A 144,179-nucleotide genomic window follows, 5' to 3' on the forward strand; every position below is an offset into this window, starting at 1 on the left:
AGTATTGTGACATAATGTGTAATAACAGCCCATAATGCAATAAATATCGATATAAAAGCATGATGCAAAATGGACGTATCAGGGGCCCGTCAACCATAGTGGGTTGAGCACCCCTGATCAGGGCGCGGATCTAAGGGCCCGGTGGGCCGTTGGGCCCACACAGTGGAGATCATCCTAACATTCTCCCCTTTGATCTCAACTTTTTTGCTTTTAACCTTATGCTTTTACTTTACTCGTTTCATAACAGATCAATACATAGAACATGTTTCATTGTCACAGCTCAATTGCCGATAGAATCAGACAGCCACAACGTACCTCTCTGTTTTGAAACAAATTCTTTAACCTTGGGCCCTTTATTGTCCGGAAATCTTAGACTATACCATAAAACCCATGTCGACTGTGTGTTCTCCGAACACACTGGGCGGTAAGCCTTTAATAAGCAGATCTGCAAACACTTGTCTGTTGCTTTTATGCTTCAAGCATTTCTACATAATTCCGGACTTTCTCCTTTACAACGCATAACTCTGTGTCAGTGTGGTTGGCATCAACACTTTACTCGTTGTCATAGGAGCGAAAAACTTAAAATGGTTATTGTTGTTGTCAACCATTATCAACTCCGGGTACAGGTCTTCTTAACCATTTTGCCTGTCCCTCAATCTCATATCAAGCTATAACATGTTTTTGCATCACATTGATGATAATTGTTTCATTCTTTGGAGCTTTTCCACATCAAAACTCCAAGTGTGAAAGCTAGCGACAATTGTGGATTTCGCTATACATTTCACAAGTCCTGTCTTTGTACTCACAATATTTTGAGAGCACTTATTTCTTTCAGCATGAGGCCGATATCTTTGACTCCATTGCAGTGTTCTATATATGGACTGGACATTGCCAAAACAACCCGGATACGTGAACTACGTTAGGGTAAAATCATACTTTTGCATTCATTAAACTTCCAACAGCTGAAGCATATGGTACCATATCCGTTTTCAATCTTTTCTCATCAACTTTTGGAGCACCATAGTTTCCAGCTCCATTACCCTTGACTATAAGAACAAGCGCAGTTTTTCTCGCATGCATACTTTAGAGACCTTTCTTAGCATGTCCATGCGACATTCCTAATACCCCCTTTTATTCTTTTCTTGGTGAATCTCGGTAATTATAACGAGAGACACTCTACCGAGAACATTCTTTTGAACTTTGAGGACAAGAACTTCTTTTCTCCTGCTGCAGTAGATTGACATGACCACTAGCAAGTAGGACGCCATCCACATGCACAGGATTAGAAAGAATTTCCTATTCTATAACTTTGCGTGAATACAATTGTCCTCTCATTTTCTTTAACCCAAAATAACATCTAATTCTTTTAACTTTAAATGCCACTGTCTGGAGACTTGCTCTAGTCCATAAAAACTTCTTGAAGCAGTATCCCTTGTGTTCTTTACTTTCATATGATGTAACTCAGATCAGGATGTCGATCATGATGTGCCACTAACACTCATTGTAATCTATTCATTCTCTTTGCACAAAATCTTTCCTTTGGAAACACATTGACCTTGTAGACCCTTTACAGCCTACTGTTTATGCTCCATTGGAAATTACTTATGAGTCCCAAACATCGTTGGGATTCACCAATTTTATTTCATCTCATATAATCTCTTATCATTTAGACAAACAAACACTTCTCAAAGCTCGATTGAGCGCTTTAAATGAGGTGGGATCAACCTCCATTTGAACTTCACCAACATAGACTTTATAGTAATCGGAAGTATCTGATTTTCTCATTCCTTGAGACCATATGTACCTCAGGTACTAGCACTTCTTTCATATGGGGTTGTTGTTGCTCTGTCATTGCCAAGAGGCAAATTAATTCTGTAGTCTTTCATTTCCAAGAGACAATAGAATTTACAGGGACTTGTATCACAAGATCCATGTTTACTCATTCATCCTTTATAGAGCTAACAACAAGTGTTGTATAGGTCATACAACATGCTCCCCCAGATTACTCCATCTTCACTAAAAATGGCGTATCTTTAAACTTTATTTTTTGGGTTTATTCTATTAAAACTTTCTTCTTTCTGGCACTTTAAGCACCGTAGTATTCCTTAGTCTGCTTTCGGAACTGTAAAAGATCCAGAAATACAACTATTTCTTTTCTTTAGGGGTATTATTATGACCGTCGTACTCCCCCAGACGATCACATTCTTCATTAATGGATCACTTTAGATGCATAATGTGCATCACATTATCTAAAGTATAGGGGACTTTCATCATTCTTAATTTATTTCATATTTCTTTCTCCCCTCGAAATGTGGCAAGAATTTGTTTTTGCCACAATTTCGAAAACCATTCATAACTCTTGTGAATTGAGGAAACTTCGATTATCTATCTCATTCATTTGATTAATTCATACGAAATGAAGTTATCTGTTAACTGGTATGGGAGTCCTTTTTCCTCATTCCATTTCAGAAACTCAACAGAGTTCTTTATCATTAGTACTTTTGCAAGTCACACTTGCATATTATTCTTATCTTTAGGTTCGTCTGTAACTTTTATTCTCTTTGGATTTATTGAGTGCTCATAAGGTGTACGGTCGATACTAGGAAAGCATAATAGCTACTCCGTACTTTTCTCCCAGAGTGGGACACAGTAAATGCACATGAGTCATCATATCTTTCTCTTGTCATACAGGATAAGTCCTTTGCCAAAATTTCTCCTGCCATACAGGGTTTTTGACATAATACTATGTCAACTTTACCCAGTTACGCAGGCATTTTCCCAGACTTTTCCCGCCATGCGGGTTTTATCATAATCAACTTTTCCCGCTATGCGGGTAATTCCCTATAAGGGACATAAATGCAAGAATTGGCTCTTTTGACTGCATATTCAATCATCAAACTTAGAAATAAATCTGAACGCTCTTTGACACACATGCTTGATCCGACATTGGTCAAATTAAACACGCATGTTGCTTGTTTCATCTCAAATCATGTTGATTGAAAAATCTTCTTCATGGAGAGTACATGAAAGACATTAGTCAACCAAGACTCTCAATGATCTATCTCTTTTCTTTTGAAGCCATTCTTTAGAGAGAACATACTCCCTCACGTTATGACCTTTCTTGGTCATATTTCGGGTCACAAGTACCCAGCCATTCGCTTTGACGAATGAAAGCATGGAAAAATTTTAGTCTGAGAAAACTTAGCCAATAATCAACAATAATGAGCATAAAAATTAACCCTACGTTGGTCTGGTTAAAAAATATGCACATTAAACTTTTTGAAACTTTCCTTTTATATTCTAAATAACCGTTGTGGCAGAATTAGAATAAAACATCATCCTTCTACATTAAGTCCATATCACCGTTGGGCGGAAATGGAAATAATGCGTATAACTCATAAACAATGTGATGATAGTATTTCTATTAAACAACTTTGCTAAGAAATCATCATCATCAACAACTTTATTGCGGCGGAAACAAGAAATATACATTTCTCTAGCTCAAGAACATTTCTTGATCTTTATCTGTTCTCTAAAAATTGATCACTTTGATACAAAAATTATCAGAGATTTAAGCTTTGAACATAAGACTCATAGAATTATAGTACTGTTATCATCAACGTTGGTCAGAAAATAACAATACCATATTTTAACTTTAAAACAAATATCTTTCTTTTGTCATAGAGGAAGCTATCTGAATATGATTTCACCCACAGGGGAAAACATTGCTAAGAACAGTTCTTCCAATTAAATTTTCGCGTTGGTTCCAATTTGATTGGAGGATAAAACTTTTTCTTTGCGGCGGAAACTTTACAATATTCTATTCAGAACCAATTCTATACTCTTTTACTCTCTACGCAATTTTAACCGGTTTGTTCAAAATTGCATTAGAGAAGCAACAATTTAATCTTTCACTATAGTTCTATTCACTTTTAAAAGAGCACTTTTATTTTTATTTGCAGCGGAAAAACATGAATAAAAAATCATGAACTTTTTTACTTTTATTTTTTAGAGCCATTTCTTTTATTTTTCTATTCTCTAAACAGATTTTTCATTGGATAAATCGGAATAGAAAAAAGAATTGCAACTGTATATTTTTTTTGTTAACAATAGTAACTTTTCAGAAAATTTTCTATTTATTTTTTCAGAAACTTTTATATTTTCTGAAAAACAAACAAAAAAAATAGCAGCAGTGCAGCCTAGCGCGCGCGGCCCGCTGCGGAAGCCAGCCGGCCCATGGCCTGCTCGGCGTGCCGCGCCTCGCAAGCCAGCCTGGCCTCGGCCTGGTCCGCCACCACTTTCGGCCCAAACGGCCCAGTGTTGCGCTATGGTTTTGATCTGGACCATTAATGGAAATCCGACGGCTATCTGTGCGATTCGCCGGATCAAAATCAGCTGCGCCGCTCGACTGGGGCTGAACCCTAGTCCATTTTCTCCTCCCGCGCGCCGCTTATCCTCTCGCTCGCAGCGCTCTCTCTGGCCGTCCGGCCACCGCGAGCCTCCATGCCGGCCGCCGGTGACGGCGTCCACCACCGCCCTCCCCCCTCTGCTTCTCATTCCGCCGCGGCGGATCTGCCTAGCGGTTTGGTCGCCCAGCCGGCGACGGCGTCAGACGCCACCGCAGCGCGCGAGCCTGCTCTTGTTCCCCCTCCTCTCTTTGTCCATCCAACGCCCCCTTTTTGCAGAGAGAACAAGGCGCAGCTGCGCCCGCTCCTCCTCTGCCTTGCTTTGAAGACGACGACGGTGGAGCACTCGGAGGTGGCGCCGTTGCCATCCCCTTCGCTGGCTGCGCGTTCGCCTTGCGGTGAGCGCGTCGCCGTCGAACGGTTTGGCCGCGGTACCCTTTGCCCCGGTCGGGGTGGTTCTTCATCCGACGCCTCGGCATGCCGATGTGCGTCGTGATCGAGAGGAACGGCACGTCCTTGCGGCGGCGCAACTTTTTCGACAAGGAGTTATTTTCCCTCTTTCTCTGTTAAGAGTTAGGGTTCTTGGGGGGATCTTTTTTCTGTGATTTCTTTGTACCGAAAATAATCTAGATCCTAGCCTTGTCTGATACCATTGATAGATGTTGTTGATCACTAGGCTAGATTAGATCGGTGGTCCTACCTTCTCCTTGTGGCTCGAGGAGCTCCTGGTGCTGGTGATGGCAGAGAATAGTGGTGGCGGTGCTTCCCGTCAGCACTGCACTAACCCTAGATTGGTAGGGGATGTAGGTGGGGTGTACGGCGTCGCTATGAACCTCGTGTTCTCATGTTGCGAGTCGCCCACCCACCTCTTTATATATGTGCAGGTGACAGTGGCCCGTCGCTACGAACCTCGTGTTCTCGTGTTGCCCACCCACCTCTTTATATATGTGCAGGTGACAGTGGCCTGTCAACCATAGTGGGTTGAGCGCCCCCGATTGGGGCGCGGATCTAAGGGCCCGGTGGGCCGTTGGGCCCGCACGGTGGAGACCATCCTAACACTGTGATGACCCACAAGGCGGTGCTACGACGGCGTGCTGCGTGCTGTGTGAGAGCTGCATGTGGCCGCCCCTCTTTGTTGTGAACAAACACAATTAGCAGAAGACGATGACTGAGCTGTGGACTTGTGGGTGTGGGAGCTCGAACGGATGGCTGCGATTGCACCCATTCAACGGCTGACTAGGCGGATGTTTTGTCGCTGCATGGCATCCGGATGGCGCCTATCGGCCGCCAAGGCGCAAAATTGATGGTTTTTTGTGCTCTAGCACAAATGTGGTATCAAGTTGTTACCCTAACCTCAACTGTGGTGATTTTGCGTAAAATAACTCGTTTGCAGCGGTTGCTGCTCTGGTGACAATGCTATTTTACATTGTATAGAGATTCTGTGTCAACTAATTCGGATGGGAGGGAGTACTAAGTTTATTTATTGTTGTAGGTCATATCAGAAATTTTTTACGAACTTGGTCAAAGGTAAGCAAGTTTGATTTGGATAAATATAGGACTTCAACTATTTTGGAACGAAGGGAGCGATAGAGCTGTGTAATGGATTAACGGTACATTCCATGGTAACCAAACAAGACTGAAATTTCTTCCATGCCATTTAAACTAACAGTGTTATTACATTACGTTCTGTTTTACAAACTTAAGAACCAAATACGTCCTAAATGCCAACGGTATTACATTGGTTGCAAGGCTCCAAGACAATTAACTTAGCCGTGGAGGGAACTTTTCCTGCGATGTAAGCACGGATAGCCTCGAGTGCTTTAGGGGCTTCCACAAGAGTGGCCTTCCTTACAACTGAGCATTTGCTAAATCTTTTGTCAGAACACTTCAACCCACCATGAGTTATGTCGAGTGTGAGGCACTCGAGCGATGGTGTATTCTCAAGAATATGACATGTGAGCTTAACCAGAAGCTTAGAGGAGCAGAAACTAGTGATCTTCACATGCCTCAGATTGCCGTAGCAGTGTCCCGGAGTCCGCTCCAAATGTGAGGGATCTTCAAAGATGGAGTCATGCTTCTGGCGTCTCCTTGATGCCTGCAGATGGAAAAACAACACGCTTGAATTCATGGCTCTAAATGGTACAGTCACTAATAATTATCTCAGGCAGGGCCAACAGTTGCTTACGTTTAGGCAGAAAGTCTCCAGGCAAGGAGACGCGTCAAGAAACGAAACCAACGAGAAAATATCATAGGTCGTGGCGATGGTCCATCCAGTTATTGTCAAATATTTGAGGTGGAGGAATTTGCTTGGTAGCATTGGTGTACTGATCATCTGCATAAAAATTCTGTAAGATTAACCCTCTTACAATATAATAACTGAAGCTATATGCATATCGCTAGCCCATAGACACCAGAGTTTTAGAGTATATACCTCACCAGTCGAAACTATGTTAAGAGTTTCAAGATTTGGCGTACTTGACGGGAGCATGGCACGAGCATAATGAAGAACACAGGAATGTGATATGAAAATTGTCTTCACCTGCGATGATTCTCCAAGAAATAGCTGTACCTGTTCACCAACAAAGTGAAAACTGGAGATATTTGGGGCTTTGCTTTCAATCACTTGCAGCATGGAACACTGGGACACCTTCAGATAGCTGAGGCACTTCAGCCGGGCAGGTATCTTTATGGAAATTATCTCACTGCAACTGGTGAGTTCCAATCGCTCCAAAGCAACAGAACTGGATAGAAGGAACCCCAGCTCAGCGCTCTCGATGTTCACGCAACACAGATACAGACTGGTCAGGCTTCTCATGCAACCGAATCCTGCTGTGGGGCGGAAGGCGCAACCTACAAGGTGTAGCTCACGAATGGTGTTTCCACTGCCATTAGATAAAAGTGGGCATGGAAAGTTGTAGATTGCCTTTTTTGATAAATGATCACTTTTTGAATGCAGTATGAGGCTGAGTTCTTCTATGCCTGGTGTAACAGCAATCTGGAGCCAACCATCGAGACAGTAGCTGGTGTTGGCATTGTAAGGACCATAGAATCCAAGGCTGAGTGTCTTCACACCGGTGCCTGAGTGGTTTCTCAGAATGTGGTCAACTCTGCTGTTGTAATCTCCTGCTGTTTTTCTCTGTGTACGTGCATTTTCCATGTAGTCCATCACTTCTCTTTTTCTGGACCATGCAGGAGGACCGTAGCCCAGTGTTTCCTTACTGAAGGTGAGGTTAGGATGGCAACTCCACGAACTTCGAAACGCGCGAGAAACACAAGCAGCACGCGCAGCATCTTTCAGTGGCAGAAAGTAGCATATATGACGCCAGATATCCTGCAAGCATAAGTAGAAAAGTTCAAGATTTGAATTGCAGAAGCAAAAGGTATTAAATACTAGATAAAACCTTTGTGTCTATGTCAGACTATAGTTTTCACTTCCAGTGAAATATTTACCTTTAGATCAAAATATTTCAGTTTTACACAAGAATTTAAATATTTTTAAAATATTTTCAGATATATTTTTGAATTTCAAGTGAATGTTTCAGTCCTTTGGCCAAAATGCAAACCAAAATCATTGAAATTCACTGAAATTTAGTAATTTCGGTAGGTGCCGAAATATTTCTGAAACTGAAATTTAAAAACCACTCAAACACAACATCGTAAACGGTGCAGATTCGTGTCCAGGACATGCCTAAAATTTTCCATGTAAGAAGAAGAAAACACTTTTGGCTTCAGACACGGCTGGACTCGGTAGGAGCATGTGAGAAAGTGACCGCAGATTTAAAGCACATTTGCTTCAGATATCCAAGGTTGGGATCAGTGTTTGCACATGTGACAGATCCTAGGATTGTACAATTTGTTGCTGTATTTGAGCGGTGCTTACATGCTTATTATGATAAATTTAATCTTGTTCTCAAATTGAGCATTCTCTACTCCTTGCAATGATACAGATGGATCTCAAGTTAAAGCACACTTGCATAAGATATCCGAGATTGTTTGGCATCTTGGAGAACTAGTTGCTGCATTTCAGCGATGTTTATATGCCTATCCTAGACTGAAGTTTAGTATACAACTCATGCTGAGCATTGTCTACTAGGTCATCCTAGTATATTTAACATCGTTCACCTTCTTTGATGCAGAAGAACTATGGTAAATCGGTAATATCAAAGCATAGGATGGCTTTCTTATCGCAGTTAGCACAAGTATATTGAACACACATTATATCAATTATGTTACAATCTAGTAGCAGTGGGAATACTGGGTAGCTCAATGATGGTAGAACACATGGTCATCGTTACCTCCGGAAGGTGTGAGCCTGAATATCTTAACTTGTTGCCAATTTGAGAAGCATCCACTTGTGAGCGCTTTTCTTCAGCAAATGAACCAATTGATGCATCTGCAACAGGTCATCGTTATGGTAAGTAGACACAACAAGCACATCTCCTGCATGATTCAGAAAAAAATGGCATATGCAGATAAAATAAGGAAGGCAGTGGCTTACGGCTGCCTTGGATTTGCCGGCGGCGAGGATCCATGGGTCCACACCAAAATTCCTCTCTTTGCCGCTCTGCCTCCGCCTCTCTGACTCTCAAGCCCTTTATTTATCAGGAATCTATTTGCGCCCAACCTGATCGGATTTTTCCTTTTTTTGAGGCAAACCTGATCGGATTCGACTCCAACAATAACAATACGAGGAGGCCCCGAAGGGAATCATCGTGTGACGCCGGGCCTCCACTGTCCCCCGGGGGGCCCTGGAAAGCGGAACCTTCTCATAAGAAACTCTCTCGCATGGGCCATTGGGCCACCAGGAGATGTTGCTCCGATATTTCACCCGTTTCTCAAAAAATAAAAAAAATAAACCACCCACATATTCGCCCTCTAATCAAATAACTGACTGGACTTGGGGTGCCCTTTACAAAATTCACTCTCACTTCCCTCACGTGGTGACAAGTGACATACTGCATGTGTGACACCTGTCGCAATCCGAAAGTTTTGTGGGTTTTTTCATTCATTCATTTTTTTTCAAAGCATTCATCTCTTGAAGCGTGCGTGCGAATCACGAACTGTTTTAACTGTTGTGTTTCTTCCGTTGAGATTTCAAAACTAGATCCTATGTTAATATGTTTGACTGATTTAAAAAATATATAGATAGGAAAACATAAAAAAAGAATGTCAGAGAAAAAATAAAAAAAAGACATAAAAAATGAATAAAAATAAAACTAGAAAAACAAAAAACAAAAAACACAAACCCAAAAAAACAAAAACCAGAAGCACATATGTGCTTATCACTTTTTTTTGGAAGCACACGTGTGCTTTTCACTTTTTGGAAAGCACAGATCTGCTTTTCACTTCCTGAAAAGCAAGCACACCTATATTTTTTGCCTCAATGAGAAAAAGGAAAAAATGCCCCAAAACCTAGGAAAACCCAAGCAAAATATAGAAACGCGCCCCAAAAAACCGAAAACGTGTGCAAAATATATATGTTCCCATGAGGTGCGCCGACAGTTGGCCATAAGGCGCACCACATGACTTGTTGGGGGCACCTCCCGTGGTGCCGACCGTACGGCGTATATACTTTTTTATAGTAAACTACTCTTCTTCACTTATCTCCCCTCCTCCTCTGTCTTAAGGTGTCATGTGTCGCCATTGGACATCACAAAGATATAAAAGAGAGAGATGGATCTTCGGTCCTGGTGACCCACGTGAACCTCCTTGCTGGCTGTTTATTTTTTCAACTCAGCTGCCCGATTTTCTATGGAGGGAAGATCAAACGGCGGACGAAGTGCCCTGGACGATCAAACGGTGAACCATGTGTTCGTATCTATTATTAAAAACAGATCGTTCGCCAATCAACTTTTATTTTTTTAAGAGACTAAGGGAGTATTACTCCTTCCGTTTCAGAATATAGTGCATATGAATTATTTTTTAAGTCAAACTTTACAACTTTGATCAAGTTTATAGAGAAAACTATTTATATCTATAATATCAAATATATAAAATATGAAACTACATGTTATAATGAATCTAATGATATATGTTTGGCATTATAAATGTTAATGTTTTTCTTCGTACACTTGATCAAAGTTTGTGAGGTTTGAATTTTCAAAAAAATTATATGCACTACATTATAAAACAGAGGGAGTAGTGGTTTGTGGAAGCTGAATCTGAGACAATGCTGGTACCCTGTTTATGTTAACCTTAATTTGAACAGAAAAATGAATGGATTATCTTTGACATTTTTTCCGATAAGGGGATATATTAATATCGCAAAAATACCAATTACACCTAGTCTCTGCACCAACAAGATGTACAAAGACATTAAGGATGCACAAAGCCAAAAAAATAAAAAATAAAGAAAAAGAAAACAAAGACCCCGTCACGGTGATTGAAACTGCAACAACAGCACTCTAACCACCAACGAAGATAACACCCGGGCCACAAAAGAGATTCTCTAAAAGCAACACCTTCAAGAAGGAAACAATGCACAGACATTGTCGTCGCGTGATCAAAGATCTTGGGTTTTCACCTGGAGAGAGCCCGAGTTCACAAAAACAATGGCTACAACAAGACCATTGCCAGGTACAGCCAATGAAGGCCAGACCTTGGGCTTTCACCCTGGAAATCAAGGCTCGGCACTCAAGGGGCACCATAAAAAATGTAGTCCACTAGTGTTGCCACCCCCTCTTGCCAAGGCTGCAGCTGCAAGTCACCAAACACCTGACACATAGGAAGAACCTGTGCCGCCAGTCTTCATCGCAACTAAAAACACCTCTCCGCCATTTCAAACCTCTGATCGCAGCCGCCATGACATTCTCCACCTCTATCAATACCATAGAAATCTATATTTAGACATATCACATGGCACCAGTAAGAACGCAAAACTTCACGCCATGCCCTCATGAAGCCTCATTGGCCGAAGATAAGGGCGCGTACGACCGGATCGAATCTGATCTAGATATCCTGTAGCATCATGCGCCAATCAGTAGAAATCTCTGAGGGGAAGGCCGGAACTCGTCGGCGTCCAAACCGGGGAGGCCGACATGAAGCAGATCAATGACTTGGCGCTTGAAGATCAGCAAGTGCAAACCACCTTTAGATGCAAGACCAGCAAGCCCCACGCCACCGGTCAACTCCCTGCCAGATTGGCCGTCGAGAAGAAGGCGGCCCCGCGCGTCCGCGTTGGCCCCGATCGGCCGGGATGCCCAGATTAGATCGGAGCACCACGTCCGCCGGCGGCACGCCAGCACATCAGGCCGTGGCCATAACGGCCGCGCCGCCTTGCACCCCAGCCAGCACCCCACCATCAGCAAAAATGGTTTATCTCGTTGCGGTTGTTTTGCATGCATTGTCATTTTCCGAGTCATAACCGGGCTATCTAATCTTCCGATATCTTCTCGACCACTGTCCAAAAATTCATTTACCACCGAAGAATCCAGAACTTCATCCATCTGCGTAAGAATACAAGGAGCATATTTTCCTGCAAGTAGTCAAACCAAGACCATATAGTTGACAAGCAAAGTTACGCACTCAAACAAACTGGCTATCAGAAACAGCATGCACGATTCCCTCCAACCAGAGGTTGCAGCACAACCATCCCCTGAGGTCCAAGCAACGCAATGTTTCTTCTTTGTTTGCTACTAGAGGCTAACCGCGCTTCGCCGCGCCGTTCTTCACTCGTGAAATCAACTTTTTTATATCTATAGATTATTGTGATCAATTGTTTTGTTTTGATTTTATCAGTATTGGCTTTGTGTTTTATTTTTTTATTGGTGTTGTTTTTTCGTTCGTACATCATGTTGGGTTGTTGTTGTGGTATTTTTTTTTCAAGAGAAGAGAAGAGTTATTTGATGCGTGATTGTGAAGTATTTACACATTTTGGCCTTGGTGTCAGCCCGGTGATGACTGTTTAAGCTTCTTGGGAGTTCTTATTTCACGCTAAACCGATGAAATTGTTATTGTGATTTTCTTCGCTCACCCCATGCTAGCTCAGAAAAACCGCCTATTTTTTTATTTGAAAAGGTTAGATAAATTAAATGATGTTTAAGGAACTTTAAAAACATTATGAATTTTCAAAATCATGAACTTTAGAAACATTCATGAATTTAAAGTATATTCATGGTTTCAAAAATGTTTGCAAAATAAAAAGTTCTCAAATTAAAAAATGTTCACAAACTTTAAATGACCGTGAAATTTAAAAATATCCACAAATACCATGAATTTAAAGTATATTCATGGTTTAAATTTTTTTTGCAAAATAAAAAGATTTCAAATTTTAAAAATGTTCACAAACTTTAAATGAACGTACAATTTAAAAATATTCAAAATTTAATCAATATTAACTAATCTGATTTTTATAAAAAATATGTTTATGTTTTTTAAAGTGCACAAATTTTATAAGTGCTCATAAATTAAAACATGAAAAAAAAAGAGAAAAATAAAATAAAATAAAACAACACACACTTACGCGTGGGGCCCTAGTGACCCCACAACCCTCGAAGCACCAGAGTGCTTCAATTCGAGGGAGTTATCTCTATAGATAGATACTGGTCTGGTAGTACGAGTTGTTGGAAATATGCCCTAGAGGCAATAATAAAATGGTTATTATTATATTTCCTTGTTCATGATAATTGTCTATTGTTCATGCTATAATAGTGTTATCCGGAAATCGTAATACATGTGTGAATACATAGACCACAACATGTCCCTAGTGAGCCTCTAGTTGACTAGCTCGTTGATCAACAGATAGTCATGGTTTCCTGACTATGGACATTGGATGTCATTGATAACGGGATCACATCATTAGGAGAATGATGTGATGGACAAGACCCAATCCTAAGCATAGCACAAGATCGTGTAGTTCGTTTGCTAGAGCTTTTCCAAATGTCAAGTATCATTTCCTTAGACCATGAGATTGTGCAACTCCCGGATACCATAGGAGTGCTTTGGGTGTGCCAAACGTCACAACGTAACTGGGTGGCTATAAAGGTGCACTACGGGTATCTCCGAAAGTGTCTGTTGGGTTGGCACGAATCGAGACTGGGATTTGTCACTCCGTATGACGGAGAGGTATCTCTGGGCCCACTGGGTAATGCATCATCATAATGAGCTCAATGTGACCAAGTGTTTGGTCACGGGATCATGCATTATGGTACGAGTAAAGTGACTTGCCGGTAACGAGATTGAACAAGGTATTGGGATACCGACGATCGAATCTCGGGCAAGTAACGTACCGATTGACAAAGGGAATTGTATACGGGATTGATTGAATCCTCGACATCGTGGTTCATCCGATGAGATCATCGTGGAACGTGTGGGAGCCAACATGGGTATCTAGATCCCGGTGTTGGTTATTGACCGGAGAGTCGTCTCGGTCATGTCTGCATGTCTCCCAAACCCGTAGGGTCTACACACTTAAGGTTCGGTGACGCTAGGGTTGTAGAGATATTAGTATGCGGAAATCCGAAAGTTGTTCGGAGTCCCGGATGAGATCCCGGACGTCACGAGGAGTTCCGGAATGGTCCGGAGGTGAAGAATTACATATAGGAAGTCCAGTTTCGGCCACCGGGAAATTTTGGGGGGTCACCGGTATTGTACCGGGACCACCGGAAGGGTGCCGGGGGTCCACCGGGTGGGGCCACATATCCCGGAGGGCCCCATGGGCTGAAGTGGGGAAGGGAACCAGCCCCTGGTGGGCTGGTGCGCCCCCCTTGGGCCTCCCCTGCGCCTAGGGTTGGAAACCCTAGGGGTGGGGGGCGCCCCACTTGACTTGGGGGGCAAGTCCCCCCCTTGGCCGCCGCCCCCCCCCCCCCCCCCCCTTGAGATGGGATCTCTGGGGGCCGGCGCCCCCCCTGGACCCCTATATAAAGAGGGGGGAGGGAGGGCAGCCGCACCCAAGCCCCTGGCGCCTCCCTCTCCCTCCCGTGACACCTCTCCCTCTCGCTGAGCTTGGCGAAGCCCTGCCGAGATCCCCGCTACTTCCACCATCACGCCGTCGTGCTGCTGGATATCCATCAACCTCTCCTTCCCTCTTGCTGGATCAAAAAGGAGGAGACGTCTTCCCCAACCGTACGTGTGTTGAACGCGGATGTGCCGTCCATTCGGCGCTCGGTCATCGGTGATTTGGATCACGACGAGTACGACTCCATCAACCCCGTTCACTTGAACGCTTCCGCTCGCGATCTACAAGGGTATGTAGATGCACTCCTCTCTCTCGTTGCTAGATGACTCCATAGATTGATCTTGGTGATGCGTAGAAATTTTTTAATTTCTGCTACGATCCCCAACAGTGGCATCATGAGCTAGGTGTATGCGTAGTTTCTATGCACGAGTAGAACACAAACTTGTTGTGGGTGTAGATGTTGTCAATTTTCTTGCCACTACTAGTCTTATCTTGTTTCGGCGGCATCGTGGGATGAAGCGGCCCGGACCGACCTTACACGTACGCTTACGTGAGACAGGTTCCACCGACTGACATGCACTAGTTGCATAAGGTGGCTAGCGGGTGTCTGTCTCTCCCACTTTAGTCGGAACGGATTCGATGAAAAGGGTCCTTATGAAGGGTAAATAGAAATTGGCATATCACGTTGTGGTTTTGGCGTAGGTAAGAAACGTTCTTGCTAAGAAACCTATAGCAGCCACGTAAAAACTTGCAACAACAATTAGAGGACGTCTAACTTGTTTTTGCAGCACATGCCGTGTGATGTGATATGGCCAAAAGGATGTGATGAATGATATATGTGATGTATGAGATTGATCATGTTCTTGTAATAGGAATCACGACTTGCATGTCGATGAGCATGACAACCGGCAGGAGCCATAGGAGTTGTCTTAATTTATTTATGACCTACGTGTCAACATATAACGTCATGTGAATTACTTTACTTTATTGCTAAACCGTTAGCCATAGTAGTAGAAGTAATAAATGACGAGACAACTTCATGAAGACACGATGATGGAGATCATGATGATGGAGGTCATGGTGTCATGCCGGTGACGACGATGATCATGGCGCCCCGAAGATGGAGATCAAAAGGAGCAAAATGATATTGGCCATATCATGTCACTATTTGATTGCATGTGATGTTTATCATGTTTTACATCTTATTTGCTTAGAACGACGGTAGCTTAAATAAGATGATCCCTCGCAATAATTTCAAGAAAGTGTTCCCCTAACTGTGCACCGTTGCGAAGGTTCATTGTTTCGAAGCACCACGTGATGATCGGGTGTGATAGATTCTAACGTTCGAATACAGCGGGTGTAAGCCAGATTTACACACGCAATACACTTAGGTTGACTTGACGAGCCTAGCATGTACAGACATGGCCTCGGAACACGCAAGACCGAAAGGTCGAGCATGAGTCGTATAGAAGATACGATCAACATGAAGATGTTCACCGATGTTGACTAGTCCGTCTCACGTGATGATCGGACACGGCCTAGTTGACTCGGATCATGTTTCACTTAGATGACTAGAGGGATGTCTATCTGAGTGGGAGTTCATTGAATAATTTGATTAGATGAACTTACTTCTCATGAACTTAGTCTAAAATCTTTACAATATGTCTTGTAGATCAAATGGCCCACGCTAATGTTGCCCTCAACTTCAACGCGTTCCTAGAGAAAACCAAGCTGAAAGATGATGGCAGCAACTATACGGACTGGGTCCGGAACCTGAGGATCATCCTCATAGCTGCCAAGAAAGATTATGTCCTAGAAGCACCGCTAGGTGACGCACCCATCCCAGAGAACCAAGACGTTATGAACGCTTGGCAGCAGCGTGCTGATGATTACTCCCTCGTTCAGTGCGGCATGCTTTACAGCTTAGAACCGGGGCTCCAAAAGCGTTTTGAGCAACACAGAGCATATGAGATGTTCGAAGAGCTGAAAATGGTTTTCCAAGTTCATGCCCGGGTCGAGAGATATGAAGTCTCCGACAAGTTCTTCAGTTGTAAGATGGAGGAAAATAGTTCTGTCAGTGAGCACATACTCAAAATGTCTGGGTTACACAACCGCTTGTCTCAGCTGGGAGTTAATCTCCCGGATGACGCGGTCATTGACAGAATCCTTAAGTCGCTTCCACCGAGCTACAAGAGCTTTGTGATGAACTTCAATATGCAGGGAATGGAAAAGACCATTCCTGAGGTATATTCAATGCTGAAATCAGCGGAGGTGGAGATCAAAAAGGAACATCAAGTGTTGATGGTGAATAAAACCACTAAGTTCAAGAAAGGCAAGGGTAAGAAGAACTTAAAGAAGGACGACAAGGGAGTTTCCGCGCCCGGTAAGCCAGTTGCCGGGAAGAAGCCAAAGAATGGACCCAAGCCTGAGACTGAGTGCTTTTATTGCAAGGGAAGTGGTCACTGGAAGCGGAACTGCCCCAAGTACTTAGCGGACAAGAAGGCCGGAAACACCAAAGGTATATGTGATATACGTGTTATTGATGTGTACCTTACCAGCACTTGTAGTAGCTCCTGGGTATTTGATACCGGTGCAGTTGCTCATATTTGTAACTCAAAGCAGGAGCTGCGGAATAAACGGAGACTGGCAAAGGACGAGGTGACGATGCGCGTCGGGAATGGTTCCAAGGTCGATGTGATCGCCGTCGGCACGCTACCTCTACATTTACCTACGGGATTAGTTTTAAACCTCAATAATTGTTATTTAGTGCCAGCTTTGAGCATGAACATTGTATCTGGATCTCGTTTAATTCGAGATGGCTACTCATTTAAATCCGAGAATAATGGTTGTTCTATTTATTTGAGAGATATGTTTATGGTCATGCCCCGCTGGTCAATGGTTTATTCTTGATGAATCTCGAACGTGATGTTACACATATTCATAGTGTGAATACCAAAAGATGTAAGGTTGATAATGATAGTCCCACGTACTTGTGGCACTGCCGTCTTGGACACATTGGTGTCAAACGCATGAAGAAGCTCCATGTAGATGGACTTTTGGAGTCTCTTGATTACAAATCATTTGACACGTGCGAACCATGCCTCATGGGTAAGATGACCAAGACTCCGTTCTTCGGAACAATGGAGCGAGCAACCAACTTATTGGAAATCATACATACTGATGTGTGCGGTCCAATGAGTGTTGAGGCTCGCGGTGGCTATCGTTATGTTCTCACTCTCACTGATGACTTGAGTAGATATGGGTATGTCTACCTAATAAAACACAAGTCTGAGACCTTTGAAAAGTTCAAGGAATTTCAGAGTGAGGTTGAGAATCAACGTGACAGAAAAATAAAGTTCTTACGATCAGATCATGGAGGGGAATATTTGAGTCACGAATTTGGCACACACTTAAGGAAATGTGGAATAGTTTCACAAATCACGCCGCCTGGAACACCTCAGCGAAATGGTGTGTCCGAATGTCGTAATCGCACTCTATTGGATATGGTGCGATCTATGATGTCTCTTACCGATCTACCGCTCTCATTTTGGGGCTATGCTTTAGAGACTGCCGCATTCACTTTAAATAGGGCTCCGTCGAAATCCGTTGAGACGACACCGTATGAATTATGGTTTGGGAAGAAACCTAAGCTGTCGTTTCTAAAAGTTTGGGGATGCGATGCTTATGTCAAGAAAACTTCAACCTGAAAAGCTCGAACCCAAGTCGGAGAAATGCGTCTTCATAGGATACCCTAAGGAAACCATTGGGTATACCTTCTACCTCAGATCCGAAGGCAAGATCTTTGTTGCTAAGAACGGATCCTTTCTGGAGAAAGAGTTTCTCTCGAAAGAAGTAGGTGGGAGGAAGGTAGAGCTTGATGAAGTACTGCCTCTTGAAGTGGAAAGTAGCGCAGCTCAGGAAAATGTTCCTGTGGTGCATGCACCGACTAAAGAGGAAGTTAATGATGATGATGATCAAGGTACTTCGGATCAAGCTCCTACTGAACTTCGTAGGTCCACAAGGACACGTTCCGCGCCAGAGTGGTACGGCAACCCTGTCTTGGAAATCATGTTGTTAGACAACGGTGAACCTTCAAGCTATGAAGAAGCAATGGCGGGCCCAGATTCCGACAAATGGCTAGAAGCCATGAAATCCGAGATAGGATCCATGTATGAAAACGAAGTATGGACTTTGACTGACTTGCCCGATGATCGGCGAGCCATAGAAAATAAATGGATCTTTAAGAAGAAGACAGACGCGGATGGTAACGTGACCATCTATAAGGCTCGACTTGTCGCTAAGGGTTATCGACAAGTTCAAGGGGTTGACTACGATGAGACTTTCTCACCCGTAGCGAAGCTGAAATCCGTCCGAATCATGTTAGCAATTGCCGCATTCTATGATTATGAGATATGGCAAATGGACGTCAAAACGACATTCCTTAACGGATTTCTTAAGGAAGAATTGTATATGATGCAGCCGGAAGGTTTTGTCGATCCTAAGAAATGCTAACAAGGTATGCAAGCTCCAGCGCTCCATCTATGGGCTGGTGCAAGCATCTCGGAGTTGGAACATTCGATTTGATGAGATGATCAAAGCATTTGGGTTTACACAGACTTATGGAGAAGCCTGTGTTTACAAGAAAGCGAGTGGGAGCTCTGTAGCATTTCTCATATTATATGTGGATGACATACTGTTGATGGGAAATGATATAGAATTCTTGGGAAGCATAAAGGCCTACTTGAACAAGTGTTTTTCAATGAAGGACCTTGGAGAAGCTGATTATATATTAGGCATCAAGATCTATAGAGATAGACAAGATATTGAAGAAGTTCAATATGGATCAGTCCAAGAAGGGGTTCTTGCCTGTATTGCAAGGTGTGCAATTGAACACGGCTCAATGCCCGACCACGGCAGAAGATAGAAAAAAGATGAGTGTCGTCCCCTATGCCTCGGCCATAGGGTCTATTATGTATGCCATGCTGTGTACCAGACCTGATGTAAACCTTGCCGTAAGTTTGGTAGGAAGGTACCAAAGTAATCCCTGCATGGAACACTGGACAGCGGTCAAGAATATCCTGAAGTACCTGAAGAGGACTAAGGATATGTTTCTCGTTTATGCAGGTGACGAAGAGCTCATCGTAAAGGGTTACGTCGATGCTAGCTTCGACACAGATCTGGATGACTCTAAGTCACAAACCGGATACGTGTATGTTTTGAATGGTGGGGCAGTAAGCTGGTGCAGTTGCAAGCAAAGCGTTGTGGCGGGATCTACATGTGAAGCGGAATACATGGCGGCCTCAGAGGCAGCACAAGAAGCAATCTGGATGAAGGAGTTCATTACCGACCTAGGAGTTATTCCCAATGCGTCGGGCCCGATGACTCTCTTCTGTGACAACACTGGAGCTATTGCACTTGCCAAGGAGCCCAGGTTTCACAGGAAGACCAGGCATATCAAGCGTCGCTTCAACTCCATTCGTGAAAATGTTCAAAATGGAGACATAGGTATTTGTAAAGTACATACGGACCTGAATGTAGCAGATCCGTTGACTAAACCTCTCCCTAGAGCAAAACATGATCAACACCAGAACTCTATGGGTGTTCGATTCATCACAATGTAACTAGAAACTGTTGGAAATATGCCCTAGAGGCAATAATAAAATGGTTATAATTATATTTCCTTGTTCATGATAATTGTCTATTGTTCATGCTATAATTGTGTTATCCGAAAATCGTAATACATGTGTGAATACATAGACCACAACATGTCCCTAGTGAGCCTCTAGTTGACTAGCTCGTTGATCAACAGATAGTCATGGTTTCCTGACTATGGACATTGGATGTCATTGATAACGGGATCACATCATTAGGAGAATGATGTGATGGACAAGACCCAATCCTAAGCATAGCACAAGATCGTGTAGTTCGTTTGCTAGAGCTTTTCCAAATGTCAAGTATCATTTCCTTAGACCATGAGATTGTGCAACTCCCGGATACCATAGGAGTGCTTTGGGTGTGCCAAACGTCACAACGTAACTGGGTGGCTATAAAGGTGCACTACGGGTATCTCCAAAAGTGTTTGTTGGGTTGGCACGAATCGAGACTGGGATTTGTCACTCTGTATGACGGAGAGGTATCTCTGGGCCCACTCGGTAATGCATCATCATAATGAGCTCAATGTGACCAAGTGTTTGGTCACGGGATCATGCATTACGGTACGAGTAAAGTGACTTGCCGGTAACGAGATTGAACAAGGTATTGGGATACCGACGATCGAATCTCGGGCAAGTAACGTACCGATTGACAAAGGGAATTGTATACGGGATTGATTGAATCCTCGACATCGTGGTTCATCCGATGAGATCATCGTGGAACGTGTGGGAGCCAACATGGGTATCCAGATCCCGCTGTTGGTTATTGACCGAAGAGTCGTCTCGGTCATGTCTGCATGTCTCCCGAACCCGTAGGGTCTACACACTTAAGGTTCGGTGACGCTAGGGTTGTAGAGATATTAGTATGCGGAAATCCGAAAGTTGTTCGGATTCCCGAATGAGATCCCGGACGTCAGGAGGAGTTCCGGAATGGTCCGGAGGTGAAGAATTATATATAGAAAGTCCAGTTTCGGCCACCGGGAAAGTTCGGGGGTCACCGGTATTATACCGGGACCACCGGAAGGGGCCCGGGGGTCCACCGGGTGGGGCCACCTATCCCAGAGGGCCCCATGGGCTGAAGTGGGGAAGGGAACCAGCCCCTGGTGGGCTGGTGCGCCCCCCTTGGGCCTCCCCTGCGCCTAGGGTTGGAAACCCTAGGGGTGGGGGGCGCCCCACTTGACTTGGGGGGCAAGTCCCCCCCCTTGGCCGCCGCCCCCCCCCCCCCTTGAGATGGGATCTCTGGGGCCCGGCGCCCCCCTGGACCCCTGTATTAAGAGGGGGGAGGGAGGGTAGCCGCACCCAAGCCCCTGGCGCCTCTCTCTCCCTCCCGTGACACCTCTCCCTCTCGCTGAGCTTGGCGAAGCCCTGCCGAGATCCCCGCTACTTCCACCATCACGCCGTCGTGCTGCTGGATCTCCATCAACCTCTCCTTCCCTCTTGCTTGATCAAGAAGGAGGAGACGTCTTCCCCAACCGTACGTGTGTTGAACGCGGAGGTGCCGTCCATTCGGCGCTCGGTCATCGGTGATTTGGATCACGACGAGTACGACTCCATCAACCCCGTTCACTTGAACGCTTCCGCTCGCGATCTACAAGGGTATGTAGATGCACCCCTCTCTCTCGTTGCTAGATGACTCCATAGATTGATCTTGGTGATGCGTAGAAAATTTTTAATTTCTGATACGATCCCCAACACGAGTATCTTTTTTTTTGAAACGAGGCAAAAGACTTGCCATTTTCATTGATTAAGCAGAAGAAAATTGTCCGGTTAATTGACGAAAAACCGGGCTAAAACCTACACATATCTAGCCCACAAAATGGGCACCACCGGCCGACCTGGCCACCGTCATGGAACACAGAGCTGCAGAACAGCTGCACAAGCCACAACAGCACATGCCAAACAGATGGCCACACGCACAAACAACTGACAGCTCCGACTTTGACAACGAGCATCACGAGGGAAATATGCTGGACTTGCGCCGACCATGCCCTCCGAAAACGACCACCGAGCGCTTGTCAACGTCGCCACCTGGACTCGCTCCACCGCAGCTCCGACTTCAAAACAACCAGGCAACCAACAGAAGAGCACCTCGGACATGCCGGAAAAATCTGACTACCAAAGCCCGAGCCGCGACCCAAGCTCCTCTCGACGCCATCATCGTTGCCAAACAGAAATCAGCGCCCCCGAAACAGCCTTCTCAGCAAACACGCAGCGAAGATGCCGCCAACCACTGCGGCGAAGATACCGTCAACCACCGGTCCCCACTTGTAGCCGGCTCCGAGACGATGCCCCCAAGGAAGAAGAAGACGTGAAGGCGCCTTCATCGCCTGATCCTGCGGATCTGAGATTTCCCTCCGGAGCCAAGACCGCGGGGAGAGGGGAGAGGCAGCACACTGCAGCGACGCGTCCAAGAAAGATTGCGGCGCCCGCGGGCGTCGCCGCCGCCGCATCCGGCAAAGGCCGGAGATAGGATTTCTCCCGGTGAAGCTCAACCACCAACTTCCCGAATCGGCCGGCCACAAACCGCCGCCCACCAATCCTTGTAGAGCACCAAGGCCCGCCGTCTGATCCAACTGGCCGCGGGATCCCTCGGCCGGCCACGTCCAGACACGCAGCAGGGGCCGAGCCTCCCTCCACCCCAGGACCACCATCCGCGCCGGCCGCAGCTCGCGAGGGACGCCTCGGGGACGCGCAGCAGGGACCAGATCTGGCCCGCACAGGCGCCCACGACCGCGACCAGTCGCCCGCAACAGCACGCCGAGCGCCGCGACCAGCCAACGCACCGCGCGCCGGAGACCACCTCCGAGTACTTTTGATGGCCACCGTGACGCGTTTAGGAAATCGGCAGGTAAACTGCCCGTTCCATTACCAGAAGAGTCGAGCGTACAGACAGCAAAAGAAAAGAAAAGCCCTGGCGAAACATGAGCGTCACTGCAGCGGTACACTCGTCGGCGTCGGGACACATTGGAGATTGGACAGGTCGTTTTTGATGGTTCTGCCCGCGAGAACGGACACGTCCAAGGGCCAACCATATCAGCAGCACCGCATTACACACCACCCACCAGCACGGCACGCCCATTGCGACACCGAAGACGATGAGAGCCGTGCAGTACGAGTACGATATACTGTATGGCGGCGGAACAGAAGGTACGATCTCTCTCTGTGCACGGGAAACTTAACTGAACATCGGCTGTTCTTCTTCGATGTGTCCACTGATGGAACCGACGAAATCCGTGGTGAATTTCATTGACAGCATTTGGAGGTGTCGCCGGAGAAAGGCGAGGTGCTGCTCAAGATGCAGGCGGCCAACATCAACCCCATCAACTACATTGGCTCTTTCAGCTCTTGCCAATCCATTGTGGCTCAGTTGCTTTATAGAGTGACTTATGTTAGATACAACGAGTATAATCTACATATGTATGACATTTTTCTCGAATCTAAACCGCTCCATGAAGGTTGACAAGCCACCCTATTCTTTCTATTTAGAGTGAATTTCGTTTTTTACCCCCTATTTAAAAATTTTTGACACTAGTTACCCCATTTAGCGAAATTTCATCCGTTTCACCCTATTTAACAAAAAATTGACACCATTTTGTTGGGATTCGTAGCATAATTTTAAAATTTTCCTACGCTCACCAAGATGCATCTATGGAGTCTACTAGCAACGAGGGGAAAGGAGTGCATCTACATACCCTTGTAGATCGCGAGCGGAAGCGTTCCAATGAACGTGGATGACGGAGTCGTACTCGCCGTGATCCAAATCACCGATGACCGAGTGCCGAACGGACGGCACCTCCGCGTTCAACACACGTACGGTGCAGCGACGTCTCCTCCTTCTTGATCCAGCAAGGGGGAAGGAGAGGTTGATGGAGATCCAGCAGCACGACGGCGTGGTGGATGTAGCGGGTCTCCGGCAGGGCTTCGCCGAGCTTCTGCGAGAGAGAGAGAGAGGTGTTGCAGGGGAGGAGGGAGGCGCCCAAGGCTGTAGGTTGCTGCCCTCCCTCCCCCCTTTATATAGGCCCCCTGGGGGGGGCGCCGGCCCTGGAGATGGGATCTCAAGGGGGGGGGGGGGGCAAAGGGGGGAAGGGGGTGCCTTGCCCCCCAAGGCAAGTGGGAAGCTCCCCCCCTAGGGTTCCCAACCCTAGGCGCATGGGGGGAGGCCCATGAGGGGGCGCCCAGCCCACTAGGGGCTGGTTCCCTTCCCACTTCAGCCCACGGGGCCCTCCGGGATAGGTGGCCCCACCCGGTGGACCCCCGGGACCCTTCCGGTGGTCCCGGTACAATACCGGTAACCCCCGAAACTTTCCCGGTGGCCGAAACTTGACTTCTTATATATAATTCTTCACCTCCGGACCGTTCCGGAACCTCTCGTGACGTCCGGGATCTCATCCGGGACTCCGAACAACTTTCGGGTTTCCGCATACACATATCTCTACAACCCTAGCGTCACCGAACCTTAAGTGTGTAGACCCTACGGGTTCGGGAGACATGCAGACATGACCGAGACGCCTCTCCGGTCAATAACCAACAGCAGGATCTGGATACCCATGTTGGCTCCCACATGTTCCACGATGATCTCATCGGATGAACCACGGTGTCGAGGATTCAATCAATCCCGTATGCAATTCCCTTTGTCAATCGGTATGTTACTTGCCCGAGATTCGATCGTCGGTATCCCAATACCTTGTTCAATCTCGTTACCGGCAAGTCTCTTTACTCGTACCGCAATGCATGATCCCGTGACTAACGCCTTAGTCACATTGAGCTCATTATGATGATGCATTACCGAGTGGGCCCAGAGATACCTCTCCGTCACACGGAGTGACAAATCCCAGTCTCGATCCGTGCCAACCCAACAGACACTTTCGGAGATACCCGTAGTGCACCTTTATAGTCACCCAGTTACGTTGTGACGTTTGGCACACCCAAAGCACTCCTACGGTATCCGGGAGTTGCACGATCTCATGGTCTAAGGAAAAGATACTTGACATTGGAAAAGCTCTAGCAAACGAAACTACACGATCTTTTATGCTATGCTTAGGATTGGGTCTTGTCCATCACATCATTCTCCTAATGATGTGATCCCGTTATCAATGACATCCAATGTCCATAGTCAGGAAACCATGACTATCAGTTGATCAACGAGCTAGTCAACTAGAGGCTTACTAGGGACACGTTGTGGTCTATGCATTCACACATGTATTACGATTTCCGGACAATACAATTATAGCATGAACAATAGACGATTATCATGAACAAAGAAATATAATAATAACCATTTATTATTGCCTCTAGGGCATATTTCCAACAGTCTCCCACTTGCACTAGAGTCAATAACCTAGTTACATTGTGATGAATCGAACACCCATTGCGTCCTGGTGTTGATCATGTTTTGCCCTAGGGAGAGGTTTAGTCAACGGGTCTGCTACATTCAGGCCCGTATGTACTTTACAAATATCTATGTCTCCATTTTGAACACTTTCACGAATGGAGTTGAAGCGACGCTTGATATGCCTGGTCTTCCTGTGAAACCTGGGCTCCTTCGCAAGGGCAATAGCTCCAGTGTTGTCACAGAAGAGAGTCATCGAGCCCGACGCATTGGGAATCACCCCTAGGTCGGTAATGAACTCCTTCATCCAGACTGCTTCCTGTGCTGCCTCCGAGGCTGCGATGTACTCCGCTTCACATGTAGATCCCGCCACGACGCTTTGCTTGCAACTGCACCAGCTTACTCCTCCTCCATTCAAAATATACACGTATCCGGTCTGTGACTTCGAGTCATCCAGATCTGTGTCGAAGCTAGCGTCGACGTAACCCTTTACGACGAGCTCTTCGTCACCTCCATAAACGAGAAACATATCCTTAGTCCTCTTCAGGTACTTCAGGATATTCTTGACCGCTGTCCAGTGTTCCATGCCGGGATTACTTTGGTACCTTCCTACCAAACTCACAGCAAGGTTTACATCAGGTCTGGTACACAGCATGGCATACATAATAGACCCTATGGCCGAGGCATAGGGGATGACACTCATCTTTTCTCTATCTTCTGCCGTGGTCGGGCATTGAGCCGTGCTCAATTGCACACCTTGCAATACAGGCAAGAACCCCTTCTTGGACTGATCCATATTGAACTTCTTCAATATCTTGTCAAGGTATGTACTTTGTGAAAGACCAATGAGGCGTCTTGATCTATCTCTATAGATCTTGATGCCTAATATATAAGCAGCTTCTCCAAGGTCCTTCATTGAAAAACACTTATTCAAATAGGCCTTTATACTCTCCAAGAATTCTATACCATTTCCCATCAACAGTATGTCATCCACATATAATATGAGAAATGCTACAGAGCTCCCTCTCACTTTCTTGTAAACACAGGCTTCTCCATAAGTCTGTGTAAATCCAAACGCTTTGATCATCTCATCAAAGCGAATGTTCCAACTCCGAGATGCTTGCACCAGCCCATAGATTGAGCGCTGGAGCTTGCATACTTTGTTAGCATTCTTAGGATCGACAAAACCTTCCGGCTGCATCATATACAACTCTTCCTTAAGGAAGCCATTAAGGAATGCCGTTTTGACGTCCATCTGCCATATCTCATAATCATAGTATGCGGCAATTGCTAACATGATTTGGACGGACTTCAGCTTCGCTACGGGTGAGAAAGTCTCATCGTAGTCAACCCCTTGAACTTGTCGATAACCCTTAGCGACAAGTCGAGCTTTGTAGATGGTCACATTACCATCCGCGTCCGTCTTCTTCTTAAAGATCCATTTGTTTTCTATGGCTCGCCGCTCATCGGGCAAGTCAGTCAAAGTCCATACTTTGTTTTCATACATGGATTCTATCTCGGATTTCATGGCTTCTAGCCATTTATCGGAATCCGGGCCCGCCATCGCTTCTTCATAGTTCGAAGGTTCACCGTTGTCTAACAACATGATTTCCAGGACAGGGTTGCCGTACCACTCTGGTGCGGAACGTGTTCTTGTGGACCTACGAAGTTCAGTAACTAGATCTGAAGCTTCATGATCATCATCATTAACTTCCTCCCCAGTCGGTCTAGGCACCACAAGAACATTTTCCCGCGCTGCGCTAGTTTCTGGTTCGGGAGGGGTGACTATCACCTCATCAAGTTCCACTTTCCTCCCACTCAATTCTTTCGAGAGAAACTCCTTCTCTAGAAAGGACCCGTTCTTGGCAACGAAGATCTTGCCTTCGGATCTGAGGTAGAAGGTATACCCAATAGTTTCCTTAGGGTATCCTATGAAGACGCATTTCTCCGACTTGGGTTCGAGCTTTTCAGGTTGAAGTTTCTTGACATAAGCATCGCATCCCCAAACTTTTAGAAACGACAGCTTAGGTTTCTTCCCAAACCATAATTCATACGGTGTCGTCTCAACGGATTTCGACGGAGCCCTATTTAAAGTGAATGCGGCAGTCTCTAAAGCATAGCCCCAAAATGAGAGCGGTAAATCGGTAAGAGACATCATAGATCGCACCATATCCAATAGAGTGCGATTACGACGTTCGGACACACCGTTTCTCTGAGGTGTTCCAGGCGGCGTGAGTTGTGAAACTATTCCACATTTCCTTAAGTGTGCACCAAATTCGTGACTTAAATATTCTCCACCACGATCTGATCGTAAGAATTTTATTCTCCTGTCACGTTGATTCTCAACCTCACTCTGAAATTCCTTGAACTTTTCAAAGGTTTCAGACTTGTGTTTCATTAGGTAGACATACCCATATCTACTTAAGTCATCAGTGAGAGTAAGAACATAACGATATCCTCCGCGAGCCTCAACACTCATTGGACCACACACATCGGTATGTATGATTTCCAACAAGTTGGTTGCTCGCTCCATTGTTCCGGAGAACGGAGTCTTGGTCATCTTACCCATGAGGCATGGTTCGCACGTGTCAAATGATTCGTAATCAAGAGACTCCAAAAGTCCATCTGCATGGAGCTTCTTCATGCGCTTGACACCAATGTGACCAAGGCGGCAGTGCCACAAGTATGTGGGACTATCGTTATCAACTTTACATCTTTTGGTATTCACACTATGAACATGTGTAACATCACGTTCGAGATTCATCAAAAATAAACCATTGACCAGCTGGGCATAACCATAAAACATATCTCTCAAATAAATAGAACAACCATTATTCTCGGATTTAAATGAGTAGCCATCTCGAATTAAACGAGATCCAGATACAATGTTCATGCTCAAAGCTGGCACTAAATAACAATTATTGAGGTTTAAAACTAATCCCGTGGGTAGATGCAGAGGTAGCGTGCCGACGGCGATCACATCGACCTTGGAACCATTCCCGACGCGCATCGTCACCTCGTCCTTCGCCAGTCTCCGTTTATTCCGTAGTTCCTGTTTTGAGTTACAAATATGAGCAACCGCACCGGTATCAAATACCCAGGAGCTACTACGAGTACTGGTAAGGTACACATCAATTACATGTATATCACATATACCTTTGGTGTTGCCGGCCTTCTTCTTGTCCGCTAAGTATTTGGGGCAGTTCCGCTTCCAGTGACCACTTCCCTTGCAATAAAAGCACTCAGTCTCGGGCTTGGGTCCATTCTTTGACTTCTTCCCAGTAACTGGTTTACCGGGCGCGGCAACTCCCTTGCCGTCCTTCTTGAAGTTCTTCTTACCCTTGCCCTTCTTGAACTTAGTGGTTTTATTCACCATCAACACTTGATGTTCTTTTCTGATCTCCCCTTCCGCTGATTTCAGCATTGAATATACCTCAGGAATGGTCTGTTCCATCCCCTGCATATTGTGGTTCATCACAAAGCTCTTGTAGCTTGGTGGAAGCGACTGGAGGATTCTGTCAATGACCGCGTCATCCGGGAGATTAACTCCCAGCTGAGACAAGCGGTTGTGCAACCCAGACATTCTGAGTATGTGCTCACTAACAGAACTATTCTCCTCCATTTTACAGCTGAAGAACTTGTCGGAGACATCATATCTCTCGACCCGGGCATGAGCTTGGAAAACCAATTTCAGCTCCTCGAACATCTCATATGCTCCATGTTTCTCAAAACGCTTTTGGAGACCTGGTTCTAAGCTGTAAAGCATGCCGCACTGAACGAGGGAGTAATCATCAGCACGTGATTGCCAAGCGTTCATCACGTCTTGGTTCTGTGGGATTGGTGCATCACCTAGCGGTGCTTCTAAGACATAATCTTTCTTGGCTACTATGAGGATGAGCCTCAGGTTCCGGACCCAGTCCGTATAGTTGCTGCCATCATCTTTCAGCTTGGTTTTCTCTAGGAACGCGTTGAAATTGAGGACAACGTTGGCCATTAGATCTACAAGACATAGTGTAAAGATTTTAGACTAAGTTCATGATAATTAAGTTCATCTAATCAAATTATTTGATGAACTCCCACTCAGATAGACATCCCTCTAGTCATCTAAGTGAAACATGATCCGAGTTTAACTAGGCCGTGTCCGATCATCACGTGAGACGGACTAGTCAAGATCGGTGAACATCTCCATGTTGATCGTATCTTCTATACGACTCATGCTCGACCTTTCGGTCCTCCGTGTTCCGAGGCATGTCTGTACATGCTAGGCTCGTCAAGTCAACCTAAGTGTATTGCGTGTGTTCCGAGGCCATGTCTGTACATGCTAGGCTCGTCAACACCCGTTGTATTCGAACGTTAGAAACTATCACACCCGATCATCACGTGGTGCTTCGAAACAACGAACCTTCGCAACGGTGCACAGTTAGGGTGAACACTTTCTTGAAATTATTATAAGGGATCATCTTACTTACTACCGTCGTTCTAAGCAAATAAGATGCAAAAACATGATAAACATCACATGCAATCAAATAGTGACATGATATGGCCAATATCATCATGCTCCTTTGATCTCCATCTTCGGGGCACCATGATCATCTTCGTCACCGGCATGACACCATGATCTCCATCATCATGATCTCCATCATTGTGTCTTCATGAAGTCGTCACGCCAACGATTACTTCTACTTCTATGGCTAACGCGTTTAGCAACAAAGTAAAGTAAATTACATGGCGTTATTCAATGACACGCAGGTCATGCAAAATAATAAAGACAACTCCTATGGCTCCTGCCGGTTGTCATACTCATCGACATGCAAGTCGTGATTCCTATTACAAGAATATGATCAATCTCATACGTCACATATATCATTCATTACATCTTCTGGCCATATCACATCACAAGGCATATGCTGCAAAAACAAGTTAGACGTCCTCTAATTGTTGTTGCAAGTTTTTACGTGGTTTGTAGGTTTCTAGCAAGAACGTTTTCTTACCTACGTATGACCACAACGTGATTTGCCAATTTCTATTTACCCTTCATAAGGACCCTTTTCATCGAATCCGTTCTGACTAAAGTAGGAGAGACAGACACCCGCTAGCCACCTTATGCAACTAGTGCATGTCAATCGGTGGAACCTGTCTCATGTAAGCGTACGTGTAAGGTCGGTCCGGGCCGCTTCATCCCACAATGCCGCCGAAACAAGAAAAGACTAGTAGCGGCAAGAAGAATTGGCAACATCAACGCCCACAACTTCTTTGTGTTCTACTCGTGCATAGTAACTACGCATAGGCCTGGCTCAGGATGCCGCTGTTGGGAATCGTAGCATAATTTTAAAATTTTCCTACGCTCACCAAGATGCATCTATGGAGTCTACTAGCAACGAGGGGAAAGGAGTGCATCTACATACCCTTGTAGATCGCGAGCGGAAGCGTTCCAATGAACGTGGATGACGGAGTCGTACTCGCCGTGATCCAAATCACCGATGACCGAGTGCCGAACGGACGGCACCTCCGCGTTCAACACACGTACGGTGCAGCGACGTCTCCTCCTTCTTGATCCAGCAAGGGGGAAGGAGAGGTTGATGGAGATCCAGCAGCACGACGGCGTGGTGGATGTAGCGGGTCTCCGGCAGGGCTTCGCCGAGCTTCTGCGAGAGAGAGAGAGAGGTGTTGCAGGGGAGGAGGGAGGCGCCCAAGGCTGTAGGTTGCTGCCCTCCCTCCCCCCTTTATATAGGCCCCCTGGGGGGGCGCCGGCCCTGGAGATGGGATCTCAAGGGGGGGCAAAGGGGGGAAGGGGGTGCCTTGCCCCCCAAGGCAAGTGGGAAGCTCCCCCCCTAGGGTTCCCAACCCTAGGCGCATGGGGGGAGGCCCATGAGGGGGCGCCCAGCCCACTAGGGGCTGGTTCCCTTCCCACTTCAGCCCACGGGGCCCTCCGGGATAGGTGGCCCCACCCGGTGGACCCCCGGGACCCTTCCGGTGGTCCCGGTACAATACCGGTAACCCCCGAAACTTTCCCGGTGGCCGAAACTTGACTTCTTATATATAATTCTTCACCTCTGGACCATTCCGGAACCTCTCGTGACGTCCGGGATCTCATCCGGGACTCCGAACAACTTTCGGGTTTCCGCATACACATATCTCTACAACCCTAGCGTCACCGAACCTTAAGTGTGTAGACCCTACGGGTTCGGGAGACATGCAGACATGACCGAGACGCCTCTCCGGTCAATAACCAACAGCGGGATCTGGATACCCATGTTGGCTCCCACATGTTCCACGATGATCTCATCGGATGAACCACGGTGTCGAGGATTCAATCAATCCCGTATGCAATTCCCTTTGTCAATCGGTATGTTACTTGCCCGAGATTCGATCGTCGGTATCCCAATACCTTGTTCAATCTCGTTACCGGCAAGTCTCTTTACTCGTACCGCAATGCATGATCCCGTGACTAACGCCTTAGTCACATTGAGCTCATTATGACGATGCATTACCGAGTGGGCCCAGAGATACCTCTCCGTCACACGGAGTGACAAATCCCAGTCTCGATCCGTGCCAACCCAACAGACACTTTCGGAGATACCCGTAGTGTACCTTTATATTCACCCAGTTACGTTGTGACGTTTGGCACACCCAAAGCACTCCTACGGTATCTGGGAGTTGCACGATCTCATGGTCTAAGGAAAAGATACTTGACATTGGAAAAGCTCTAGCAAACGAAACTACACGATCTTTTATGCTATGCTTAGGATTGGGTCTTGTCCATCACATCATTCTCCTAATGATGTGATCCCGTTATCAATGACATCCAATGTCCATAGTCAGGAAACCATGACTATCAGTTGATCAACGAGCTAGTCAACTAGAGGCTTACTAGGGACACGTTGTGGTCTATGCATTCACACATGTATTACGATTTCCGGACAATACAATTATAGCATGAACAATAGACGATTATCATGAACAAAGAAATATAATATTAACCATTTATTATTGCCTCTAGGGCATATTTCCAACAAATTTACCATGTTTAAAGTTCTGTGAGCATTTTGACCGGTCGGTCAGAATTGTTAGGTCCAAGTGGCATAATGCCACGTCAGTGGTTTTTCCTGGCTTTTTTTCTCACTGTTGAACCGGGCCACGCAGCTTCTCCCGACCGGCTCGGCCCGATGGCGGTCGCTCGCGTCATGTCCAACGCACAACGCCCAAGTCGGCCGCGCGCCACGCTCGCCTCCCGTGGCTTCTTGTTTTGCGTTGCTCGCCCCCAATTAAATATGCAAACTGATTTTCGTATAAGCATCAAATTCCTATAGCATGTTCATCATGCCTGCATCATTTGTTAACTCAACCAGGGAGTTCCGGTTGGCCACCTTCTCATAATAAACGTTGTCCCAAGGGTTGGAACCCAACTCCTGGATCTTCTCCTTTATATCAAAATAACTAATGAAATCCCTCTCAATCATCTCTGACTTCGGATTCTTTTATCCACGGATATGTAAAATATGCCTAACACTCCACATCTTGGTTGCCATCCGCTTTGTGCAAGAAAAATATAAATGAATTAGTGGTTGCAATCATAATAAATCATAATCTACTCTAATAAGGTAAATACACATGTTTCAGCATGCATTGTAAGATACAAAGATCCAAAATTCCTTTACAGCTAGCAAGTAGCAACAGATGCTATCACTTGTGCATGTATTAACACTCTTCCGGTCAACATATTTGCTACCTAGATATTCAGATATGTAGGTGTATCAGAGTTAGTAAAGTAGTATATTTACACCACTTTAATCTAATCCATAGAACCATGCATACTTAAGGCCGTATATGATAACTGAAGAAAAGCATACATGATTTCAAATTATATAAGCAACAATTTCTCTGATAATTTATTTAATGGTAATATGCCATGCTAATCAAGTATAGTCGTCCCATCAGAATACTTCAAACCGGAAACGAGTTGAGTAGGGAGAAAAATAGGCAGGAAAAAACTGTCAACGTGGCATGCCAGCCGGTCAGAACGCACACAAAATTTAAAACAGGGTAAATTGTGGCAACACTTTTGCTAAATGGGGTAAAACGGATGAAATCCCGCTAAATGGGGTAATTAGTGTAAAAAATGTCAACATATGGGGTAAAAACCGGAATTCACTCTTCTATTTACCCTCTAGTTTGCAACCTCAACAAGTGACCACAGGTTGCAGCATACATGGGACACAAGAGAAGGCTGTCAACATAATTTTTCAGGCAATTAATGGAAGTCTTTGTATACATGTACTCTTTACTTTCTAGCTCTGCAATGTTGTTGATGCTATGAGAGTATTATCTGATTCTATGTGTGGGTACAGAATGTTATGAGTTTGCACGTGTGATACAACTAGCAACTTCTGTTCAGATTGTCTTCTCTTTAGATCCTGGACTAGGAGGAATTTATGGGTTTGCACGTGTTCTACTTCAGCTACTTCGTTTTGGATTGTAATGTGTGTAAGAGTCCACTTTGAGTTCAGGAGGAAGCTTGGGGCGCTTCCACAATACTCCCTCCGTCCCATAATATAAGAGCGTTTTTTTACCTATATTAATATAAGACGGAGGGAGTAACATATTGCTTTATTGCTTATAGTGTGCCTATGAGATATGAATTATGTTCTGCTCGTCATGCAAATTCACATTGGTGATATATATGAGAGAGACATATTGATGACTTTCAAATAAACTAAGTTGTAGAACATCAGTGCAAATTCACAAATTCACAGTGGTGATAAATATGTTCTAAAGAGCATCCTAACTAATTTGAATTAAGGAGTTCTAGAACTATTTTTTCGGATGACAGTTTATTCTATGCACACTATAATTTGTACTCACGTAAGGTAATCTCCAAAGCTGGCCTGCAAATGTCTCTGGTATGTCCATTTTTATGTCCGGAAGTGGTCCGAGACATCATGCGGGAGGGGGCCGTCCAATACTAATCACAAAGTATCTCGTTGGGAGGAGAAAAAGTAGGTGTGGGCCATGCATGTGGCAGGATATTTATGATTTAGTGTCCGGTTGAGAGGAGATAGAGGAGAGGGAGGCCACGCATGTGCGGTTGGGAGGAGAGACATAAGAGAGAGACCATGCATGTGATTAGTCAAGTGCATGTCCCGACTCCGGCAAAGCACCCACGTTTGTCTCTTGGATACCGTAATCCGTACGTACGAACTGCTAAGCGGACACATACATGTTCCCATTGGATGACAAAAGTGTTACTGACACTGTGGTCCGGACATATACTAGAGGTTTGAGGGGCCGCTTTGGAGATACCCTAATGGAGCATTTTATCCACCTCATAATGAGCGGGCGACTCCACCTAGTTCGTACAAAAATTTCCTCGCAAAAAAAGAAAAGACGAAGAAGAGTAAGAGCTGAGCATGATGTTGATATGAAGAGCAGAGTATGATGTTGATCTGGACTTTATTTGATGCATGCTGGAATGATGAAATACTTGGTTGTTAGGAACAATTCTTCTTCCACCTACTGTACATGAACAACCGATTGCAGCTGACAAATGCGTTTGAGCGACTGGAAATCAATGCAAAATTGATGATAGCTGATGCAGGTGCGGGAGGCTCTCAGGGCTCACGCATATCGACGGATTACGCATGTCTACGATGCGTCAGAGGTCATCCTTGACGGCTTGCAGGCGTCGGCGATGAGCTGGCAAAGAGGGCCGATGACGAGGATGTGGGCATCGGCGCGGTCGGCGAGGCAGGTGGGGAGTGTGTTGGAGTGGCCTTAACCCTGCCGCCGACGAGGATGGAGAGGGTGCGAACACGATGGGCGAGCCGTCGCATGCTCTAGATCAGCGCCTGGTGGAACGACACGCCATGGAGGCGGGGGAGGTCGCATCATCGTAGTTTGTAACAGATGTCAGCGATGGTGCCGAGGTTGCATATGCGGTGGGGCCCTTTCACCACCTACCGATGATGCGGGGGGAATAGGCTGTAGCAAGCGTGTTGCAGTAGGTCGCCAGCGTGATGATGTGCGAGAGGGACTTGGCCCGGTGTAGGGAGAGGACACAGTGGCAACAGTCCGCCATGAGCAGGTCACGTGCGTGCCGCAGCGAGTGGATGACAACCAGCATCGTGTCGTGTGTGTTGTACTCTCGGTGAAGGAAGGTGCTCTATCTCTCTGCTCGCGTTGCTACTGGTGGCGGTAGGGTGGAGAAGAAGATCGCGGTTGGGAATGTTGGTGCTATCCAATGGGTTTTTATAGGAGAGAGATGGGGATGCTATTCGGCGCCGAGAAAGAACTAAAAAGCGTGTGCGGCGTGGCCCATAGTTGAGTTCAACTCATTTAGTGGCCCCACATGTCAGCATCACATATCTTTTTATACTAAGCTTTTACATTTGTTTAAAGTTATTTTTGTCATATTATAGCTTTAGTGAGCACACTTTTCTTATTTAGTTGGCATAATTATCCAACAATATTATTGCTATATAATAATTGTAGAGTTTCTAGTTGGATTATAGTGTTATCTGTTATAATGTTGTAATGTATATATTACTCATTTTTTTGTTTCCGCTAAATTTATTCTATTGTTGAAAGATCGTGGATGTCGCCTAGAGGGGGGGGTGAATAGGCGCTTTAAAATAATTACGGTTTAGGCTTGAACAAATGCGGAATAAACCTAGCGGTTAATTTGTCAAGCACAAAACCTACAACAACTAGGCTCACCTATGTGCACCAACAACTTATGCTAAGCAAGATAAACAACTAGGTGATAGCAAGATATATGACAGAAACAATATGGCTATCACAAAGTAAAGTGCATAAGTAAAGGGCTCGGGTAAGAGATAACCGAGGCACGCGGAGACGACGATGTATCCTGAAGTTCACACCCTTGCGGATGCTAATCTCCGTTTGGATCGGTGTGGAGGCACAATGCTCCCCAAGAAGCCACTAGGGCCACCGTAATCTCCTCACGCCCTCGCACAATGCAAGATGCCGTGATTCCACTAAGGGACCCTTGAGGGCAGTCACCGAACCCGTACAAATGGCAACTCTTGGGGGCGGTCACCGAACCCGCACACTTTGGCAACCCTTGGGAGCGGTCACCGGAACCCGTCAAATTGCTCGGGGCGATCTCCACAACCTAATTGAAGACCCCGACGCTTGCCCGGAGCTTTACACCACAATGATTGAGCTCCGAACACCACCAACCGTCTAGGGCGCCCAAGCACCCAAGAGGAACAAGCTCAAGGGCACCAAGCACCCAAGAATAATAAGCTTCTCAACTTGTAACTTCCACGTATCACCGTGGAGAACTCAAACTGATGCACCAAATGCAATGGCAAGGGCACACGGAGTGCCCAAGTCCTTCTCTCTCAAATCCCACCGAAGCAACTAATGCTAGGGAGGAAAAAGAGAGGAAGAACAAGAAAGAGAACACCAAGAACTCCAAGATCTAGATCCAAGGGGTTCCCCTCACAAAGAGGAGAAAGTGATTGGTGGAAATGTGGATCTAGATCTCCTCTCTCTTTTCCCTCAAAAACTAGCAAGAATCCATGGAGGGATTGAGAGTTAGCAAGCTCGAAGAAGGTCAACAATGGGGGAAGAACACGAGCTCAAAAGATAAGGTTCATTGGGGAAGAAGACCTCCTTATATAGTGGGGGGAACAATCCAACCGTTACTTCCCACACCAGCCCCGCAGAGAGCGGTACTACCGCTTGGCCAGCGGTACTACCGCTCCCCCCCGCGGTACTGCCGCTGGGGCCAGAGCGGTACTACCGCCTACGAGCGGTACTACGGCCCCCACTGCCGCGGCTAGTACCGTAAAACCTGACACGAAAAAGACCCCTCGAATCGAGGCGGTACTAGCACGAGACCGCAACGGTACTACGGTTGGGGCCTACCAGCGGTACTACCGCTTGTAGCACCCAAGCGGTACTACCGCTCCGGCCCGCGGTACTACCGCTGGGACCAAAACTGCCATAACTTCTGCATATGAGCTCTGAATTGAGCAAACTCAAGCTTGTTGGATACAAGACGACGAGTAGCATCCAACCGAGAAGAACCGGCATAACCTTCCAACATCGAAAACATCATAGAAGATGCGAATGAACTCCGTTTTCGATGAACTCGAGCTTGTCATCAAGATGACCATAAGCTCCAAAACTCACAAAGAGAAGAACCAAACAAGAACCAATAAAGATGATGCAAGGATGCAATGGTTTGAGCTCTCTATGAACGATACGATCAAGCTACTCATCGAGAGCCCCCCTTGATAGTACGACAATCGATCCTATAACCCGGTCTCCCAACTACCATCATGAGACCGGTAAAATAGAAAACCTATCAAGAGCAAACCTTTGCCTTGCACATGGTCCACTTGAGCTAGATGATGACGATCTTGACTCCCTCAAGTTGGACCACCTTTCTTGGTTGCGTTGGCTCGATGAAGACTAGTTGATTGCTCCCCCATGCTCCACTATGGGTGAGCCACTCTTCCGCACATCTTCACAAGTCCATTGTCACCACAATGGACGGAAAGCTTCAAGCATTTGATCTCTTCATGATGCTTCACTTGAACTTGCACACCGCAACATCTTCACAAGTCCATTGTCACCACAATGGACGGCAAGCTTCAAGCATTTGATCTCTTCATGATGCTTCACTTGAACTTGCACACCGCAACCTAACCCCACAAAGAACTCTCACGAAGATCATGGGTTAGTACACAAAGCGTAATTGACAATGCTTACCACACCATGGGATCGCTTGATCCCTCTCGGTACATGTTCTACGCTTTGTGAGTTGATCAAGTTGATTCACTCTTGACTTAGTCTTGATCAACCATGAATCTTTTCAACTCTCTTCATTTGGATGATGTCTTGAAGATATACATGAATGATCACACAATCTTCTTCTCCAAGACATGCTTGCAATAAGCTCAACTCTCACATGACCAATCTTTGGATAATTCCTTAATAACACCTTGGTCACCACTTAAACTCCTTGAAACCAACACATGGACTTCAAGAAATGCCTATGGACAAATCCTTCAAATATAACTCAAGGCAACCATTAGTCCATAGAGATTGTAATCAATTACCAAAACCAAACATGGGGGCACCGCATGTTCTTTCAATTGTGATATCTTTTTGTTTAGGTTGAATGTTGGCAATTGCATAAATTAGATAGTGTTCACAACATATTTGTGTTTATATACATGTGTCTCATATATTTGATTAAGATTAACTGCCATGGTGAAGATCTCTAAAGCGTAGCATTTTTTCAATATCTTAATAGTGGTTTCTATTGTATTATTTGGTATAATGTATCTAAAGAAAATTTTAGGGTACAAATTTCATCGTTGATAAATAGATCTTGCAAGTTGGGTTTAGTGATAAGTTCACAACATGTGCATCTCTTACTTGGAATTGAAAAGGCGTCTTGTAATAATCAACGACTAACATAAAATTAGTGCTAATTAACTTTTGCGTAGACACAATTTGATTATTGATATGCTCTATACAAGTGGTAAGTTCTCAGTTGCACCATGTGCCATATACTCTTTGCATACGTCTTGATATGATCAGTGCATAAATTGAGGCCGCGATCACATCACACCCATTGTTTTGGCGGTTCGAATGGGACGAAGGCTCTGTCTATTTGAGTTTTTGGACTAGATTCAACTTTGCCAAAGAAGCTAAATCTAGAATCTAGAACAAATATCTAATTCGTTTGAGACTTAGGTCCAAATTTAGCTTTGCTAATGAAGCCAAATCTATAAGCTGAAATAAACAACTGTATCAAATCAGTTTTGCTAGTGAAGTAGAATCTGAATTTGTGCCATTTTCAGGCCAAGTTTGTTTTAGCTATGAACTCAAAGTGTATGGCAAAGCACAATCTGCAAACCAGTTTTGCCAGCGAAGCGAATCCACATGTGTTTCGAATATAATCAAAGCTGAAATAAACAAGGCCACAGAATGAACTTTACTAGTAAATTGAATCCGCATGTGATTTCATTGCCAATAAGTTCATTGATCGTTCCTTATGGCATGTGAATAATACTTTAGTAATTTCTCTTTTAGAAAAAGTTGTAAGTGTTAGATGATTATTTAGTCAAATTACTTCAAAATCCTTCATCATGGAATTTCTCCATGCGGGTTTCTTCAATGCGACCAAATGTAGTGTCACACATATGTGGTATTCTTTTAGTCTTGCGATATGTAGTATCAGTGTTATGGATGTCAAATACTATCATCAAGATCCATAACATACATCTCATTCACAATGATGTATGGCCTTTACATCATTCATAACATCAAACAACAATTGTTCTTTTATGAGCAACCCCTTTACAAAAAACATGATGCAATAGGCTAGACTAGACTGTAGTATCAATTTACTAAATTTTCAAATAAATTATGAAGATAAATAAAGAGGTAATATGTTGATGGTTAGCATAGTAACTTTTACTTTGTTCCCAGCGCGTATCTATACCTCATTACTAGCTAGTCTTTTAGGCCGTAGTAGTTCTTGCATCAAGTTGCAAAAGTATGCAATCGAACTGGTGTCCTTGTGATCAACTTTTAGTCACAATATCAAAAAAATAATAAAATACTATCAATTTAATCACATTTCCTAAGAATTACACATTTGACCAGCCGTCTATACATGTGTAACTTGTATGAACTTCATACCTTAAGTGGACCTACCGGTCTTCTTTCTTTTTGCCTTCATACTTCTTACAATTTTACTTTCAATATTTCTCATAATCATAGAAGAAGTACCCAATTTTATGAGTGGCGTTAGTCCCAAACTTCCTAGGTGTGTAAGTCTCACTAACACCCTCCGGATCCCGTTCTTCTCTAGGTTTTCGTTTTATTCACCATCATCATATGACTAGTGTTCTTGTGGATCCCACTCATATCAGTCTTAAGAATCGTGAACACTTTGGTTAAACTTGTAAGCAAACATTCCTTTGGATATCTCATATCTTTCAGCCTTTGTTTGTTCTTGAAAAAAATCAGTTTCAAGAATATCACATAACTATCCAAATGTTTTGAAGTTCAGTTCTTATGAAAGAAAGCATATTGCACTTTGGCCATGACGGAATTCTAGCTTTTAGATCGAAGGATGTGGGTTTCATCATCCATAGCATCAGCGGGATAATATTGAAAGCATGCAGTAGGATGTAGTCCTTCTCGGTGCTCTTGAGGACAATCCTCACATTACAGTACCAATCGTAATGTTTTAAGCATATAATTTTAAATAGCTAATCAATTTCAATAGGGAAGGGAAGCCTTGGCACAGTGGTAAAGCTGCTGCCTTGTGACCATGAGGTCACGGGTTCAAGTCCTGGAAACGACCTCTTGCAGAAATGTAGGGAAAGGCTGCGTACAATAGATCCAAAGTGGTCGGACCCTTCCCCGGACCCTGCGCAAGCGGGAGCTACATGCACCGGGCTGCCCTTAATCAATTTCAACAGGGAAGGTGAAAACACGATGAGAACGGGGTTGCAATGACCGAGTCCATGGAACGGGGTTGCAACGAACGGGGTCCTGGCGGCTGCAACCCTAGCCACCGCCAGAAGGCCAATCTTCTAATGCCGCCCTCCGGCAGCTCCCCTCCGCCGGCGACCTCGATCGTAGGTGGTGAGGGGGGTCGCCGGATCCATGCGTGTGGATCGTTTTACTCTCTCGTAGTCTAGGTTTTTAGGTTGTTCATCGTCTTGGCTTCGGCGGTGAGGATGACGGCGCTGAATTAAGATTCTTCGGATCCATCCCTGACGAGGCCTTCGGTCCTATGGTTGGGGTTGAATTTGGAAACCAGTCTGTTCAAGCAAGGATGGCATGGCGGCGGCGGCATCCTCGTGGTGGACCAGTGTCCTCGGGCTCTGCCATTGCGACGGCATTTGCTCCAGCGCCGACGCGGAGCTTGGGAGGTAGTCCAGGAGCGGATGCAGATTGTGGTCTGCATCGATGACAAGACGAAACGTGTGCTGGGTTCGTGGTTCGTGGATGGCAGGTATGGTTTCCTCATTCGGCATCTTAGTCGTGGTGGGGTGCCAGATCTGGAGTTCGACGGCGTGTCCAGGGTGTTGCCCCGGTCTGATTCATTCAACGGCAATGGCTTCACTTTTGGTGAGCCACCTTGGAGGTCCGCAAAGCTGCATATCAGCGATGGAGCCGCGTCGAGCTCGGGTGAGGAGGTGATTCGTCATTCTTTTCTTCAGTGGCTGCTATGGTGGTGTCAGAGGCAGGTGACGGGCGTTGGTTTGAAGCTCAGAGATGTTCTGCTATCTTTTCAGTTTTGTCATGTCAGTTCTTACGTGACTTGTACTTTGATCTTTATAATATGAATGAGACATGTATTACCATGAAAAAAAGATGGTGAAGTGTTAAGCATGCACACAGGCAGGGGAAAACAACGAAAGAAAGGAAAAACACTGGCAAAACATGGGCAGCGTCACCACTAGGCCAAATTCACTGTTTTGACCATTTTCCGCACGTTTAGCTGCATCTGACCCCTCTTTGGAAAGTTTTTCGGATCTGACCCTTTTCCTACCGCCACCCGAGCTGGCGGTAGGCTAGAACACCCTACCACCACAGGCGCTGGCGGTAGGGACCGGGTCAACGTCGACGGCGCCGTCTGCCTGCTGACGTGGATAAGTGGCTACCGCCACTGACCATGGCGGTAGGGCTAGGCGGCCTACCGCCAGAGACAGTGGCGGTAGGGTGATGAATGCACAAAACCAATGGCTGGGGGTTTGGTGGGCCCCACAAGCCACCCATTCGCCCCCAAATCCTTTCTTCACCGAGCTGAGTCCCTCTCCCCCTCTCTCCCCCATCCTAGGGCTCCATCAAATTCATCTCCATTGCTTGAGTTTTCTCCGGTGGATTGAGGCCATTTTCATCACTCAAGGTACCTCACCCACTCTCTTCTTTTTGGTTGGTTGGAATCAACTTACTTGATGGCATTGATTCCTTTTATGCAAACCCTAGTTGTGCTACTTTTTGTGTGAAATCAATGGATATGATGGATGGTAGATCTAGATCTAGGGTTGTATATGTGTGATTGACCATGTGTAGTGTGCTAACTTTGTTGTTTGTAGCTAGATCTATGGTTATTGTTTTGGTTATTTCTAGGGTTAGGGTTAGTGTTAAGCAAAGTCATTTTTTAGTTGTTAGGGTTAAGCCATGATATTTTGTTCTTTAGTTGTTATTTGTTTTGTTGCTTAAATATATTGCATAGAACTTTTATCGATCCATGGGTTGCACAATGGATATTGTCCCATATTATGTTGCCGCCTATCGTTGACATTTTCTAAAATTTATTTAGATGGGTAGTCTCGTGAATCTCCATTATTTGGATAAGGAGACATTTATGAATGGCAATGACGATGAAGGGGAAGAACACATGGTATTTGAGTATACCCAACCTATGATGATGTAGTTGTGAAAGTTAGAAGTGTGTTACATTGGATGGACCCAAGTGATGAGGTTAAACTTATTGGAAGGTATGATGTTGGAGTGGGGGTGAAGTCTCGGTTGAAGAGTAGGCCTATCACCTCAGAATTGCATTGGAAGGTGTACAAGGGTAAAGTAGAGCAATCACAAGACAACTCACTTGAATTATTTGCCACCAAGGTTGATGCTTCTCTGCTACAAATTGACTTGAACCGGCATGCCTCCTCCCCAATACATGATGCTAGGGTCGAGGTGTATGTCCCCAATTCTTGTAGCCAACCACCAAGTAGTCAATAAAATGAAGCGGAGATGAATGATAGATCCATAGTAATTCAAGACCCGGAGATTCATGATATGGCTCATGTTGATGATGATGATGCTTATGCGGAAGAAGAAGAGATTCATTACAATCCAATAGGTAACTTGGATGTCATTGTCCATCAACAAGACATGAATCATAGCCTCCCTCATAACCGTATGTGTGGTTATGGCTCTAATGATGAGGGTCCTGAGGAAGATTTGGACGAAGATGGATTCACGGTGCAAGAAAATCAATTCTTCAAGGAGGTGCACGGCAAGGAAAGAGGACCCCCATTGTTTTGTGATCTTAGCCTTGCCGACCATGCCATTGTTGATGGTGGCATGAGACTGGTGTTGGTTGAACCAACACCGTGCCCGAGAGTCGGCGATCCAAGGCCGAAGGATGAGGACGAGAATGCTCATTTGAAAAAAGGCATCAAGTTTGGGTGCTTCCAAGATTTTAAGATGTGGTTGAGTGACTACGCCATTCGGAACCATAGGTCATTTGTTGTTGGTCATTCTAACCAAGAGGTGAGGTACACCGTGAAGTGTGACAAAGAAGGATGTAAATGGAAGGTTCGTGGAAGAAAAATTCATGAAACGGGGCAATGGGAGTTGAAAAGTTGTGTAGCTACTCACGAGTGCATACCTCCAGACAAAGCTGGCCGAAGCAAGGGCCACCGTCAACTCACGTCAGAGTTTCTCGGCTACAAATTATTGAATGAGATATCCCATGACCCAACCGTGAAGGTGAAGTTTCTGATGAGAATTGTTGAAAAAAATGTACGGATACAAGGTCAACTATGGGAAGGTATGGAAGGCCAAGTCAAATGCTATTAGGATGTTGCATGGTGATTATGCGGCCGCATACAGTATTCTTCCGAGGATGTTGGGAGCCATTGCACATAAGAACCCAGGCATGCGGCATGGGGTTAAGGACATTGACGGTGTGTTTCATCGTGCCTTCTGGAGTTTTGGGCAATGCATCGAGGCATTTAAGCATTATCGTCCGGTGTTGTCTATAGATGGCACTTTCTTGACCGGCAAATACAAGGGCACACTAATGGTGGCAATGGCTCATTCGTCCAATGATAACGTGTTGCCGGTGGCTTTTGCTTTAGTTCCTTCCGAGCATGACGACAATTGGGAGTGGTTCATGGGGAATGTGAGGACCAAGGTGATTGGGAAGAGGCAGGTATGCATTATATCGGACCGGCACCATGGCATTCTCAAAGCCATAGAAGTTGTCATTCCTGGGCTTCCAAAGCTTCATCACCGATGGTGCATGAGGCATTTCGTGGCGAACTTTTACCGGGCATGCAAGAGCAAGGAGTTTTGCAAAGACCTTACCCATGTTTGTGTGGCAATCACCATCAGTTCATTCAAAATCCGGTATGATAAACTCTTCAAGGCTTTGGCAAAGAACAAAGGTGGAAGAGCATTCTTGGAAAGGAATTATGGGGAGAAGCATAAGTGGTCACACGCTTACGATGACGGAGGTTGGAGATATGGTGACATGACGAGCAACATGGTTGAATGCTTCAACAATGTGCTTAAGGGCGTCCGTTCTTTGCCGGTGACTGCAATACTGAAATACACCTTCTTCAAGCTGAACGAGTATTTTCTTAGGCATTCCGAAACCACCGCCAAATGGATAGGTGAGAAAAAATAGTATCCCGACAAGGTTGATGATTGGTTGAGGTTTCAAGCAGGGAAGCCCTTGCATCAACAAATCATTAGATTCAACGAGAAAGAAATGATCTACCAAGTGGACGAGCCAGGTGGCACAACACGAGACGGTGTGGCTTACGGCGGTGTTGGGTATAAGGTGGACCTCAAGAACCGGTGGTGTTAGTGTGAGAGGCCTCATAAGTACCACTGGCCGTGCTTGCATTTGATGACGGCGGCCAAGGCGAGAAACTTGCATGTTTCTGATGGGAGGACCGTGTGGTTGTAGGAGTTCACATTGGAAGCCATGAGGTTGACATGGGCGCCTCGATTTCATCCTTTCCTTGACCAGTCACAGTGGCCTGAGTATGATGGCCCACATATCGTGCCTGACCCTGAACTCATGGTTCCTACAAAGGGAAGAAGAAGGAAGAAGAGGTCTAGGAGTGACATGGATGATCTAGCTGGTTACACCGGAATGAAACAGTTTGGTAGCGATCATTTCATGGAGCCACCGGACATCAACAACCGTGGACAATGTGACGATCCGGGACACAATGTTAGGACATGCACCAAAAAACCAAGGACCGATGCCAACACGAGCTCTAGCCAAACGGGTGTTCGTAGTGGAGGTTCCGGTGGCACACGAGGAGGTTGGACTGGTGGCCGTGGAGGACGGACTAGTCTTAGAGGTAGTGCACGAGGAGGGACTGCTATTGGTGGGTGTGGAGGACTGGCGAGTCTTAGAGGCGCCGGTGGAGGTGGTCGTGCTTCCGGTCCTACTAGGACGAGGAGGATCGATAGAGGAAGGCCTATTGACGTTTTGCTTAATCCGGATGGTTGAAATAATATGAATGGTACTTGTTGTTTTGTGTAATCACTCTTATTTCATTTTCCTCTATTCATTATGTTGATATCTTTTACTAACAACCACTCTTATTTTGTAGGCATGGCTTCATCCGGTTCCATGACGAGGCCGTCGTGTGCTGATCGTGAAGACATGCCGAACAAGTGGCAAAAGGCCAAGCTGGACGAGGTGAAGGAAAAAGATATGAAAACTCCATCATGTTGGTGTGGGGATGTTTGCAAGGTGAAGGTGTCCACCGACCGCAAGAAGTCATGGACGGAAGGGAGAAGATTCTTTGTGTGTCCCAACTATGCACATGATCGGGCGCTGCCAACAAACGCCTATGACGTACCACCGGTATGGTCAAAGAGTAATCTCAAATTTTGTCCAACTTCAACTCATAATCCTAACAACAAATTTGTTTATCCTATGCAGTCACCACCTCCTCTTTGCAAGTACTTCACATGGATAGATCAACATGTTCCAGAGGATGTCAAAAAGGACCAATATCGAGATTGTCTTAGGAGGCAACGGCTGTTCCAAGAAGCTTTTCAGAGAGGCTTGGATGAAGAGCGTCGTCAGAAGGAGAAGATGGAACAAAAGAAACGCGAGGAGGAGAGGGCACGCAAAGGGAAGGCTGCTTGTGAAGAAGAGAGGGCAGCTTGCAAGAGCTCGTGATGTTACAAGAGGAGGATGAGTCGCGTTACAAGAAGGGAAAAGGGCCCATGTTTCCGTAGTGATCTTTAGATGCATGTATTGAAGTTGTATGTCTATGACTGTTCGATGGTATTTCGTATGCCGGATATTTGATGATATTGCGATGCTTGAGACTATTTGTTCCACTATGTATGAACTATCTGTGATCTTTAGTGTTGAACTATTTGTTACTGAAATATTGTCAGCTATATATGATTGTTGTTTGTTTAGTTATCTACTTTGTCTAACATGTTGCCTATTTTTCATTTTGTAGAGAATTCAACCCTACCGACATAGTCTAAGGCGGTAGGGTGTGGAAGCCTACCGCCGGGGGCAGTGGCGGTAGCCCCCCCAACTCACGCGCCGAGCCAGACACTTGTCTGGTGGGGGTGCAATAGAAAGGGACCCTACCGCCATAGCCTGTGGCGGTAGGTTGTGGTGTCCTACCGCCAGAGCATGTGGCGGTAGGCCAAGGTACTCGCACCCAGGTACTCGCGCGCAGAGCCAGACACTTGGTCTAGTCGGGGGCGCAGGACCCTACCGCAACAGGCTCTGGCGGTAGGGTGTGGTGGCCTACCGCCTGGGGCAGTGGCGGTAGGTATTGATCCCTACAAAACAGCTACTAGTTAGAGATGGGAGTCGAAAAACAATGTGTACAATTCCGATATATAGTGAGATGCAAGACCCGATACATAGTTCAAATGACACATGTCATGTCCGATAATTCAAATAAGAAGCAACATCCGGTACATAGTTCAAATGACACATGTCATGTCCGATAATTCAAATAAGAAGCAACATCCGGTACATAGTTCAAATGACACATGTCATGTTCGATAGTTCAAATGACACACATCATGCCCGGTAGCATCCTAAGTACCCGTAAAGGAGCCCCTAATAAGTCGGAAGAGAGGCCCTAACCTGCTTAATACGTTCGATTAGTGCAGCACGCTTTGGATTAGGCTTTGGTTCATACTGTGCAGAACCCGCCCAATGGATCATGGAACCCTTTTCCTCGCGGGACCAGGCCCATCGTGCACGTCGGGTTGGTTTCTCCGACACTCCTTGTTTGATTGCCCATCCAATGATCAGTCCGGGCTTTGCCATGTCCACCTCCTCAAATTCGTCAATGCTTACGGAGAACGCTATCTCCATTGCTAAAGTCCATCTACACTCATCTTCCTTCTCCTGCAACTCATTAACTATCTTCCATTTTTCTCTCTCAAGCTCTTCAAGGAACTCACAGAACACATACTTGTTGAAATCACTCATAGCCGCGTTTTCCTCTTCACAACTGTTAATCCATTTTCGAAGCTCCCTCAGCATCCTACGGCATCATTCTACTTCACACTTCTCATATGCTATCTGCACCTCCGGGGTCCTTTTTTCCATGCTACATTGAATTGAAAAAAACCAAAACTAGGGTCAAATGATACAAGACAAACACAAAGCATAACTTATTTATAATGACCTAAGACACAAAGTTCTTAGTGGTTCAAATGACATAAGGTACATAACATAAGATCGAATTCAAATGTATTGGCTTACATAACATAAGTAGAAATTCAAATGACATGGGTTACATAAATGATAAGGGTACATGTCATTATAGTCCAAATGACACTAGAAGATCATGTGTTTCAACCCACTCTATTCGTCCATCAATACGACATCTTTGTCGTACGGCCCCGGGTTGCAGCAAATGACATCATTTCTTTCACGGACCCAAGCCCAACGAGAAGCCCGACTAGCTATCAGGGAAGATGGTTGCCTGACTAGCCAATCAATGATCTGGCCGGGGTTTTTCAAGTCCATCTCATGCACTTCATCCCTTTTACCGCACAATGCGATTTGCCTTGCAAGAGCACGTCTATGAAATTTCGCTTCCTTCTTGAGCTTGCTTATGTTTTTCTGTTTAGCTTCATAGAACGCAACTTTGTCATCGTCACACTCGCTCACATAGTATTTTGAAAAGTCACTACAAGCCGCATTCAACGCATCAACGGCTTCGACCCACAGCTTCATCTTTTCCTCAATGACTTCGCGTTCACGCTTTGCCGCCGCCTCCGTGGAAGTCTCAAAGAAGATGATCGGTGCCATCCTACAAGTCGAGGGGTAACTATAACGGTCATCGTAAGCATAACCTTAAGCACTAACCCCCACCCCACATTTGGTCTTCTCACACCCTAAAACCAAATGCATCATAAGCATAACCCTAAGCACTAACCCTAACCACAACCCTAGTTGTACTATGAAGTGTCAGATCCACTGACTTGGCACCATAGTAAGCACATATATAACCTTACAAATCAACTTGATAGTTGATTTAACACAAGATGACACAAACTTAAGTCATTAGCATAACCCTAAGCACTAACCCTAACCACAACCCTAGTTTCTACTATGAAGTGTCAGATCCACTAACTTGGCACTATAGTAAGCACATATATAACCTTAGAAATGAACTTGATAGTTCATTTAACACAAAATGACTAAAACTAGGGTTTGCAACAAAGGTAACAATGCAACCAAATGATATGATTCCAACCAACAAAAGTGAGAGGGGTGATAGAGATACCTTCAAAGATGAAAATAGTCCGGATCCACCGGACAAATCTCAAAGAATGAAGATGGATTTGGGAGGGCTTTAATGGGGAGGGAGGTGAAAAATAGAAGACCAGCTCGGGGAGGAAAGATGCTGAATGGGTGGGTGTGTGTGTGGGGGGTGTACCTTATCCTTTTCTAGTGGCTGGTGTGAGGGCAGGACCCTACCGCCATAGTCTCCGGCGGTAGGACTGCGTACCCTACCGCCAGGGACTATGGTGGTAGGGTCCTGCCCTCACACCAGCAACAGAACATACATGCAAACATCAGTTTTTTCAGATCATATAACATCATATATGCACAGTTTTCACAGCAGTTCATCATATGTAATAGATATAGCACAAATAGTAGAAAACAAGACCAACAGAACACTAGAAATATAAGTCCTCAAGTCCAACATAATACTTGAAATAAAAGTCCTCAAGGCCAAAGCAAACTAAAAGCTCATGATAGTTCTACATGGCCAAACACTAGTTTAACATGCCCAAACACTAGTTCATCATCCCATTCTTCCTCTCTTAGAGCACCCCTCACTCACGGTCTTGTTGCGGCGACGAGGAACCGGCTTTTGGAAAGGTGACGGGCTGAATGGATCATCATGAGGGTGAGAAACCCTTTTTGCTTGGGAGGCCGGTGGTGCATCCATCATTTGTGACATGTTCATCTCTTCCGGGGCTTCGTCGTCCTGCAAGTCCACCTCCTCTTCCTCCTCAGATTCACCGAAGTCGCTGCCACCACCGGCGTGGCTAGAAGAAGCACCGGCGTGGCTAGTATTAGCACCGTCGTGGCTAGAAGAAGCGGCGGCTCCACTAGCCTGCACCATCGATGTGCTCGGAGCATGCACATCTACGGCACCGGGGCTTGCGCATCCAAGAATGGTGACTAGCTTCCGGCAACGTTTCATGAAACGCTGCAGCAACAACAACAACAAAGAGATAAAGATTTTTAATGCAACAGAGTAAGGACTTATGAAGTAAAAAGACTTGTGAAGTAAAACATTTTTAATGCAACAGAGTAAGGACCTCGAGTGCTTACTTTCACCGTTTCCCTCAAGGTAGCATCCGACTCGGAGTCCCGGGGTTATGGATTAGTGCATTCGAGCCTTCGATGATACTTCTATTGAGCTCAAAAGTCTGAAAATTGAACGTAAGGTCAAAAGTTTGCACAATCAAGATAATATGAATCCACTCTCCAAATAGGTTCGCAAGACTTACCACTCTATCAGTCAGGGGCGCATACTCTCTATGAGAACCTTGTGTACTTCTCACTATGGCGTCATACTCATCGTCTGATTCATTGTTTGGATCATGATCTGCGAGATCTGCGTCGGTCCACCTTGGCCTGAAACGCACCCGAAATCGCCTCCCATTGTCATACCATTTTAGATGAGCTTCTTTGTAATTCCTCATGTCCGCCAAAGTCATATCTGTCTCTCTAGAACCGAGCCTCTGCTCCCACATCTCGACATACCTAGCATGGTGTTGTCCCCACTCAGGCACATTCTGATTATTCTTTCGGTTCTGACTGCAAACAATGACAACAACAAAGCATGCATAAGAAACAATTTGAAACATTGTATTGTTGGTTAACATAGCCTCGGTTAGGTAACTCACTTGTGAAGCTCAAGTCCACCCGTGCTTGCTGGCTCCGGTGGGGTGCGTTGCCTCATACCAAATTGCATGGCCACTCGATGTGGTAGATGCCACTCGACAGCATAAATGCATATGAGAGGGCACCTGATCCGCCAAAGATGGGAGTCCCTAGTGCACATCTGGTTCAATGTGAAACCCCTATTTTCCTCGTAAGGCCTCCAGTTAACCTGTCAAAGAGCTATTAGTTCGGCCAATGCATTTGATGAAAGCTTAGAGAAAATATTGAATCAGTATACCTGACGATATGTGAGGCTGTCCATCTCGTTGGTGAAATTCTTGTACAAGGACTTGTTCTTGCTTCCAAAAATTCTAACCCGGTCCTAAGAGAATGCCACGGTGGGGAGTCGAAAAACATCTTCTTCTTCATTAAGGCCTACCCACACGTGTGGTGAAGGATGCTTTTCAGGACGCCCAACCGGCAAACGCTCCCACATCCAGACCCAGAGGCCCTAAATACATCCACCCATGCATGGCCTCGAGGTGGTTTTCCTACATGTGACGTCGAGCTGCAACCCAAAAATCAAACTGGTTGAATGTACTAACATATGAGTTGAAGGAGTGCTCTTTGTAGGAATTCATGAACATACTACCATGCTTAATGGATATTTGCATAATTTGTTACCTGACGGTATAAGTAGGCTAGCCCAGCAGACCCCCAGTTGTACTTCTCGTCCCAGTCGGCCAAGAAGTCAAGAAACATCCAAGGAGCAACGTCTCCAGAGCAGTCTCCAAAGACCACCTGTGATAGGAGGTGCCACACGTACGCTCGAGCATACTGCTCCACGATCTCCTCATTGGCTTCTTCAGGGCATCCCGACCTATGATGCTGGAGCCAAGGGAATGGGACGCCGTTTGTCCTGTTGTCAGTCCTTCCTTGGGCACTAAGAGAGGGCGAGCAGTCACCGATGAGAGCGGTAACCCTCGCACGCCAGTTCTTGCCGTCCACTCATCCGGTGAGAGCCTTGCCGTCAATGGGAAGCCCGGTGATCATGGCAAAGTCCTCCAACGTCACCGTCAGCTCACCATAAGGGAGATGGAAGTTGTGTGTCTCCGGCCGCCAATGATCGACAAGGGCGGTGAGAGCTGAATGGCACATCGATGGCGGCACGCGCTTGAACTGAAGAACAAACAGGAGCAGCCCGGCACGCTCAAAGTACGGCTCGTAGCGCACGTCATATTGCATATGGTTTTCCGTCGTGTGGCTCCTAAAGCGCACGACATCAAGTTTCTGTAACAATTGAGAAAATATGTCAGAAGCTTCCTTCATTCAAAAAATAGCATGAAAATGACAAAAACAATTGTTTCTCAAAATTGTTACCTCTCCACGCTCGATAGCACGGGCACGATGGTCCTTGTCAAAAGCAAGGTCAAGCCCCGTATACAAACGCCCATTGTCCTCATCCTCGGCCATCCTAACAAATATATAATTTTTTTCACTTATTAGACAACATCGTCTATACATATGAATAAAAAAACTAAAACCAAACATCTTCAATTATAAACTGCAAAATATGAAAATACCATACAATTAGTATGCATTCTCCATCACAACAAAAAGCATCTATATGAAATACACACATTTTCACACTATGCATTAACCACCTACAAATTTTGCAAAAAAATCATCCTCACAATTTTACAATGCATTAACCATCTAAGAATTTTGCAATGCCTTCATCCTCACAATCTTGCATTCACCATACAGAAAAATTTCTCATACAATTCATATCTACATAACAAAAGAAAATTGACCAACATATATGCATTCACCAACATATCCTCACATATCTCGCAATGGTTTCACCCACACATCCTTTCATAAGCCTACTACTAAATCATATACTACTAAACAACTAAAACATCATTAAAAAAATCAACACCAAAACCTAGGTTGCACCTAGTGCCAAAAATAGCTTCAAAAATAAAAAAGCATTTCGAAAACTGATTGGAGGGAATGGACGAGCTTACCAGCCTCTTCAATTTGCCCCAAAGATCCGCGAAAATGGTGAAGGGAAGAGGGAGATTGAGGGAGGGGATCGGGAGGAGGAGAGAGGCGCCGCTCGCCTCTGTTCGACTCGAGGGGAGGAGGAAGAACGGGCTGGTGGGTGGGGTAGGGCCCGCCCGTAGCCACCAAGCACGAAAGGTACCTACCGCCGCCCGATCTGGCGGTAGGGAGCGACAACCTACCGCCACGGTCAGTGGCGGTAGCCACTTACCCACGTCAGCAGGCAGACGGCGCCGTCGACGTTGACCCGGTCCCTACCGCCAGCGCTTGTGACGGTAGGGTGTTCTAGCCTACCGCCCGCTCGGGTGACGGTTGGAAAATGGTCAGATTCGAAAACTTTTCAAAAAGGGGTCAGATGCGGCTAAACGTGCATAAAAGGGTCAAAACAGTGAATTTGGCCTCACCACTACGGCACACTCTGCGGCATCCGGACACGTTGGACAAAAAAAAAGGTTGTTGGTGATGGTTCAGGCAGGTACTGCGAGAACGGACACGTCTCGTCCACAAGGGCCAACCATATCAGCATCACCGCATTACACACCACACCACCCACCAGTCTCTCACTCGTCCTTCCTTCTCTCTCTCTCTCTCTCTCTCTCTCTCTCTCTCTCTCACGCGGGACACGGCGCTGCCATGGCAACCCCGAGGACGATGAGAGCCGTGCAGTACGACAAGTATGGCGGAGGAGCAGAAGGCCTCAAGGTACGATCTCTCTATGTGCCCAACTGAACTGAAAATCATCTCTTCTTCTTCTTCTTCGATGTGTTCACTGATGGAACTGACGAAGTCCGTGGTGGATTTCACTCGCAGCATGTGGAGGTGCCGGTGCCGTCGCCGAAGAAAGGCGAGGTGCTGCTGAAGATGGAGGCGGCCAGCATCAACCCCATCGACTGGAAGATCCAGAAGGGCATGCTCCGCCCCTTCCTCCCCGGCAAGTTCCCCTTCACGCCAGGTAATTGAACCACCACGTACGTTACGCGTAGCTTCAGACTGGGACATGGCTACCCAATTCAGACTTGGTTGCGGCAATATTCGCCAAAATAGAGATGAGAATCGCGTGATTCTGGCCGGCTTGATAGCTGATAAAATCTCGTCGATGTCATTTGGCTAGTGATTATGATCCCGCCCCCCGTCACAACTACCATGCTCTGCTTTCTACTGAACTTTTTTTATTCCACTGTTCGTTCTCTGCTGCTGGATCAGAAACGAAACAAGCTTCTAAAATCCGTGCCGATTCAAGCAGCTGTTGCAGATTCTAGACATAACGACTTGAACATAGACAGTTCGAGAGGGGAAAATGACTTGAATGCAGACTAAAACAGACTGACGGACCCTTTTACATGGGCACTACTCAAAATGCAGTGGGCGATCTGGCCGGCGAGGTGGTGGAGCTGGGCAGCGGCGTGACCAACTTCAAGCCGGGAGACAAGGTCATCTCAATCAGCTTCCCGGTAAGGAAGGACAACGCATTCACCGCCATGACGCCACGCTACCATTCCGTCTGTACTACCCAACAGTCAAAATCTAGTGTTCTGACTTCTGACACGCTCGAGACCCGTTGCCTGTGCTGTGCAGAGCGGCGGCGGGCTCGCCGAGTACGCGGTGGCGCCGGCGTCGCTCACGGTGGCGAGGCCGCCGGAGGTGTCCGCCGTCGAAGGCGCCTGCCTGCCGGCCGCCGGAGGCTCCGCGCTGCAGCTGCTCAAGCTCGCCGGGGTCAGCTTCGACGGGACCTCCGGCGCGACCGGCCCGAAGAACGCGCTGGTGACCGCTGCGTCCGGCGGCGTGGGCCATTACGCCGTGCAGCTGGCCAAGCTCGCGGGCCTGCACGTCACGGCCACCTGCGGCGCCCGCAACGTGGACTTCGTCCGGGGCCTGGGCGCCGACGAGGTGCTGGACTACGGGACGCCCGAGGGCGCGGCCCTTCGGAGCCCGTCTAGCAGGAGGTACGACGCGGTGGCGAACTGCGCGGCGGGGGTGCCGTGGCCGGCGCTCAAGGCGGTCCTGGCCGACGACGGCGGCACGGTGGCCGACGTCACGCCGGGGGTCGGCGCCGCGCTCACGTCGATCCTGCAGAAGGTGACCTTCGCCAAGAAGAGGCTGGCGCCGCTGATGCTGGCGCCCAGGAGGGAGGAGATGGAGTGGCTGGTGGGCTTGGCGAGGCAGGGGAAGCTCAGGACGACGGTGGACTCGAGGTACCCGCTGAGCAGAGCGCAGGAGGCCTGGGCTAAGAGCATGGAGGGGCATGCCACTGGCAAGATCGTTGTGGAAATGGGAGGCGCAGAATGAACATGAAACTGTTGATGTGTTTATGTATGTGTGGCAATTTGAGAAATTAAGAATTATGGAATCAAAATATGCTAGCTATATGCAGTGCATGTAAAAACTTATGTTAAGGCACTTAAAAAACCTTATGTTAAGGATTAGAGCACCTCCAATAGCAGCCTAAAATAGGCATCAAAAAGGGTTGGAGTTGATAACGCCCACACGTGTGGCACGAAGATATTCAGTCCGAACGCCCTTATTGCCGTTGGATCGGGCTAACCACCTCCTCCGCTAAGCATTCCCTCGCCGTCAACCCGATCCATTTGCTGTTCACCGCCGCCGCGGCCTTCGCCTGCCACCGCCTACCTCACCAGACGGAGTTAATTGCAAGGAGATACCACATTTCAGTACCATGTAACGAGTCAGTACCACACTTCGTGCATGTCACAATTTAGTACCACTATTCGGCTTAATCGTTACAAAAAATACTGACAGCCGTATAACCCCGTATTGACCATGTATCTGACCGTGCGGCCCCACCTGTCAGGCGACACACTGGCGAATCGGCGCGTGCCGGTGTGCTGACTAGGACGAGGTCTGCGCGGTCGGTCTTAGCGGGCTCGGTCGAACCGAGCCGGACCCCCCGACCCCCACAAACCCTAGCTTTCGTTCTCCCCTCTCCCTCTCCTCTCTCCCTGCGAATCTCAGGAGATGGATGCGGCGACCCCCGGCGGCGGCGGCGACGGTGTCGTGGGCGGGTACGGCGACCTTCCTGGCCTCGGGAGCGATGACCACGTGGGTCTGGACGGCTCCAGTTCGCCCAACTCCACTGGCGACGAGGAAGGGGAGGAGGAGGCGCCCCTGTCCATGGAACAACCAGTCCGGCTCGCTGAGATGTGGTTGGCCAACCCAACCACAAGCCATCACTGGACCAGTGGAGCGGGTGGAGTGTTGTAAGTATCACCATTTTTTGTTTTTGTTTGTTCAAATCAGAGGGCTAGGGTCAGTGTTCTGAAAGCACTGAAAAAAAATTACTTTTGCCGTGGCTTATAGGTTAGCTGATGATATATGGGATGTTAGGATTCACTTTGATGCTGGGCACAATTTGGATAGGAAGATTTGCAGCTCAGATGTCACATTTCTGAATATATATCCACTGATGCAAACAGTAGGATTTACATTCAGTGATGAACTGTACCACATGAAGAATATAGCTGCAGGAGTTGAGAGAGAGCATGCACTAGAACTGATTGAGACAAACATCAAGTTGCAAGAACTAAAGAAACAGTATGAGGATTCATTAGTTCTGAATTTGTTAGTGAGGGCAACAACACCTATCAGTCCAGGATTTGTTAGTGAGGGCAACATCAATCACAGAGTAGATGAATTAGCTACAGTCTTATATGAACCACCTGCTGTGTATGATCTCAGTGATCCTGGTGTTCTTGCTGTTGATGATCATGGTATAGTTTTTCACAGTCAGTGCAGCAGAAGTACTATGCAACCTACTCAACATACTGTGCACACAAGAGAGTAGAAATGTCAGTAAGGGGAAGCTGAAAGTTGTGCTGGAGGAAGATGAGCAGGAGGGATATAAGAGTAGTGATGAGGAGATTGCATATGATAGTGATAACAACACTTTTAGCCTGGAGAAGTACATCATTCCTGATGCAGAAGATGAAGATGAAGATGAAGCTTCAGATGAAGAATCAGAAGAGGAACACTTACATTATGAGGGTGACACAGAGGTTGAGGATTTGTTTGAGGAGGAGGAGGAGGAGGAGGAGGAGGAAGAGGTGATTGTTATTGCAGCAGAAGAACCACCCATGCAACAACCTGCAAGGAAGAGACAGAAGCTACAAGTTAGGAGAGGTCCCACCACTAGGTCACATTCTAGTGTTCTAGAGGAGGTGAAACCTGATTTCATTCCTTCATAAGAAGAAGAAGATCATGGGCTGTTGTTTGACAGTGAGGATGATGGACATGAGGCACCAGCTTTTTTTGACTGGGAACTGTGAGGCAACATCCCCACAGTAATTTATTAATACTCAAGCAACAAAGAACAAAAAGGTTCTGGTAAGTAAAGTTAGACTACTTACCTATGGTCCTATGTACATAATTACATGCAGAGTTACATAATTACAAGGGGCCAACTAGGGCAAAGAATTAATCCAAAGCAACAACAAAGGTTTTAAACTAGGCTTGAATATGTGGGATAGCAGGGTAATATCATGGATGAAATTCCTCCTCCAAGCTGCAAAGGTATGCCTCTCATTTCTGAAGATCCGTCCATTCCTCAATAACCAAACATTCCAGGCAGCTAGGTAAACAACCTCTTTGAAGAAAGGCTGTCCAAAGCTTTTCCTGGTAGCAATAAGGCACTCTGAAGGAGACAAACCAGCTAGCCACTGAATCTGCAAGTAGTTCCAGACCCTTGAGCTGAATTGATAGGTAAAGAATAGATGGTCTCTGTCTTCATGTGCTTGAGCATGACATAAAGGGCAAGTGTTGTCCTCCTGAGGCGATCTCCAGTGCCTCCTAACCAGCAAATCTCTGGTGTTGAGCCTATCATTAAGCATTAACCACGCAAAAACCTTGATTTTCATTGTTGATCTGCTTTCCCAAATCCATTTGGCCGGCATATCAGTAGGTAGACGGGCATGCATCACTGTATAGTAGCTCTTGGCAGAAAATTTTCCTTTGCCTGGGATCCAAGACCAAGAATCATTGATGCTGTCATCAGTATTCATGTCAAGCAGGCGAGTCTGTACAATGATCAATTCATCCATTGCTTCTGGTGACAAAGGGAGATGGAAGAGCTCAGACATATCAGGGGTATTGAGAACATCTCTCACAGATACCTTATCGTCAACAAAGAGAAGAGCCTGGGAAACCTCTCCCTGAGAGGAACTGATGAGCCCAAGAAAATCCAAGCATCAAACCAGAAAAGAGCAGAATCTCCCATGTTTATGGTAACTTCACAGTGTAGCCTGAAAGCTTCATTAAGTTTGATGATACCCCTCCACCAAAAGGAACCACACAGCACTGTTCCATGGGGTACAACTCCATCATAATAAGTGTTCCAAATGAGAGACACCCAAGGAATATCAGCTTTGTTGTAGAACTTAGACATGTGTTTGGTAAGGAGGGCTCTGTTCTGGATGCTCAGGTTAATAATCCCCATGCCACCTTTATCTTTAGGCCTACAAACTAGAGGCCATGCTGCCAAGGATTGTCTGGGAGTGTCTGAGGCACCAGCTTTTGTCCTACAAAAATGCAGGAAGAGTAGGGCCAAGAAAATAAAACCTAGGATATGGTACAATGAAAAACTTGAGCAACCACATCAGCAGTTGTGTCTACACATTTGCTTCAAGAATCAACAACAATTCAGAGAAGCATTGTTGAGCTTGCACATTACACATGCAAGAAATTTCAGGTACCACAGAAACTCAGATAAAAGGATAATTGCATGTTGCAAACATGAGAAGTCACAGTTCTGCATAGTTGCTGCAGTTATCAAAGGGGAAAATACATTTGCTATTAAGAAGATGAGGCTGCAACACACATGCCCTAGCAGTACAAAGTCATCTAGGGTTAGTGCAAAGTGGCTTGCAAAGACCTATGAGTCATTGTTCAGATCTGATCCAAGCACTAGCATAGCCACTATGATTGACAACTGCCAGGAGAACTATGGTGTTGATGTGCCCAGGCACATGGCCTATAGGGCCAAGAACCTTGTTTTGGAAGTTGTATTAGGAGAGCACAAGCAGAGTATCCCAGGTTGAGGGACTATGCTCAAACCATCATCGATACAAACCCTCGAAGTAGAGTTGTTGTGGCAACAGTAACTCCAAAACCTACAACTAAAAGACCACATCCTGGACCAAGGTTTCATGCTATGTTCTTCTGCATAAATGGAGCAAGAGAGGGATTTCTCAATGGATGCAGGCCATTCATTGGTTAGTAACATGTTTATTTCCTTTCCATAGAATGCTTGTAGATCACACCTTCTGAATCATAGATGTTTACTTTAAATGTTGCTTTCTTGTTAAATTAGGTGTTGATGGGTGCTTTATTGAACTGAATATTGGTGCTCAAATCCTAGCTGCCATTGGGAGAGATGGAAATAACTACATATTTCCACTAGCATTTGCTATAGTTGGACAAGAGGACACGGCAAACTGGTGTTAGTTTCTACACCAGCTCAAGATATGTATAGGAGGTGAATATGGGAAATTTGGCCCTTACACAATCATGTCTGGTAGACAGAAGGTATGCATGCATCTCCATGTTTATATTTATGTTGTACTCCAGTAGCTCAGTGGCATCAATACTCCAGTAGCTTAGTATGTTATATTATGTGAACAGGGGCTACTAAATGCAGTAAATCAAGTATTTCCAAATTGCCATCAAAGATTTTTCCTTAGACACCTATATGCAAATTTCCAGAATGCTGGGTTTAGGGGGGGAGACCTTAAGAAATGTATGGATAATGCCAGCTATGCTTATAACCAACACAAATATAACATTGCAATGAATGATCTAAAAAATCAGAGTGAGGAAGCTTGGAAGTGGCTGAGTGGAATACCAAAACACACATGGGCCAGACATGCTTTTGACACTAACTGCAAGACAGATTTGGTTGTTAACAACCTGTCAGAGGTGTTCAACAAGTACATCTTAGATTCCAGGAAAAAACCTATTGGGACAATGGTTGATGGTATTAAGGACAAGCAAATGGTGAGGTGGCATAGGAATAGAGAGAGAGGAAAAGCAGCTATGTGGGAGATCACACCTCATTATGCTGAAAAGCTGGAGGTGGAAAAGGAAAGGGCCAGATTTTGCAAACCAATTCAAGTTGGTGTTAATATATGGCAAGTGACCAGTGGGCAGCAAACTCATCCAGTTAACCTGAAATAGTACACATGTGGTTGCAGAAAGTGGGACCTGTCTGGCATGCCATGCAACCATGCTATATCAGCAATTAATAAGGCAAAAAGGTTTCTAGAGGACTATGTTTCCAAATTCTTCAAAAAACCTACGTATCTGGCATCATATGAACCTATGATATATCTTGTTCCTGGTGAACATGATTGGACAAAGACTCCTGGACCAAACATAGATCCACCTGACTTCCATGTGAAGAGAGGAAGGAAGAAAGAAAAGAGAATAAAAGGCAGGTTTGAAGTTCCAAAGCCAAAGGACACTTCTAGAATGGCAACTATAACATGAAGTAATTGTGGGCTCCAAGGCCATAGGTACACCAACTGCAAGAAACCTTTGAAACCAGAGTTGGCTATGAGGAAGAATAAGCATGTGGTAATCCCCTTGCCACTCTAGTTTAAATTTTTTGTATTTTTTAGTAAATATCATGTTTGACTAACTACAAGTTTTTTTTGCAAGGCACCTGCAAGATCATAGCCCTCAGCAGGAAGATCACCTCCAGCTGCAAGATCACAGCCCCCAGCTGCAAGATCACTGCCCCCAGCTGTAAGAACTGCTAGGGGTGGAAGTTCTGCTGCTGCAAGCTATCAAAGACCATTCTCTACCCCGAGAACTTCAACTTCTGGTGCTTCTACTTCTGGTGGCCCAAGAAACCATTCTGGATGGATGTCTTTTTTTACTGCCAGTGGAAACACATGAGTGGAATGAGTTATGTGAACATCTGGGTTATGTGATGTTTGTTCTGAGGTCTTGTTACTATGTGAACATCTCGAACTATGTATGCTTTTGAACCCTGTTACTATGTATGTTGTTGGCTACTGAGTTATTTGAACATCTATATTAAGTGATGTTTGTACTAAGGTTCAAATTGATGTGATGAGTAGTAAGTTTTCAAATTGTTGTGTGTTTACTATGGTTCAAATGCCAGCAGATGCTGCCATCAAATGGTTCAAATGCCAGCAGTTGCTGCTATCAAATGCCAGCATAATTCTCACAAATGGTTTCACAGCATAGCTCATTACCATAGAATCCATACAAAATAGATACTGCAAATTCCCTTGGAACTACACCTAGCACATTACAAACCCAGTTCCACATAACTTTATTGATCCATTACAAACCCTAGGACTACACCTAGCACATTAAAAACCAAGTTCCAGATCACTTTAATGATCAATTAACCCAGTTTCTAGCACTCAAACTGACACAAGTAAATGAACTTCAATACAGTAGCATTTTTCCTAAGACTACACCTAGCACAAAGACAACGAAAACCATCACCAAATCATATACTTGCCCTTCATTGCTTCTAGTTCTGCATTCTTCTCCCTTAACTGAACCTGCAGAGACATTACCCCATTCTCTAAAGCAGCTTCATTTCTAGAGACACGCCGATTTGGGTATTGATCTTCTGTACGAGCCACAAATCCTTGACCCTTCAGCCTCCCCACCTCATCTCTCAAATCTCCAATCAAGTCACTTAAAAACTTAGGCAAAGGATCATCATGCCATTCCAGAAAGCCACATCCACCATGCTATTCAACACAAATGTGGCAAGAAATCAATCAAATAGTATGAGCAAAAACGGCCAGAAGAAAATTATATGAGCACAAGAAATGGGGCTCACCATTGCATCCACACAGGCGTAGTACCTCCGCCCGGGGTTTTGATGGCTCTAGGAGATCCATCGCGGTGCCTTCCGCGGCGGATCGCAGTGGCACATGTTCGGCGGCTCGTACGCCATTGGGCTCTGCCTGTAAGCAACATGAGACCTCGACTCCGTGTCCCTCCTTCCACTGGCGCGGCGGAAGCTGGTAGCAGAAGAGGCCGAAGACCCCATGACAGCGCGCCGCCGCCGCCGCGCTCTGCGCCTTGTCATCCCTGCCGCCGCTAACCCTAGCTTCTCACCTCCAGGATTCCCCACTCCCCCCAATCCTTTTAACACGACAACACCAGTCAACAAAAGCACTAGCTGGCCCACAAGTCAGGTCAATCCCATGTAGACTACTGCCATGTCATCGTTTTTTGGCCTAAAACACGATCAGGGTTCAGTTTGGACATGGATTTGATAGTTGAGTGTGCTAATTTGGACATGGATTTTTTTTGCCTAAATCGATGTGCTTCTCTATAGATGAAAACCTCTGTACAAAAAAGCACCCAAATCTATAATACTAAATAGATTGAGTACTTTAATAGATTCTTATATACTTAATAGATTCTTACACATCATAGTAGAGTTCAACTAATTCTTACACATCATAGTAGATTCTTACATAGTAGATAGCTTAGTAGAGTTCAACTAAATCCAACTTAGTTCACAAGTACACAACCACTACTAGGGAAAAGCCTAGGAGTAGCGCGGGTTTTTGGCCTATCAGTAGCGCGGGGTGCCGCGCTACTGATATGGCGCTACAGCTAACGTTTGGCAATAGCGCGTCCTGACACGCGCTACTGCTATACCTACTTAGCAGTAGAGCTTTCCAAACCCACGCTATTGCTAAGTGCTTTAGCAGTAGCATTTTCCTGTTCAGCGCTAAAGAGCGCTACTACTATATTTTCTCATATCTTTTTTTGCTGCGTATTTGCGATATTTTTGTACAGGTTTTATACAGTATTCTAATCATATGATAAACATGCAATATGCTCATCATATCATACACACAATAGTCTAATCATATCATCCAACACAAATCATGTCGTCACATCATAATCATGATATAGCTATACAAGTTACATGACATGTCTCATCATACATAATGTAGTACTTCTTGAGGCGTCAGTTCATATCCCTCTCTCGCATTAGCGTGAACCTAAACTAACTACTGGCTGTCGCTCGGAAACCGGAAACCGGTACACCTGGGCCTGACACTCTGGCCACCCGTCGTATACTCCTGGCGTAGCACTTCTTCACCAACGATGATCTATGCACCTGCATCGTCACATGAGTCTATGAATGCAACATATATAGTTGAGCAATAGAAAGAGACAGACTTGGCAAAAATAGAAGCAACATGTCATAAGCATAAATAACAAAGTTCATCGTACCCAAAATGCCCTAACTAGAGTGATCTTCGCTAGTTGAGGAGGACGGTTTAATTACATCACAAATAAAGTTTTGTCGTGCATAACTCCAAGTTTCGTCATACATAAAGTATGGACTAAACGGACACATTGTCATATGTCGTCAATCACTCCAACATGTCGTGCCATCCATCCAAGTCAGGGAGATAGTCCCCAAGCTTAGTGAAAGGCTTCAGGTCGAGACGCTGAGTGGCTACCCGTGTTCGGACGTCTTCCAGCGACATTTGCCCTTCCTGGTAGAACATCCCTGTTTTATCGAGAACCTCCTTCATGATGATCTGGGCAAGTTCACGCTGGATGTGATAGAACTCAGCTCGAAGTCGATGATCCAGGATATCTCCTAGGTTCTTTGCCCATTGCCGAATACGGGCATCGCTGGATGTAGGTGACATGCGAAGGTTCTGCTGATCCTCTCTGTACCCCAGCATTTGGTGTAGGACATAGAATCCATCACTAAGAGCACCACTCGGTTGCTGGATGCATCAGAAGTCGGTCTTATGGCTGAAGGCGGGCCTGTGGTTCCTTGTCTTCCTGGTCTTGATCTCTCCACCCCGTACGCCATAGAAAAAGATAGCACTGTCGAGAACAGACTTGATGTGGGTGTAATCCTTTTTTTTCATGTTCTTTGACGAGTCCAAGTAAAGAGCGTGGGAGAATCGGGGGTAAAGGATGATGAGGACGGCGCGCCCGTGGCTGCGCAAAATAAGTACACCTCAAATTAGCCTCCACCGTGCAAATGAATGATTGAAATCGAAGGAAGGATATCTGCGCGGATGACTTACATGGGATGATAAGGCACGAGAATCGTCTCCTTGTCCTTATTAGCGACCATGAAATCGGCGATGTAGTTCCTCGCGTATTCACGGTGCTATGGGCAGACTGCCAAGAAGCCCTCGTGCATCAAGTACGGGTTAGCGACACACATATAAGGTATCTGCTCAATCCCGATGATGTAGTTCATGTACAAGGCAAAAAGGCGGACAAACGTAAAATCCAGCTTCTTCAAGTGAAACATGTCGAAGATGTAATCGAATCGAAGGAAGAACTTCTTCGCGAGGAATGTGTCGACATACAACCTTTGTCGCGGCACGTTAACCACGTAGAGTGGGTATCCTGGATTTTCCAAGGCGATTAGGCTTTTCTCTCTCCATAACACATCGTCATGAAGTCTCCTTCGATTGCTGGCATCTACCGCTGCTTTAGGTAGGATTGGTTCATCGGGGATATGGTATTTCGCCACACCCATGATAGGTATACGGTCTTGAACCCGAGGCTGCGGAGGCGGCTGGACCATAGAAGTAGCTTTGTTGCCTTTCCTCGCTCTATTCCTATTCTTTTTTGGTACTGGAAGGTCGTCTATAATATGTTCAGCCTCCGGCGGTGGCAATTCAGGCACCGACTCATGACGCTCAAACCCTGAGTACTCATACTGCTAAGCCATCAATCCTCCATTGTCATAGGCGCCAATATTGAGAAACTGTAGAGTGTCATTGTCATCCTCATGCTCATCTATGGCATCGATATCATGCATTGCTTCTTCGACGGCGGCGACATCATCAGCGACTAATGGAGCCTCTTCCTCACCCCGTCCGCTATCACCCGACACGACATGCGATGCTAATTGGGTAGGTGGGGTGTTGATGTTCATACCTTGCTGAGGCCGCGTGGTCGTGGGTGTGCTCCCGGCCGCCTCCAGACGAAGCAGACTCTTTGGCCACAACAGGATCCACCTCTTGCAATCGCCAAGCCGCTGCGGGGTCTCGTCTTCATCTCCCCCTAGTACCGGAGGAGCCAAATTCTTGTGGCCCGGTTTGACACTAGCCACAGAAACCTTGAAGACGTCAGGGGGGATCGGCCGGCTGTGAAACAATTGTTCCTTCGGCTTCATTATCGTCGCCTTCCTCACGTCCACCTTCTGGCCGCTGATGGGGTACAATATGGTGCACGGGGTTACGTCGGCCTGCAAAGACATGTCTGCGACGTGAGACATCCGAAAGGCAACGGAAACGGGAGATTATACATTTATTGAAGAGGGCCGGTGTGATAGGTACTGTGAGGGCGTCGAGCTCAGCCAAAGACGAAGCATCGCCGAGAACGTCCGAGACGGAGGACGGGCTGCTATGAGCAGGTGCGGGAGCTGGTGCGGGAGCGGGTGCAGGAGCAGGTGCGGGAGCAGGTACTGGTGCAATGCTAGTCGAGCTGCTCCCTAAGAAGTCGGCAAGCGGAAAGTCCGCTGCATCTTTATTTGGATTTTGCCTGCTCCAACTGACGATAGCCAGAACCAAGACACCATACGAAGCTGCAATCTCCTGTTTTGCGGCAGCTAACGCTGCTTTGACTGTCTGAACTGATTTATTCTCAACCGCAATCCCAATCTTCTTGTCGATGTTTTCTTCATTTAACCTTCGTCTTTCCTTTCTCTCCTCCGTGGTCTCACGGTAGTACTTCTTCCACGTGGCGCTATCTCCGACGCCGTGCACGCGTCCATACGACGGCCGAGTGTCCATCGGGAGTCGTTTCAATATGTTCAAGGCCCGGTTGAATGGGGTGCCCCACTTGGGCCTCGCCAATGCCTCAGACGGCGAGTCGCTTTCAGCCGCAATCATGCGTTGCTCTCTCTGCAAAAGGAACAAGGATCGTTTACAAATATGACTAAACGTACAGTCGAATTGATCATAAGCTAAAATTACCAGCAGTCTCATGAACTCCGTCGTGACCGCGTCCATCTCGAAAACCTTCTTCACTGGGTCCCAACGGTACCGGGCCCTGAGGACTTCACGCTCCTGCGGGACGGTGAACTCCGCCAAGGGGACTGGGATGCCCAGACTTTCACGTTTCACGTCCTCCTTGGCCCATATGGACCTCTTCCCAACGTAACTACGGCTTCCGAGGTGGTGGCACCCCATGTTCCTCTCTTGAAGCCCCTTCATGTCCTTCGAAATTTCTTTGGCAGCTTCGGCATCGCAAGCCGCCTTGAATATTTCAAACTGCTCTTCCATAATTGTCGGATTATCCTTTACAATCTCGGAGTAGGGTTCCTTTTTGTCGATGATCCTTTCTTTCACCCTTACTTTCCAAGCGGCCAACGCGTCGCTAAACTTGCTCATGGTGCGTTTGTTTATCTTCTTCATTGTCGGGTCTTTATCTGGATCACTATATTTCTTTTCATCCCGGCCTAGGAACAAGAATACCTGGTGCAGCTTGGTTAGGAGGGAGTGCTTCATATTTTCTATCTTCTTTAGTTTCTCATCGTTGATGGTGGCGGTTGTCCGTACGTTGCAGCCTATTTGATTGTCGTAGCATGCTCGCGCTTCCTCGGGCTCTTTTGGCTCAAAATTGCCGTTGTCCACCTCCGTGACCACTAGTCTAGTAGTGATGAGCTGGTTTGGGCGTCGACGTCTCCTCTTCCGTTTCGGTTCTATACCGGCTTCGCCAGTCTCGGTGTCAGTCTCGGTGCCGGTCTGGGTCTCAATGCCAGTCTCGATGCCGGTCTCGGATGTGACAAGTGGGCCTAGCAACAACAACCATTGCTCGTCGACAAGGTTCAAATATTCGTCTGCCGCCAGGTAGACGCCGTCGCAATCACCAGAACCCTGTCCTTCATCGTTGCTAGCCATGTTTCCTACAATTAAATCTAGTCAATTAATTCTAGACCTAATAAAATGAAATGACATAAAAAGGCCTATGTTTTGCAGGAACGTTGATTCCTTCCCGGTGCGGCAAATCCCGGGCACTCGATATGTCCTAGTTTATAGCACAAGTCATGCCGAAATTCACGGAAAATTTCGGCATGACCTTTGCTAAAAAGTGGACAAATCGAGCACCTGAAATTTACCGGAACGGAACTGAATCAACATTCCGGCAAAACATAGGCCACTCGGCTTCATTCCCTGGAAACAACAAAAGGCCACTTGGGCACAATCGAACCACTTCAATGTTGCATATAACAGGGCTACTTAAGAACATGTACATGAGCAACTACAATAGTAGATAAACATGAGCAAACACTATTGAGGAATTTGCATATAACATGACCACTTCAAATTTGCATCTCCTAGTGTTTGACACTTCAAGAAAATCTACACAAATCTCATGCTCTCTAAAACTCAATTCAAAAACTCAAATTTTGTCCTAAATTTCAAATTATGAACCCTAGAACTCAATCCAAATTATGTCCTAAAATTCTGTCCTAATAAAATATCAGTACAAACTAAACACTGCCCTAATTAACATCTAGTTAACATCTAGTTAAACCCTACTGCCCTAAATTATGTCCTAACATCTAGTTAACATCTAATTAGATGAACCTTAGCTAGGTACTTAAGCATCTACAACTACTTACACTACAAAAAAAATACACTTCTGTGATGATACGTGTTTGTCACAGTAGGTCGCGTTTTTTGTCATGCATGTACATCCATGACAAAATTTATGACAGAATCAAGATAGTCATACCTGTGCTGTCGTAGAAGTGTTCCATGACATTACCAAAATTATCATCACGGAAGTGTCCACTTCCATGACGATAAATCGCGTGTCACAGAAGTGCTTTCGTCAAGGGTGACCGACACGTGGCATCCACCGTAACGGAACGCCGTTAAGCTATCGGGTCGGGTTTTGGATCCGATAACCCGTTAACAGCCCCGACCAATGGGGATTTTCCACGTGTAAAATCATCATTGGCTGGAGGAAACACGTGTCGGCTCATCGCTGGGACAGATGTCATCCACTCATTGGACAGAAGGCGCCTATGATACGTCGACATGTGGCACGGCCCAACAGAGGCCCATTCCTGTGAAAAGGCCGGCCCGTTTGACTTGGTCAAAAGGTGGCGGGCCGGCCCATGGAAAGCCTGTTAACGGCCTGTTCGCATATAGCCCATTTACAGCCCGCTAACCCAAGGCCCGTTACGCCCTATTCGAATTAGGCCCAGTAGCGTCATCTGGGCCATCCAATATGATTCCAGCCCGTTTTCACTTCCGGCCCATGTATGGCCCATGACGTCTTTTGGCCCATATGAGGCCCTGTGTAACTCTTGGCCTATTAACGACCCGTGGTGAAACTGGCCCGTAATGAACAGTGTATCACTTTACACCCATTAACGGCCCGTGGTGAAACTGGCCCGTAAAGAACAGTGTATCACTTTATACCCATTAATGGCCCATTATTCCGTTGGGCCGTTTCCAGCCCATGTTATCTTTCGTCCTTCTCAGAGCCCATTTATTCTTGGGCTATTTTCCAGCATTTGTTTACTTACGGCCCGTTACTGTCATTTTCTGCTTGTGGGCCAAATTCAGCCCGTGGTTACAGTCGGCCCGTTTGTGGTCCGTTAATACGTTGGGCCGTTTTCATAGCGTCATCAAATACGGCCTATTAACGATGGCCCGTTATGGTCGGCCCATGAACGGACGATTCCAACTCTAGCCCGTTTACGGCTAGAATGCGGTCTATTTGGCCCATGTTTGGCCGATCGATCATACGGCCCGTATAAGGCCCATTGATGATACGGCCCGTAGAAGGCCCATTGTTTCTACGGCCTGTAGAAGGCCCACTGTTTCTACGGCCCGTAGAAGGCCCACTGTTTCTACGGCCCGTAGGAGGCCCAGTGTCACTACAGTAAATATTAGCCCATGGTTATTGTGGCCTAGTTTTAAAAAATAGGTTATTGCAGCCACTAGCAAACCGCAGAAAAAGAACTGCACTGACTACAAGCAAACAAATAAACAAGACAACAAGGAAATAAATAAGCAAGCAACTTACACTAGGCTATCACGGCTATTACACATATTACATCCACTGGGCATCAAAGTTCGCCACCAGTGCAAATATAGGGAACACAGCAGCATATAAACGCCGCAGCAAAACAAGTCCAGAACTGAAACCACTTCAGAAGAGCTCAAGAAACAATATCCTGGGTACCCATAATGCTGGCAAGATGTTAGCAAGCTTATTAACTTTCTCTTGTTTGGCGCTTAAGTCCTCCAGCGCTTGCTGTTGCACCAGAAAGTATGCATCTGAATTCTGCAGGGACTTCCTCAGTCCTTCGGCTTCCTGTTGCATAACATCTGATCGATGTCTTTCAACTTGAAGTTGAGACTCAAGAAGCCGAACTGATTCAGGCAACGAGTTCGAAGAGCTGGTGCCAGCAGTGGTAGCCAGTAACTCGAACACACATCAAAACAGGACTTTGGGGTTGTCTCAGTGTCTTCAATATAGTTTTTATCAGCTTTCTTGGAGACCAACAGGGATGTCTCACTATCTTGAACCTTATCTGAATTACTTCCTTTACCATTGCATAACAGGGTACTCTTCTCCAATATTTTATCCACGTTCTAAAAGAGAAACAAACAAACACATCTCAGGTTTACAATGTAGTATATGAAACTCATTTTGGTAAACCAATTCAGTAGTAAGGTGGACAGGATAACAGCATGAAACAAACATATATCTATGTAGTATGGTCACTGTATGGTCTATATCATTCTAGTTTATGTTGCCAAATCAAGATAGATACAGTTCGAATCATATCTCTTTAAGACAAAGCAGCATAGACAGAATATAGTTGTGGGAAACTACACAGCAATAACAACACTTGTAATGCGCATGGCATGAGAACATAACTGTTTATTCAATTGAAACTGAAATCAACATAGAGCAAGTTACAACAGCAAACAGCCAAACACGTTGAAGAAACAGGTTTAAAACATACCTATTGCGCCATTGGAGTTTCAATTGCATCCTTCAAATTGGAAATTAGTTGGTATCAGTAAATACAGTGATGCAAGAGCAAAGTAGTATGAACCATAGCTACGGAACCTGACCTGAGAACAATTCTTCTTCTGCTTTAAGCGTTGACTTCGGGTTCGGAGTGGTGGTCCTCGTGATTTGGGCACTGTAGTTGCCTTACTAACTGCTCGTGTTTGGGTGCTCTATGGTGGAGACGGTGTTGTGTCAACGGGAACTGGGTGTCTATCTGCTGGGGTTGGGGTTAGAAGGGGTGTAGCTGGTTCTCTGTCCAACTGGGTAGGGGTACAATCTGCATGAGTGTGGGTTATGTGTGGTGGGGCTGGTTCTTGGGCAAGTACAACCATGGTTCTATCTGCATCGACAGGTAGCACGATCTTTTCTGAAGACCGTGTTTTTACTCTCACAGATACTGCCATCACTCCCTCCAATTGAAATGGCTGATAAACAAGAAAAGTAATTGAATGTACAGACATTGTAAGATAGACAGGTGCAATGGATAGTAGGGAAGAAAACAGGGCATGAAATAATTCACATTTATGTTGTCTGAGCAAACAGAATAGCAGGACATAATTTCACATATATGATGGCTAATTAAACAGGATAGCATGACACAATTTCACATGTATGATGGCTAACTAAACAGGATAGAATGACATACTTCAAAATATGATGACTATGTAAATAGGATGAAATGATATAACTATACGATGTGTCTATTAAAGTGGTTGGCATGCCATAAATCACAAACATGCCGTCGATGGAAACACGATGGCATGATATAATTCACGGATAGAATGACACAATTTAAAATATGATGACTATGTAAACAGGATGAGATGATATAACTATATTATGTCTTTAGAAAATGGGTTGGCATGCCATAATTCAGATACATGCTGTCTATGTAAACATCATGGCATGACATAATTCAAATATATGATTTATATACTAAGGAAGTGAGCAGAGGGCAATCGCATATATGATGTGTCAACTAAGGAGATGGCATTCAATATTGTGTATATGATGTAAAAACTAAGCATTGCAATACAACATATGCATTATATGAGTAATATAACCCTGCCAAGTTTGAGCATACACCTCAGGGGGATAATAGGACTGGTCATCTGCCTCTGAATCCTCCTCTGAAGAGCTATCTGTAACCAGCAAGATATCTGCTTCAGCAGGTAGCATTGTCTGCTCTGAAGACCTTGTTTTCACTCCAGATTTCTCCATCACCAATTCAAATGGCTGATGCACAGGAAGATCAGTTGAATATACAAACATTGTCGACAAAAGCAATGAGAAATACAAAAAAAGGACGGCATGATATAATTCACATATATGACGCTTGCCTAAACAGCATGGCATAGCATAATTCACATACATAATGCCTTGCAACAAGATAACATTGCATAATTCACATATATAATGTCTTGCAACAAGATGTCATTGCATAATTCACATATATGGTAATTAGACATTAAACAGGTGGCATTCACACAAAGCATGTCTAAACTAAGCAAATGACATAGCAATGCAAGATACCATACGCACGATATGAGCAACATAACCCTGCCAAGTTAGGGCATGCACCTCGGGGGGGGGGGGGAATATGACTGGTCATCTGTCTCTGAATCCTCCTCTGAGGAGCTATCGGTAACCAGCAAGACATGCGCTTCGTCAGATAGCATTGTCTGCTCTGAAGACCTTGTTTCCACTCTAGATTTTTCCATGACCATGCCGAATGGCTGATGCACAGGAAGAGTAATTGAATGTACTAAAATTGTTGACAAATTTAACACGTAATAAAAAAATGATGGCATGATATAATTCACATATAAGATGACTGGCTAACCAGGGTGGCATTGCAAAATTCACATATATGATGCCTGGCTAGACAAGATGGCATTGCATGATTCACATATACGATAAAGAAACTAAATAGATGGCATTGACACAAAGCATGTCTAAACTAAGCAGATGACATCTTTAATGTATACAGTAAGCAATGCAAGGCACCATATGCATGATATTACCAACATTAGCATGCCAAGTTAGAGCGAAGACCTCATGGGGTAAATAGGAGTGGTCTTCTTCTTCTGAATCCCCCTCAGAACAGTTATCTTCCTCTTGATTACGATCCGAAATGGGTGGAGGGGGGCTGCCTTTGCGCCCACCATGGAACGACGTCTGCATGAAATTTTATTGCCACGCAAGGCTCGTCTCTTTTGCTCTACATGATCAGTTCCATTGTGTATAATAACTGGCATGCATAGGAATAAAACATAGTGAGATTATGTAAGGAGTGCATGCACAAATCCAGAGTGATGGTAGCAAACTGTGGATAGACCCAAAACCAATGACAGGCAGATAATAGCTTTAGTTAAAAAATACAGATAATGGCTCCTTTAATGTTTGTTTGCACCCAACATGAAACTCATAGTAGACACCGGAGATTAACCAGATAGTAGACAGATAGTACTGATTGCTGCCCCAATATGTACCCCACAACCATTTAAAAACTCAAGTTTCAGCATTAGTTTGGACCTGACTCGGAGTCTAATAGGTGAACACGACGATAATGTAGCATGTCATCATATTAAGCGATGCATAACGTAAGCAGACACGGAAGAGTGCGAACTCTCTTGCGGACCCGTGTAGTCCTCAGGGTCATCTGCTCAGTTGATGATGGTAATGCAGTTGCAGTGGCTGCGGGCGGCGGGGAAGAAGATCTGAGGCGGCGAAAGACAGTCTAGAGAGCGGATCCCTGCTGTGGTGAACCCTTCCGTCGTTGGAGCAGCTGAGCTAGGGTGGAACACAGCACCGCAGGAGCAGGACAAACCACACAAGGTTTTCTTTGACACATATCTGTAACAGAAGTAATTGAGTAAGGGCTTGTTTGAATTTGAGGATTCTAACAATGCAGGGATAGGAAATAGACAGGAATAGGATAGGAATGCGGAGGAGGGGAAGAAGATCTTAGGCGTCTGGAGATGGAACCCGAGGTACTGCTCCGCTGTGATGGAGGGTTTCGTCGTTGGAGCAGCTCCGGTGAGTTGTACGACGCCGAGGCTGAAGCAGGACAAGAGAGACAACGAACAATGTTAACCTGAGTGGAATTCTAATAGCATCTCCAATACATGACGTAAAATACATAACCACAAAGTGCTAGATGTAAAATACATCAGCCGCTCATCTCTGAACTTAACTGTCGAAACTGAATTTAACTGTCGAAACTGAACTTAACTGTCCAAACTGAACTTAACTGTCGAAACTGAATTTTGCTGTCGAAACTGAATTTTGCTGTCGAAACTGAATTTTGCTGTCGAAACTGAACGCACTAGCAAGGTGAGGCTACACGTCGGTCGACTGACTTTTTCATCTCTGGTCAGTCGATTTTGCAGCCGTTGGATACGAAATCAAGGGCCTGCGGTTCATCTTCAACCTCCACCCCCCTGAGCCGCCAGCCACCATAGGCCAAACAGCAGCCCCCCACCGCCCGTGGCCGACGGTGCGCCGCCCCGCCCGCCCCGCAAACACTCCCCACCGCCGGTCCGCCGCCGCCCCGGCTATCCCTCTAGGCCCCCCCGTGCCGAGCTTTTTCTCCGGCGATCCCCACGTCACCGCCCCGCCAACGCCCCGCCACCGCCGGCGACCACCGCCCCCATCCTGAACCCTAAGATAGATAGTGGGGTACCTCTCCGGCAAGCCCCCCTCCCCGCTGCAGCTAGTTCTTCCATCACCCCAGAGAGCCCCCCCACCCCCTGAAAATCGACTGACCCAAAAGTCGATTCAGTCGACTGAAGTGTAGCTAAATCGGAGCAGCATCGCAAGCAAGAGCAAGAGCGAGAGCAGCAGCGCAAGCAAGAGCAGACCAGGCAGGGGACCGAGAGCAAGAGCAGAGCAGCAGCGCGAGTGAGAGCTAAAGCAGCAGCAGCTCCTACTGATGTGGACGTCGCCGCCGAGGGAGCGACGCCGTGGAGGAAGTGGCCGACGACGCCGCCGTGGATGGAGCCGCGCCATGTCGGCTCAGGACCGAGCGCCGGCAGCACAGTGAGGTCGAATCAAGAAGAAAATGCGGTGATTAGTGTACAAGCTCTTTGGTGGCGCTGATTAGGCCGCAGCTTCATCCGAGGAAACGGTGATGATGATGCTCTTCCGATGGTGCAGGTGAAGACGGCGGTGTGGGAATGGAGGTGGCGCGAAAGATGAGGGGAACGTCGGGGCAGCTCCTTGGAGGTGGAGGACGGGGTGACTGAACCGGCGGGACGATGAGATCGACGACGGATCCTCATCCGGTACGGTGGATGAGGGACGTCGAGGTGTTGCTGTGGACGACGTCGTCGGGGAAGAGGCTCCGGCTGGGTGGTGGACGGAGCAGGGTGTGGGGTTTCGTCGCGGGTTTTCGTGGCCTCGGTGTACGAATGGGTGGGCGGATGGGATGGCAGTGGGGAACCATGGCTTAGAGACGCGCTTGTCCGAAATGTGGGGTAAGTTACGAAAGTACCCCCACCGATTTGAGGCGGTTCTTTCGGTTCAGGGGTACCATGGGCATTCCACGTGTCGGGATTTCACAGGAGGTGGGAGTTTTCGTGCGCGTTGTAATTTCAGAATAGCAAGGCGCGGGTTGTGATGGAGGGAGTTGTCGGAGCACAACGAGACAAAGATATATCTTAAATATTTCGGGCTAACAAGGCGCGGGTTGAAGAGGCGGGAGTTTCGCAGCACGATAGACAGAGACGCTAGCTTGAATTTTCGGCATAACAAGGCGCGGCTTGAAATTTCGGAAGAACAAGCTTAACGTGTACCCAAAAAAAGACAATTTGCACCTCAACACGCACAACACACACACAAACACCATTTAGACTAGAGTAAGGTACACGTGCATTGCACGCATGAGATTTGGCAACCAAATTATGAATAAATACCACATTATAGCATGCAAGCTTTGAGTCATATATGCATGATGTAGATGTTCGTTTAATTCTTATAGTTCATTTCATTCAAAATCATCTAGTTTTTATAAGAAAGCTAATCTATTTTAAGATTCATGGAATTGTGCGTCGTAAGACATAAAGTAAAAAACAAATAATGGCAAATCATGTAGAAAAACATTTGGGCAATTCTGATACGGAAGATTCTAGAACAAATAAGAAGTGCTTGTGTTTTGATGTTTGTGCATTATGATTAAGTTCAACCATGGAGTCTTCTAGATTATACATGTGGCGAAATCTGGTGGAATCTAGATGATATCCAACGGCCAGTAGTGCTCAAATTTGCCATCTTTGGACCATCGGATTCGCCTCATCCAACGACCATCTTTCAAAGTTAAAGTTACCCGCACACAATATAAAAATATAAAATATAATATATATATATATAGGGGTATAGATATAGATATGTGATGCAAAAGCCGCCCATCATCTCCAATTAGAATAGTGTGTCCATGCACGGATGCGACGTGGCCAAATGATGTCTACCATCGGTATCTCAAATTCAAATCAGTCTCACCTTGTTCAATGTGTATACATTACAACATGCTCGTTTCCAAACCACACCGCGCAGATCTCTGTTATATTCATGCATGCATGGGTTTCAAACATCAGGATCTCTTATTCAAATATTTGAATTCAACTTTACATTGATTATGACCTCACCTATTCTTTTACACCCACACAGTAGTCTTCTCTTTATAATTGTACCACTAACTTTCTCTCGTGCATGCATGCACACACACTACCAGTCGGCATTATCCATCGCACGCATACAATCTTTTTCTTCAGGTCGGTCTCCCATGAAGGCACACACCCACACACATCCCCCTCTCCATCATATCGGGCATTCTTTATCTCTCACGCGTGCATGCGCAACGATCGATGTTCCTCTATGTATGTGTGTATATAGCTAGGTCTTTCATAGTTTTCCACACAAACCGATCAATCGATATATCCAGTGAGGTCTCACCCTCTTTCCCACGTCCACATCGATCAATCTATACCTCTCTATATAGGATTAACATATATAGCTAATACACCCGCATTAATTATATATCCAACGTCCCCCTCTCATCATCCATGCCTTCCGCTTCATCTCTCAGACGCGTGCACAATGGCGAAGACAGGGGGCATTAAGGGCCCTGCCCCCTGCCCCCTAACATCACTATATATCGAGGCTAATATGAATGTGATCATTAGACAATTGCTGCTAAAAATGGTTTAAGTTCATGAATTGACCCTCCTCGTAAAGGATTAGCAATGCTTGGCCCCCTAGCTCATTTATTTTTCATGGCTCCGCCACTGCGCGCAACAGCGCACGTGTTTGCCCCCTCTCTCTAAATATCGATCTCGCACTTGTGCATTCCTTTTAGTCTCCCTCCATTCGGCCCCTCGCACCATCTTCTAGCCCCCACCGGATTTTTCCACATGTACAATCTAGCAAACTCCATGGTTGAACTTAAGCATAATGCACAAACCTCAAAACAACAGTGGTTCTCTTTTGTTCTAGAATCTTCCGTATCATAACTGCCCAAACTTTTTTTCTAGTTGAATTGCCATTATTTGTTTTTACTTTATGCTTTACAACGCACAATTCCATGAAACATAAAATAGATTAAGGGCTTCTTTGATTCAAAGGATTCTCAAAGGAATTTTGGAGGATTCTAATCATTAGGAATTTTTCCTATCTTGGTTGTTTGATTCGTAGGATTGTAAACCATAGGAATTTTTCCATATGATTCATTTGCACTAGATTTCATAGGAAACATCCCATCCACTGAAACCTCTTTGAAAGAATTCTGCGTTTTTTCTATGCACAATCAAACACTCGTACATTCAAGACGACATTCCACTATAATCCCATGTTTTTCCTATTCCCGCGTTCTTAGCTTTTTTATAAAAACTAATTGATTTTGAATGAGATGAACTATAAGAATTAAACGAAGGGCTACATCAGGCATATATGACTCAGAGCTTACATGCTATAGTGTGGTATTTATTCATAATTTGGTTGCAAAATCTGATGCGTGCAATGCACGTGTACCTTACTAGTACTTCGAGTATGTGCAAAACACGTAAATTAGAATACCAATGGCACGCTACACAGTGTCTCTCTTACAGTTCATGAAGCCACGTGGCACATGTGGAGGCGCTGTCGCGACCTCCTTGCGTGGATTGATCACAGTGACGTGCTGCTGGTTCCAGAAGAATGTACTCGTCCTCCCTGAGCCATACTGGCGGTACATGCACGAAGCGAAGATGTGCACGCACGCCACGCACGCACTCATTCCCTTGCACGCACACGCGGGTACACGGGCAAACGCAATTTTGTACCAAGATCCACCCCATGTGATAATTTGACGCGTGTAAAGTCGCTCACTTCATTGATGGTCAATTAATATAGCGCATGCAAATTGAGTGGACGTGAGGACGAAAGAAAGACATTATTACTCCACTGCGCGCATGCGAGTAGTTCAATCGTGGGTTGCTAGTAGTACTTCCATTGGTCTCCTTCGTATTTTGTGCCAATTTTTGACAGTAACATAATATTTACGCATTTGAGCAGTGTAGTACTTGAAATTTATGTTCCGCTAAACTCATCGGGAGCCGTTTCGGGCCTCGAAACCAAAACCATCAATTAATCTTTACCTTGTTCCCATCACATTCGAAAGCCTGCTCACACCTACTAGTACGTACCAAACCTGAACGTGTTCCCACTATGCAGGTATTAGTACTAGTGCTAGTACTTAGGTTATAAAAAGGGGAACTACCTAACCAAAAATTACTCTACCTTTCCTCCTCATAAGTGCTTCTTCTTCGTCCGTCGTTGCCATGGCCGGTGAGCAGAGCTCTAGGTTGAGAACTACTCATAACAATGGAGCGGCAACCAAGGCTGCGGAAAAACAAGAGAGGGCTCGCCGCCACGCAGAGACCTCGAAAGATCTCTCACGGGCAGGCGATGGCTCCCAGGAGCGCCCTAGCCGCGGAGGCGAACATGCCGAGCCGGCGGAGCTGGAGTCGTTATCCCTCGACGGCATGCCCGATCAGCTCAATAAGCAGAAGGAGTTCATCCAAGGCTTGATGGAGTTGCTGAAGGAGAGCCTCGACGACATGCCCGCTGAGCTCAATCAGCAGGGGGAGTTGACCGCCGGCTTGGTGATGCTGCTGAAGAAGAGCATTGCCTCGGAGAAGAAGGCGATCGGCGAAATCCTGCGACTTCAGGAGGACAAGGCGAAGCTCTGCCACGAGATCGACCTGTTGAAGGAGAAGAACGTCGGTTGGAAGAAGCTGCATGAGAATAGTAGTTCCACGATGAAGATGCTGCAGGCCCTCGTCATGGAACAGAAGGAGGAGTTGGTGAAGCTTCGCATCGAGCACCCGGCTGCTGTCAAGGTACGTAATGCGGCCGTGGAACAGATGATGAAGGCTCGCGTCGAGAAATCCCGCGTCATGGACAGAATGAAGAAGACGGAGGAGGAGACGCGCAAGGAGATGGAGGTCGTGGAGGCGATGAAGAAGCGGTTACGACTCCGCGGCGAATTAGATCATTTGGGGTGATAATCTTCCTTCTTCTTTTGCTCCTGTGTTTCATCTTTTGCTTCGGGTGTTTCGTCGCACGTGTCACGTTCTCTGCGAGGCATGAATAGAACAATGTTTTTTTGAGGGAATGAATAGAACAATGCTAACAACGAGATGACTAGCAAATTAGATCATTTTTATCGCCATATGGCACTGGGCTGCCGTGTTTCGTGCTCCTCCGTCACAGTACTACTCCAGTGGAAAACTTGAGTATACCGCACGGTTCTTTGCTCCTCCTCGATCAGGTCGTCGGCGCATTTATACGAGTAGTCAAATCACAAGGCCCCGCCTTTCAGCAGTAATGAGCCGTCAAATCACAAAGGCCCTCGCCTCTCGTGAAACCGACCAAGCTAGACTGCCCCGCCCTCTAGCCTTTTAAAAAATGTATACTTTTGTACAGCAGTAGTATCGATGGATTGCGCCATGGAGCAAAACTTGAAATTAACAAAAAGGTGGTACATATAGAGAGCGCTCGTCGCCAAATTATGCATATAGTACTATTAAAAAGGCTAGTCACAATAATGGTGTCCAGCACAACCCACCCCTGAAATAAAACTAAGAGGGTGCTTGGATACGTTTTAGTCCCATGACTAAAAGTAGTGGGACTAAAACATGCTAGCCTCACCCATGCTTGGATTCAAATACTAAAAAGGCTAAAATCAAGTTAATGAGCATTTATTATCCTCCAAACCCTCCAATCCAGAACTCGCCCGTGTTAAAGGAGAGGGTTAAATGAGTAGAGAGACGACTAATCCACATTTTAGTAGGGGTACCCCTGACTAAAATTTTTTAGTCTCAAGACTAGTTTTAGCCCCTCTTTAGTCAGGGGTGCTTGGAACTTTAACCTCTTAAAGAGACTATTTTTAGTCAAACTAAAATAAGTCCCTTGGATCCAAGCACCCTCTAAGCATCCTGGAATTCTTTGACAAAACTAAGCACCCTGAAATTCTTTGACAACTAAACTGCTGGCTATATGATGTTGGCCATATATATTGTACGTATATAATGTGAAGAAACGAGTGGTAGTACTATACCAACTAAAAGATGAAATGTAAGAAATACTAGTATGTATGTACTGAAGAGTTAAAGTAACAAGAAGAAACATAACATAGTTCTGCTGGGGGCTCAGCACAACACACCCCTCAAATTAAATTAAGCACACCTGAAATTAAACTTTGCAACTATTCCGGTAGACACTGCATTAGAACCACCATGAGCAACGACACTGCCACCTTACTCGGAGTCCTCATCCACGTCCTCGACTTCATCCTTGTCCCTCTTCCTCTTGGCCGATACTTCTTTGCTTGAACCGCACACTTGGCTGTTGCTCTTCATCCAACCCTTGTAGATATTGAGGCAAAGGTAGCCATCCATTGCAGCAAAGTGGATGTGGTCTATATCTAGTACATTCCGCTGCCATGCATGGCGATGAAACGTGTATGGAGGTTTCTCCGGTTTACCGTACGAAGGATGAACCATGGCTCCTGCCAGGGTCAGCATTGAAGGCTGACGAGAGGACACCAGCCGATTCTTCTGGAGGTCGAAGGTGTTGCCTACAATGAGGCCTATCCGACGCAGGACTTCTTTGTTGTTACCAAAGTCTACGGTAACGAATTTGACTAGGTTGCTCTCGAGGAAGTCCTTAAAATCCTGGCACTCAACGTCGGCATGGCATATGTGGTAGACCAAGCATAAGTCATGCACGCAAACCTGGATCACGGCAGGCTTCTTCCTCTCTTCGTCCTTTAGATCCTTCTCTCGTCCCAGGACTGTGGTGTACTCAACTTCTAGCCCAGCGATCCACTCATCATCTGAGTCTTCGAACATGCGTCTGAAGCGAGAAAGGCATCCTTTCACCGTCGCGGAAGAACGGGTGTAGATGACGTCGAACTCATCGCCGGTGATGGTTCTAACCTTGTACTCACCGCCGATCGTGGAGATTTGGGACACCATGGATTTGGGAGGAGGGTTAGGATTAGTGGAACTGTCGTAATGTGAATGGACGGGACGACTAGGAGCGAACCGCCGTAGTATTGAAGGACGTGCGGGGACAAGTAGGAGCGAACTGCCAGCGTGCAAACGGCAGGGTAGTGGCTTTCCATTCTCCCATGATACGGGCTTCCGAGAGCCCTTGGATCTGAGATCGAACGGTTGCATGGCGTGATTCTAGACCTATGGGTGAATATCCTATCCTGGAGGGTTATTCTACAAATTTTCAGCAACTTAGCATGCGACCGTTTGATCTCAGATCCAAGGGCTGCCAGCAGCCCGTATCATGGTCGCGCCTACCACGACCGTCGTGTCACACGCGCGGTCACGCCCTTGGAGATTTAACACGGTGCATTAGGCTATCTGATGTTGGCATGTCATGCATAGTCATCACTTAGTCACTCATACTACAACAAGGTTGGCTATAAAGTTGGCTATAAGTGTAATTTTTTTTACTCCTCTCTATCTCTTTCTTCGTACTCCCTCCGTCCCATAATATAAGAACGTTTTTGACACTAGTGTAGTGCCAAAAACATTCTTATATTATGGGACACAGGGAGTACTAGTATTTATTGCATTTGCCAAGGAGTGACCTCTTCCAATGAAATGGTGTTGCTAAGTTTGCTTCATTTAATTAGCTATAGACTCAAAATTGTCTTTTCACCTAGGTACACGCGCTTAGCACCATTTCTTCCTTGGGTCACCAAACTAGTCTCTCTCTTCTTGATTAACTTGCCACATCAGACTTTATGCCTATGTGGCAAGCTTAAGCACCTGTAGGAGCAAGTAAAAGTAAGTACAATAGTGCGCTTTACATGGCATTTTTGCATATGTGGAGGAAAGACAGGCAAGGAAAAAGTGGAGAAGTGGGCTCTCATGCAAGAGCCAGCCTCTACTACATGGTGGAGCATTGGGAGAGGCACCTGTATGGAGGTGGTCAGGAATCGGGAGACTCACGCCGGTCGTAGCGCCGCAGTTAAAATGATAATGGCAAGTCAAATCACGGGGCCCCACCTGTCCAGCAGTAACTCGCTGTCAAATCACACAGCCCTACGTTTGCAGCAGCCTACTCCCTCATCTTCTCGCGTCTCTGTCGAACCGACTAGGCGGAACTGCCCCGCCTACCGCGTAGGAAAAGCCCCGCCCTCGACTTTTAAATAGTATATAGTACACTAATTTTGTATCCATGGATTGCGCCCGCGCCATGGAGCAAAGCGTCTAGAAAACGGCGGTACACATGTATGGAGTATACAGCACGCCCGTCGCATTCGCATCCACCCCAGACGGTCGGCCGGTCTGGCACGCTGCTCTCCGAATGGAACGCGCATCATATTGCGTTTGCACACACATGTGGGACGGCAATTGAGAACCGACCATAGGCACACTCCCCGGCCCCGCAAGTCGGGTGACTTAATAGAAGAGGGAGACGAGCGATAGTACTAGAGAAGTGTTGTACTACGTTGGTGCCTGGACGATCCCTGAAAGACACGGAAGATCAGTTCGTCCATGCATGTGACCAGACTCCAGCAGACACGCCTGGATTGGCTATCGTCTACATATCGTGCAGGCTGTGTTGTACATGGTTGTAGTTGTGGTGAGAAATCTAAAAAAAGGTTTCTTGTCATCTCGCAAAATTAGGTGTCATGTGCTTCGGATCACTGCGAGGGTTAAACAGCGACAACTGAGTTGGGCTAGTCATTGGGGGCACATGCACGAACAGTGACTACTCGGCTGCCATCTAGGTCAAGCCGGCTATGTTAATTAGGACATCTATCGACGGACCCCTTCTCTACGAGTTTATCTTTAATTTGAGCTTTGTTCCTCGTCTAGTTTGTCCGTCGGGATTCATGTTGTCTCCTTTGGGCAGTGAGGTTATGATTTCTTGTCATGTGGCATTTTTCGTGTTATATGTTATAATCCGGCGCTTCAGATCAAAATGACGACAACTGCGCCTCCGGGCCACGTGCATGAAGACTTCTCGACAGTCATTGACGAGGTCAAGCCAGCTCCGGTAGACAAAAGAAAACTAGTACTACTCCACTATATAGGCAGGAGCCTCTGCGCTTGCTTGCTAGTGTTGCTCTCTTCACACTGTCTCAGCCTCTCCAGATCTAAACACGACAGCGGTGGCCACACACTCTCTCTCTCTGCTCACCGCTGGTCACAGATCCAGCCGGATCCTCTCCGCCGGGGAAGGTGAGAATACAGTACGTGGTCAAACTTTGACCCAAAATACGCAAAACAACAAAAAAATACTTCCAAGACCAGCGCCGCTCTTCCGCTCTTCTCCTCTTAAACCACCGCCGCTCCTCTCTTGTTCCAATCTAAATGCAGCACCGCTCCTCTCCTCGTCCATTTCAAAACCACCGCCCCTCCTCTCCTGTTCCAGTCCAAAACCAGCGTCGCTCCTCTCCCGTTCTAATCCAAAACCAGCAATGCTCCTCTCCTCTTCCATTCAAAAACCACCGACGGCGAGTAAAGGTGCTGTGGAGAAGTAGATCGACGGAGGAGTACAACCGATACGTGAGGATCGCAGACGGCGACCCTGTGAAGCTAGCTAGGATGTTGGAGATACAGTCTTGGTTTGACAACAAGGACCAACTAGCGGCAACGGCGACATCCATGGCCAAATATCTGCAACAGAGCGAAAAGGCGGCGATACTCCCGGAGGGAGTCGCGCCGGAGTACATAGAGCTGCTCCTCTGGGCCATGGAGCAAACAGATTCACCGAATCCGATCGTGAGGGAGCGGTGGTGGGAGTATCGATCCCAGATGGAGCATCCACCAGAGATTGAAGGATCGAGCATCTACAGGGTGCCGTTTGTGAGGGTGTCCTGCCAGAGCGAGCCGGTGGAGTCTTCGTCGACCGAACCCAACTGCAAGAGGAGAAAAGCAGTTGGCCCGACGACGCTTCCCCGCCATCATCTCCCTCACCGTTCACATCGTCTCACGGGGCGGCTGCTGCCGCCGAGGAATAGGAGGGGGCTGCCCCCCCCCCCCAGCCCAATAGTCGGGCAGGTTGTGAATTGTCAGGAGGAGCTTAGGGTTGTCAGTATTTGCAGGTTGTGAATTGTGTTTTGTGTTGTGTATTTTGAGAGTACTTTCAGATATGAATGTCTTTTGAATTTCAAATTTGCAGTATTGAGCATACGAAGTATTTTATGAATTCTAGAGATCTATTTTTAGCACTTAAAAAAATGTAGTTTCACAGGAGTATAAAAGTGCAGACAATGTGATTCTCAAAGAAGAAACTGCAAGTTTCAGTTTCAGATAAGAAACTGCAAGTTCAGTTTCAGATAAGAAATTGCAACTTTCAGAGGCAGAGCATTTATATTAACACGGCCTTTTCAAACAGGGTTAACATCATGTTCGAAGTTTTATTCATGGTCGAAAATGGAACTACTAGCCAGTTAACATCATGCTGATCAACATTCATGCATAGCACATCTTCATATGATGCACAGTCAAAATGCCCACACAATGTCGAGTGTGCGAAACACAGACAAAATGAGGGACGAAGTTTTGGCAAGTGTTGGACGTGGTTTTGGGTTGCCCCGTCTAGGCCTGCTCCCTCCTCCCCGCGGTCGGCTCTGCTGCCGCGCAGGCCTCACCGCCCCACCGTACTCCCATCGCTGGCCTAGCCATCCCTCTACTCACCCACACCTGCTGTTATTCTCCGGCGACGGCAGACGAACCAGTAAACCCTCGTACAGTCGTACTCCCCTCCGCGTGGGAAACAACTGCCGAGTCTTCCCTACCTCCGTGTCGTTTCCTTCCTAGGCCTCGCCGTCACCCACCGCCCTGGTGCTCTCGGCGCGGCCTGGTCAACGTGGTCAACGACTGACATGCATCTGAAGTGGACTGTACGTGGAGAGGCCGACAGCTGGGTCCACGGCCGCACGCAAGGAAATGCCTCCTTATTACGCGCAAAATAATGATTCCTCCACCTGACATCAGGGACCCATCGAAAGGGCCTCTGTATTTCGCGAAAAAATGTTACCGCCGCTGACAGCTCGGACCCACCAGCTATATCTTCGCACGCAAGGAAGTGCCTCCTTATTACGCACAAAAAAAATGAATACTCCCCCTGCTAGCTGGGACCCACCATGGTGGGAGGCTGACTTGTGGGCCTACTAAGTTGACTGGGACGGGGGCCTTTGTCAACTTTAGTCAATATGAACGATTCTAGCTCCAGTGACCGTACGATGTCCATCCAACGGCCGTAGTGCTTCTTCAACCTTTGGTCTTCTTGCTCCAGCCGCCCAAAGCAGCGCCGGTCGTGCCGCATGCTCCTGCCTCCTGTGGCCGGCTGTGCTGCCGCGGAGGCCTCACCGCCCCTACTATTCCCACCGCTGGCCAGGCCCTGCGGCGATGGCAGCCTCACACCGCAGCCGAACCAGTGAACCCTCGTACTCCTCTCCACGCGGGCTTCCACTGCCGCGTATTCCCCGGCTCCGCGTCGTCCCCTTCCTAGGCCTCGCCGTCGTCCACCGCCGTGGTGCTCTCCGCGCGGCGTGGTCAACGTGGTCAAGGAACGACTTCCATCGAAAGAGTACTGTACGTGGAGAGGCTCACAACTGGGTCCACGGCCACAGCACAGTTTTTTTGCGATTTGCCAAGTAAGTCATTTTGTCAGGCCTGTTGGGCTGCAAAATCTTTCAAGACGAGGAGAGCTTTCATTCGGCTGGCCGAGAAAATGGCCCATCAGTAATGAGAAATGGGATGTACATTTTTAAAACACATCAAACCGGCAATTAGTTTCAAATATCTTTTTTTCATTTCGAGATTTTAAATTACATTAATTTTTATGCGTGGAGAATTTGTTGGATTATACATTTATTTTTAAAATCAGTTTGAATGTGAGTCGAAATTTCGGGATTAAAAACAGTTCTGACCACACCGAAATATGCAAAATTTCGTATAATTTTTTAACCGTGGCCACAATATGGGCTGTAATGCTAACAAAAAGAATATGGGCTCCAAAAAAACCTTAATAATTAGCAAATGGGCTGTAAATTATTTGAAATAATGGCAGATGGGCTGTATGCAGTTTTCCACAGATTTGAGGCTTTCCTAAAAAAAAGGTTGACGCACAAGCAGTGACTGTTGGATGACCATCGAACGGCCGTCGTGCTTCTTCAATCTCTGCTCTTCCTGCTCCAGCCGCTCAAACAAGTGCCGGCGGCACTGCTTGCTCCCTCCTCCCCGCGGCCGGCTCTGCTGCCGCGCAGGCCTCACCGCCCCACCGTACTCCCATCACTGGCCTAGCCATCCCTCTACCCACCCACACCTGCTGTTATTCTCCGGCGACGGCAGACGAACCAGTAAACCCTCGTACAGTCGTACTCCCCTCCGCGTGGGAAACAACTGCCGAGTCTTCCCTGCCTCCGTGTCGTTCCCTTCCTAGGCCTCGCCGTCGTCCACCTCCCTGGTGCTCTCGGCGCGGCCTGGTCAACAACCGACATGCATCTAAAGTGGACTGTATGTGGAGAGGCCGACAGCTGGGTCCATGGCCGCACGCAAGGAAATGCCTCCTTATTACGCGCAAAATAATGATTCCTTCACCTGACATCAGGGACCTACCGAAAGGGCCTCTGTATTTCGCGAAAAAACCGTTACCGCCGCTGACAGCTCGGACCCACCAGCTATATCTTCGCACGTAAGGAAGTGCCTCCTTATTACACAAAAAAATGAATACTCCCCCTGCTAGCTGGGACCCACCATGGTGGGAGGCTGACTTGTGGGCCTACTAAGTTGACTAGGACGGGGGCCTTTGTCAACTTTAGTCAATATGAACGATTCTAGCTCCAGTGACCGTACGATGTCCATCCAACGGCCGTAGTGCTTCTTCAACCTCTGGTCTTCTTGCTCCAGCCGCCCAAAGCAGCGCCGGTCGTGCCGCATGCTCTTGCCTCCCGTGGCCGGCTGTGCTGCCGCGGAGGCCTCACCGCCCCCTACTATTCCCACCGCTGGCCAGGCCCTGCGGCGACGGCAGCCTCACACCGCAGTCGAACCAGTGAACCCTTGTACTCCTCTCCGCGCGGGCTTCCACTGCCGCGTCTTCCCCGGCTCCCCGTCGTCCCCTTCCTAGGCCTCGCCGTCGTCCACCGCCCTGGTGCTCTCGGCGCGGCGTGGTCAACATGGTCAAGGAACGACTTCCATCGGACGTGGACTGTACGTGGAGAGGCTGACAGCTGGGTCCACGGCCGCAGCAAGGAAGTGCCTCCTTATTACGCGGAAAATAATGATTCCTCCACCTGACAGCTGGGACCCACCGGACGGGCCACTGTATTTCGCGAAAAAACGTTTCCCCCTGACTGCTGGGACCCACCAGCTACATCTTCGCACGCAAGGAAGTGCGTCCGGGCAAAAAAAATGATTCGCCCCCCTGACTGCTGGGACCCACGAGCTACATCTTTGCAGGCAAGGAAGTGCCTGACAGTCGAGACCCACCTGGTCGAAGCGTACGTAGCGTTGTCATTCTGGTCGCGAACGTGTACGTACATATATACTGGTGGATGTAGAGGCGCGCACGTGTCGTAGTAGAGGCGCGTACGTGTCGTAGTAGAGGCGCGCACGTAGCATGTACACGTACGTACAACGGCCAGGGTGCAAGAAAGAAAATACGGCCACGTATGTGTACATACGGGCGGGGTCTCGAACGCCTACTCGTGCATACGTACGGCCAGGGCCCGTGTACATGGCTGGGTCAGAACGGAGAAACAGCGTCGTCGTCGTGTTCATGGGGAGGCAACGGAATGCGTCGTGTTCATGGCGAGGCAACGGAATGCGTCGTGTTCATCGGGAGGCAACGGAACGCGTGGGAGCCGACCGGCTGGGTCGGAACGGAATGTGTGGTCGTGTTCATCGGGAGGGCTTGGACGGAACAGGCGATGGAAACGAGGCCTGGCGTACCGCACAATGGAGGAAACGGACCTCCTACGTTCGGAACGGGGTCCTGTTGATCGGGAGGGGTGTGGCGTACCGCAAAACGGAGGAAACGGACCTCCTACGGTCGAAACGGGGGTCCTATTGATCGGGAGGGGTGTGGCGTACCGCAAAACGGACGAAACGGACCTCCTACGGTCGAAACGGGGGTCCTGTTGATCGGGAGGGGTGTGGCGTACCGCAAAACGGATGAAACGGACCTCCTACGGTCGAAACGGGGGTCCTGTTCATCGGGAGGGGTGTGGCATACCGCAAAACGGGACTCCACGGGATACTGTTCATCTCCACCGTCGACCTCCTCCAGCCTCCACGGGCTATCGTCGACCTCCTCCAGCCTCCACAATCATGACAGAAAATAAATTGTGACGATAATTGTCGACCTCCTCCAGTCTATGATGATACCGGGTTTTGTCACAATTATCGTCATAGAAGTGTCATATGTATGACAGAAAATAAATTCGTTCGGCCCAAAATGTCACGGATGTGTCTTTTTTTTGTAGTGTTAAGCACCCATGGATGAACCCTAGGAATTTGTCCTAAAAACTACTTAAGCATCTACAACTACTGTCCTAATTAACATCTAGTTTACAATTATATTTAATTAACTATATTGGGTGCACAACAACTATATAACTACTTAAGCATCTACAAGTAATAGCTAATTTGATGAACCCTAAAATTTGATGAACCCTAGGAACCCTAACTAGGCAGAGGTAGGGGAGGAGGAGGAGGAGGAGGAGGTGTAGGCGTGCTCACCTCGGGCGCCGACGGAGTTAGGGAGCAGGAGGAGGCAGAGCGGCCGGGGGAGGGGCACGCGGCGTTGAGGTCGGGGTCGGGGCTCCGGCACGTGGCGGAGGGCGGCGATGTAGAGCGACGACGGCGGCGGCCACCGAGGGCAGCAGAGGGCGTGCGGAGGGCAACGGGAGAGCGTGCGGCGGCCGACGGCGGCGACAGCAGATCGAGGGGGGATTTGGGGGAAGTGGCCGGGGGGAAGAAAAACTGCGCGGGGGGTTAAGTCAAAAATAGCTGTAGCGCTGGCCCAGAAAAGCGCTATAGCGGGAGCTCTCAAAACGCGCTACTGCTACATTAGCTATAGCTAACTTAGCTATACCGCTGGCTAACAAAACGCGCTACTGCTACATTAGGTATAGCGCTTGTCCTGAAAGCATGCTACTGCTACGCCTTTCTCCTTTATTTTTCTTTTTCTTTTATTTTCCTTCACATTTTCTTTGTTCCTTTCCCATTTTTCCATTTCTTTCATTTTCATTTACTTTTCTATATGTTTTTCAATTTATTTTATTTTCATTAGCAGTAGCGCTTTCCTCATAAAACACGCTGCTACAACCATCTTAGTAGTAGCGCGCTTTGCACAAGCTCGCTACTACTATTCCTAGCCTGCCGAGAACAATGTGGGTATTGTAGTAGTAGCGCTTCTTTCTGCAGACGCGCTACTGCTATAACCTTAGCTGCAACGCATTTATTTGCCAGGCGCTAGTGGTAAATAGCAGTAGCGCTTCTTTTTGATCGGCGCTACTAGTAAGTTTCTGTGTATAAGGTTTCCCCTAGTAGCGAGCCATAGTCCACATTTACTACTTCTAAACAACAACATACATCACAAAAGGTCAGCTAAGCATGCTTCTCATGTCATGTTCATCTGGATCTTGCTCTTGCTCTACATCTTCTTCACTCTGCCAAGATGTCCTAGATCCCCTTCAACTTCTGCCTGTTCTTCTCATCTGACCTTAGCAAATCAGCAATGTGAAGCTTCAGTTCAGCCCTGCCTCTAGCGAGCTTCTCATGTCCCTTCTTCAAGTCACCCATGTGAAGCTTCAACTTTGAGTTCTCCTGTGTGAGCTTTTCCACAGACTTGTTGAGTTCATCAACCTGCAACTGCAAGTTCCTACTAGCTTCACTGAGCTGCTCCTTCTCTTTCAAATGGTTGAGCTTCAGGTTCTGGATGACAGTGCCTTGAGCTTGTGTCAGATTCATCAAGACTTTATACTTCTCATGCAGCTTGTAGATCTATGCATCTTTCTTATCCATGTCTACGTTCATATCAGACACAACTGACTTGGTAACCTCAGCACCCTTCATCTTAGCATTCAAATAGATGAAATCCATCATCCTATCCTCTTGGGCACCGAATAGTTCATGCACATCTTCAACCAATTTGTCATAGTTGCCCTCTAGTTTGTTTTTCTCCTCTGTAAAATGGTGAATAGTGAGTGAATTCTCATGGTTATCCTTCCTCCTACCACTCCTGTTGGCTGGGTACATCTCCCATAGCTTCCACAAAGCATTATGCTGTGTGGGAGGCCACTCTGGGTCAACCCATCGAACAAAACCACAGTTATCAGCTTCCTGCAATGTAAACATCACATTTATTGTAAAAAACCCTTCAAATAGCTGAACCCCAGCATGTGCAATGTAAACAACAAGTTTGATGTAAGCAACACTAGTATTGTAAACAACTGAACTATGAGCATCCCACAGAATGAATTATCTGATCTATGAGCATCCCACAGTTAAATATAACTGTACTTTGAGCAACTAACAATTAACAAGTAACCCAAAGTGAGCTGCCCAACTAACTATGAAAGTGATTTCAAACTCAAACAGGACAGCTATAAGGGACCCACTGTGTAAGATAAATCTACTTTGGCCAACTAACAATTAAAAAACAACTCAAACTTGAAGCATCTGAGACAATCAGTGAGATGCCCAATTAAAGAATGAGCATCTACACTGCAAACTAAGCTGTTGACATGCTATAAAATAAACATCTACTTCCCAAATTAAATATACATGGAAAGCATCAGCAACTGGCTAAACAAGTACACAATCAGATGTTGCCTACTTAAACAATCACACAATCTGCAACAGCACATGGGTAAACTAAGAAATGACCCTCAGATCGGCCAACATAAACTATGGACTGGGCCATGTGCTTACTATCATTCTTAATACAAAAAATAGAGCTATTGTGTAGCATCTGACCTTATTAGCACACACTAAGAACCTCCTGCCCGTGTCAAATCCTTCAAAGGCCACACACCTCTCAGCTGCCAGACCATGGTGCTCGCAAGGAACTAGCAGTGTTGGCTCAACGCCCATGTAGTCCTGGTCGTCAACCTAAAGGAGCAAAACCAAGAATCCCCCATATCAAATTAGCAATCCCCCAAGAACACAAACCCTAAACCTAACCCTAGTTTTGCAACTCACCTGGTACTGCATGCCGTCGTCCGAGGAGCTGATGTACAGGAGGCTGGAGTATTTGTTGCTGCTCTCGTCCTCATACACCATGGCGCGACGGACGGTGGCGGCGGTGGGGGCGGTCCACGGAGAATCGGAGGGGGAGGGAAAGAGCTCGACGAGAAGGAGGACAAACTGGAGTGGTTGGGGGTCCGGCTCGGTTCGACCGAGCCCGCTAAGACCGACCGCGCCGGCCTCGTCCTAGTCAGCGCACCGGCACACGCCGATTCGCCAGCGTGTTGCCTGATAGGTGGGGCCACGCAGTCAGATACATGGTCAATACGGCGTTATACGGTTGTCAGTCTTTTTGTAACGATTAGGCCAAATAGTGGTACTGAATTGTGTCATGCACGAACTGTGGTATCGACTCGTTGCATGGTGCTGAAATGTGGTATCTCCTTGCAATTAACTCTGTCTGGTGAGGTAGGCGGTGGCAGGCGGAGGTCGCGGTGGTGGTGAACAACAAATGGATCGGGCTGACGGCGAGGGAATGCTTGGCGGATGAGGTGGTTTGAGCTCCACCGCCACCAGACCGCCTCCATTTTTCATGCGCTCCTCAGTGACCACGAGCAGCTACTCGCCTGCGCCGATGCGGCTGGCATCAAGGCATCGATGCGTGGTCCTCGCGCGCCATAGCGAGTACCAGTACACCACACCAGGCCCCTTGCCGGCGTCGGCTCCCTCCTGGCCTCCCCTATAGGTAGTATTCCACCTCCCATTTCAAATTGACATGTGTCTAAGGTAGAGGAACAACATATTTTCAGAGTGCTTCCATATTCATGTGATTGCCATTACAAACAGATATTTGGAAAGTGCTTGTGCAGCTAACATAGCAAATTATCAACAAATTTTTTAGATCAACACAATGTAGGTACCATCTCTTTTGTATAGTAAATAGTTGCCATGGCAATTTTGCAACGTATTTTTGCTATGAATTTCCTAGACCATGGCAGATTGTTGTTCAGTTTTTTTGTATGTTCTCTATGTTTGCCATATTTTTTCATGACAAATGATTTGTAATACATAACATTTTTCCTAGATTTTTAATCATGAATACACATCGTTTGACTTGATACCATAAGGAATTCACTATGAATTGAAGATTGTTTGCCATGTCAAATTATAATCAGTTGACATGGGAATTTCATCACCTTTTTGTATAGGTACCATTGCGAATCGGTCTCATGTCGAGCAGCAGGTCAAGGCGTCCCCCTCTCTTCTCTTTTTTTGGGACTAATTTTGTTCGATTTTTCATTCTTGGAGTTGGTGAAGCTCCATCTGTTGCTGCTGCAGAGAGAACATCTCACATCTGTTTGCTTTCTGAAGTGGTCAAGTTGGTGATGCTACTGCACTTTCTGTTGTCTCTGAGATGAAGGAGTATCATTTTTGCTGAGATGAAGCTAAAGTACAATCTGCATTCTAGAACCCCAACATAGGTGAAGGTGGTTCCATTTTTGGTCATATGTCCAGACCCTCAGTTTTGTTTCGCCGAGTTCGAGTTTTATGCATTTATTATCTATGCAAGCATGCTACATTCATTTTGGATTCAACCTCATGTGTCAAGCATGCATGAACTCTAGATTCAGCCTTACTCTTTCTAGGTTGTCCACATGGCAAGAAAAATTCGAAATACAAGATCTTTTGCCATGGCAAATTTACTGCACAGGCTATGGCTAATGTACTGTACAAGCCATGGCAACTTTATGTTACATACCATGTAATGTCAAATTTAATCGCTATGGATCTGATGCTTTTTTAATCGCTATGCATCAAATGATATGGTTTTGATTAACGGTTTTGTTTCATTTTCGGTTCATTCTTTTGTCAAATTACAATGTAATGCCCCAGCGAGATGCACAAACGATGATTTGCTATGACTAGTTGCCATGTCAACATTTTGAAGAAGTTGCCATGGCAAATGTCTATAGTAGTTGCCATGGGCATAATTTGCTATGAGTAGTTGCCATGGTAACACTTCTAGAGTAGTTGCCATGGCAATATTCTATAGTAGTTACATATATGCCATGCTTGGTCTGCATGCTTGTCTCTTTTATTTTAGGGACATTACAAATTTGACATATATGACATGACTCTTCGTAGGAATACAACAATTTTGGTAGATTTGCCATGTGTATAGTACTAATTATTCAATTTTTTGCCATGAAAACAATAACATTTTTTTGTATGAAACTATGATGTTTTTGCCATGGCAACTTAACATGTATTTGGCATGGTAAATTTTTGGGACCATCATCATATGCAAAGAAATTTTTTGCTCTTCACTAAAACATGGCAAATTATAAAACATGACAAATATTGGAAGTTTCTAAAACATGGCAAACTTGCCATCCTTCGGAAAAAAATTGCCACAATCTTCTTACATGGACCATGGTAAACTTTTTCTTATGGACCATGGTAAGTCTATTTTCAAGCACCATGGCTAAAGTTTCCATGCTAGCTACAACGTAGTTCAAGCCCCCATGGCAACTTAACTACAACATAGGTCACAAAATTACAATGTGTTTTTGCCATGGCAAATTTGACCTTTTAGCTGCCATGGCCAATTTACCTATATTGACATGGAAAATTTACCTATAATACCCTTGCACATCCTTTATGTCTTTTTTGCCAGACAAATTTTACTTTTAAATTTGCTATGGAAAATTTGAAATTTTTTTGCCATGCCAAAACTACCTACATTGCCATGTTTTTTTTAACCTTTTACATACATGTCAATATAATCTCAAAGACATGCCATGGAAATTTATTTTAAAACCCCATGCCAATTTCAGTTTGAAGCTCATGGCAAATTAGCTTTACATCCATGGCATTTTTTAAGAAGTGACATGGAAAATTTTGGCGAGACCACATGGCAAATTTCTTGGTATTGAACACGGTAAATTTTCGTTTCAACCATGGCATATTTCCTGCTTTTGATCACGACAAATATATTTGATTTTGAGAATGTAAAAAAATCATTTTATTGATCATGGCAATTTTATTTGTATTGGCATTGCCATTTTTTTACTTATTACTATCATGGCAAACTCTTCTTTTTTGCGTTGGCAATCGTGTGTTTCATGTGTGTCTCACATCTTATATAATCACAATTATTCAAGGAAATTGCCATGACATTTGATAAAAATCTTGGCTCAAAGGCCAAGGTTAGTTCCTATAGTGTTTGCCATGGAAAATTTACCTTCAAGTTTGCCCTGGCAAATTTAATTGCCATCGCAAATTAAAATTTTCTAATTGCCATGGCAAATGTAACTTAATACACATAACATTTTTACTTTCGCTCATGGCAAATTCACTTTTTGTTTGCCATGGCAATTTTTAGTAAATAACTTATGCATTCTTCTTTTACCAAATAGTTGCCACGGTCGAAAATGTTTTGTGTAGTTGCCTTGGTAAATTCTACAATATTCTCCACAACAGTTTTTACTTTCAAATACATGGCTACTTTTGTACCATGGCAAATTTACTTTTTTTCCTTGGCAAATGTTTTGCTCCACATTTTTTCATGGCAAAAAATGTCTTATTCTTTGCCATGCCAATTTTTACTTTCAATGACAGTAGCATATTTTTACTTATGTTGCCATTGCAAACGTTACTATATTCTCAACGGCAAATGTATTTTCACATACATAGCAAATTCATTTCTTAAAGTTTCCCATGGCAAATTCATCCTTTGATTATCATGACAAATGTACTATGAATCTGCCATGGTTAATTTTTACTACGAATCTGCCATGGGCATTTTTAGTTTTCTTATGTTGTGTTTCTTCTGCTTTTTAAAGATGATGACATTTTTTCCTAGCATAACACAACTGGGCTTTATTTGTGAAAGCAAAATAAAATCTGGGCTGGCCTGTGGGGGGAGATGGATAGTGCGCTCAGGTCATGGGGGTCTCCTGCCACATGTGTGGGTAGTTTTAATGTGCGCCCATACAGTGTCGTGTGAGCTGTCTCCTGGGTACGACCACACGACTCGTGTGGTCGGGTGTCTATTGTGCCACACGTGTGGCAGTTATCGGCCTGGCACAAAAACTTTTTCTTCTTTTGCATAAAAATGTGTCGTCTCCAACAGTTGCCCTGTAGGCATCCGCACTTTCCATCCCAGATAACATACATATTGCATACAAATAATACCAAACGCAACTTAAATATGTCAAAACAAACACAACAATAATTTTATCAATCCATACCATCAAATTATTACATAGGTCATCAAATCCACAACATCAAATAAACACAAATTATTCATGAAACTCAAAAACAAAGTTTTTTAAGAACACAAATACAACAAACATAGAGATACAAATAGGACTGTTATTTCCCATGTTATGTCCATCATTCCTCCATGAGATATTTTTGAAGATCGTCATGTGTATCTGCATCTCTAATGTAATGGTACACATCAAGAAAGCATTTGATTTGGTCTTGCCTTCTAACCGGCCGCACAGTGTAATCCAAATTTTGACCACGGGAATAAGAGTGTGCGGCAAGATTTGGATTACACCTTGTATGACCTCTCGAAAGACTTGATCATTCGAAAGTACCTCACTGGATAGCGAGGATTCGGCCCAAAAATAGTTGCACATCAATCGGTCATGCTCCTCTTTCCATTCTCCATAAAAACTCACGGACAAAAATGGAACCGCCATGCTTCGGGCTCTTGTTCTTGTGCATTGTCAAGATCAACGCAATATCTTCCTCCTCCGTGTCATACTCCTCATCCAACGAGGAACCATCACAAAAATTGGAGTCACATGAACTCTTCTATACTAGAAACTCTCTATCAAGCTCAATCTTCGGTGCATATGCAAAGAAAAGAACACCATTTTTTTAACCTTGTAGGAATTTCGTCGAACACCTTGTGTGTTACGTCGAGCAAACCGGCTGACAGCTAGATGGTAGCTGGGCAGAGGTGATTGACGGTAGGAATGGCCTCCTTGAGACACGGGAGAGTTGATGTGGCTGGAGGGAAGGTGATGCCGCGTCGTGGACCGCTGGTTCAAACTTAGTGGGAACGGCTCCATCAGGATGATCGAGCGGCTAGCAGCGGTGCACCGACGGCCGCTAGTCAACCTCCATATGGCGCGGCGGTGTTGCGACAGCCATACAGGTAGCGGTTGACTGAAAACGGTCGGAATCTATGAGGCGGTGCATTACAAATCGACGCGACGGAGGGGGCTCCTGCGGCCGTCCGAGGCGACGGGGCAAAGGGGTGGGGTCGGGGTGAGCGGCGGTGCGGCGACGACTGCATTTGGGGCTGCAAATCGGGCGCTGTCGTTCGCCGGTGGGAGGCCCGGTTGGGAGCGAGAATGAAACCTACCGATAGGTGGGTCGCGCGCAACTCGGTTTCAATTTATGGTAGTGGCCCAACTATTTTTTATTTGCAACACTTGGTGCCATCTTTTTGGACTGCCCACAAAAATTTTGTCCAGTTTTTTTTTATGATATGGCAATTGTTAGAGGTTGTTTTTTTGCCCCCAACAGCCCAAAAAACTGCCAATGCCATATTTTAGGGCTACTATTAGAGATGCTCTTAGCTAGAAATTGTGTTCCTAAACGCTAATAGCTGGCCGTCGTCAGTAAATTGAGGGATTCCAATGAACTATTCGATAGCTGGGGGGAGGATCGATCGAGCGAAGCGAACCAATAGCCTTGCAGACCCCAAAGGCCCAAATCATCATTCCTTTTAAAAATTGCTATTGGATAAGAAATATAAAATAAAACCAGGCTCTGAAAAAATAAATCGGCCAATGAAAATTATTTCTATACAAATAACATATCACACAAAAAAGTTTTCCCCGAGATTTAAAAAAACAAAAGATCCATAAAAAATTTCATGTCAAATTACAAAAAATATATTAGAAAAATGACACTACTTTGACGGCAAAAAAATATAAATAATAAAATTTCCATGGCCGTTATTGATGAAACCACCCATGGTCTAAATAATGAAATTGCCATGTTGCTTATGATAAAAGTGCCATGGTCTAAAAAATAAAATCGCAATGGCCTAACTTATAAAAAAATGCCATGCTACTTACTCCCTCCGTCCCATAATATAAGAACCTTCAATTTTTTTCTTATATTATGGGACGGAGGAAGTATGATAAACTACCATGGCCTAATTAAAACTAGCATGCTCTACAAAAACATATAAAATGCCATGTCGGAAGTAATTAAAATACCATGGCACATACAGCGAAACTACCAGGGCCAAATTAATGAAAATGTCATGGAGTAAAAATAATAAAATTTTGCCATGGGCTAAATTATAAAATGGCTAGGCTACCTAAAATAAAACCAATGTGTTCTAATTAATAAAGGTGCCATGCTACCCGCAAAATAAAACTATGAGGGCCTAATCTATAGAAAAAATAGGTTCTCATGACGTACAAATTGTACCCTCATCCTGTTCTAATTGAATGATTTTTTTTTCTTTCTGTGTTTTTCATTCGCGATCATATGGAAAAACTGTTTATTATTATCACCCTCGACTACTTGCCGCACTTTAGCTCTAGGTGTTCATTTCATCTCTTCTTCTTTGACGAGGTTTCATAATTTCTCCTCGGCATCTGTTTTAGTAGTCGGATCACTCGTGTCTAGTAAGCTGGATTCAGTCTTTAAATCTAAATCATTGATAAGTTAGAGAAGCCTTTCGTTTTTCACTTTATATAAGCTTCATTCATGAATTGAGAAAGGAAAATGGGGAACAAGCACGCATAGCGGCCCAATGGGACCAGAGCACACACCTCCTAGGCCACCGATCTCCGGAGACCTGTGCACTTCCTAACCCCAATTGCCACTACATTTTCATCTACTCGGCAATCAGGTAATGAATGGCATAAAGAGGAGAACCGGCGGTCACCATGGCATCATCGTCTAAGGCCAACTTCAACGCGCGACCCCAAACAAACGTCCGTTTCATCCGTCTTTTGTCCGTTTGGAGGTGGCAATGGGGCCGTGTAAGCCCGGATTCGTGGATGCGGCGGCCGTGCGCCCAACGATGGGCCGCATTTCGGCCGCATCTTGTTCGCATACAATTTTTTTCGCAAACACATATCTTTTATTTTCATCATTGATTTTTGATACATGAAAGTACATCATAAAATTTTGACTAGAATAGCAAGACCAAAGAACACAACAACCACAAGAAGATATTTTAGAAGATAACCAACTTCCATAACTGCTCTCATAAGTTGGATTAGTGCCTTCTCGGTGCATTCATTGTTGTCTGCGAAGGCTCGATCTTGCGTGCTTCTTTCGTTTTCGAGTCTAAAGAAGTAGACGTTGCTTCCTCGCATTTAGTCTCATCTCTAACCTCTATTCTAGCAACAAGTGCACTAGTCTCATCTCTAGCATCTATTCTAACTAAAAGTGCACGAACATCTACTAAATTGCGCTCTATCAATGTATCGATATATTCTTCTTTCCAATACCAATTTTAAGTTAGTACAACTAGTCAAATCCGAGAGCACAACCGAAGCTAAAATAGCACATACCCGATCGTATGAGCACTTGATGAACACCCATCCGGAATGTTTCGGCGTTGTAGACACGCGGTGGACCTTCCTTGGGCAGTGGTCGCACTTAATGGGTGCAACGGTGCGCCGACGAGTCTTTGGGGCAGCACCGAGCCCGACCTCCGGCCGTTCGTGTATCTGCCGGCGAACCGCCGACAGTGTAGATCCGAGTGGCTAGAGGAGGAGTCAGTACCTGCATGCGGCCTTGCAGCCTTGCCGGGGGCTTCTGGCCCGGGGCCCGACCAGTCCATGGCACGACGCGGCCTCCCGCAGCCGGGCGGAGCTCAAGTCCGGCCGGATCCGCTCCAAATCCGACCGCCGGGAGCGCAAATCAGGTGGTCGTGACTGGGTAGCTCGGGCGGTCGAGGGAATGGTGGCTATGACAAGGGTTGGGGCCAGTGCGCAGCCGAGCTGCACAGCAGCAATGGAGGCGGCGGCGAGGGAGGAGAGTGGCGAGGGTGCGGCTGGAGGGGGGTGGGGTGGGGGTAGAAATAGGGCGGTTTGTCTCCCCGACGCGCGGGCCAGGGGAGGACATGGGCAGGCGCCGTTCGACCATAAACTTGGCCCAAACTTGGGTCGGGAATGGGTCGAAAGCGGGCAGAAAACGAATGACGGTCCGTTTGACGCCGCGCGTTGGGAGGCCTGCTTTATCCGTTTACCCCCAAACGGATACGGGCGGACAGGATGGGGTCGCGCGTTGGAGTTGGCCTAAAAAACACTTGCTATGACATCGCAGTTTCAAACTTGTTCTTTTATTTAAAGGTAGAAATACAAATTACATAGTCTCGCTAAACATGCTCTAGGTCTTTTTGTTGGACGTCATCTTTGGCTCCTGCGACCTCCGGACCTACATTATTGTATCCATATGAACACTAATCCTCGATCAATAAAGTTGGCATGTTTGAGTATTAAGAAAGACCTACTCGGCGGAGCTCGATCGGCTTCATCCCGTTCGGTCGTCGGCGACGGCATCAGGCAATGTAGGAGAAGGAGTACGACCACAAACACGACACGCGATTCGAGATGCGCCACCATTTACTCCCACGCGATGCACAGAGAGAGAGCAGTAGCAGGGCGAGGACAACCAGTGCAATGTCTAGCCGGTCGAGAGCCTCATCAAATAATCCATCCAAACCCCAGCAAGCCAGCCAGGTCACGGCCACGTGTTGGAGGCCCCCTCTCGGCCTTTCTCTTCTTTTCCAGCCCCAAATTGTCCCTTTCCAACCTCACACGCCTCCCAGATTCGCGAGCGCCGGGTGCGCCTAGCAGAACCGGCACCCCGCGAGGGCATCCCCGTAATTACCCCGCAGCTCCAGGGGCACTCGCGCCACCGACTCCCGTCCCTGCCTGCCAGACCCCGCTGCCGCTACGTGCACACAGTACTCCTACTACATAGCCCAGCCAGCACTGGGCCATCATTACACCATCACTCAGTGGTGCTCCGCTCAGCTCAGTGCTCTCCACCAGTCCACCCCACTCCATCCCGAGCTGAGCTAGCGCTAGCGGCCAAGCTCCGGACGCCGACGCGGCAGCGGCAACGACCGAGGAGGAGAGGATAATGGAGGCGCGGCGGCGGGCGTTGCTGGTGGCGCTGGCGGTGCTGGCCCTGGCGGCGGCGGCGGAGGGGTACAACATCACCAAGATCCTGGCGGCGTACCCGGAGTACTCGCAGTTCAACAAGCTGCTGACGCAGACGCGGCTGGCGCAGGACATCAACAAGCGCCGCACCATCACCGTGCTCGTCGTGGCCAACGGCGACATGGGCAGCCTCGCCGGCGGGGGCCGCACGCTGCAGACCATCCGCCACATGCTCCAGATTCACGTCCTCGTCGACTACTACGGCGGCAAGAAGCTCCACCAGCTCGCGCACGGCGTCACCGCATGCTCCTCCATGTTCCAGGTACCGTACCGCACCGTGCCAAGTTATCACCAAGCGGCCACCCTCTTCCTCGCTCACCGCCGGCCAGCTAGCTATCACGCCGCTGCTAGTCACTGCTCTTACTAGAAGAGTCGCCGGTAGATAGACCCAGGCCTCGCCTGGCTGCTAGTCTCAGCTCCGAGACGGAGACTCTGACATGCGGGGACACGCTATCCTCCTGTCGGTGAGGCTGAAATTAGGGGAGTAATTTTGTCGGCACCGCCCATTAGACAGTTTTTGTAGCTTTGAACCTTAACTTAAAGTCACTGTATTAGCATCATTGGACTCTGGACAGTTTAGCTTTGAGCTTTTGAAGCCGCACTTAGGTCTAACTAACTGATCGCATCTCCTCCTACAAAACATTTTCTTTTGTACTAGAAAGAAAAGAGAAACGTCTGTTCTTAAAACAGCAGTAGTCATCGTATGCTGTTTTTTCCTTAACAGAAACACATCTTGAATCCATTTCCGGGCCATTTTCCCAGCTGCTCCTTTGCCGCTCGCAGAAAAGCCGCACCATCGCTCAGCTGTAGCGCGGCTTCATTATTGTTCTTCCTTCTTCGTGATGCAGTGGTAGTTGGTGACTGGTGGATGGGGTTCCGGATAGAATAGGGAAAGCTCCCATCCATGGTGCTGGATGCCCTGCCCTGCTAGCTGCCCAAGCCACTAATCAAAGTTTAAAGCTAGAGATACAGTACTGTACCAAGCAAATATGGGCCACCCAAATGTGGAATTAATGGTGTCTTTGCACTGCTATCAACAGATGATAATGTCGCTTGGCTGAAAAATACGACCCACTAACTAATTTTGGTTCGATACTGACATGACACACGTCGCTTTCGAAGCTAGGCCGGGCCGGCAATGGTTTTATGCACTGATGCGGGCGCACATGCACATGCCGGCCAGTCTCTAAATTATTGGCCTGCGTGATTATGAAGCTGTCGAGTGAGTGTAGTGTAGCCTAGTGCACAACGGTCGCCGTGAGTCGATCAAGTGGCCTTTCTTTCTGCCGATTTTATGGTCAATCATCGACCCATCGAATCCCTCGGCTAGCGGGTCATTTGAAAATGATGGGAATTGGACCTCCCCAGGCTGGATCTCGCCCTTTTTAATCTAGTTTAAACCTTGGAGTGATAGATAAGATTGCCTCTTTGTAACCAAGTGGAGAGCGTGCATGTTGCCGACTTGCTGTCGAGTCAACAACCCACTGGTCGCTTCATTGTTGTCTTTCTGATTGAGGCCAAAACAGTGTACTCCACGTTTGTAATAAATTTGTGATTACTGCACATTTGCCATGAAGATGGCCTACTAATTGGGGTACTAGCTACTACTCCCTCCGTTCCTAAATACTTGTCTTTCTAGGCATTTCAAATGAATATCACATACGGATGTATGTAGACATATTTTAGAGTGTAGATTCACTCATTTTACTCCGTATGTAGTCACTTGTTGAAATGCCTAGAAAGATAAGTATTTAGGAACGGAGGGAGTACAAAATTAAGCGCCGAATTGAAGGGATCACCATCAACATGGACAATCCTTTCCTACTGTTTCTCTGTCCGTAAACATGGGCATGAAGTAGGTGAGCTTAATAATTTGGTTCGTGCAGCATCAGCTAGCTTCTGTACATGAATTCCCATCAATTCAGCTGCAAATGCTTAATTATGATCTTCTTGCTAGTACGAAACCTTTCTACTAGTTCGCCGCAATTAACTGAGATGGGTTAACGGTCGTCGTGCAGGAGTCCGGCGCGGCCCCCGGCATGTCCGGGTACGTGAACATCACGCAGCACCGGGGCGGCAAGGTGACGTTCACGGCGGAGGACGCGGAGGACAGCGCGCCCTCCTCCGCCTTCGTCAAGTCCGTCAAGGAGATCCCCTACGACCTGGCGGTGCTCCAGATCAGCAAGGTGCTGGCCTCGCCGGAGGCCGAGGCGCCCGTGGCGGCGCCGGCGCCCGTCAACATCACCGAGCTGCTCTCCAAGAAGTACTGCAAGAGCTTCGCCGGCCTGCTGGCCGCCGACGCCGACGCCTACAGCACCATCAACGCCACCAAGGACAACGGGCTCACCCTCTTCTGCCCCGTCGACTCCGCCGTCGCCTCCTTCATGCCCAAGTACAAGAACCTGACGGCCAAGGGCCGGACGGCCATCCTGCTCTACCACGCCGTGCCGGACTACTACTCGCTGCAGCTGCTCACCTCCATCAGCGGCAAGGTCAGCACGCTCGCCACCTCCAACGTCGCCAAGAAGGACTACAGCTTCGACGTGGAGAAGGACGGGGAGACCGCGGAGCTCGACACCAAGGTGAACTCCGCGTCGGTCACCTACACCATCAAGGACGACGACCCGCTCGCGGTCTACGCCATCTCCAAGTTCCTGCAGCCCAAGGAGCTGTACAAGATCGCCAAGGACATCGCCCCCGCGCCGGCGCCCGAGGGCCCCAAGAAGAAGAAGACCACCAAGAAGAAGCCCTCCGCGGCCGCCTCGCCCTCGGACGACGACGACGACGATGACTCCGCCGCGGACTCGCCCGACGACTCCTCGTCCGATGACGCCACCGCAGACAAGGACGGCGCCGCGCCGTCCGCGGTCGCCGGGTGGGTGACCGCCGCCGTGGCCGTGGCCTCGGCGCTGGCATTAGCAGCTTGATAAAGGTGTGTGAACTAGTGTGTTTTTGTGCTGAGTTCTCCGAAAATTCGTGGTCCTTGTTATTTATCGCGAAAAATAAGAAGGGCCATTTCATTCATATTTATTACCACGTGTCCTGAAGAAAAAGAAGGAAAAAGACAGGAATTTCCGGGTTTTTGTTGTGATGATCATTTTGTAATGATAGTGGTCAATGGTACTGGAATGTGTGTTTGTGTTTATAATACTACTCCTATATATGAAAGACATCCTGGAGTTAGAGTGCTGTACAATTTTTTAGTTCTACCACTCTACTTTTGCCTTTTTTTAAGCTGTTCATGGCGAACTTTCCGTAGCGACTCGTCAACTTTCATGGAGAAGTGGAGCTTGCCATGTGATCGGTTGATTAACTTTGCTTGTTCAGCTTGTAAAGGGCACGATGCTGTACCCCTTTGCTTGTACAAGGGAACCCTTAGGGTTTCTGGCGCCTCAAGCTGGCACCGCGGCCGGTCTAGCTCATCTCCTTATGGTCTTAGGGCCATGCCACGGAGACGTGGGTGGGCTTCAGTTTTTAGGTGATTTTTTAAGTTTTATTAGGGTTTGTGGCTTGCTCAAAGAGGTAGGGTGATGGTGGTTCTGAAGATGAAATAAGGTTCTCGTCTATTTCAGTGGTGCTTCTAGCGTCATCAGAGGGTCTGTGGAGGTTTGTCTTCGGCTAATCTTGTGGGAATCGGTCAGCGTTTGTCTTTCGTGGATCCGATCTTCATTTGTCTTTATCTGTGTGTCTACAGATTGGACACATCTAATCTACGTGTCTCTTCATCGGCGATGGTTGTTGTTATGGTGCATTGATCCTATATGGTCTTAGCACGATGACTTCCCTACTATCTACTACAATAAAGTTTGTGCGACTCCGTGAGGGAGGAGGGACAATGATAGCGGCACGTTTTCGACTTGCTCCAATTCTTGTAGTCATTGCTAGGCAGTCTACGGACATTGGAGAAAGCCTCCTCTTTTTAGCAATGACTACAAGTGTTGGAGCTCCTTGAAAATTAGCGCAAGGTCTACCTCCTTTTGTTTGACCTCCACTTTCTTGGCTCTTGACCGGTCATTGGCATCATCGAGCTCGAGCTTCTTCTTTTGTATTTCAAAGAAGTTCTTCGTCGCCTCCTCTTTCCGCGCTTCCTCTCTTCTCTCTCTTTCCTCTTCTACTTGACACCTCCTTTTGAGTTATGAACCCCTTTAATATTTCTTGCAGGACGAGTGTTGAATCATCATGCTTTGAATCTATCTTGGAGTTGGTCTTCCCCCTCGGTCTCCTCTCACTTGGGTCGATGACCGATGACCACCCCACCTTTTTTTGGGACGCATATTGGTCTTTCCGCTTTCCACAAGCTTTGTTTGTCATCCAACAATGAGTCAAGATAAATTGCCTGCCCCATGTTCAGCCTTGAAGGTAAAAAGCTTTGATGTGTTCATTTTTTTGATAGCTTACCACATATTCCATGTGGTAAGATATCCAAAGCTTGAAACACCTACATATATAGATGAAACCAACAAGGTACATTCATACGTATGGAAGGATGATATATACTCATATGAACAAGGAAACAAAAAATATACCAGGTCCCTGATGCCAATGCCACTCACGGGATGGGCAACGACATGACCATAGGAGCCACAAAATTTGTTGCACTCCGCTTGGGTAAAGCTCCGCCTCTTCTGAAGCGAGGCACTCTCAAATTTGTAGGGCTCAAACTTCCTATGTTCATGGAAGAATTGCTGGCCCTTGTTCAAAAATGTTCCACCTTTTTTGCTTGGTGCCAATTTTGGGATCCTGTCCAATTTTCATCCAAGGCTCCCAAAGCAACTTGTCCTCATCCTCCGTGTATGCTCCGGTTCTCATGCTTTAATTTGACGCGTCTTTTATGAATTATGACCGGGCCATTTGAGCTAGCTCATTCTCAAACAATGGTTCTTCCTCGATGTCGACACTCTATTGGCATTCGGTCTCTTGGCCTTGTGTCTCTTGGCCACCATCCCCTTGAACACCCTCATTGATCATGTCCGCAATGACATCATCTTAGTACCTCGGGTCGTCCGGCGTCAGGGCCGACATTCCATCAAATAGGTCGCGGGCATCGAGAAAGTTGCCCGGGAAGACCACCCACGAATGCTTCCTTTGCATCACAGTGGACTCGCCGGCCACATGTGCGACATTGAGATCAATGGGAGGCCCCATGGGGATGATCGACACGAAATCAAAGATTTTTTACAAGGTCTCCCGAGGTAAGGTGGAGAAGCGGGACGATGCATGGTCATGTCCAGGAAGGTACCCATGTGTCGGCAGTGATGTTGACATGGAGGGGGACTCCGAAAGCCTGGGCGGTCGGGCCGCCGACGAGCCCGTGCTGGCCGCCACAATGGCGGGTGAGAGAAAGGTTGGCTTGTGGACGATCCCTAGCATAAAGAGGGAGGTTTGCTCGGCCTTGGCGACGATGACCTCAGTGTCCGCAACGGTGGCCCGTGCCTGAGCGGTGACGATAATATCTTCTTTTGTCTTGACCCTCCGCTTCGCCATCTCGGCCACTCTCTGCTTCGGGGTGAGCTTTTTCTTCCGCTTCATGGGGGCCACGACACGGGAAGACACGGCAAGGACTTTGGTAGGGGTGGGTGCGTCGGCCACGACTAAGGTGGGTGTGGGGTTTGGAAGAGGAAAGGGCCGACGTGAGGTTTGGGAGAGTGGAGATGGTGTGCCATGGGTCTACGATTTGACAGGCAGTGTTGCTAGTCAGCGTGTTAGCATCAGGTTAGTGGAGAATTGTAGGGCGCGACTTACTTAAGGGGAAAGAGCGGGTTTTTCATTGGGTTTTCCGGGTCTTTTTGTTTCTTCGTTTTCCTTTGTTTTTCATCGGGTTTTCTTCGTTCCTTTCTCCATTTCACCATATTTTTCTTTTCTTTCTTTTTCTTCGGTTTTCTTTATTACTTTTCACGATTCTCATTTGATTTTTTTTCTTTTCTTTCCTTTTTCTTTGTTTTACTTTGGTTTGCTTTGTTTCTTTCTCGATTTCAATGTTTTTTCTTCATTTTTCTTTGATTTTGTTTTATTTCTTTATCATTTTCATCTGCTTTTCTTCTTGTTTTCCCTCATTTTTTATTGTTTTTCTACACACATTTTGGTATATATATATATACATTTTAATACACTTTAACATTTTTACATAAAAGTTTAAATTTTCTTCAGTAAATTGTCAACATTTTTAAAATATGTTTCAAATGCTTGTTAATATTTTTTGAATACATTGTCAGCATTTTTTAATACTTTTTAACATTTGTTTTAAATGATTTATTAAAAAATTCAAATAAAAGATTAAATTTTTTTAATACATGGTCAACATTTATATATACACATTTAACATTTTTTAAATGCTTGATTAACATTTTCCAAATGCTTGATTGACATTTTTATGTACAATGTAAAAAAAATCATCATTTTCTAGTACATGGTCAACATTTTTTGTACACATTTAACAGTTTTCAAATGCTTAATTAACATTTTTTAAATACTTGTTCAACACTTTTTCACATACTTGTATACATTTTTCATATATGTTATAATTTTTTCCCCTATGCACATTTAACATTTTTCAAATGTTTTTTTAGAGTGTTTTTTGTAATATATATATATTTAAAATATTTTAAAGTATAAAAAATGTAAAAAAGGCAAAAAACAAAATAGGAAACATAAAAAGAAAAAAAAGAGAAAAATGAGACTGTGGCCTCCTACGCGCGTGGGCCGGCCAGAAGAGACATAGGGGCGCCTGTGTGCGACGCTAACCCAGCCCAAATTTAAATTGGAAATGGGTATGGACAGCAAAACGGACATCGGTCCGTTTGCGCACTACGCTAGGCCGTGGTTTTTGTCCGCACGTACAGACACGGATGCAGACGGACGAAATGCATTGGCTCGTCTATGCATGAACACTACAGAAATCAAATTAAACCATCAAGAACCCCGCATGATTAAATATCTCCGTAACCCCACTGGAATTATGTTCAGCCAGCAAGCAGCCTTTAGCGTCTGTGCTCCAACTTCAGTTGTCAGCATCTGCATCGCCGTGTTTCCTTTCCACCCGAAACAATTATTTATTTGACTGAGGTTTCATTAGTGTTTAGCCTGCTGCATACTGTCATTCCTCCCACAACTCAGGGTACATGCTTGATCTGTGTGTGTGCGTATGTTTTTTCGATCAACAGAGGATTTAAAACGAAACCAAACCAGACACAAGTTCCATGTTCAACACCCATAACAAGAAACCGACGCAAGGGGCAAAACTACCATATCTCAGCCGTACAACTACTCTCAACACAACCTTATACTATAACTAGTACAATGCCCGTGCGTTGCCACGGGCTCTTGAAATAGTTTGCAAGAGTTATATAAAGATAATGCATGTTAAATTTCACACGTACGGACAATATAACACAGACACAATTATTTAATAATTAAAGTATATTTTTGCAATGTAAATTGCCAAAAAAAAAATTAACGGCATCTCCTTTTTTATCAACACAGATAGAATGTTCAAAACAATGTCATCGTAATCAACATGGGCAAAACATAGCAAAAAATAAGGACATGCTATTGTTCTACGCGAGACAATAAGCAACTTCAGCATCCAGTGTCCCATCATCTACCATGAAGATTGGGAACTCCGTCGTTCCAAGATATGCTTCAATATTTCAATATTTCAAGATTGGGAACTCATTGCATGTAACTTTTTTCTTGCTTGTTAGCATAAACCCAGATATTGTCACCCCACAACAGAAAACATTAAGGTTTCAAAACAAAAGAAAACATTTGAACAAAAGAAAGTTAACGTATAGCAGATCTCAACCCATCTTACATCGCAAACTGTTAACCCCAATATTTCATGATCTGAATGGGGGAATTAAGGTTGGATTTTGTCTCTGACGAATCAGATTTCTGGACATTGTCAACATCAAGATTCCATCGCATGGTTTCATAACAATCAACCTGTACATGGATCTCTGATTAAATTCTAGCCACTACCATGAAGCTCCCGGTCAGCAAGAGTTGTATTTTTTCTATTTAAGCGGGCACCTAGTTTTTCTAATACATGGATGTAATTCTCCCCATGTGGCTCAAAAGAAGCATGATGCCCCTGGGTTCCTGAACCTTGACCCAACGCCACCCATTTATTTGTGACAATTTATGCCCAAATTTATCTCAAACAAAAGGTATGCCCAGATCTGTAATACAAGCAGCTGAACAATTAAAAAATATAAATATCCTAGCCTTCTTTTTCATACGACTCATGAGATTCTACAGCAACAAAAATGATTTTACATTGTTTTTCACACACACATGAACCAAAGCTGCTAGGCAGCAATATTCCACCATTTGACAATAACTATAACGATAAAGAATGACTACCAGACCATATCCTTTACTACATAATGGAATACTAATGTGCAAACAAATGCCACCATTGCTCCTGAAGTATTCATATCATCGAGTAAGAATGGTTGCATGTTTATCACCTTTTCCAATCCAATGAAACTGATGTTATAACGCATTACACATGCTATGAAAGAAATTGATGAGAACAATATTACATTTGCTCTTACTGCAAATCAACACCAACAAATCTATAATAGGTTCATGCATAAAGCAAGTGAATTTGAAAAAGAAACCAGAACCTTATTAAGTGATCCTAATTCCATGCGAAGTTGCCTAGGAAAAATAGAAGTGGAGGATCAAGGTGGATTCCAAATAATAGTAATATAATACTCCTTCAAGGTAAAAAAAATGAAATCTAGTGGGTACAAGCATTTTGAATAATAAACAAAATTAAGATCTAACTATATACGTGCAATACATGTTTCTAAAATTCAAAGTATGTATGAATATATGTAAATAAAAGTTTTGCTTAGGTCAGCATACAACAAAAGTTAATTAAAATTCAATAGACTTCTATGAGATGACATGAGTGACGATCGGTGCAGGTTTATGGCATTGAGCATCATCTACTAACCCTTCAAAATGATGATTTTCATTTGGACCAAGTACATCTCAAGCTGCAAGCACAATAAAATCACCATGGGCTTGGAGCCCACCATCTCTCCACGTTCCTGCATGTGAAGAATTAACCAGTGCCCCAAGTCAGAACTACTGCTAACCTTATTCATGTAGACCTTACTAAAAATTCAGAAAATATGCAGAGTATCCATTTTTGTTAACCTAGCTATCTGCAGTCCAAGACAGAGCGTGACCATAATCCACACTACAACACATGGATATAGCTACCTTATGGGGCATATATGCCTAATCCTCATATCTTCTTGTTTGGAAAAGAGTTGACCATTTGCACATAGTATAGAATGGCGAAGATTGAACATGCTCTCGTACAATTGGGGAATGGTGTGGAGCTCCATAAGCGACGGCGGCGATGCCGGCTACAATTGTTCTAACAGGAACTAATTTGCTTACTCTTCGTTTTCAGTTAACCACATAGTACTACACTGCCATATACAAAATCAGGAGAGGAAGGTACCTTCTGTACGCCCACTGCACGGGAGAGTTTTGTGGCGGACTGTATACCTGGACGCGATAATCTTGTTTCGGAGGAGCGCCCAACTGCGGCATGGAGGTCAGAGAGGGGTGAGAGCCGGACCGGCATGATTCACACAGTGCAAACCTGATAAACAAAACGCAAAAGTCCAGCACCTGGTTTACTGCAAGGAGCTCGCTGGTGTCCAGATTCAACCCGAGGTAGACTTGCCCATTATCTCGCCCTTCCGCCATCGGATCGGCGGGATGTCCCCTGCTCAGCCGCTCCCGTCGACAGGTACGGCCGTCCGCGACTGCAGGCGTTGTGGCGGCGAGGGACTCTTGGAGATGCGATCGAGCAGCCTACCCCTTGACTTGCAGAGGCAGGAGCTGATATGGACGCCGATCCCACTGAGGGGCCCGACGAAGTGCTGGTGCGGACTTGATGATTCGACACATGAAGTCGAATAGATCATGGAACCCGGCACCGCCGCCGGCATCAGCGGGGTCCCGTCGCATGGGTCGTGGTCTAGGCTCGGGGGTCGTGTCGACGGCGGCATGGAGGTAAGAGAGGTGAGAGCCTGCTGGCCGTGCCCTTCCTCCCCTCCCTTCCTTCTGTTCTCCCTGAAACCGCAGCAGGCCATGGAGGAGCTCAGCCGCCGCCGCCGTCCCTCCGACTCTCGCCGGAGCCGTCCGTCGTCGACCCGATCCTGCTGCCATCCGCCAGATCCACAGCAGCCCCGCCGGAGCCCACAACTTGGCCATCACCGTTCCCTCGAGATGCCGCCGCCTCCCCGTGTTGACCGCGTCGCTCACCTGCATTCAGGGATCTTTCGATATCGGATTGTGTTTTCCTTTCCTTGGATTAGGAAACGATGTACCGGGGTCGACGCGGGGTGCGCGGAACGTTTGGTACGGCAGAGTTTTCGTCCGCCCAGGTAAATTGCTAAGCGCGTTTTTGGCTCTGGATTAGATTAAATTAAGTGATTCTGATCATGTGGTTATAATTGAGCTATGTTGTTATGTGTACGTTAGGCTGGGTACACTTAGCGATGTACATGTTTTCTTCTTTAATAAGTAGTAGAGATGGTTTACCTATGAATTTCTTTAAATCCATTATTTGTTTCCTCAAAATCTATTATTTATTTCCTAAAGCAAATTGCATTAATGAGAGAAATTCACTGATTTGGTTAAGGTAGGAAAGAATCTATTATTTGTTTCCTAAAGCAAATTGCATTAATGGAAGAGATCCGTTGATTTGGCTAAGGTAGGAAAGAATCTATCATTTGTTTCCTAAAGCAAATTGCATTTATGAAAGAGATTCGTTGATTTGGCTAAGCTAGGAAAGTTAGATCCGTGATCTTTTGTCATTACGAAAGTGTTGAAAATAAACCGTATTAAATCTATTATTTGTTTCCTGAATCTATTATTTATTTCCTAAAGCAAATTGCATTAATGAGAGAAATTCATTGGTTTGGTTAAGGTATGAAATAATCTATTATTTGTTTCCTAAAGCAAATTGCATTAATGGAAGAGATCCGTTGATTTGGTTAAGATAGGAAAGAATCTATTATTTGTTTCCTAAAGCAAATTGCATTAATGGAAGAGATCCGTTGAGTTGGCTAAGGTAGGAAAGAATCTATCATTTGTTTCCTAAAGCAAATTGCATTTATGAAAGAGATTCGTTGATTTGGCTAAGCTAGGAAAGTTAGATCCGTGATCTTTTGTCATTACGAAAGTGTTGAAAATAAACCGTATTAAATCTATTATTTGTTTCCTGAATCTATTATTTATTTCCTAAAGCAAATTGCATTAATGAGAGAAATTCATTGGTTTGGTTAAGGTAGGAAAGAATCTATTATTTGTTTCCTAAAGCAAATTGCATTAATGGAAGAGATCCGTTGATTTGGTTAAGGTAGGAAAGAATCTATTATTTGTTTCCTAAAGCAAATTGCATTAATGGAAGAGATCCGTTGATTTGGCTAAGGTAGGAAAGAATCTATCATTTGTTTCCTAAAGCAAATTGCATTTATGAAAGAGATTCAATGATTTGGCTAAGCTAGGAAAGTTAGATCCGTGATCTTTTGTCATTAGGAAAGTGTTGAAAATAAACCGTATTAAATCCATTATTTATTTCCTGAAAATCTATTATTTATTTCCTAAAGCAAATTGCATTAATGAGAGAAATTCACTGATTTGGTTAAGGTAGGAAAGAATCTATTATTTGTTTCCTAAAGCAAATTGCATTAATGGAAGAGATCTGTTGATTTGGCTAAGGTAGGAAAGAATCTATTATTTGTTTCCTAAAGCAAATTACATTTATGAAAGAGATTCGTTGATTTGGCTAAGCTAGGAAAGTTAAATCCGTGATCTTTTGTCATTAGGAAAGTGTTGAAAATAAACCGTACCGGACTACCAACTCCTCCATTAGGTTTTTTTTCGCTGGTTAATCTTGGTAGGTCTTTTTTCGTTGGTTAACCTTCGTAGGTCTATTTTTTTGGTACGTGGATGGGTGCGGGTTGGGGCCTCAGGAGGAGGTTTTTTCGGTTTCTGGTGGATAAGTCAGAGGTGGGAGTGAGGACGAAAAAAAACCGGACAAAAATGGTGGGACGAAAATAAACCCGGAACGGAGACTACCAACTGCTCCATTAGGAGTAGAGATAACGAAAAGCCTAAAACCAAGGACACAACTAGTCTCAACACAACCTTATACAAGGGACATGTTGTCACTCATCACCGCATTTGCATTCTTCATCAGGGACGCCCCAAGTTATCTCCCTTCTAAGTCAAAGGGCATGCAGGGCATCGGCTGCAAGGCTCCACGACATTCAACTTAGCCGTGGAGGGAACTTTTCCCTCGATGTAAGTCTGGATAGCCGCAAGCGCTTTAGGGGCTTCCATATAAGTTTCTTTGCCCACAAAGCATCTGTCAAGCTCGGAACAAGTCGGCCCACCATCAGTTATGTCCAGTGTGAGGCACTCGAGCGATGGTGTGCTGTCAAGAATATGACATGTGAGCTTAACCAATAGCTTTGTGGAGCGGAATTTAGTGATCTTCACATGCCTAAGATTAGCATAGCATTGTCCTGGAATCCGCCCCAATTGTGAGGGGGGGTCTTCAAAAATTGAGTCATGCTCCCGGCGTCTCATTGGTGCCTGCAGATGAATTGAAAAACCAACTTACGTGAATTTATTTTTTTGCGGGGAACTTACGTGAATCTATTATTGCTCTAAACAATAAATACAGCAGTCACTAAGAAATATCTCAGCAGGCCAACAGTTACTTACATCTAGGTGGAAAGTCTCCAAGCAAGGAGACGCGTCGAGAAAAGAAACCAGCGAGAAAATATCATAGTCCGCATACAGATATGTCGAGGCAAAGTTCCATCTAAATAAATAAATATTCAAATATTTGAGGTGGAGGAATTTGCTTGCTACCGTTGGTGTACTGACCATCTGCATAAATAAAAATATCTAACATCAATCCCCTTGCTATATAATAACTACAGATATGCGCATATGTCCATAGACACCTCAAGTTTTAGAGTATGTACCTCGTAATACGAATGCATAGTAAGCCTTTCAAGATTCGGCATACTGGATGTGAGCACGGCAAGAGCATAATGAAGAACACAGGAATGTGATATGAAAATTTCCTTCATCTGCAGTGATTCTCCAAGAAATAGCTGTAATTGTTGATCTACATCATCATCATCATGAAAATAGTGAAAACTGGAGATATTTGGAGCCTTGCTTTCAATCACTTGCAGCATGGGACAACGGAACACCATCAGGTAGCTGAGGCGCTGCAGCAGGGAAGGTATCTTTATGGAAATTATCTCACTACAATCCTTGAGTTCCAATCGCTCCAAAGCCAAAGAATTGGAAAGAAGGAACCCCAACTCATCACTCTCAATATTCACACAAGACAGACATAGACTCGTCAGGCTTCTCGTGCAACCGATTCCTACCGTGGGGTGGAAGGCGCAACCTAAAAGGTCTAGCTCACGAATGGTGTTTCCGCTGCCATTAGACAAAAGTGGGCATGGAAAGTTGTAGATTGCCTTTTCTGATAAATGGTCACTTTTTGAATAGAGTATGAGGCTGAGTTCTTCTATGCCTGGTGTAACAGCAATCTGGAGCCAACTATCAAGACAATTTCCGGTGTTGGCATTGTAAGGACCATAGAATCCAAGGCTGAGTGTCTTCACACCAGTGCCTAAGTGGTTTCTCAGAATATGGTCAACTCTGCTGTTGTAATCTCTTGTTGTTATTCTCCGTCTACGTGCACTTTTTGTGTAGCCCATTGTTTTCTTACTGAAGATGAGGTTGGACCGGCACCTCCACAAACGTTTAAAGGACTGAGACACGCTCGCAGCACGCGCAGCATCTTTCAGTGGCAAAAAGGAGCATATATGATGCCAGATATCCTGCATGCATAAGTACAGAAATTCAAATTTAGAATTGCAGAGGCAAAAAGTATTAATAAGTACTCTATCCGTTCCAAAATACTTTTTCTAGAACTGTCCTAAGTCAAACTTCATTAAGTTTTATCATGTGTATAGAAAAATATATTAATATCTTACTAAGTCAAATACGTATAATGAAACTATAGAAACTAACTTGGTGTTGTAGATGTTGGTATATTCTCAATAAAACTTGGTCAAACTTTAAAATGCCTGACTTGGAACAAACAAAAACCTCAAGTATTTTGAAACGGAGAAAGTACAAGGTAATAAGACCAAAACCTTTGTGCAGTGTCAGACACAGCATCAGGCATGGTTTGCATACGTGTCCAGGTCGTGGCTAAGCATTTCCACGTAAGAAGAACATTTGTTGGTTCAGACAAGGCTGGGGCAGGGTAGGAGCATGTCATCTGGCATGAAAACGTATCATGCGGAAACCCATGGCCATGTTCAGTGGAACACGCAAACTAAGAGCATAAGCCGTTGGAAACTAAACGTTCACAGGCAAACCACAGCCATCGCAGGCGCAACGCCCCTTCTGATGAAAACCAGATTTTTTGTGCACAGGAAAGGTCTGATGGTGCTTGAGATTTCCTGTCTCAGACCTCTGATCCCTCCAGTTACCTTCCTCTACATCCTGAATGCAAGGGAGAAGAGGGTGCTTGGGAGAAAAAGGTGGAAACACAAGAAAAGACAAAGTCTGCTTGGCCTGGCCCTTTGCCATCTCTGAAACTGCTCCATTTATTGTCTGCAGATGATCTACAGACGAGGCCTTTGTGGAGTCACGGGGAAATTATAGAGAAAACTACAGGAAGTGTGCAATTCATATGCAAGTACAACACATGGTTAAAGCACACTTGCATAAGATATCCGAGGTTGGGACCACAGTGTCCTAAGTGTGACAGACCCTGTCATTTGGCATCTTCAAAGCGAAGTTGCAGATGCTGAAGAAGACTAGGATTGTAGAACTAGTTGCTGCATTGCAGCGATGTTTAGATGCTTATCCTAGATTTTAGTTTATTACATAACTCATGTTGAGCACTGTCTGCTAGCTCATCCTAGTATATTGAACATTACCCAGCTTTTTGATGCAGAACTATGATAAATTGGTAATATCAGAGCATAGGACGAGTTTGTTGTTTCAGTTAGCACAAATATATATCAAAAATATATTATATGTAGTACACACATATACATACACACATTACATCAATTATATTATATTTAGTAGCTGTGGGAATCACTGGGTAGCTCAATGGTAAAATACATGGCCGTGCTACCAAGCAACCCAGGTTCAAATCACTTTCCTTGGGTGTGCTAGTAGCCCTAGGCGGCCAGTCTTAAGGACAAGCTGCAATGGCTTCAAAGGTGATTTTGACCGTAGTAATCAGAGTAAATGAGACACAAGATGCTGCTGGTTCCAGGAAAAATAGTTCTACCAAGTATACAAATAAAGATATAAAGGAATCAGCTGATACTAGATACAAAGTTTTGTGCTGGAGAATTAAAAGCGCAACCATTATAAGTTGGAACAGAATCACAGCTACTACCAAGGATTGTAGCCGATTACAGTTCACTCATACATTCAGGTAGCATAGTGATAAATCTACTATCGTTATAGTACTCCGTTATCAGCGTTTCTTGACATACCTCTGGAAGGCGTGAGACTGAATATCTTAATCTTTTGCCAGTTTGAGAAACATCCATTTGCGAGCGCTTTCGTTTAGCAACTGAACCAACTGATACATCTGCAGCAGGTCATCGTTATGGTAAGTAGACAACGGCAAACGAAGGAACACAGCAAGCACATGAACACACATTATATTGATCTAATATAAGTATGACCCGTTGTGCAGCTTTGTGCAAGAACACCAATGACATTGTAAGAAAGAAAAACTAGTTCCAATTTTATAAGAAAGCTTCGTTGTAAAATTTCCAATAGAACATGACAGCGACACACACAATACAGTGAGATCTGAGGTGGATATGCTTGAGCAAACTGCCTATTTTTTGTATGAACAACTGGAGCATAAAGGGGGCTAATCTGTTGCATAAGGCAGTGGAGTAATAGTAGCCAGAATTTGAGACCTAGAGGATGTGCCAGCCAGGGCATGTGAAGATAAAATAACAGAGACGAAGAAGCAGTGACTTACGGAGGCCTTGGATTTGCCGGCGACGAGGATCCTGCTTCGGCAACATCATAAGAGGCGGAGCGATAGCAGCCCCATGGGTCGACACGGAAAATCCCCTCTTTTCCGCTCTGCCTCCTCTGACTCTCGAGCCCTCTATTTATTGGTATCTATTTGATCGGATTTGACTCCAGCGATATAGGAGGAGGAGGCTCCGAAGGGGTGGTGAAAGGAATCCGCGTGTGACCCCGGGCCTCTCGTGTCCCCGGCCCCCTCTGGGCAGGCAAAGAGAAACCCTGAGAAACTCTCTCGCATGGGCCCACCAGGAGATGTTTTTTTTTTTATTAAAAAAAGTTGCCATTCAGGAGACGTTTTCCTTAAGTTGCCCACCAAGAGATGTTGCTGCTATCGGCTTCACATATTTCATCATGTTTTCTTGAAAAACTTCCAATCTACCCTCCGGCCCGAAGATACACCCACATCTAGGCAAATCTAAGACAAGAATTTTAAGACGAAGATAATATTCATTAAACATCATGACAACACAAAGGAAACTCTTCCACGAGAACTAGTTATCACACGTTCCTGCCACTGACTCCGCCACCGCTATGGCGACGTAGCATTAGCCTCTCCGTCGCTGCCCCGACGTCTACCTCCGTTATATTCATGTTGTTTTGCGCGGCTTCTTCATGATGGTTGACGTCTACGGTTTTGTACAATCGGTTGTGCCTAGTGGCATCAGCAGCGGCTAGGGCGTATCTGGCGACGGGGACCTAGGTCATTCTCCTGGTCTGGATGGAGCTTGGCTTCGATCCTTGTTGTCTTTCTGTAGGGATGAAGACTACCTGATGTTTGCGTATGTCTGAAGGTGTTTTGGGATCGTCTGTCCGTGGCTCGTTTGGGAACGACAAACTACACTGTCATGAAGTTTTTGCAAGACTGAGCGTGCTGATGTTGCATGTTGCAAGATTGCTCTCAATCTATATGTGTTGGCAGCAATGGAGCTTTTGAGCCGGAATGTTCGTTTGCTTGTAGACATTCAGACGCGGCACAACCTAGTGTGAATTTTGTGTTTGAGACGCATCTGGATGAAACTAAGGCGGATGAGTTGATGCATAAATTGCGGGTAGATCATAGGATTGTTGCTCCAAGTTTATCAACGATCTAATCATAAGAAGTCGTGCAAGGCAAATACATGATCAGGTGAATGCTAACTTAAGTTCATCATTTGACCTTGAAAACATGATTGTGCCTTCACCTCCTTTGGTGTTGGTTGAACTCAGGTCATATACTCACCCCTATAAATGCACGCATGCATATCACTGAAAGGCCTGAAATAAATCCAGAAAAATTCTACCACTAATGCCAAGTCTAAGACTTGAACCCTAGTGGGTTAGTTTCTTCACAAGGAACCTAACCATCCGAGCTACTTCAGTTGGCTGTGGGTTTATATCTAGTAGTACTATTTACATGCAAGTCCTTTTAGATTATTACTTATGGGGGAGCACCTAAACCATCTGCTGCATTGCTAATCTCTTTGTCATGCTACTACCGCCTCGGTCGTCTCTCTAGATCATTGCTAATCTCTTCCTTGCTCTGATCCAGGTTGAACCATCTGCTGCAACTACCCAAAGCCTGCGAGGGCTGCCGCCATCTTCGTCAGGCTACTGCCGCCTCGGCCGTCTCTCTAAGATCATCTCCAGCAAATGATGAATAAGTTGGTGCCCAAAAACGTTTTTAGGGTAGGAGAGAGAAGGTTTTTGGGCACCACGGCTGCTGTTACTCCCACGAATGATGTAAAAGTGGTGCCCAAAAATTATTGCCTTATTTTCTTTTACTCCACATTTGTGTACATATTGAAACAAAACATGATATGATAATTTAAACTTTTCTTGAAACTAACACCGGGGGAAGGCTCCCCACCTGAATATATTTCACCGAAAACTTTTTACCAGGGAGTTTACACAAGGCAGGAGGAGAGGTAATCATGCCACAGCCCGACATGATCCCTGAGAGCTGCCCTTTTGAGGCAATGAGCCCAAAGGGTAAGGTCTACAATAATGTTAGAAATTACATCATTAGGGCATACGTCAATGTTTCTAAACACCTTGGAGTTCCTAGCATCCCAAATTTTCTAGAGCATCAAGGATGATGAAAGGACAAATATCCCCCGGCAGTCCAGAGTTGTTGGGGGCGGACCAGAGTGTTGAGATCGATGAGTAGGTTGGTTGGAGATCAAGGGCAGCCCAAATGGCACATGAAGATGGGCATCCAAAGAACAAGTGTGCCCGGTCTTCAGGAGCAACAGAGCACCAGGCACATGTACGAGAGTCCTGTTGGGAATCGTTGCATGGAAAACAAAAAAAATTCTACGCACACGCAATGATCTATCCATGGAGATGCATAGCAACGGGGGGGGGGGGGGGGGGAGTGTGTTTAGGTACCCTTGTAGACCGTAAGCGGAAGCGTTTCACAATGCGATTGATGTAGTCGAACTTTCTTCGGGATCCACCGACCGAGTACCGAAACGTACGGCACTTTCGAGTTCTGCACACGTTCATCTCGGTGACGTCCCTCGCCTTCTTGATCTAGCAAGACGTCGAGGTTGTAGATGAGTTCTGTCAGCACGACGGCGTGGTGATAGTGATGGTGAAGTGATTTCCGCAGGGCTTCGCCTAAGCACTACGAAAATATGACTAGGGGAGTAAATGGTGGAGGGGGGCACCGCACACGGCTAGGCAATTGTCTGTTGTGTGCTAGGCGCCCCCACTGGTACAGCGAGATGCTATACAAACGGTTTTTAACCCCTTTCCGCGACGTCATTTGGAACCTTCGTCAAGTGAGTGTGGGCGATAGGGGGGTCCTTCCCACACGACCCAGAAACCGTCGGGGGTATGCCCTCCTGGCACACACGCTCGGCAAAATGAGGTCGTGTGCGACCGGCGAGCGATCAAATACGGTTATACGTACAGTAGTGCTAAAAATACAATTATACAGGCGAAATCGTTTCCGGTCGTAAGTACATCGCACACAGTCAGTCCCCGCTAAACGGTTCCGTTCGTATATACATCCCACACGGTCGCTCCAAGAAAAACGTTTCCGTTCGTAGGTACATCACACAAGATATTAACAATTTTATCATTTGCGTTATTGAATGCATCACACACGGTGCGCAGAAAAAACTGTGTGGCAAAGGCTGTCCATCACATACAGTTTTTATGTGGTAAACGTTTGCGCAAGGTGGCCTAACGCAAACAGTTTTCAAGAGAAGGTCGTGTGTGATTGTTCATTGATCTAACACGGTTTATTCCTAGAAACTGTGTCCGTTGCCTGAGGTCATCGCCCACGGTATTTTCTCAACAACCGTTTGCAATAGCAAAACCCAATTAGCAGGCTAATTCGCCATTAGCAGGCTAATTGCCCTATTATTAATAATCTATTTATTAATCTAATTGACATTCATATTAAGCACATAATATATTTCATTTCCATATTAAGAAAGCAGGATTTCATAATTGAAATACATCAGAGTACAACATGATATAGCTTTAGCACTCAGCTACCCCATTACACAACTGCACCAGCACCAAGTTTCGCATGCAACATGTAGAACCTTTCGAAATTAGCATCATAGACGGTACATAGACAGATGCATCTCATCTGAAAAACTGCTGAAGCAGAAGGCGAATATTGAACCTTCATTCATGTTGAAGGTCTTTGCAACTTTAGGCCAGTGACTGTGGATGATTGTCCATCCGTCCTTCGTCCTCTTCAGAAACACTTCAATATTGAATCGTGGGTGATGTATTAAAACCTTCCTCGCCTACTGACCATAGAGGTGGTTTGAGAGGTAATCATCAGTGAATTGCTTTGGAAAGGCCTGAAAATAAGGATGTGCATAAATATTTTCTCTATATTGGAAATGGGGCAAACGAATAAAAAAAGGCAAGGTATAATAGTTAGTACCATCTTATAGTGAACTGATGTCTTCTTCATTGTGTAGACAAAGATCTTGTTGTTTTTTGTCGCTAATTTCTTTACCCTAACAATCTTTCTGAGTTTGTTGACTTGATTGATATTCATGGATAACTCATTTCCCCATATGCAAAAAGGGTCGAACAGTGGGTCAAAACCTCTGACAGCAGTACCTACATGTGCAAGACCAAATTGTTAAAAACCTAAATATTAGAATGGTTTCTGCAATTGCACAATAATGTGCTATTAGACAACGGACCATGCACGTGCTAACCTCGATAGTAAACCTCGGTGCTTCCCATTGTTTCCCTGCAACACATATAAGGTAGGTTGTCATCAGGTTAAGTAAGGGTTCGCATGCTATCAGTAAAATATGTTGATGAAAATAAGCGCATTGCAGATTCATCAGATTAATTCAAGCCACATGGAAAACCCATTTATCCAAATCAAGCATGATTAAGAACTAGGAAATATAACACTTGTATATGTTTCTCATGTATTAAGTGCAGCCAAATTCGATTTATTCCTCACATGCACAACAATACAAAATTCTACCCACGACAATTGGACATCGCATTGCAGAATTGAACCAAGCAGTTAATTAAACACCACAATAAATGAACCAAAAATTAACTGAGCACCACATTGCACAATATAACATACTCCTAATAGAAGATCAGACAGTTAACCAAACCAAGCATGCTTAACAACTTGGAAATATAGCAATTGTATTTGTTTCTCATGTATTTACTACAGCCAAATTCAATTTATTCCTCACATGGTATACAATAACAGAATGCACCCACAACAATTGAACATCACATTGCAGAATTGAACCAAACAGTTAACTAAACACCACAACAAATGAACCAAATGTTTACTGAGCACCACATTCCACAATATAACATACTCTTAATAGAAGATCAGACAGTTAACCAAACCAAGCATGCTTCAACTTGGAAATATAGCAATTGTATTTGTTTTTCATGTATTTAGTACAGCCAAATTCGATTTACTTCTCACATGGTATACAATAACAGAATGCACCCACAACTATTGAACATCGCATTGCAAAATTGAACCAAACAGTTAACTAAACACCACAACACAAATGAACCAAATGTTAACTGAGCACCACATTGCATAATGTATAACCAAACCAAGCATGCTTGACAACTTGGAAATATAGCAATTGCATTCGTTTCTCATGTATTTTGTAAAGATAAATTCGATTTATTTCTCACATGGAAGACAATACAAAATTGCAGCCTGAAGAATTGAACATCGCATTTGCAGAATTAAACCAAACAGTTAACTGAAGACGACAACTAATTAACCAAACAGTTAATAAGTGAGCACCACACTGCATGATATATACAACATATACACTAGGGCAACAGATTGCATGGTAAAATTAGACATCACAATTCACTAGAATTTGTTAAGGAAAGGCATGAGCAGCACACGCAACGGGTAAACCGAGCATGCTTAACCGGCGTAGCTAGCAAATGTCTAGGTGCTCCTCCAAGATCTGGGGGTCGGCACGAATCGCAGCCATCGCGAGCTCATCCGCGCGTGCGGCCGCGATTTGCTTCTCCGCTGCCAAATGCTCCTTGAGCTCCTGGCTATACTGCGTGCACCATGGCTTAGGGCAGTGCTTATTTGGTGGAGGGGTCGGTGATTTGGGTGGAAGGTGTCGCGCCGGCGGTCAGGGTATGTGGGATGTGGAAGGAGGAGGAGGATGGGGGTTGGGTGTGGATTACCTGCCTGGATAGACGAGGCCGAGTAGCGTGAAGGAGGGTAGCTGGCGAGGAGGCGGCGCTGCAAGCAAGGAGTGAAGGTTTCAACTTAGAAAGGAAGGCGAAAACAGGGGAAATCTGGCTTTTGGTAAGGGGGAGGGGGCGGGGAGGTAGATATTTCCGCGGAAGCCGAAAATTTTGAATCGGTTCAGCGAAAAAACTGGCGCGCAAAGTGTCATCAGACATGGTCCCTTATTCAGAAGTGTGTACGATATGTGAACATCACAAACGATTCAGATAGCTTAATCCGTGTGTGATGAGTTTGAACGTCAAAAATTTTGGTTCCAATTTCCCTGGTTACAATGGTCATCCACGTCATTGCATAATTTGGGTACACAGCACACCCACACTTCTTAATCGAGCAAGTTCAACAATTAAACAGAGCTAGCTGGCCTAAACATTACTCTAACAAATTAAAGACTGGTGCTCTTAATTAAACAAAACAAAGAGTAAATCCAAAACCCGCCTGAAATTCATGAACCTTGGCATGCTATCATGGAATGGCATCAACATGCTGGGGTAAAAAATATTGTCCCATTTGGGGCAGTTTGTGGTATAAGCTTCTCACAAACCAGAGCTTCTCACAAGAAGCCTCATGGTTCCGTTAGGGAAATGTGTCACCTCTGTGGACAAAACGATATTCGTCGCCTCTTCTTCCTTTCATTTTTTTCCTGGTGTCAACATAGAACAACAGGAGTGTCGTGTTAAATTTTGGATTTTTTCGAGGATCATTTGGACAATTTTATACGTTAATTGAGTTTTCTAGGCATTTATGTGCATATTTCAAAATTGAACTACATGCACATGCTCCAGTCCATAAAAACGGGTTGCAAAATCAAATGTTTTTCCTTGGTTGCAAGATTAGGTCACATGCAAGAAATGAGAATGAATGTCAAACACCTTGACACTGTCGCCCGGCCGCTAACATTGAGATACATGGTTTTAAAATTCTAGTAAATCGAAAACTCGTCTGAAATTCATGAAACTTGACATGATATCATGGAACGGCAACGACATGCCATGGTAAAAATATTATCCCATTTGGGGCAGGTGTGGGTATAAGCTTCTCGCGAACCAGAGCTTCTCTCACAACAAGTCTGATGGTTTCGGTAGGATACGTCCCACCTTTGGGGACGAAACAATATCCATTGCCTCTTATTGCTTTCAAAAAATTCTAGTAAATCCAAACCTTGTCTGAAATTCATGAAACTTGGCATGCTATCATGGAGCGGCATCAACATGCCGTGGTAATTTTTTTGTCCCATTTGGGGCAGGTTTGGGGATATGCTTCTCACAAACCAGAGCTTCTCACAACAAGCCTGATGTTTCGGTAGGGAACGTCCCACCTTTGGGGACGAAACGATATCTATTGCCTCTTATTGCTTTCAATATTTTTCTCGTGTCAACATAGAACAACAGCAGTGTTGTGTCAATTTTTGGGATTTTTCGGGGTTCATTTGGACATTTTTGTGCATTAATTGAGTTTCAATGCATTTATGTGCATAATTCAAATTTGAACTCCATGCACATGCTCGGGTATGTGCATAATTCAAAAACGATATCCGCTGCCTCTTATTGCTTTCAAAAAAATTCTAGTGTCAACATAGAACAACATGAGTGTTGTGTTAAATTTTGGAATTTTTTGGGGTTCATTTGGGCATTTTTATACATTAACTGGGTTTTCTAGGCATTTTATGTGCATAATTAAAATTTTAACTACATGCACATGCTCCAGTGCATATAAATTGGTTGAAAAATCAAATCTTTGTCTTTGGGTGCATGCTTAGGTCCCATGCAAGAAATGGGAATGAATTTCAAACACCAGGGCACCGTTGATTGCCGGCAAAACGTTGAGATACTTTGTTTTTAAATTCTAGCAAATCCAAAACTCGTCTGAAATTCATGAAACTTGGCATGATATCATGGAATGGCACCCGACATGCTGTGATATTTGTCCATTTTGAGAGAAGGCGCACTCGAATAACAGCCAACAAAGGCATTTTGAAACAAATAGCTGCCACTCTAACATCGGAAACGTTTGTATAATTCAAATCGTGTGCGTTATGTTAACCATTCATGTGACGCCACGTGTCTTCATTTTAATGGCTATAGGAGGTGTCGTGCGGACAGCTGCTTGACTGAACGGGAGGCATGCGAGCGTAGTCAGGTGCGCAGGCTGACCGAGAGGCATGCAAGCTGTCCTCCAATGCGCAGGCTCACTGGGAAGCGTGCGAGATGTACGCTGCGCAGGCTCACTGGGAAGCGAGCCCTTTGACTTCCATGGCCGCCCGCTTTCCTCTCCATTAATGGCGCCCGAGCCGCTGCTTAATACGGGCGGCCTTACTATTCGCCTCCCATTCCCCTCCCCCCGCAGACCTCCACCAACGCCATGGCGTAGAAGGATCATCTACCACTAGTCTTCAAGTTTGGTGAAGTCGACTCCGAGCCGGAGGAGATAGAAAATAAGGAGGAATGGGGCCTCATGGACATGGCCCAAAACGAGCTGGCCGCGACGGTTGCTGCCCCACTCCCGTCCTAGCTCCCATCCCTGCGCCCGTGCCGGCGACCATCTCCGTAGCATTGACGTGTTGGTCGCCAAGCACTATCGCAGAGCTGGAAGCCGCGGGCGTCAGCGAGGTCTCCGCGGACCCGCGCGAGCTCATGTACATGCCAGCGCCAGCGCCCGTGCCCGTGCGCGCCCCTCCACCCACCGTGACGCCGGTCCCTGTGTGTTTGGCTGCACCTGCCGTGCCCATGCGCGCCCCCTCAGCAGCATGGGACGCCGCCGTCGACCGCTACCTCTCAGCGCCGCCAGTTGCCGTCCTCCCACGCCCCGCCCGTCGATCGCGCGACGACATGATGTTTAGTTTACACTAAAAAAATACACTTCCGTGATGATACGTGTTTGTCACAGTAGGTCGCGTTTTTTGTTATGCATGTACATCCATGACAAATTTATGACAGAATCAAGATAGTCATACCTGTGCTGTCGTAGAAGTGTTCCATGACAGTACCAAAATTATCATCACGGAAGTGTGCACTTCCATGACGATAAATCGCGCGTCACAGAAGTGCTTTCGTCAAGGGTGACCGACACGTGGCATCCACCATAACGGAACGCCGTTAAGCTATCGGGTCGGGTTTTGGATCCGATAACCCGTTAACAGCCCCGACCAATGGGGATTTTCCATGTGTAAAATCATCATTGGCTGGAGGAAACACGTGTCGGCTCATCGTTGGGACAGATGTCATCCACTCATTGGACAGAAGGCGCCTATGATACGTCGACACGTGGCACGGCCCAACAGAGGCCCATTCATGTGAAAAGGCCGGCCCATTTGACTTGGTCAAAAGGTGGCGGGCCGGCCCATGGAAAGCCTGTTAACGGCCTGTTCGCATATAGCCCATTTACAGCCCGCTAACCCAAGGCCCGTTACGCCCTATCCGAATTAGGCCCAGTAGCGTCATCTGGGCCATCCAATATGATTCCAGCCTGTTTTCACTTCTGGCCCATGTAGGGCCCATGACGTCTTTCGGCCCATATGAGGCCCTGTGTAACTCTTGGCCTATTAACGGCCCATGGTGAAACTGGCCCGTAATGAACAGTGTATCACTTTACACCCATTAACGGCCCGTGGTGAAACTGGCCCGTAATGAACAGTGTATCACTTTATACCCATTAACGGCCCGTTATTCCGTTGGGCCGTTTCCAGCCCATGTTATCTTTCGGCCTTCTCAGAGCCCATTTATTCTTGGGCTCATTTCCAGCATTTGTTTACTTACGGCCCGTTACTGTCATTTTCTGCTTGTGGGCCAAATTCAGCCCGTGGTTACAGTCGGCCCGTTTGTGGTCTGTTAATACGTTGGGCCGTTTTCATAGCGTCATCAAATACGGCCTATTAACGATGGCCCATTATGGTCGGCCCATGAACGGACGATTCCAACTCTAGCCCGTTTACGGCCATAATGCGGCCTGTTATTGGCCCATGTTTGGCCAATCGATCATACGGCCCGTATAAGGCCCATTGATGATACGGCCCGTAGAAGGCCCATTGTTTCTACGGCCCGTAGAAGGCCCATTGTTTCTACGGCTTGTAGAAGGCCTACTGTTTCTACGGCCTGTAGAAGGCCCACTATTTCTACGGCCCGTAGGAGGCCCAGTGTCACTACAGTAAATATTAGCCCATGGTTATTATGGCCTAGTTTTAAAAAATAGGTTATTGCAGCCACTAGCAAACCGCGGAAAAAGAACTGCACTGACTACAAGCAAACAAATAAACAAGACAACAAGGAAATAAATAAGCAAGCAACTTATGCTAGGCTATCACGGCTATTACACATATTACATCCACTGGGCATCAAAGTTCGCCACCAGTGATCATAAAGCGCAACGAAGAAGCAGATTACAAAAACTGGGCACCATTGCAGTGTAACAAAACAATACTAAACCGAGACCACTTCCAAGACAGTTCAAGAAAGGTTAGCCTTGTGGGGGAACTGCTGCACAAGCTGCTGAGCAAGGCTGTGAGACCGGCCTAGCATGTCGGCCATAGCTTCCAGGTGTAGCTGTTTAGCGATGAGGTTCTCATTGGTGTTCTCCGCAATCTTTCTTAGAGATAGGACTTCAAGTCGAAGTTGAGTTGCAGAATGCCTTTCTGCTAGAACTTGGGACTGAAGAAGTCGAACTGATTCAGACAACGAATTCTGTGAGCTTGTCTGACGGTTAGTCTCAAGTAACTTGAACACTGCATCAAGACAAGACTTTGGGGTTGTCTCGCTATCTTCAAGATGTTTTGCCTTCTTTGCTGCAATATATGTTGGGTTTGTCTCATAGCCTTCAGCAGACTTGTGCATGCCATCAGGCATATCACCCTGAAACAAAGCAGAGAGATGACAGGTTTTGCACGTGTATAAACAAAGATGATAACTGTTCTGTCAATTCTATCCAATTTCAAATTAGAAAATAAAGAGTAAGTTCAAAATATCAATAGCATAATTTGGCATTGTTCATAATGCGGGGAGCTTCACCACACTACTGGATTACCATGTCAACATAACAAGCATAGATGAAGGGCAAAGAAAATCATTGTATCTATTTTGGATAATGTGCATGGCATGTTGTTCATATCATCAGCCACATCAGTAAGATAAAACAGGAGATGACAAGGTGCAAACATGGGCTGCTTCACCACACACTGGATTATAGATCCACAAAAATAAGCATACATATAGGGAGTATTAAGTAATATGCATGGTATGAATAAGGAATTTGGTTTTACAAGTAAAACTTAGAACTTACGGTTCTTACGAACATGCATTTTGGTAGAAACAGCAAACTAAACAACAGTAAACGATAGGGAGTATGAGCAAATTAAACAGCAGTTGAGGATAAAGGCTTTAGAAGGACTGACTTACATTAACAGTTAACACCGGCTTTATAATGCCCTTCTCCATGTCAAGGGAAGGATAACTCAAGAATTTTAGCACAGAATCTTCTTCATAAGCATTGCCTGTACTCTACATTTTGTAGAGAGTAATTATAGATATGATAATACTGGAAGGGATAGAGGATAATGAAGATAAGATGGAGATTGATGCTACATAATCAACTACCAATCCCTGGAAGTACAAGCGTTACAGGACAAAATGTACTGACAAGAGCAATGGGCTACACTTCTGCACTGGCATTGTATGTGTATTCTACTTGTTGGTAAGATTAAATATAGATCTGATCTTTTTTAGTAAATGGTGGGCGAGGGAGATAAGATGCAGAATGCTACAAAATGAACCAATCCCTCTTCCCATAATAGAAGAGTGTTTTGAACACTGGTGTACTGTACAAAACGTTCTTATATTATGGGACGGAGGGAGTAGCTGTTAATGTAAGTACAGTGATAGACCACGTTCAGTCCTTACAAGAGGACTGCAGAGCAAAACCTCTTCAAAAGCATTGGGTTGATTCTAAATTTATGTAAGAGTCCATACGGATCTTATAATGTCCACCAAATGGACGATTACGAGGCTAACATGTGCAGTGATGCTACATAATCAAACAGCTATGAAAGTAAGTATGGTCATACAGGGCAAGAGGTACTCACAAGAGCAATGTAGTGTGCAGTATAGTTGCGAGATTCTGTGGTCTCTTGAGAACAAATGTTCTTCCGCTAACAGTTTTCGTACAAGTGAGACATTAAGGCAAATGCAGAAATGTAGTTCAAATTGTGATGTGATATCATAGACAGTACCTTACGCTGCAGCCGAGACCAATGTGTAACAAGATTATTCCAGTCACCGTCGGATAAATGTAGCACCGGAGACTTTACAGAAATTTCGTTCAGAGGCTTGCCATCGAAGTGCGCTTGCCTTAGGTAGGAACGATACTTCATCAACGAGTGCTTGAAAAGCGCAACCAACCCTTGCTCGTCATCACAATCCAGTTTGCTCCTCGCCTATTTAAAAGAATGAAATCTTGTGTCTTCTGTCAGCAGAAACATATGCAGTAATGACCATGAATAACATTAGTACATTACTTACACGTAAGTTGCGGAGGAAGACTGGAAATTGTTCTGTGTCTGCGGTATAATCTTTCCATGAAGGAAAGATGCGCACAAAGTTCCTGACAACAACATAATCTTCGTCTTCTAAACTGGGAAGAAATGGAACAGGGGTCCTATTTGCTACAATTGGGGCTCTCTCTGGTCCGAAAAGGGATTTGGCAACTGGATTTGGTGTACTCTTTGCTGGAATGGGGGTTTTGCATCGTACAGCTGGTGCTATGTCAACTGGCATAATCATATTGTTTGCTGCAGTTGGGGTCTGCTGAGTTGGGGCATCAGAAATGACCAGTGTAGTAGGGCTAGAGTCTGCTAGAGTTGGGGTATTTTGTGGGTCAGGTGATATTGCAACTACACCTAATGGGCTATTTGATTTATTAGGTGCCACTACCTTTTCCAAATACTTTGCTTGTGCTCCTCCACGATCAGCAATCGCCCTCTTCCTTTTGAACGTCTGATACACAAGAACAACATTTGAATGGATAAATATGGTATGATGACAGATGGAATATGTACTGAAAATGGATAGGCAGGGCGTATTCACATACACGATGTGTAAACTAAGCTAATGGCAGTTCAACAAAGTAGAAGCAATGCAAAGCATCAGTTGCAAGATATGTGCGAGCAATGTAACCTTGGAAAGTTAGAGCAAGTACCTTGATGGGTGAATAAGATAGGGCATCTTCCTCTGATTCCTCCACTAGGGAGCTACATTGACTTAGGTCTCCCTCTAGCTCAGAATCACTATTAGGATCATATTCTGAGCATGAATCTGCAGGTGGAGAGCGTTTGCATTGCATTGCATCCAGACTTGATTTCAGTCCCTTAATGCCAAGTTTGACAGCCATGGCATTGTTTTGCTTTATTCTTTTCATGCGCGCAAGCTCATAATCATTATGATGCTGTTCAGAATCTGAGATTCATGAAAACATAAAAGGTAGTCAGATTATCTATGGAATGCATTGCGGATTCAACTCGGAGAGTGTCTCCCTATAAACCCCTGAATATGCAAAGTTCACCTCCCCAACCGTGCTGACCAGACCACACACAGAAATACAAACCCCTTATGTCTCTATAACAGGCAGGCACACATTTCAAAACTGAAGTAGGAACATTAGAATCATATGAAATTCGTATTTGAACAAATAAACTAAGCAATTATGAGTGGCGTAATGTTTAGCTTCAAGGGTGGAGTGTTGGTAGTGCGACACAAAGCAAGTAGGCAGATTGTATTCCATGTAAAAGATCGAAACCTATGTAAAAGCTGGAAATGACACTTTCTTTCTATACAATGCAGTGTTCGTTACCCACACATGATGGAAGAGATCACATAGAGAAATACTATTCACTCATGTCTACGGTTCCAGTATCTAGAAACAGGGCGGTCCACCCTAAAAGAATATTGACAACAAATATGACAAGGCAAGCATAGATGTAGTGAATCAATCATTTACTTGTGAGCTTACTAGGACAAGTATGCAGAATTGTAACTGCAGTAAGAGATCGTCCAAAATCTGAATGAAGAAGTTTGTCTAGCACTTATTGTTTGCAACTAATCGACGTGAATAATTGGATATTATATTGAATGAGTAAGAAAGACAAGTAAAATTGTCAACAAACCTGGCTTGCAGTAGTAATCTGGGTCAATGTCACTACGACCAACAATCCAAAATGACTAGTTTCTATTCCGAGGGCCGGAATTTTGAAAACCCTGTGAACTTTAGAGGTACTAAAGATTACCGAAATACATCTGAACCATTAAGTGTAGGTAGCACTGAGCACACAACAAACCCTAATGACAGTCCTGCCTAATGAGTAATGAATCAATTAGAAAATGGGTGATGAGGAGTGGCTACTGAGTGTTGAGGACGTATCTCAGGATAAATCGGGTTGGCTTGGTGGGTGCTGCACGCCTGAGCCCTGAACGGACTGGAAAGGTAGGCACGGCGGCGCGCCCGGGCAGCGGTGACGCTGTTGGGCGAGCGGCTCCTGGCCTCCTGTTAGTCCGGCGTCTCCTCCTAGAGTCATGTCGTCCGGGGACGGCAAGTCGCCGGCGAGGCAGGCGGCTGGGGGCGAGTAGAGATCGGAAGCGTGCAGCAGAACAGAGGGGAATCGGGGCCTGGGACGACCCAAAATCCCAGGGTGGGCCGGCCCACCGTGGGTACCCTGTAGAGATACACACCCGAGCGGCGACCATGCATTTTCGAAACTAATTTAGGAACATTTAGCTGACCAATTGAACAACTCTGTTTTAATAATATCAGATTCGTATTTGAACAACTAAGCTTGTTTAGCTTTGATGGGTGGAGCAGTGTTATTATGACACGAAGCACGTATTCTGATCGTATAGTGATCATAAAAGGGGGAAACTCTAAGCATATTTTTTTTAGCAAAAAAGGGTTTCCCCTCCGATTTCTATTAAAGAAACCACCACGGAACCAACATGATCAATTAAACCCTAAGCAGCTTTGAAGCTGCAAACCGGAGAAATGATATTTAGCACCCATTGTTTGCTTCGAACTAAGAACTAAATTCTAAGATCTGAAAAGAAAGTAGAGTAACCAAGTTAAGATCTATTTTCTAGTTGAGATCAAAAAGTTGAGGAGATATGAAGTACCACCTCTCTTGCGGCGCCGTGTAGGCATCGGGGGTGCGATGGCTGTCGGTGGCATTGAAGCAGATCTGCGACGGTAGACGGGTGCATTGGGGGATAAGTCCCGTTGCGGTGGAAGAGAAGGTTGTGTGAGCGGCCCTGGCAAAGAGGACGACGGCGCCGATGAAGCGAGAGGACGCGATGCAAGGCTAATGGTCCATCGCCGTGGATGAGAAACGTCCATCTCTAGCTGTGGACGACGCGGTCTTGGTAGGCGCTCCGGCATGGTGGAGGACGGTGGCGATGGATGTGGTGGAGGACGACGGTGATGGATGGGGTGGCGGACGGAGGCTGGTGTGGGGATGGGGTGTTCTAGCGCGGACGGTGTATGAATGGGAAAATGGAGGGAGAGGTACGGGGAACCATGTTTTTGGGACGCGCCTGTCTGAAATATGGGAAAGTTACGAACTTAGCCCCCGTTTAAAATTTGGACGTCTCGTCGGTTGGGGATAGGACGGTAATCTCGCATCTCGCCAATATTTGCCCAGAGCGATTTCAGGCGAGGAGAGGGTGGTTGGCGCCCACGATGTATGAACGGGGCTGAGAGGTAGGGCGGTTGTGTCATGTCTGAGTGAAGTTACAAACCTGCCCCTATTGAAAATATTTGCCTACATCGATTTCGGCCGAGTCGAGTTTGTTTTGCCGCCCACCGTGTATGTATGGGGAATGGAGGGAGAAACAGAGGTCTTTCGGACGAGCTTGTATCAAATGAGTTTTGCCGCCCATGTTTGACGCCCACCGTGTCGGAATGGGCTCAGAGGCGGTCGTGTCACGTCTAATTGAAGTTACTAACCAACCCCTATTTAGAGCAGTGGAAATCGGGCCGATGGATTGTCCGTGTAATGGGTAGACAGTAATTTCCATCTCCCAAACACTTGGCTTTGGGCAGCCGACGTGGGAGTGGACATTTTGCTGCTTCTTTCAAATTTTGGGACAATAAGCATCCACGTTTACCCTGGCAACTAAATTCGAATCCATTTTGTATTCCTATATGAATCTTTATAAATCATTCTATGTGTTTTTATATATCTTCAAAAGGACGACAAAGATGTATTCCACTGTCATATATGAATATGGTTTACAAATGCCGATACTCAAATTCAGAAACTAGAATCTAGTTTAAGGTGAACTCGAATATTTGGAACACTTCATGTCCAACGCAAATGTCACACGCAGCATAATGTGTACTCCCATTTAGATATGTACACAAGCGATGTACCAAGATTCAAATACCGAGTCAATCAACCAAGAATGTACAGAACTAATAGACATATAAACACTTATAGAGTATATGGATCAATAATATCAACTACCATACATAAGCCATGCCGCTGTATTTTTTTTGGCTACAACAACATCCTTTTTTTAGCCAGCATCTTGGCCCTTTCCAATGCGTGCCACTTATGGTCCATCTATACTACTACTATTGCTGAATGCACATTCAGCCCGATTGGCATATTTGTAGGTCTGGCACAACAATCCAAATGAAATGTCTCCGAGTCTTATCAATTGATACAGACTTGTGCTCAAATAAAATTACAAACCAAAAAACAAAAAAAACAATTATTACATGATCTCTAAAACAAATGGTTTGATTGATTACATGAACAGACAACACAGAGGTTATTCAACTATGGAAAGAACATTTCACCTATGATTTACCAAGTAGGAATTTAATTTCCTTTTTTCCTTCAGGACCTTAACAATCTGGTCAGTCTCAGCTTGCTTCGTTTTGAAATCCACCAAATATTTAATGGTTGTCTTGAGTACTGCTTGTGATTGTGCTGTTTGCTTCCTCAACATGTCAACTTCATCTCTAAGTGCAGAAGCAGAATCTCTTTCTACCACTAGTTTAGCCTCTAAAGCATTAGCAGTTGGCAATTCATAATGCACGATTGGGCCGGTGCCACTGCTGTGGGATGATGCAACGTCCATGGGGACCTCGCTCTTTGATCTTGGTCTAACCTGTTTTGCCATTAAAGTTTCGATTGGATTCAGAAAAGTTGAAGTTAGCAAAACATCTCAACTGGGAGTTATAACAGCAAACCAGTTAAACAAACAAGGAATTATAGAGTTTCAATTGGATGCTGAAAAGTAGTTATTAACATCATTGTAACCCGCTGTTGCAGCAGCAAAGCAGTTAAACAAACAAGTAGATATTTAAGTTAAGGCAAACAGGTAATTCTTAACAGTAAGTATCAAACACATAGATAGGCGCAGTCTACAATATGATTAACAGGCTGTGCCATTATGTAATCATTAGCAAACTAAATTAAGCCAAGCAACGTAATTGAACAATTTTGCAATAAGTGGCTAACTAAAATTCCGAGAAGCAGTGAACTTACGCTAGTTCTTTGTACAGGCACACTGCAACTTCTTTTTCGCTTACAAGGTTGTACGAAGGAGTCCATGGCATCAACTGCTTGGATACGCAGTCCCAATACTTCTTTCTTCCCACACTGCATGGGTAAGTCAAATGGTTAATCTGGTAAGATGGTGCGTCCTTGATATGTTATATGAGGACGTGTAGTCAAACTAGTTGTAGCCAAACACATCACACTGGCTTTTACTGTATATTTCATGTGATTACTTTTGGCATATCAAGATCTAAGCAATCTATAATAGGATGAAAAGACTGGCATCCTTCACATTATTGGCGAACTCAGTTCATAGAAACAAGCAATTCAACCATTCTGTGGGTAAATCAAAAGCGCCACTGGAATATTTTTCACTATCCAATCATACACGCAAAAAGGGGCGACGCCACCATAGGGGCTAGTATGGGCGGCCGCCTCAGGTGGCTGGAAAGTGTGCACCTAGTTTGAGTCATCCAGGTTGGCCCACGCTAGTTTTGTTTGTCCCAACACACGAGCAGGCAATGTAAAAAATGAAGAAAAATGTTTCAATTTGGATGGGCCAATAACATAAGTGCAAGGCAGGCCCTATAGCAGGCTCGCGGCCCAAACGAGTGCCTCCCATATCGATCGACAGCAAGAAAAATCCCAATTCATTCGCTCCAGCCTCCAGTCTGGTTCGCTCCTAACCTAGCCGCCGCTGGACAGACCGACACATCACTTCCTCGCGCCCTCGTTGGAGGGCGGTCGCCGGGCTTCAAGCGAACAGAAGGACAAGAAGATGAAGATCCAACCCTGGGTGTAACCTGCGTGGGAGGCGGCGGCGGCAGCACGGGCATGGCATCGAGCTTGCGCGAATGGACAGTCGCAGCTTGCAAGAGTAGCATGCGCAACGAGCAGGTACATCAAATCCCTGATTATATCTAATTCAACTCTTCAATTTCTGGCCAATAGTTAAACCTGACGGTGTTGTAAAACTGCTTGTATGTAGGGAATCTATGAGAAAATGAAACCAATTTCTACTTATTTTATAACTCCCCCAATCAATACTGAATTGACTGAATCTGATGTATCTAATCAAGTTTTCGGTGCAAACATACAAGCTCATGTTGTTTTGAGCCTGAAGTGTCTAATGAATAGACTGCTAATGAAGGATTTGATGCAAACATTTTACATGCTCCTGGTGATGAACATATAGTGTCTAATGAGGGATCTAATGCAAGCATTTTGCAAGCTCATTGAAGGATTTAGTGTCTAATGATGATCTACTATGTTGAGAGAGACAGAGATTTGCAGGCATTGATGACAAGCAAATTATAGTGCATTTTCATAGCTTGAGGAAACGTCGAGGCCATCAACAAGAAAGTCCCCGTATCATGACAACATAGCATAAATACTTTTCTAATCTGTTGTTTGAAACTATTGCCATACTTGTGCAGGATAGATATATTGATATGCAGTTTGCGCACTGGTTATACGTGCAATTACACTTCGATATTTTCAGCCAGAGAACGAATAATTCAAGCAGGTACAGACCATGTTTGTAGTCCTTGTACACCATGTTGCATTTTGTGTTTTTGGTGCTTGCATCATTTAGTGTTTATAATCTGAACTACTTTGGATCATTAGCTGGTTTTCAAAGTGCATGTAGCTTCACATTTCTCAAGTTATGTTGATTTCCGGAGTGCAAGTGCCTTCGTATTTTTGAAGTTAAATGTTTGCCCCTGGTAACTTGAATTCGTGGATCAGCCACTGCACACAAATCATACACGAATGCCAGTACAAATTAAATGAAATGCAGGGACTTACGCTAGCTCGTTGTACAGGCTCACTGCAGCTCTGCTTGCGCTTGGGATGTTCCATGTACAAGTCCATGTTACCACTTGCTTGGATGTGCAGGCCTTGTGCTCCTTGCACCCCCCTCTGCATTTTTGACACGGCGAATGGTTGATCAAATAAGAGGAATCGACCTTGATGTTGTACCGGAGGACAGATACTTACAAGGTTATACGGGTGTGCAGGATGTGTACCAAATCCCGTAGCGCTGTCATGCTTCGCTAAAAAATGGATTTGCTTGTTTCAGATGATATCTCCAGAAGAAATAAGAGTTAAAGTCAGAGTTGCATAGGCGTGTAAGCTAAGATAGCAGTGAAAGGATATTCAAACATCGTCGGAACAGTGCACAAGGGAGTGATTTGTGGATACCTAGTTCGGGCCGGCGTTTGGGCATGCTCGCCTAGCTAGAGTGCGGGTCACTTCAGAGCCGTTGAGGGTGATGCGCTGGCTGGCCGCGCACGGATGCAGATCTTGAGTGGCAGCGGAGTGCTACGATGCAGTGGACGAGACCGTTGGTGAAGCCCCAACGGCCTCGGGGGGCGAAGGTGCGACGATGTGCTCGGTGAAGTAGCCCCGGTGAGCTGGGAGACGGCATCGGTGAAGCGCACCTGATGCGGTGGAACTCGGTGTCTGTGAGGCACGTCGGTTGCGGCGGCCGACGTTGTCGGTGGACCACCCGGTGCGGTGGACGAGGGCGTAGATGAGGTAGCTCCGGTGCGGTGGTGAAGCGCAGCCGTCGTCTTCGTCGTTGTCGTCCGGCACAGAGGTGGGGAACGGTGGGGAAAGAGACGAGACGAGGGGCGATTCGAGGGTTGGCGGCGAATTAGGGATTTGAGCAATCTGGGCGCGGAAGGGGACGGTGGAGAAGAGAGATTTTGCAGGGCTGGAATTGGGGCCGCCAGATATTTCAATCCGAAACGTGGAAGCGCGAACTTATATTGTCGTCGTCCTTTTGGGGGGGGGGGTGGGTGGTTGGGTGCTACGCGTCCGTCCGACACACGCGACCACCCCGACAGGACTATGCTTCGGTGCCTTAAGGCACCTGCCTTTGTGTCCATGACATGTGGGCCCAACAGGTGGCTGGCCCACATGTCAGTGACCCAAAGGCAGTTGCCTTTAAGGCACCGAAGCAGCGTCCACCCCGACACAACCCTGGTCTGCCTGGTGCGCCTACATTTGAGAATGCAAACGAATCTGTATGTATTACCATGACCGTGTTTTCCTTGCAATAATTAGTCATTCGAAATGAGATACTCCATCCGTTCACTTTTGTAAGTCGTTTCAGACAACTTAAAATGAACTGTTTTGCACATTGTCTGAAATGTCTTCAAGGTCTTATAAAAGTGAACAGAGGGAGTACTATAAATAAATTAATGAGGAGTTATTTGAAAAAAAAATCGAAACGGTACCCACGCTAACGTGGATTAGAGTGTGTGTCACATAATTAGTTATTTGAATTAGAGTGTGTGTCACGTAGTTAGTTATTTGAATTAGAGTGTGTGTCACGTAGCGATCTCCAATTCTAACGCGGATTTCGCATTTCACTGTATCCACGCTACTTTTTTTAATACAAATTCATATGTATATGATGAACACCATGGTAGTGAGAAAACTTTTGGATGGATTCAAACATATGACCTACAAAATAGCACAACAAACTGAGTCAATGTCAACTTTTCAAAACTTAGTATGGCACGAATTCGAAATAATTACCAGTATGCCCGGTCCTCGGTTCAAATCTTACAATGTACACCGAATTGAAACATCGATATTAAGTCTCGTACTATGTACATTCAAATGTTGTTTTTAGCCCCCCCGCACAAACGCTACATACTTCCTGTATCGGTCAATCTTCCTCTCCTAACCACCTTAGGAAGCTATCGGTTTCCAACACACGTTCATTCTTTCTCTCCATGTTTCGATCTCTAAGTCTCTCAACTACACAACCCCTTTTTCCACTCTGTTACCAAATGTATTTACCTCACACACCCGCCATTGCACCCCATGCCGAGCTCTCTCTCTCTCCCCCCTCTCCCTCTCACCCTCTCGCGCTAAATACATGCATTGCCTATCTAGCCCCCCAACCTCTTGTGCGCACGCACGCACGTTGTATATCTAGGTCACTCCCTCGAGACTGTCTCACTCTTTCTTCCGCACGACGGGCCACACTCGCTCAATCTCGCTCTCTTTATCTGAGTCTCGTTTAACCTCGTTTTCTTTCACACACAAATGATATATCTCCCTGTTCGGGCCTCGATCAACACACTCTATACTCTCTCACGCAGACTGTCTATCTAGGTTAGTCCATCCAAGCCGCCGCCACTCTTTCGACCTCATGGTGGGCCACGCTCACTCAATCTCTCTCTCTCTATCTCTCTCTCTCTCCGTATGTCTCGATTGACCTCGCTCTTTCTCGGACAAAAATGATATATCACCATGTTTGAGCCCAATTCGACCTATTCACATTGTATACTCTCTCACGCACATCGTCTATCTAGGTCACTCTCTCCAACCCGTCTCACTCTTTCAATCGCACGGCGACCCTATGTGATCGGTTGACCTTGCTTCCTCCCACGCACAAAATATATCTACACGTCTATGACTGGATCATCTCTCAAGCTCTATCTTACAGCCCTCACCCTTGCCAAAAAGCTCAATCGGACAATATCTCTCCAGAGCATATATATTTGTTCAATGAATGCCGGACCACACTCACTTTGTCTCTCTATCTATATGTCTCTCGATTGACCTCGCTTTCTCACACCGTATCTTCCACGCGTTGAAGCTACTACCTCTCCATCCCTCGCAAAGCTGGAGCTATTTACATTGCGAGGGGCTCCAACCTTGGATTAATTTGTGTAGGCATTTATTCCGGTCGGTTTAGATTATATTTTCGTAGCATTCGGCCCACAACTACTCCAAACACCGTTGCAACCCACGCAACTCCCCTAGTTGATTTCCCTCTGGCTTGGTCATCGCTCTCTCGCACGTCCTTTCTCGCCTTCAACGTCGTACCATGGTATTATTGAAAAAACTATGTTGTTCTCTTTAATTATTATCAATAAGCTACAAAACTACACACCGATAGTCCACTTGGAATGGAACAAATTTCGACCCACAAATTAAAGTGCTACAAACTACACACCGAGGGGCCCACATGTCATGAAACAAATTTGGACCCATATACAAATTAAAAAATAAAGGACGAGGATCGAACATGCAACCGGGCCTTCAAGCCGCACGTCAATAGGCAACATACGTAGAATAGCAATGTTTGTTGTACCCCCTTTGTTCACATAATGTTTTTATATTACCATAGCCTAATTAATGGATAACATGTAATATTATTTTTAGTACTATTCGCCTTCACTTACTGGTGGGTTCCATGTGTGCTCTCTCTCTCCTCCCCTTCTGCGTTTAGACGCACGGGCAAACAGGAAGAACTCGCGGGCGATGTTGCTGTTGAACATATCTGGACGCATTCACAAGTCACGGCACCAGTTTCACGTACTAGCAGCACTAGTCAGTGTGTACGTGCAATGCACGTTAATTTGGAAGTATATTAAGTGCATGGGGATATTAACTACTAGGATATTATTTGCGTGTTGTCATGTGACTAGCACTATTTTTGGCATGAAATTAACTGCACGCTAAACGTGTTGAGCGCTCGACATTGAATCAGTCTAGGTCGTTGGATGACAAGGAATACATGTGGCTTGATGACGTTTTATATTTAATTTGACACGGCTCTAGCAGAACATTCAATCGATCAAACCATACATTTTGTTCAGTTTGACTCCGACTTTAAATTATACGACGATCGATATAAAATAAACGGAAATGATAAACGTTCGGATTTTAAGCATGGCAATCCAAACGTTTTTCATGGCAAATTTAGATTACGCGGCGGCGGCGGGGGCGTCTCGCGGTGGGAAGCGGCTCCTCGGCCGTGCTCTGTGTGTCGTCGGGCCACTGTCCGACGGCGACGGCGGCGTCTTGTGCCGTTGTTGGCGTACTCCTGGACGTTGGCCTAGCTTCAAAGAAGGCCAAAATGTTCTGGACTTTGGAGCGAGTCAACTGGCGGGAGGAGGCGACTGGCGTTGGTGCAAGGAAGCAGTCGACGGCGGCCATCCATGCCGCTGAGGGGGGCACTGGCACCCGCGCGGGGACAGGCGCTATCAACGGCGCGGCGGAGACATTCGTGTGCACGGGCACCGGCACGGGCGTGCCTGTCAGTGCACGCGCAGGCGCATGCGCTGGCAGGTGCACGGGCACCGGCACGGGCGTGCGCGTCAGTGCACGCGCAGGCGCATGCGCTGGCAGGTGCACGGGCGCGTGAAAGTCGGCGGGGACCTCGTGGAACCTCGTGGGATCAAGCTCGGCGACAATGTGCGGCTCCCAGCCCATCAATGCCACGGGGATGGGCGCTGGCGCAGTCGGGGCGACGGGAGCCGGAACGGGAGCGGGGACAGGCGCGGCGTCTTCCCGCAAGGCCAGTTCAAGCTCGTCCCAAAGCGCCTTATGTTCTTGAGACTCCGGCTGGGTGTCTTCCCTCAGGAAACTGGAACACTAAGGGCAGACCATCGTGATGCGGCATGGCGTATGTTTAGGTCAGGCTAGTTGGAGGTAGACGACAGGAGAATCGGAGAGGAAGAGAGAGGATTGTAGCGATACCGGGTAGTGCGGGGTTGATTTTAAACTGCGGCGCCGATGATATTAAAAGTGGGAGCAGTTGGGAGGACGGTGGGCGGTGGAGCCTGGTCAAAGGGCTCGCCTCCCGGTGAGCCTGCACAGCGGTCTGCTCGCACGCCTCCCTGACAGCCGGCGCAGCGGTCTGCTCGCACGCCTCCCGTCGACTCACACGCTTGCTCGGACGGCACCTGCCGATGAGAAGCGGGGACTCGTGGCGGCACGTAAACGCCCACGGTTTCAATAGTGAAAGCGTTCGCCTTAACGTGTCAGGTCTTTGTTCCAAAATACCTTGGCTCTTCATTTGTGCAACTTGTCATAAGCAGCTTGTCTCAAATTGAAGAAAAAACTTATGAAGTAATATTTGTGCCATATCACGTGACCATGCTTAGTTTCAAGAATTTATGCTCACTTTTGGATTTTCTGAAATTTAAGATCCAGGATTCGAAACAATATCATAACCTGCATCATGCAATAAATTTTCAAGCCGTACATCTGTCCTGTTGTATTTCTTAAGAAAGGATTTGGTCAAACATTTTGCTTAGTTAGACTTCAGACAAGTTATATATGTAGAGTAAAAGGATAATCCCTCCGTACCAGTGCATTGCCTGATATATTAACTCAAGTACTAGGCACGAACAAACGGGCTCAATTCTGTGCTCATCCTGGTGTAGTAGTAGTAGTACTAGGCAATGCAGTTGACGGGTGACCTTGACGAGCGGCGACCGAGGGAATTGAACCGTGCTCGGCATGGTAGGTAACGTTGTCTAGTTACTAAAGCATCCCTCCGTTGTTCATCGGTAGTCATTATGGACCGGGGACATGAGGGGAATTTCCTAGGGCTGGAATTCTGGCCGCCAGATATTTCGACTTGAAACGCTGAGGCTCGACTGGTTGGGGTTGCCTAATGTGCGTACCACGCACGCCACCGAAGGACACGAGCCCGGTTTTTTTAGGATCAACACGAGCCAAGGTCTGGCTGGTACGCCGTTGGGTCCTACCATTCGAGAATACGAAAGGAACCTTTTAAATTGCCGAACGAATCTATGTGTATTACAATACCCGTATTTTCCTTGCAAATACTAATCTCAACGTGGTAATTGATTTATGAAGAGTTGTTGAATTAGAGTGAGTTTGTGATATAGTGATCTCAACGTGGATTTCACATTTCATGGTATCCCTAGTAAGTTTTCCAATGCAAATTCAAATTTAAAAGATGAACAATATAGAGGTGAGAAAACTTTGTATGTATCAAGCATATGACCACACGCACACACACACACAGAGACACACACGCACGAACACAACAACAATGCAATAAGTATAGTGCATCTATTTTTCCAAACCATGCATGTATGACACGAATTCAAAAATACTCCTTCTATTCCTAAATATTAGTCTTTTAGAGAGTTCAACAAGTGACTACATACGGAGCAAAATGAGTGAATCTAGACTCTAAAATATGTCTATATATATCTGTATGTGCCAGCCCATTTGAAGCCTCTAAAAAGAGTAATATTTAGGAACGAAGGGAGTAAAATGTAAGACATCCATGGTCCTCAGTTCAATATTTAAAATGAACATGAAACTGAAACATGAATATTAAGTCTAGTACTACAGTACATGCAAATGTTGTGTTTAGGCGGAGCTATGATTGTCGGGGGTCAACCCCTCGACCTTAGATAAAATTGTGGAGCTCTGTTTAGGGTTGTTTAGATTATATTTGTCCCCACCCTCCCAACCACCGATTGGTTGTGCACCCCCACCCCTCCTCCCCGGAAGAATATCATGTGCCCCCATACCTTAGATGCTATATGCCGATACGAGTTGCTTGGAGCTTGTAGATCTGAGATATAACAGCTCACATGATGTGTCTTAATATTTTTGCAGGAAACCTTGATGAGTTTGAGAATTGCACACAATTTGTACAAAAACTACTTAGATGCCCTTTGATCCAATATCCAACGACCTCGAAGCTCGTATCACCGTAGCATCTAAGATGAAGGAGGACATCATATTCTCCTGTATGTAAGAATATCATGTGCTACCACACCATAGATGCTTCGGTGATACAAGCTCTTCGGAGGCGTTGGATTTGTGACCCAACACCTCCTCGGTGGTTCGAATGGTTTTTTGCAGAAAAGCCCCAAAAGAGTTCGGCCACTGCTTACAAGCACAAAGACTGCTCAGATGCCATTGGATCTCAGATCAAATGACCTCCAAGCTCGTATCACCGTAGCATCCAAGCTGCGATAGCACCTTATGTTTTCTCGCACAGGAGAGTATGAGGTGCTCCCGCACCGTAGATTCTATGGTGATACGAGTTCACTGAGATGTAACGGCCCACAGTAGGAGGTTTGAATGTTTTTGCAATATATGACTGATAGAGTTTGGGAAATGCGCAGAAAGTACAAGTACTACACATGTGCCATCTGATCACTGATCATATGACCTAGATGCTCATATCACCGTAGCGGGTAATTAAGCTATGGGGAGCACCTAATATGAGCACCGGGGAGCCGTTGGATCGAAGATGCAGCGGCACACACGAGGCCTGAATGTTTTATTTGCAAAAAAACCTTTGGAGAGTTTGGAAATTGCGCATAATTACAAAGACTACTCCCAAGCCATTGGATCTCACTTCCAACGGTGTAAAAACTCGTATCACCATAGTATCTAAGCTGCGGGGTGGATGTGATATTCTATGCCGCTGTCATTTTTGTTCGTAAACTTGCAAAATACGTGTAACTCGTGCCGTTGCTTGTCTAACCGTGCAAAGTGTTTGTTCAAAAAAACCATCCTACACTGAAATATCGGAACAACACACGGGGGTCCCACTTGTCATTAATCAAATTTGGACCTAAAACTAACAAATCTGAAAGACGAGATTCGAACTGGCAACCTAGAATACAAAGCGTAAGTCGATAGCCTGAAAAAACAAACGGTTGTTGGCTTTGTCCCATAACTTGATTTTATACAGTACTTGCGTTGAGTAGAGTAGAGGGAGTGCCTCGTCAACACGTGCATGACCGTTGTCTCACTTACTGGTGGGTCCCAGGTCTGCGATCTCAATCTCTCTTCTCTCCATCGTCTAACCTTTGCACGGGCACACACGAAGAGCGGCGCTAGCTTGCCGTGGTGTTATTACAACTAAAAAAAGCTTGGAAAATAGAAGAATCGCCTAGAACAAGAGACGTTGTGGCTGGTCGAGACGGAGCTAACCACATATATCCTCCGTGCCACGTTTGCATGATGAAGCTGTGTGGCTAGTGGGGTGTTTTCGACCGACTGGCTGGGTCCCGAGGTCGAACCATAGGTACTACGTATGATACAGTATATTTTTACACGCACATTTTTCCTCCGTGCCGAGACGTGGCACACCCTACCGCGCGGTTTTGGGGTCCTCCCGGGTGGTGCACGCATATATTCTTCCTGATGTGGGACGCCCTACCGCGCGTTTTCTGGGTCCTCCTCGGTCATAGCGCCGAAGCAAGTAAATGAGTGGTCAAATCACGAAAGACCACCTTTCCCGCCGAGTACATCAGTGAAGCACGGTGGCTAGCTAGTTGGGCTAGTTTGACCGATTAGCTAGGCCACCGCCACATTTGTTTTTTCACCCCTTTTTTATCTACTTGCCGGCAGGTAAATTTAAATATCCACCGCGGCGTTGCTCTGGTGTTTGGGTGCGGCAGGATTTTTAATTTTTTGATTGACGGGAGCAGGCGCGGCAGGATTTTTATTTTTTTGATTGACGGGAGCAGGCACGGCAGCAATTAGTCATGATGACTCCGCCTGTAAAAACCCACTGCTCCCTGATGTGAGAAGTCGTCGACTGGTGTTTTACCGTGGTGAAAACCAAAAGATTCCCCGCTCCCTCTGCCTTCCCGTAGACTGCATTGCCTTTGAGCCGTTTCGCCCCCTTTTCTTCCTCTCCCCATTGCTTCTACCTGGTGCCATGGCGGCGCAGCAGATCACGGAGTCCGAGGTGAGGCGCCTGACACAGGAGCTCCATGTCAAGGATGCGGAGCTCAGGGCCAAGGACGTGGAGCTCCGTGAGCTCAAGGAGGAGAGGAGTGCGATGCTCCTCCGTTATGTGAGGGAGTTCACGGAGCTTCAAAAGCGGCAGGCGTCCACCACAAAGATGCTCGAGGCGTCGGCGGCGTTGCTGCAGAAAGCGGGAGATACGATAGGCCGTCAGGGGAGCCGGCTGGAGCGCGAGCGGGCCGATCGTGACGAGGTCCAGCATCGCCTCAGCCACTTGGTGAACCAAGTTGCCACACACGTGTTGCGGCTGCGCGATGCCTACCGTTGTGCCAGCGTGACGATGCCGGCCGTCGGGCTAAACCCGTTCGACCACCCGGTCAACTTCAACGAGCTGCGGCTTCCTGACCTGGCCTCCTTCTTCACCTATATCTCCGAGGAGCTGAGACGTCTCCGCGCGATGGTGGGGGCTGAGCTGGACAAGGAGGGGTTGCGGGCTGCTATCGCCGTTGCCGGGCGAATCCTTTCAGGGCTCCATCACCGGAATCCATTCGTGCCATTGGACGCCGTCTTTGACGAGCTGGCTCCCGTCGACCAGGAGCGGGCTCTGCGGGCGGTTGCACCCTGCATCACCAACGTCGTGCGCCTCGAGAAGCAGAGGGACTTCGGTGGTGTTTAGGCGCCCTCTGCATGGGCATGTCCATGTCTCGGCGCAACATGACCGTTAGATCAAACTCAGACGGTGCAGATCAGTCACTGTAGCACAAAGCGTGTGGGTGTGTTTGGT

At 45.9% G+C, this 144,179-nt stretch overlaps 3 protein-coding genes across 5 annotated transcripts; 2 read left to right on the forward strand and 1 right to left on the reverse strand.

Moving 5' to 3' along the window:
• Window positions 1–6,043: 6,043 nt before the first annotated feature.
• Window positions 6,044–115,820, reverse strand: LOC109776100 (uncharacterized). 3 transcript variants are annotated; one of them, XR_012185003.1, is made up of 6 exons: window positions 115,511–115,820; window positions 115,073–115,170; window positions 112,511–113,386; window positions 112,245–112,412; window positions 111,622–112,112; window positions 106,503–106,767 (listed from the first exon to the last, which is right to left on the reverse strand). XR_012185003.1 is itself a non-coding variant. In XM_073500495.1 (5 exons), the coding sequence occupies exons 1-5, from the start codon at window positions 115,533–115,535 to the stop codon at window positions 6,124–6,126; spliced, it is 1,548 nt and encodes a 515-aa protein (XP_073356596.1). In that variant the 5' UTR covers window positions 115,536–115,817; the 3' UTR covers window positions 6,044–6,123. The 3 variants fall into 3 exon arrangements, 2 of the variants coding, with proteins under 2 accessions (XP_073356596.1, XP_040246513.1); XM_073500495.1 differs by lacking the exons at window positions 106,503–106,767; window positions 111,622–112,112; window positions 112,245–112,412; window positions 112,511–113,386 and adding exons at window positions 6,044–6,501; window positions 6,592–6,738; window positions 6,838–7,737 and having other exon boundaries at window positions 115,511–115,817; XM_040390579.3 differs by lacking the exon at window positions 106,503–106,767 and having other exon boundaries at window positions 111,357–112,112.
• LOC109746425 (chloroplast envelope quinone oxidoreductase homolog) lies at window positions 53,002–54,930 on the forward strand. The gene is made up of 4 exons (XM_020305542.4): window positions 53,002–53,209; window positions 53,318–53,459; window positions 53,870–53,958; window positions 54,083–54,930. The coding sequence occupies exons 1-4, from the start codon at window positions 53,141–53,143 to the stop codon at window positions 54,791–54,793; spliced, it is 1,011 nt and encodes a 336-aa protein (XP_020161131.1). The 5' UTR covers window positions 53,002–53,140; the 3' UTR covers window positions 54,794–54,930.
• On the forward strand, window positions 99,227–102,675 carry LOC109776101 (fasciclin-like arabinogalactan protein 2). The gene is made up of 2 exons (XM_020334775.4): window positions 99,227–99,741; window positions 101,498–102,675. The coding sequence occupies exons 1-2, from the start codon at window positions 99,400–99,402 to the stop codon at window positions 102,404–102,406; spliced, it is 1,251 nt and encodes a 416-aa protein (XP_020190364.1). The 5' UTR covers window positions 99,227–99,399; the 3' UTR covers window positions 102,407–102,675.
• Window positions 115,821–144,179: the final 28,359 nt, after the last annotated feature.

This window comes from Aegilops tauschii, chromosome 5, assembly GCF_002575655.3.
Source record: "Aegilops tauschii subsp. strangulata cultivar AL8/78 chromosome 5, Aet v6.0, whole genome shotgun sequence".
Taxonomy (NCBI): Eukaryota; Viridiplantae; Streptophyta; class Magnoliopsida; order Poales; family Poaceae; genus Aegilops; species Aegilops tauschii.

Bases quoted from the DNA above. Each gene is read 5' to 3' on its own strand.
- LOC109746425 (XM_020305542.4), top strand. From the start codon at position 53,141: ATGGCAACCCCGAGGACGATGAGAGCCGTGCAGTACGACAAGTATGGC. The intron at 53,210-53,317 runs GTACGATCTCTC...TTTCACTCGCAG, and splicing joins GAGGAGCAGAAGGCCTCAAG to CATGTGGAGGTGCCGGTGCC. The intron at 53,959-54,082 runs GTAAGGAAGGAC...TGTGCTGTGCAG, and splicing joins TCATCTCAATCAGCTTCCCG to AGCGGCGGCGGGCTCGCCGA.
- LOC109776101 (XM_020334775.4), top strand. From the start codon at position 99,400: ATGGAGGCGCGGCGGCGGGCGTTGCTGGTGGCGCTGGCGGTGCTGGCC. The intron at 99,742-101,497 runs GTACCGTACCGC...GTCGTCGTGCAG, and splicing joins CATGCTCCTCCATGTTCCAG to GAGTCCGGCGCGGCCCCCGG.
- LOC109776100 (XM_073500495.1), bottom strand. From the start codon at position 115,535: ATGCCCTGGCTGGCACATCCTCTAG. The intron at 115,171-115,510 runs GTCTCAAATTCT...GACCTGCTGCAG, and splicing joins CTGGCTGGCACATCCTCTAG to ATGTATCAGTTGGTTCAGTT. The intron at 7,738-115,072 runs GTATGTCAAGAA...TTATGCTTGCAG, and splicing joins CAGTCTCACGCCTTCCAGAG to GATATCTGGCGTCATATATG.